Genomic DNA, 129607 nt, shown 5'->3' with positions numbered 1-129607 from the left:
AGAAGTTCTGGTAAGAACAGGTGCTGGGCAGAAGGCCTTTCACCCTGATAGCTAGGGAAGCTGTGTGTTTAGTTAGAGGCTGGAAGGCCTAGGCTTTACCCTGAACTGTTTTGTAAAACCGTTTTTCATGTATGAAGACAATAAAGCTGGTTGTGGTTTCAAACTGAATCCACTGTGTTGGAGTGAAAATTCTTAAGTGTGCCAACCATCTTACCCTGGAGATGGCGATCCTATGAGCTAACTTACCCCAAGGGTGTAAAACGCCCGAATTACGTTCGTAAATAGGGCGTGTGAACATACCCTTAGCCTTGATAAACTGTTTTGTTTACTATAAGGGAGGGGGAAAATTGACTCTTGGCATCTATGACGTGGTATGTTTTGGGAAATCATGGTTTTACATTTTAAAATTCTTCTAAGCCTAAAATTGTAAACGATTGTCTAGAATCGAGCTACTACTTTTTTGAAAGATATTATTGTAATTGCTTTTGTAAACAAAGTCAGCGGAGGATATTTGAGTATACAAGCATGATCTGTGTCTCCCTTCTCTCCGATATATTGATATAACCTATGATTTGGATCTGGATAAATTCACTGGGGGTATTGGTTGACATACCCATTTAAAATTTCAGTCTAATATATATTTTGGGCCATGATTGCGTCAACATAGCCCTATGGATATTAGTTTATTCTGTATGGCTTATTAGGGTGTATCAGGAGGTTCCAGCACAGGACCGCCTCTGTTGTTGTCATAGGTTCTCTCAACATGGAGTGGTTAGGGTCAGAATAGTGCTGCCTGTCCATCATTTGGGGGATTGCATTAGCCTACTTGATTCTTGTATTGGCAAGGAACCTCCACTTGATATCCAACAACGCCTATAACCCTAGGTTGTCACAATATTTGTATCTCCATGGTGATGTATGAGGTTTTTTTCTTGCTTCATTAGCTTTTTTTTTTTGTGGACCATTAGAAATGGTAACATACCCTATTCAAGTAATTAAAATATTTTAGTAGGTTTTTTTTCAATGCTAGTTCTAATATAGTGATGAACCTTTTATCCTCTTTTTAGTGGCTTTTTACATAGGTTTCTATAGGACTTGAAAAACGCATTTTCAAAATAAAAACAGTCACTAAAAAACGCATGTAATAAACGCCATGATAAATGCACCGAAAAAATTGCACGTGAAAGAGGCCAAACGCAGGTTGTTGGGGGTCCAAACAATTCTTCTTAATTAGCATCTTCTCAGTTTCCATTTCATTAATTTTAGTAAAGTGACCATCTCGGGTTCAGTGCTCAGACCATCACCATTGGAATCATAAAACACCATTGTTGGGATACCCCTTTAAATCTGGATTTAGAAGCGGAATTAAAAATCATCAAGTTAACCCCTTCCGGACGACACCAATATTTTGATTTTTCGTTTTTCACTCCCCGCATTCCACGAGCCATAACTTTTTTATTTTTCCATCAATAGAGTGTTATGAGGGCTTATTTTTTTGTAGGAGGAGTTTTAGTTTCTTTTAGTACCATTTATAGCTCCATATAATGTACTGGGAAATTGAAAAAAAATTATTTGCGGGCTGAAGTTGGAAAAAACTCAACTTATCTTTATCCTGTGGCCCAATACGATTACGGTGATACAAAATTTATATAGTTTTTTTTTATATTTTACTACTTTTATTGATAAACTTTTTGTTAATAAAATAAATAAAAATGTTTTGTGTCGCCACATTGTGAGAGACATAACCTTTTTTTTCACCAATTGAGCGGTGCGAGGGCTTATTTTTTGCGGGACGAGCTGTAGTTTTTATCGGTACCATTTTTTGGTACGTAGAACTTTTTGATCACTTTTTATTAAATTTCTTTTGAGAGCTAAGGTTACCAAAAAACAGAGATTTTGGCAGTTTACCTTTTTTATGGTGTTCACCGTGCGCATTAAATAACGCTATATTATAATAGTTCAGACTTTTACGGGTGAAGTGATACCAATTCTGTTTACTTTTTTATTTTTTACATTACTTTAGGGGGAAAATGGGAAAAGGTTTTTTTTTTTACTTTTCATAATTGTTTTTTTTTTTTTTTTTTCACTATTAAAAACTTTTTTTCCCTTTTTCCACTTTCTTATTAGCCCCCCTAGGGGACTTGAACCAGCGATTGTTAGATCGCTGGTACAATACACTGCAATACTAACGTATTACAGTATATCATCATTTTTACAGGGTTCTGTTAAGCCCGGACGTAATAGCACGACTGGGTGCGCGAAGGGGTTAAGAGAAACTCTTGCTGATATTGTCCAGTACACTGGACTTTTTTGTCTAGTTCCATAGTAGAATTAAAGAGGCTCTGTCACCACATTATAAGTTCCTTATGTCCTACATAATGTGATCGGACCTGTAATGTAGATAACAGCAGTGTTTTTTATGTAGAAAAATTATCAATTTTAACCAAGTTTATGACCTATTTTAGATTTATGCTAATGACTTTCTTAATAGACAACTGGGCTTGTTTTTACCTTTTGACCAAGTGGACCAATCAGCGTCATACACTTCTCTCCATCCATGTACTCAGCACATACAGTGAAGGAAATAAGTATTTGATCCCTTGCTGATTTTGTAAGTTTGCCCACTGTCAAAGACATGAACAGTCTAGAATTTTTAGGCTAGGTTAATTTTACCAGTGAGAGAGAGATTATATTTTAAAAAAAAACCTGAAAATTACATTGTCAAAATTATATATATTTATTTGCATTGTGCACAGAGAAATAAGTATTTGATCCCCTACCAACCATTAAGAGTTCAGCCTCCTCCAGACCAGTTACACGCTCCAAATCAACTTGGTGCCTGCATTAAAGACAGCTGTCTTACATGGTCACCTGTATAAAAGACTCCTGTCCACAGACTCAATTAATCAGTCTGACTCTAACCTCTACAACATGGGCAAGACCAAAGAGCTTTCTAAGGATGTCAGGGACAAGATCATAGACCTTCACAAGGCTGGAATGGGCTACAAAACCATAAGTAAGACGCGGGGTGAGAAGGAGACAACTGTTGGTGCAATAGCAAGAAAATGGAAGACATACAAAATGACTGTCAATCGACATCGATCTGGGGCTCCATGCTAAATCTCACCTCGTGGGGTATCCTTGATCCTGAGGAAGGAGAGAGCTCAGCCGAAAACTACACGGAGGGAACTTGTTAATGATCTCAAGGCAGCTGGGACCACAGTCACCAAGAAAACCATTTGTAACACATTACGCCGTAATGGATTAAAATCCTGCAGTGCCCGCAAGGTCCCCCTGCTCAAGAAGGCACATGTACAGGCCCGTCTGAAGTTTGCAAATGAACATTTGGATGATTCTGAGAGTGATTGGGAGAAGGTGCTGTGGTCAGATGAGACTAAAATTGAGCTCTTTGGCATTAACTCAACTCGCCGTGTTTGGAGGAAGAGAAATGCTGCCTATGACCCAAAGAACACCGTCCCCACTGTCAAGCATGGAGGTGGAAACATTATGTTTTGGGGGTGTTTCTCTGCTAAGGGCACAGGACTACTTCACCACATCAATGGGAGAATGGATGGAGCCATATACCGTCAAATCCTGAGTGACAACTTCCTTCCCTCCACCAGGACATTAAAAATGGCTCGTGGCTGGGTCTTCCAGCATGACAATGACCCGAAACATACAGCCAAGGCAACAAAGGAGTGGCTCAAAAAGAAGCACATTAAGGTCATGGAGTGGCCTAGCCAGTCTTCAGACCTTAATCCCATCGAAAACGTATGGAGGGAGCTGAAGATCCGAGTTGCCAAGCGACAGCCTCGAAATCGTAATGATTTACAGATGATCTGCAAAGAGGAGTGGGCCAAAATTCCATCTAACATGTGTGCAAACCTCATCATCAACTACAAAAAACGTCTGACTGCTGTGCTTGCCAACAAGGGTTTTGCCATCAAGTATTAAAGGGAATGTGTTGCCAGCAAAACATGTTTTTTTTTTTAGTTAAACAATTAGTGTGTAAGTGATTAAACATTGTTCTAATTTTTTTTATTTTTTTCACGAGTCAGGAAATATTATAAATTGGATTCAATTTCTAATATTTCCCAGCACTGGTCACTAGATGGAGCACTTCCCAAAATTGCAGCATTGCATGTGGTAAAGCAACCACATTGCTTTATGCTGCAAAATTGGGAAAAAATCCCTCGCTCTAGTGAGCTCTCAGAATCCCCCTCCTTTATCCTGGCTTGTGCCGGGAGAAACGAGGGGTTTGAACGGTCTAACCTCCTACACTGTGTGTCGCCATTTTTTGAGCTAACACACAGTGTAGAAGGTTTACATACACTAGTAAAACACACTGAAACACGAACATACATAGAAATCACTTACCTGCTCCAGTCGCCGCCGCTCCCTCCGGTCCGTCCGCTCCGTCTGCTGCCGCTGCTCCATGTGCACAAGTCCGGAAGCCGCGACCGGAAGTAGTAATCTTACTGCCCGGCCGCGACTTCCGGTCCACAGGAAAATGGCGCCGGACGGCGCGCATTTCAAATCGGACTGTGTGGGAACGGCGCATGCGCCGTTCCCACACACACGGCGTACACCAAAGTGGATGGAATGGGCCCCGTTCGCAGTCCCTATGGGACTGGAGCTGCCGTATTCCATGTCTGTATGTGTCGTTAATCGACACATACAGAAATGGGAAAAAAAATGGCAGCCCCCATAGGGAAGAAAAAGTGTAAAAATAGAAAAAAGTAACACACAAACACACAAATAAATATAAACGTTTTTAATAAAACCCTAACATAAAAGTGATATAAAAAAAAAATGTTGGTGACACTGTTCCTTTAAGTCTTGTTTGCCAAAGGGATCAAATACTTATTTCTCTGTGCACAATGCAAATAAATATATATAATTTTGACAATGTGATTTTCTGTTATTTTTTTAATATAATCTATCTCTCACTGGTAAAATTAACCTAGCCTGAAAATTCTAGACTGTTCATGTCTTTGACAGTGGGCAAACTTACAAAATTAGCAAGGGATCAAATAATTATTTCCTTCACTGTAATATACAGCTAGAGGCAACGCTCTGCTCCCTTTGGTAGCAGGACAAGTGGTACTCACATATAAACGTTTCCGGGCTTTAGCGATAGTGATATCTTCTGATGGTCCGCTGGTGGCGATACTATCCCATAATGTTGATTTTCCCCCAGGGATGCATCCCAATTTCTTAGCCTACGCATCCAGACCTTTGCCTCTGACTTTTCGTCATGTGCTAGCGAGTCAGGGTCTTAGGTCTTTTGAGGCACTGGTCCCGGAAATGGAGAGATCAACGGTTAGACGGTGGGATTTTTTGAAGATGCAGCATTTCTACACTGATAATAAGACATGTGTCTGCATAGAGACCTGACATTGCTGGAGCAGTTATGTGTTGCTTCATCCCCCCCAGTTAAAACTATCTCCATCATTTACAGTTTTTTGCAGGACTTAAGTAATGACACACCTCCATCCTTTGTGAAGGGGTGGGAGAGGGAGCTTACTTCGCCCCCGTCGACGGCTGACTGGTCGTAAGCATTTGCCTGTGCCATAAATTCTCTATCTCTTGTAAAGCCCAGGAAACTAATTACAAGATATTATCTAGTTGGTATAGGGTTCCAGCATTGCTTCATTCCTGTTATCCAGCGGTACCTGATGAATGGTGGCGGTGTAGCAGGGCGGGTGGAACTATGTTACACATCTGGTGGGGATGCCCGTTAATCAACACATTCTGGTCTACAGTAGTGGACCTGATACACAAGATCACAGGTCGGGTGCTTCCCAATGCTCTTGAGGTGTTGCTTCTCTCCATGCTCCCCAGAGCGGTGAAAAGATACACGAAAACCCTGATTAGTTTCCTGCTGATCGCAGCTCGCACTGTTATTCCACGTCTTTGGAAGATCAGTAGCGTGCCAACGATTACTGAATGGTTTCATGAGATACTGCATCTGCAGAGAATGGAGGAGGCAACACAGGCCCAACAACGACTTCAGGGACTGCGAGGTTGGTCTGGCTGGCATGGAGGGAGTTCTTTGAGTCAGAGGATTATTTGCTGTATGCATAGGTCCCACGGGGTGGGTAGGATAGGTTTCCCAGCAGTTTGAATGAGAAGTCCGTTAGCTGAAAGCAGGGGGAGTACATGCCCTGTATTGAGGGGGACATGTTTGATTGGTCAGATCCGTCAAACGTTCTTTGGGTTCTCTTGATCTGCTTACATATTTTATCCTCTCTCTGATGCAGGTTGTAAATATAAGTTCACTGAGATGCGTAATGGTTCTGATGCCGATCGCCGTGGTGCCCATTGTACTGAATATACTGTCAGTATTGCTTATTCTGTATTGACATGTATTCCTGATATCCATGTGTCTTGTCTATAAGGGTATGTGCACACACACTAATTACGTCCGTAATTGACGGACGTATTTCGGCCGCAAGTCCAGGACCGAACACAGTGCAGGGAGCCGGGCTCCTAGCATCATAGTTATGTACGATGCTAGGAGTCCCTGCCTCTCTGCAGGACAAATGTCCCGTACTGTAATCATGTTTTCAGTACGGGACAGTAGTTCCACGGAGTAGCAGGGACTCCTAGCATCGTACATAAGTATGATGCTAGGAGCCCGGCTCCCTGCAGTGTGTTCGGTCCGGTACTTGCGGCCGAAATACGTCCGTCAATTACGGACGTAATTAGTGTGTGTGCACATACCCTAATATTACCTTCTCATCTGCTGGACCAGAGGACGGCTGTGCATTGTGTTTTGGAACGTTATATGCATAATACCTTTTTTTTTTCTTACTTTATATTGCTATATATGTATGATGTTTGCGTATATTTTATGTTTTGCTGTATAAAAATTCAGATGAAAATAAAAATAAAAGAATGTTAAAAACAAAAAATTTATTGTTTTTCTAAATAAAAACCACTGCTGTTATCTACATTACAGCGCCGATTACATTATGTAGGAGATAGGGCACTTATAATGTGGTGACAGAGCCTCTTTAAGTCCCTATTACACTGGGCGATTATCGGGCAGACAAGCGTTCATAGATAATTGCCCTGTGTAGGGCAGCGATGAGCAGATGAACGAGCAAACACTCATTCATCTGCTGATTGTATCGTTTTAAAAAAGTGAAATATTATCATTGTCGGCAGCACAACTCCATGTGCAAACAGAGAGACGCGCTGTCAACATGATAATAATGTATGGGGACGAGCGATCGGAGTAATGACCGCTCGTCTCCATCCATAGCTCCGTGTGACAGGAGCAAACAAAGGCCGATCAACGATGTCTCGTTGATCGGCGCTCGCTGCATCGGCCGAATATCGGCAGGTGTAAAATGCCCTTTAGATATAAAAGTAAAACAATAAAATAATCTGCTCCTAATCTAACTTAATCTGCTGCTTCGCTGGGCTTAAAAAGGAACAGGAAGACAAATGGTAAGGGTATGTTCACACGGCAGCGTCGATTACGGCTGAAATTACGGAGCTGTTTTCAGGAGAAAACAGCTCCGGAATTTCAGACGTAATGGCATGTTGCAGGCGTTTTTCGCAGCGTCCATTAAGGACGTAATTGGAGCTGTTTTTCTATGGAGCCAATGGAAAACGGCTCCAATTATGTCCCAAGAAGTGACAGGCACTTCTTTGACACGGGCGTCTTTTTTTCACGCCGTCTTTTGACAGCAGCGCGTAAAAAAAATGACCGTCGGCACAGAACATCGTAAAGCCCATTCAAATGAATGGGCAGATGTTTGCCGGCGCATTGGAGCCGTATTTTCGGACGTAATTCGAGGTTAAAACGCCTGAATTATGTCCATAAACAGGGTGTGTGAACCCAGCCTTAGGGTCATGTTGAGTCAGCCAATCATGGGTACCAGAAATATACGTTTTAAACCCTGTCCAGTCTGAGTTTTGTGTATTTTTAGAGCTCACAATGCGTTTTTAGAGCTCCCTATTAAGAACCCACAAAATAAAATAAGACTTGGAAAGTAGTTAGAATAGTTTTATCATCAAAAGAACTTGGGTATTTAATATATTGAGGTGTTTCATTATAGAATGAGCAAATTCTTAACGTTCAGAGGGGATTTTAATATATAAAATCCAAATATAATTAGAAATGTGTCCCAGAGGTAAAAATATTAGTTTCTTGGCATTCACACTAGCATAGAATGCAGACGGCAGACATCCTGTCCACAGATGTTACTCGTGCGTATTTACTTCTTGGGCGCAATAATTCCTTCTAGCTGCGCCTGCAATAAAAAGCAATATTTCACTCATTAAATACAAAGCTTGAATGCATAGATATGCAAATGAGAAGGATTAGTAGTCTCCACATATAAGCAGCAATGCCACTGGATTAATAGAGACCTATTGCCTGTTTCAACTTAAACCATTTTTTTTTTCCAGTAGAACATTTCTTCCACATGTCGTAAAAGACACCGATTCCGAGAATGAGGGGTACCGGTCTCTATTCCAACAGAGAAATTGGCTGGTGCAAAACACTTCTGTGAAAAAGAGGCCTTATTGGAATCATTCCTGCCTTTAGATGAAACCTCCTCAATAATAGGTATATTAGGCAATTCTTTAAAGGGGTATTTCCACCGTTAACATTGGTCCCCTATTCACATGCCTCCATACCTCCCATAAAGTTGTATGGTGCAGCAGCGCACAACTTCTTCCCACCATGGATGTACTAGTGGGACAGGTCCAGTCCTAATTCTGGTGATTGATAGGGGTTCGCCACCTATTTATCTTTTATCACTTATCCCGAGAAAAGGTTAACGTGTGGAATACCCCTTTAACATATGTATAGATCCACCAAAATAAATCTTCACTTGGGGCTTGTTCAACTTTGAATGCAATTTTACAGTTTACAGATAGAAAGTTGAGCAGATTATACATTGCATTCCATATTTTATACTAATCCTAATTGACATACTGTGTTCTAGTCCAGAGCTTCATTCACAAGGAGCAGCAATCTCTCTTTATGTACAACACAAGGATAACTCGGCGCTTTGAATTTCTTACTGCTCTATACCCTTTACTTCATATTAAAAAAAAAAAAACATCTGAGGAGGTGATAACCAGATTGTGATTTCCTGTCCCTGATTCTTCTAAAAAAAAATATCACGAGGCAAAATCTATGCATAAATACATAACAGCTTTCTTTATAATGTCACGCTATGTCCTTCGTTGACTTAAAATCCAGCTATTGGCAAATTAAATACTTGGCAGTTTTATGAAGAAAAAGAAAGATGAAAGATTATGAAATGGCTTGGTGCCCATTTACTAGTGTATGTTGACTTTCTTTTTGGTTTAAGGTATTTGTGTATATATTGATCATAGGATATTAAGCCCAACAGGAATGCATAGCAACCGGCTGGATGCCCTCTTGTATTTCTCATGCGATCTACCGTGAATATTTCATTATTCCAATAATAATACTTCATCATTGCCTGTTATTGCTGGCTGCGTTCTAAGTATCTTGCAGTGTCTGTAGTTCATTCAATAAGTTCTTTCTCATTTGCGAATTATAACATAACGCTGCTTTCTTTTTTTTATAATCTGCTGCTGTGTATCTACCCATCAGATCATTCCTGATCCGGATGTCTTTCGTGTGCTGTTTTTTTTTTTTACGCACCTATAGATTTTAATAAATGAGTCTGGTCCGCAAAAGCTGCCCAGAATAGGACATGCAGTGAGTTTCTCACTACGGACACGCGCTCTGTAAACAAACACGGATGTGTGATTAGCGCCATTGAATGGCACGGGTCAGTGTGCTGTTCGTTGTTAAAACGGACAGCACACGGACGAGAAGCAGGCTCGTGTGAATAAGGTCTAAGTGGTTGTTTCTGCAGCAGGTGCGTGGTTTCCTACAAGTTACATTCAGGTGCATGGAACTAATCTTCAGGCACAGAAATTTCAGCAACAAATCTGCTGCATGTCACTGCATCCCAATGAAACTTCAGAAACCAGCCCATATTTTTAGTTTTTATCTTTTGATTTGTCATAAACTGGTGTCATCACATTTATAAGGTTTGTCATTTTGGACCTTCGCTGTTTTCTAAAGGGCTCTATAGAGAACATTGGCACTACTTAGAATGTTGTTGGATTTTCAGTATTAGGCTACATTCACATAACAGTGAAAAACGGCCGTTTTTATAATGGCCGTCACATGGCCGTATTCAGAACAATGAAGTTCTACATGTCCTATTTTTGGCCATTTTCTCGGCCAGACGTCTCTCATAGAAGTCATTGGATCAATTTTTACCGGCCGTTTTTCAGATATCAATCTCTGTAACAGCCGGTAAAAACTGATCCTGGCCGTGGACTCCCCGGACACAGCGCTACTTGGAGTGCTGAGCCCGGGGAAGCCCCTGACAGCACTGTCCATATATAAACAGTGAAGTCATGGCTTTCAACTATGGATTCCCCGGCCAGAGAAACGCAAGATCTCTGGCCAGGGACTCCTGTCTTGAGAAAGTCCTTGACGTCACTGTCCATATACGGACAGTGCCACACATCCCACTGTAGGTAGTGCCACAGAGCCCCCTTGTAGCTAGTGCTGCAGTCCCCTTGTTGATAGCATCCCCGTAGATGTCACACTACATCCCTGTAGATAGCACTACTGTAGGAGCGTAATCCCTCTGACCTGGAATCTCCGCTTCAGGAGTTGCCCCTGATGTCACTCTCCACATATGGATAGTGACGTCAGACTTCTCCTGGAGCGGAATCCCCAGCCACTGCTTCTGCAATGCTGTGGTCGGTGATTAGAGGGATTCCGCTCTTAAAGGGAGCTACATAAGTGCTATGGATGGATGGACGGACGGACGGACGGACAGGTGCCATCTACAAGGGGGCTGTGGCAGCAAAAAAATCTCCTCCTCACATGCACTTCGCACTGTGAGGAGGAGGAGAGAGAGAGCGAGTGGCAGAAAGCACGGACATCACTCACATCCATGTCAATAGCCCCATTTGGAGCCTATTGTTCTTACTGCGGCAGTGTGACAGCTGTTAAATAAATGGACACCATGCGGCCGAGTAACCCTGTTGTGTGAATGGGGCCTCACGTGCACCCCTTACATATCAGATTTAACTGGACGTATTGTGTCTTTCCTCCCATTGAATTTGGATTGTTAGCTGATTTGGGCAGGGACCCTTTTGTCTCATTGTTCATTTGTTTTATTTGTCCTTTTACATTTTAGTTAGGGTCCTCTTACACGGCCCGACGTGACAGCTCGTTGATTGGCGCTCGTTTGCTTCTTTCACAAGGAGCTATGTTTTGGGACAAGCGTTTGTAACTCCGATCTCTCGTCCTAATACATTTCTATCATGTCGGCAGCACATCTCCCTGTTCACAGGGAAATGTGGTGCTGACCGATAATATTTTCGGCTGGAAAGACTATACAATCAACCAATGAACGAGTGTTTGCTCATTCATCAGCTGATCGTTGCCCTGATTAAACATGGCAATGATCGGGAACGAGCGTTCTGCAAACTCCTATTTGGTACTTGTAAAAGGGCCTTTACTTCCCCACTTGTAAAGTGCTGTGGAATACGTTTGCTTTATGTAAACAAAGATTATTACTATTATTATATCTTCTGTATGAAGAGAATATGAAATAATCTTTTTGTACCAGAAAAAAAATTTAAGAAATGAAATGACTTGCCTTTAGCTGCTGGTTGGTTCTCTTCAGGAACTGTATTTCCTCTGCATGCTTCTTCTCTTCTACTTGCCGCCTCTCTGCCTCCCTTTTTTCTATGGCCTCACACTTGGCTTTTTGTTCATTAACCTGTCTCTCAAGATCTTTCTTTTCTTGCTCTAATTCTGCAATCTGTAGACAATAAATTATGAGTTCAATAACTTATGACTATCTTGTAAAGTGGATATAAAGATAGATCAATGATAATGTATAAAAGTCATGAACACCTTTCCTATGAGTAATATATATTTGCTTTTAACTGTAATGGAAATGTCAATATCAGTCACTACTTTTCAAATGGAGCCGTCGCTTGAGCCAAGGGGGCTAATAGTCTGTGGGGGGTGGCTACTGAAGTTCAGTATGATAGCTGTCCGATCGACAATCATGCCCCTTATTTATATAGCGCCAACATCTTTAAGTGACACACACGCATCCTGATGTCCACATGATGTAAAAGAAATGTGATTCATCAGACCGGGCAACCTTCTTCCATTGTTCCATGGTCTAGTTCAGATGTTCACATGCTCATTGTAGGCGCTTTTGGCGGGGGACAGGGATCAGCATGGGCACAGTAACTGGTCTGTGGCTACGCATCAAGCTGTCATCACATGTGTGTTCTGACACCTTTCTATCATAGCCAGCATTAACTTTTTTCAGCAATTTTTGCAACAGTAGCTCTTCTGTAGGATCAGACCAGGTAAACTAGCCTTTGCTTCCCATGTGCATCAATGAGCCCATGACCCTGTTGCCGGTTCACCGGTTGTTCTTTCTAGGAACACTTTTGGTAGGTGTACCAGCCACTAACCACTGCTCACTTGCTGCCTAATATATCCCTCCCCTTGACAGGTGCGATTGTGAGATAACCCGTGTCATTTACTTTAATTTTATGGCTTTCATACATATACAGTGGGCGCCTGTCACACAATGAAAGTTAATTTCTGTATGATGGACTCCATTCATTCACAGCACCCCGGCATCTACAGAATTATCAGCAGCTTGGACATAATTGGCGCTACAAAAAATTTTAAAGACAGAGATTTTACTATTTCTAATCCATCAATTGCTCCTCACTTCAATGGTACCCTAGACAGCTGCCCACTCAGTCTACCCCTAGCACCGGTCTGACTGGTCTTCCATGAGGTAGCCAACCAAACTCTAAGGTATGTGGATGGCTTTAGTGAGTCTACACCTAGAGCAGGAAGATTAGAAATCTCCAGTTGTTGATAGGAAATCTCTGTACAGCGTTGCTCACCATGTTGGTGTGGCATCAATAAATAATTACGATACACCTTTATTTTTACATATCATTAAGCATCATAATCAGCAGGAATACGGCGCCATTATTTGTACTTAGGATGTAAAGTAAAATATAAAATGGCAGGTAGCACATGCTACTAGCGTGAATGATAAGGATGCCTGAATGCTTTTTATCCACATTTGCTCAGACCCGATTTCTGGATATTGCACTTTAATAGTATTATAAGGCTAATAAGAAAATGAGCCTTCATGGAGACAGTGGCTGTCATTGTCCCTCTCTAGCAGACAGTTAATGACATTTCTGTCTTTTAAATCATATTAGCCAATGATGTGTTAGCGGCAGGGAAGAAAGAAACGCACCCACGACCGTCTTTCCAGGATGCAATTTGTTTAGAACTGCTGGGCAATTTTCTAAAAAGCTGTTCCAGTAATGTTTCATATTTATAAAACTTTGATAATATGATTAAAATCCAAGTTTGTCGACCATGAAATTAAAGATTCAAGTATAAAAAAATAAAAAGTTAAATCTTTAATGCAATGACCAATCCATGCTAAAGCTATGAAGTCACTGTTGAGATATGAAACCGGTTTAGAGCATGGAAAATGCAATTTCATTGTGTATTAGCCATGGTTGAAGAAGTTAATATTCCAGATCCTGGCTTTACTTGCAGAGGTTCACAGCACTTAACCAGAGAGATTAGACATTGTGGCTGACCAACGCCGAAGGGCCTGAACAGTTAGCTTGAAAGTCTGCATTGTTTATTAAGAAGTGACAGATGCTCATTCGACATGCCGTAGCCAAATATTTTATTGCCTGGAGAAAAAGTTTAGCCAATTTTCCATAGTTCCATAAAAGTTTTAAAATTAGGACATCCCGACGCATGACCTAGTAACGCCCTCTGAATAGCTCCCTCAACTTCAGATTGGGGTGCCATAAAAAAGTACATGTCTAATGCCACTAGTTATTACCTACCTAGCACCATGAGTCCATTAGGAGAGAGGTGTTATGGCTTTATTATTTCTTATTTGGGTGTTCAGGTTCCTGTTCAGTGGGTGCTATTGCTCTGACCACTTAGGCTCTGTACACACCACGTTCGGCATACACGCCATGAGAATCTCCCCACATACTGTATGCCACTGCATGCCGTATAGCTGCATAGATCTGCCATTAACTCTGATTGTAAAAAAGTTTATTTTTTATGGGATGCCCTTGTATTGCAAAGTGTATACATCGAACACGTTGAACACAGCCTAAGAGTGATTAGCGCATATGATACCCTAATTTAAAGGGGGTCTCTACTTTGTGACCTGCTCATTGTCAAAATTGTCCAAAGTATTCCCCAAGGACCACCACCAGCGATTAGATGTAATCTGTGGGGAAAACCTGATTAAATTTACCTGCAGCGCCACCGCAGGGGAAATTCAGTATTACATAGTACCTGTTCATATTAATAGGGTTTCTGTGTAATGCAGGACAGGACCTCCAGAGTGAGAGGCGCTCTACACTCCGGCCATGAAACAGACACCCCTCTATTAACTCAGAATTCCCTAAGAGGTCATATGAAAATGTGTTTTCTAAGCTGGAGAACCCCTTTAAATCGATCCTTTTTTGTGAGGCACTTACTTAAAAAAAGTTGTCCAGTTTTGTTTTTTATATAAAGCTCAACTACTGTATGTTTTCAAGATCAAGGAAACAAACATACAAAAAAGTTATCAGAAAGTTGCAGAACTTTTCACAACGTATACAATGATTATGTTATATTCATGTGAAATATATACGTGAGATGTGAAATATATATATGCATTATATCATACATGATGTATTTATCCATTCTCACTCTAAGCTGCATTTACATGTTTGCTGGTTGTCAATGAAATCCGTCAGCTGAATATCACTGATCTGAAATACTATAATACAGGGCATGCTGGTGCCAAGCACGCTAGGAGACTCACTTTTTTATATATTGGGATATTTTATAGTGTCTCCCATAGATTGGGTTTCCACCTTTTCCACCCCAGAACATCGTCCAGGTTCAGGGAGTATTTCTATGTGCCAGTTTGTGGCGTCTTTTGCAGTGGTTTTGGGAGCAAAACTTTTCCCAAAACTTTTCCCAAGTGTAGATATTGGTTGGGCCCCGGTGGCAATCTTACTAACAATACACAACAGCAGAGCAGTTTTTGTGCAGACTGAATTAGCAGGGGGCTGTAGTAAGGCTCTGTTCACATCTGCTTAGTGGCTTACGTTTATAATAGAAACCACAACAGAGTGGCAGATCCGTCACATTACAGATACCGGTAGCGATTGATGGACCTCATTGACTTATTATGGGTTTTGTCGGGTTCCGACGAGGTGTCCATGGTTTTGACAGGAAAAACAGTGCTGCATGTAGCGCAATTTCTCCTGTCAAATTTGACAGAATCGGCAAAGAAGGCTCCGACGCAGATGTCTAATAAGTGGATTATTTACTAAAAGTACTGGAAATAAGGAATTGTATGAATACTTCTCCTAGCGTAGATATACAAAAAAGGAGTAATTAGTGGCTGGACACTATTCAAAAATAAACCAACCTCCTAGGACATTTAACCCCTTGCTGCCGCAGCCATTTTTCGTTTTTTTTCATTTTAGTCACTAATGTATTGCATTGTACTGTATTGCAATTTTTACCGGCTCCTATTAAGCCCTGCCCCTGGCAGGGGCTGATAGGAGCCCCAGGATGACAGACTTGGGTGCCTTCATTAAACACTCAGAATGCCATGACAATCATCAGCACCCCACGATAACGTTGCGGGGGGGGGGGGGCGGCTAATGGAATGACCGAGGGGGCTCCCCCTTTCTAATGGATTAGATGCCTTGGCTGCTATTGACCGCGGCATCTAAGTAGTTAAACAACTGGGATCAGAGTAATATCTGATCCCAGCAGTTAGTGAGGTGTCAGCTTTACTTTATCATACAGCCAACACTCGCAGCATTAGGAGTGGCCTCAGGCCTTGAGCCTGCTCTATACTCCACCCCCCCCACCGACTAGGACGTACAGTTATGTCAAATGTCACTAAGAGGTTAATATAAAATAAAGACAGCCGTATATAGGCAGGTGTCTCATGGCTAGTTAAATATACCCATCCTTGCGCTAGCTACAGTATATTGGTGCGGCAGTAGCGTGAATCTTCCCTGTACTGAGATATGAGATTTTACACTCTGTGTAATGTTGAGTGCTTCTCAATTTAAAACCCCTTGATATCTCCACGTCAAAAAGCCACATATTGGACTGTAACACCATGTTGTATATGACCAGCTTATGACGCAAAGATCTTATAATAGCTCTAGAAACTGTATGCTATTTAACTCTTTAAGGACCCAGAATTTTTTTATTTTTTTTTGCCTTCCTACATTCTGATTTTCATAACTTTTTTTTATTTTTACTCCAGCATGGCAGTATGAAAACTTGTTTTTTTTATTGCAGGACAAGTTGTTTTTTGTATTATTTTGTGGTACACACATTTTTAGCATTTTATTTTTATGGATTTACAATACAGGGGAAATGTAGACAAATGAAAATGTTGCCTTTTTTTTTTTCTCTTTATTTTACACTGTTTACCTATCATCTTAACTTTGTTATAAATGTATTATACAAGTCATCACAGTTATGGAGATACCAACTATGTCTGCGTTATGGGGTGTCTTACAATTAATATTTAATAAAATGTATTTATTGTAAAAAAAAAAAATTATTGTGATTTATGACTTATTTTTCTCTTTTTTTAACTGTTATTTTATTTTCAGGAATTAAAAAAAATAATCGTTTATCCGATTATAGAGATTTTTATTGTTTCCCTTTAAGCATTCCACTTTGAGCATTGCGATGTCGAGAGGTTTCAGCCATATTCTCAGTCTGAGCTTGTGCTGTCATGAATTTAACTGTTTGCGCTGTACTTTATCCCATAGGCAGCCAGAACTTTACTACCATCTAGTGGACATCATTAGAACTGTACAATATAATAAGTAATGTGCGATTTCAAAGCAATGATATACATACCAAAAACTATATACAGAAGGCTTTCTACTAGATTTTATAACTTGTGACAAAACCATTAGTGGGATTGGGCGATTAGGTCTGTCTTGCGGTCGCTATTCTAATTCATCTTAAACATGTTCCATGGGTTAAAGTCTGGGTCCAGCTAAACACAAGCATGCAGATTTATTTTAATAAGGAGAGGGGAATTCCATAAATACCCCTATAAGCGTCTATGTTAATGGAGAAAATCTAAAAGGCATGTTGGAGTAGGCTTACTTATAATTCAATACCATCACTGGGATAAAAAGCAATAATCAAAAGCAACCTACTCTTTTCTCCATGTCCGATTTGCCTTGCTCGGCTTGTAAGGCCTTCCTCATCCCAAAAGCCACACTGCTTTCATATAGCGTCTGGTATGCCGAGATTGTCATGTGTATTTCATCACGCACCCTCAGGAGTAAGACACCCCGCTCTGCACAGTTGATGGTGACCTGTCTGATAAGCTCATCTAAAGGCACAAAATAAAAATGATATATATATATATATAATATAAGCAAAGATAAATCAGAATAGTATTACAAATGGCAGGATAAAGAGTAATCGCCTAATATAAAATAATATAAATTATGATGTATGTTTTGATCTAATTATTAGAAAATACAATTATGAAGTGTTTACTATAGCACTAGATTATATACTTCTGATAATAAAGGGTTACATATTTTTGTTAGCGTCCATTGACTTCGATACCATAATGATACGTATTTATAATACAGATACATTTCTGCATTGACTAACATTTTCTCTATATTCTGGACCTTCTGAATAGAGAAGTAATACTGATATGAAATACTCTCATGTCAATGAGGCCTAAATGGAGCTCAGAGGTACCAATGGGGGAAGAATGCCGAGTGCCACATTTCATAAAGAACATACTCCCTTATTCCAGTAGGTCCAGCAGCATGTTGTGCCTGAATTTAAAGTCTATGTATACTCAAAAGCTGAAATTTTATGTGTGATTGCAGATAAAGGAACATTCGAGACAAAATGATTCACTGTGTCATGTCTCTTCCAAGGCCTGGGGGATGAGAGTTCGGTACCTGACTCAGGGATTCTCTTTTAGTGCTCCTTGAATCCACCCCTTAGGCCCTGCAGGAGGCATAACAGTGCCAGTTTTGACAGTTGTATTCCTTTAATATCTCACTTGCCACCATTTTACACTCAGATGACAAGCAGCTGAGATATGATCGATCAGTACATATATATATTGTATGTATGTATATATATATATATATATATATATATATATATATATATATATATAAAATGTGCCTGCTTGTGTGTGAACACCATGGTCAATGGTGATGTTATATTTATGAAAATAGATGCTTTGATGGGTCAGGTAAAAAAATTAAAACATATATATATATATATATATATATATACATACTTGATACTGAAAGCTGCTTCTTAAAGGGGTATTCCAATCTAATAGATTTATGGCACATCCACGGGATATTCATAGATGTCGGATAGTTGCGTTTAGCTCCAGAACGGGGGTCAACTATCCGGAGAATGGAGGAGGTGTCTGCGCATGTGCGTGGGTTTCTTCATTGATTCATTAGGAAGTTACGGAAACGCTTGTTCAGCTGTTTGCTTAACTCCCACAGGAATAAATAGAGAGCCATGCACATGCGCAGACACCTCTCCAGTGATTCTCTGTTAAGATGAAGCGTCGAAGCCAGAGCTAGGACTCGCATCTATCAGACATTTATGGCATATCCCGTGGATAGGTGATAAATGTCTTAGGTGAAAATACCCCTTTATTTAATCAGGGAAAGAAACCACCAGTGCCCACAATGTTCCCTCCATGTCCAAAGTAGGGACAGGAACCACTAAAGCAGCTCTACAATGTGAGGGGTCATGTTAATTCACCAAAAACGGCGACAGGTCCCAGAAGAGGGGACAAGAGAAACTTTACAAAGGAAAAGTTACATTTCCTTTTGTGCTCTCTTCCTGGATCTGTTCCAGTTTGTGGGAAAAAAAAACACAAAAGTAACATTGGATCCCTCTGATGGACCCTCCAGTGCTAGAGCATTTTGCCGGCGGTGAGGTGTGGATGCAGTGTACGTTGCAGGACTTCTTATTACGCAATATCTAGCAATCTTGTACTGCAGAGAGGTTTACTAGAAAAATTGTGATGACAAACAGACCAAAGCTTTGTGAATAGAGTTCTCTGCGCACAGGACAAATCCCCGTTTCCCGAGCTTGTCTTTGCTGTAATTTCATATCCAGCTCTTCCTGTAAGTGAACAACATCCATCCGCGTACTGGGGGTGCTTGACACCTGCTGGATCCACAGCTGATTGTTCTCCATCCATTCTCTATGAGAGGCACATATAATCCATAGTTATAATAGTACACGGACTACAAACATATTGAGACATAAATTAACGATCATTCTTCAGTCAGACTACGGAGCAGTATCTCTGTGTTAGTTATTGGCCACATTTACTAAGCAGTTTGCCAGTTTTTTAAGTAAAATGTGTAAAAACAGAAAAGTTACAAACAGTAAGTGCAACAAATTTGTGGCAAAATTTGCGACTTTACTCGTCAATTTTGAAAAGTGATGAGAAAAGTGGATGTGGTCTTCAAGAATACATAGCTCTTTGCAGGTGTAGATTTTGATTTTCTGCTTGTTTGAGAGGTTAAAATGTACCAAAAAGTTGCAAGCGCTTTTTAATAAATCACTCCAATTACCTCCTTTACTTGAAGTGACGTAAAAAAACGTCAGTCTTAGTAAATGTGGGCAATTTATAAGAATTCATTAGTAGCCTTAGCGTACAGGGAAATCTAAAGTATGAAATTGGAGGCATACGAAGGTAGAGAAAAGGGCACATGCACCTTTATGCCACCCCTATTATGGCTCTGGACCAAATCGAGGTGTAATACAGCTGTGTGTATGAGCCATAAAGCTCGTGGTATGAGAGCCAGTATTCAGATTACAGGGAAACTCCAGGCACATCCATATAATAATATGTATAGGTAAGTCCCTATGCATGATAATGAATAATACTGCATTTCATTAAAGCTGCGTCCAAGGTGTCAATGCCTTCAAAAAGAAAACCTGACAACCTGATATAGATGATCACTTTTGCCATGTATCTGTAATAAATAACTTACCTTGGTGGTAGGATTGCATTTAAAATTTCTTCTGCTGGCTTAGATGCATCTAGAGGTGGGGATTTTGGCTTCGGAGGTGGTGGTACAGGAGCAGATGTAATGGTTTGCTGAGGAATGGCTTTTAGAGCACGAGACTACGAGAAAAATAATGAAATGTCCTTATAGTGCTATTTCTTCAAGATGCATATTTTCATTCAGATATGGAAAAGAAATGGAGTGGAAAATGATCCCTCATCCTTAACTTTACAAAGGGTGCCTAAATTTGGAGATCTGTAGGTTCCCAGCCAATTGCAGGCTGCAGCAATGTAAGGTTAGGGCCACACGGAGCGGTCCTGAAACGGTCGCAACGCGGCCAACAACCGAGCCCGCACCATGTAGGAGCGTCTGACAAATACCTCGTTAAGAGGCATTCCGGTGAAATGCGCATGCGTACTGCCGCTCCATTCATTCTCTATGGGAGCGCCGGAGATAGCCGAGTGCAGTGTTCGGCTTTTTCTGGCACTGCCATAGAGAATAAACAGGGGGTAAGTTGTTGTAATTTGCAAAATCGTGCGGCCGTAAAGGGTGTATTAACTCAAGGCCGCACGATTTTGCAGATAAAGGGACGGTTTACCCGCGTTTACATGCAGCCACTAACAGGCTGTTTGACAGCCGCACCGAACATGGTGCCGGAACGGTTGTTAGCCGCATTGTGACCGTGTCAGGGCCGCTCCGTGTTGCCTTACCCTAGTAGTTAAGCCGTCAGGTGTCATATTTATGGCTGGCCTACTGTTTTGCTGCCGACACAGAGGCAAACTGGAGAAAAGAGACAGGAAGCGGAAAGGGGCACGAATATCTGCTTCAAGGGGCCCCAGAAAGTAATTTTTTTTACCTGGAATAAAATATAACTAGATTTGGATTCATCAGAATAAAATACATATTTTTCAGATGTGCTGGATTACTTTGTGCACAAAAAGCTGTTCTTCTAATGTTGTACCACAAAATTACAAATTTATCCAAATATCTCCATTTCATTAATTATTATTGCAGTGATGCGATAGTAATAAAAGATCATTTTATATATTATCAGGGTATGTTGACACGGGCTATTTTCGGCCGAAAAATCGGAAGCAGAATGCCTCCAAACATCTGCCCATTGATTGTTCCGATAGGCCGCTTTTTTACGCGGCCGTTTTTCAAAATAGCAGGTCACTTCTTGGAACGTTTTTGGAGCAGTTTTTCATTGACTCTATTGAAAACAGCTCCAAAAACAGCCATAAAAAGACCGCAAATAACGCTGCGAACATCAAGAGTGGCTTAAAAAACATCTGAAAATCAGAAGCTGTTTTCCCTTGAAAACAGCTACGTATTTTCAGACGTTTTTAGTCTAGTGTGTGAACATACCCTTATTCCAATGTTATCACTCCAGGGTTAGAATGGGGGATTGAGCTTGCAGAGGGCAACTGGTTTAGGAAACCAGAGTGAAGAATCACCACAAATAGTGTCTCTCTCACTCTGGAGGACCCTGTATGTCCATGCATTATACAGTCTATTGTTTTAAATTGCTACCATGTAATGCTCTACTTCTCCTGTGGAGGAGCTGCAGGGAAATTGAAAGCTCTCTGCCAGGCTCCACTTCAAATCACAATTGACCACTGTGGGTCCAAGCAGCGGGACACTTATCTTAAGGGTGCTCTTCTAACAAAAGGGTATTCAACAATGCAGACCACCTCTGGTAGGCCTGTACGCTTTAAGGCCAGAATCAAACACATTTTTTTGTGCTAAACACAGAAGTGGACGCAAAAGAAAGAAGATGCATTCTTTACACCTTTCCTTCCTTTTGGTTCCACTTCTGGCTTTGGCTAAAAAACTGAGCCAAAAACTGCAATCTATGTGTGTGAACCTGACCTAAAGGTTTATTCCAGCTTTGTGTATATAAAGTTAATTTGTTGTATAATGAAAAGTTATGCAACTTTATAACATAAATAACATACTTTAGGGAGAATGTATTAAGCACTCAATTTGAGCAGCTTTGCAACCACCTCTTTGGTGGGGCTTAGCGGGAGCAGCGGAACTACTGCGACCCAATAAATTTACTATCGCTATAGCTGAAATCTACACCAGCTACTCGTTAGCGTAGATTTGGTCTTCTGGCGTTGGGCTGGCCAGAGATGCGCCTAATTTATGAAGAGCCATGCACCTTTTAAAAAATAAGGCACCTCTTACTCCACCATTTTTTAGATGAAATAAACTCCAGGTTTTTCGATCGACACCGTTTTATTATTTGTGGTTGATCTCTTACTGCACTAAAGGCACGCAGGGGGCGCCGTGATCTTAGAAGAGTGGGCGGTGAGAACTACGTGACTTCATTTTGCTAAGGCCTTATTCACACGAACGTGTCAGTTTTGCACGCGTAAAAAAATGCAGCGTTTTTCCTGCGTTGCAGTTCCGTGTGACATCAGTGTATGGTGTTTGTCAGCGTTTTTTACGCGCGTATGCCATCTGTATGTCATGCGTTTTTTACGTCAGCAAAATAAACTGAAGGAGGTGGTTTTCTTTTTCTCATCATTTCTTTAGCAAATGTTGCGTGAATCACGCACAGCATACGGATGTGCGTCCGTTTGCTGTCCGTGATATTCACGCACCCATTGACTTCAATGGGTGCGTGATGCGCAAAACACACAGGTATAGGACATGCAGTGAGTTTCACGTAGCGGACACACGCTGCATGAAAAACACTGAATGTCTGAATGGCCCCGTTGACTTGCATAGGTCAGTGTGACGTGAGTTATTTTCACGCTCGTAACACGGACGTGAAATACACTCGTGTGAATTAGGCCTAAGTCTCATCTCCCACTCTGCTGGACATCCAGAAGAAGGCAAGAGGACGACCATGACTAAAACAATCAACAACGATAATTTAAACGGCATGCAATTAAAAATGTAAAGGCAGGAATGTGTTAAACTAGCCAGGCTGCAAGTCAATGGGGCCGTCAAAAAAACTGAAGACACACGGAAGGCATCCGTGTGTGACGGAGCCGTTGCCTAGCAACGGCTGGGCGGGCAGAGGTACACATACAGACAGATACTGCACTGCACTAATCGGCAGCCCCTTCTCTCTGTCAGCACTGATAGAGAGAAGAGGCTGCTGATCAGTGCTGGAACGCAGCGATATTAATAAAAATAAGTACATACATACCCCGGCCGTTGTCTTGGTGACGAGTCCCTCTTCTGACATCCAGTCCGACCTCCCTGGATGACGCGGCAGTCCATGTGACCGCTGCAGCCTGTGATTGGCTGCAGCGGTCACATGGTCTGAAACGTCCTCTAAGGAGGCCGGACTTGTGGAAGATGCAGGCAAGCAGGGAGTTCTGGGTAAGTAGTAACTTTTTTTTTGTTGCGTTTTTTTTTTAATGAACCATTAATCTATATTGTGAGCGCCGCGCATAGTATTCCCTGTCCAGCGGTAGTCTCTGTTCAGGGTGCTGAAAAAGTAAAAGGGCTGCACTCAGGGGCGGATTATAATGAGGGCAATCTGGGCAAGTGCCCGGTTCCCGAGGCTCGAAGGGGGCCCAGTTCGACCCCGGTTCTCCCGTACCGGATGTTAAATTTACAGCCGGTTCAGAGAACCGGAGTGAAGCGGGACCTCTCACCCAATTATATCCGCATCCTTAGGATACGGATACAATTGCTTACTGTAGCGCTGGCGAGACAGGGATCTATCCGTTCCCTTCCTCCCATTCGGCGCTTTACTAATGACATAGTCGGAGCGATGATGTCATCACGCCGACTGCGCCATTACACTAGATGACGTTGTCTGGTCTCTGACCAGTCCTGCGGGGCTGGAGGAAGAAGCGGGAACGGGGACAAGTGAGAATGTTTTCTTTGTTCTGGGCAGCGTTGGGGGTAAAAGATGCAGGGGGCATTATCTACAGAGGAGTAAGTGGCGCTATCTACAGGGGTCTTTATCTATTTAGGGCATTGTAACTGCCACAATCTACAGGGGACTTTATCTACATAGGGCATTGTAACTGGCACAATCTACAGGGGTCATTATCTACAGAGTGCATTCTAACTGGCGCTATCTACAGGGGGCATTATCTACAGAGGGCATTCTAACTGGCGCTATCTATAGGGGTCATTATCTACTTAGGGCATTGTAACTGCCACTATCTACAGGGGACATTATCTACAGAGGACATTTTAACTAGCGCTATCTACGGGGGACATTATATAAAAAGGGCATTGTAACTGGCGTTATCTACAAGGGGCATTATCTAAACAGGGCATTGTAACTGGCACTATCTACAGGGGACATTATCTACAGAGGGCAATATAACTGGCACTATCTACAGGAGACATTATCTACAGAGGGCATTGTAACTGGCACTATCTACAGGGGACATTATCTACAGAGGGCATTGTAACTGGCACTATCTACAGGGGACATTATCTACTGAGGGCATTGTAACTAGCGCTATCTACAGGGGACATTATCTACAGAGGGCATTGTAACTGGCACTATCTACAGGGGACATTATCTACAGAGGGCATTGTAACTGGCACAATCTACAGGGGACATTATCTACAGAGGGCATTGTAACTGGCACTATCTACAGGGGGCATTGTGACTGTCACTATCTACAGGGGGCGTTGTTAGTGTGTGGGTTTTACTTTACAGTGTTTGACACAATTTAATTCAGGGCACAGTGTATAATACTATTATTTTCAGGGGCGCAGTGTATAGTACTATTATATTCAGGGGTGCAGTGTATGATAATATATTCAGGGGTGCAGTGTATGGTAGTATTAAATTCAGGGGCACAGTGTATAGTACTATTATATTCAGGAGTAAGTGTATAGTAATATATTGAGGAGCGCAGTGTATAGTACTATTATATTCAGGGGTGCAGTGTATGGTAGTATTAGATTCAGGGGCGCAGTGTATAGTACTATTATATTCAGGAGCGCAGTGTATAGTACTATAGATCAGCAGATATAAAAAAATGGCGACAGCACCCTGCAACACTAATGCCACCTAAACCACTAAATATAAATAGATATGCACTAAAGCTCAATCTACCTACAAATAGGGAGGTTCTTAGTGCACATTTTGATCAAAAAGTGTTAGCCCACCTGCCACGACAAGGCGACCTCTGTAAGGTGGGAACCTACGCTGCACATACACCCAGAACTGGGACTAAGCCTACATATATACCTGGGGATGGTAGGATCCAGCATTGAACTGATTAAAATCACCCAGGGCAGAGTGGGAGGAGTGCAAGAACAACAAGTGGAGGCAGTCACTAACCCCACATATATGGATCCCATAAACACAACAAAAATTGAACAGCACATTCCAACTAAATGATACAAAATACGCAGGTGCAAGAACACCTATGACTGCAGATATACAGCAGATATAAAAAAATGGCGACAGCACCCTGCAACACTAATGCCACCTAAACCACTAAATATAAATAGATATGCACTAAAGCTAAATCTACTTACAAATAGGGAGGTTCTTAGTGCACATTTTGATCAAAAAGTGTTAGCCCACCTGCCACGACAAGGCGACCTCTGTAAGGTGGGAACCTACGCTGCACATACACCCAGAACTGGGACTATTATATTCAGGAGCACAGTGTATAGTACTATTATATTCAGGAGCACAGTATATAGTAATATTATATTCAGGAGCACAGTGTATGGTACTATTATATTCAGGAGCACAGTGTATAGTACTATTATATTCAGGGGTGCAGTGTATAATACTATTATATTCAGGAGTACAGTGTATAGTACTATTATATTCAGGAGCACATTGTATAATACTATTATATTCAGGAGTACAGTGTATAGTACTATTATATTCAGGAGTACAGTGTATAGTACTATTATATTCAGGAGCACATTGTATAATACTATTATATTCAGGAGTACAGTGTATAGTACTATTATATTCAGGAGCACATTGTATAATACTATTATATTCAGGAGTACAGTGTATAGTACTATTATATTCAGGAGTACCGTGTATAGTACTATTATATTAAGGAGCACAGTGTAAAGTACTATTATATTCAGGGGTGTAGTGTATACTACTATTATATTCCGGAGTACAGTGTATTGTACTATTATATTCAGGAGTACAGTGTATAGTACTATTATATTCAGGAGCACAGTGTATAGTACTATTATATTCAGGAGTACAGTGTATGGTACTATTATATTCAGGAGCACAGTGTATAATACTATTATATTCAGGGGCGCAGTGTATAGTACTATTATATTCAGGAGCACAGTGTATAGTACTATTATATTCAGGAGCACAGTGTATAATACTATTATATTCCGGAGTACAGTGTATAGTACTACCGTGTTTCCCCGATAGTAAGACACCCCCGATTGTAAGACGTATCGGGGGTTTCAGGGGGGTCGGCTAATATAAGCCGTACCCCGAAAGTAAGACATATGTCTTACTTTCGGGGAAACACGGGGGTATTGCGGCCTCCTGCCCACTTCCGCGCCGCCCCCCTCTCCATACGTCACCGCGCCGTCCCCTGCACTTGCTCCTGCTGCAACTGCCGGAATCGAAGCGCTCGCCGATTCCGGCAGTTTAACCCATTAAATGCCGCTGTCAATAGTGACAGCGGCATTTAATGTGTTTGACAGAGGGGGGAGCTCCCTCTGTCACCCGATCGGCGCCCCCGCAAACAAATCGCGGGTCGCCGTCGGGTTTCCATGACAGCCGGGGGTCTAACAAAGACCCCCAGGTCTGCCTTCAGCATCTGCCTGTTAGGCGATGCCGGAGGCATGACCTAATAGGTTGCCTGTCAGTTTTACACTGACAGGCAATAATGCTTCGGTATACTAAGTATACCAAAGCATTATATATGCGATCGGCACATCGCATAGTGAAGTCCCCTGGTGGGACTAAAAAAAAAAATGTAAAACAGTTAAATAAAGTTTGTGAAAAAAAAAAATAAATAAATTCGACAATTTTTTTACAATATAAGACATACCCCGAAAGTAAGACATAGTGGGGCTTTTGGGGATAAAAAGAAAGTAAGACACTGTCTTACTTTCGGGGAAACACGGTATTATATTCAGGAGTACAGTGTATAGTACTATTGTATTCAGGAGTACAGTGTATAGTACTATTATATTCAGGAGCACAGTGTATAATACTATTATATTCAGGGGCACAGTGTATAGTACTATTATATTCAGGATTACAGTGTATAGTACTATTATATTCAGGAGCACAGTGTATAGTACTATTATATTCAGGAGAACAGTGTATAGTACTATTATATTCAGGATTACAGTGTATAGTATTATTATATTCAGGAGCACAGTGTATAGTACTATTATATTCAGGAGAACAGTGTATAGTACTATTATATTCAGGAGCACAGTGTATAGTACTATTATATTCAGGAGCACAGTATATAGTAGTATTATATTCAGGAGTACAGTGTATAGTACTATTATATTCAGGAGTACAGTGTATAGTACTATTATATTCAGGGGCGCAGTGTATAATACTATTATATTCAGGAGCACGGTGTATAGTACTATTATATTCAGGGGTGCAGTGTATAGTACTATTATATTTAGGGGGACAGTGTATAATACTATTATATGCAGGAGCACAGTGTATAGTACTATTATATTCAGGAGCACAGTATATAGTAATATTATATTCAGGAGTACAGTGTATAGTACTATTATACTCAGGAGTACAGTGTATAATACTATTATATTCAGGAGCGCAGTGTATAGTACTATTATATTCAGATGTACATTGTATAGTACTATTATATTCAGGAGCACAGTGTATAGTACTATTATATTCAGATGTACATTGTATAGTTCTATTATATTCAGGATTACAGTGTATAGTACTATTATATTCAGGAGTACAGTGTATAGTACTATTATATTCAGGAGTGCAGTGTATAGTACTATTATATTCAGGAGTGCAGTGTATAGTACTATTATATTCAGGAGCACAGTGTATAGTACTATTATATTCAGGTGTGCAGTGTATAGTACTATTATATTCAGGAGTACAGTGTATAGTACTATTATATTCAGGAGCACAGTGTAAAGTACTATTATATTCAGGGGCGCAGTGTATAATACTATTATATTCAGGAGTACAGTGTATAGTACTATTATATTCAGCACAGTGTATAGTACTATTATATTCAGCACAGTGTATAGTACTATTATATTCAGGAGCACAGTTTATGATACTATTATATTTAGAAGTATAGAGTGCGGCATCATGAGAAATTTAATCTTCATTTATAGATGCGGAAATGTTGTAAAAGTGAGGAGCTGAAGAAATCTGAGCTGCAAACTGCAGAAATGGGCCATGCCCGGAAGAAGTCTGGACCGGATGGAGAAAAAGAACGAAAAATAATCTGAGACATCACCTGTGAGTCACTCAATGTAAATGTTTATTCTCCCTGTGACTGATTCGTACTGTAGTCACTGTATGATCTGCGGCGAGATGACGGATGGTAGCATTCTTTTTCGTTAAATAGCAACTCCCAGCATATCCTAACCATTGTTCAGGCTATACTGGGAGCTGTTGTTTTATGTCATATAAATTTATACAGCAGGGGTTAAACTGAATTTGCAAATGATCTCTGTACTGAACTGTGTTTGTTCTGGTGCTGTATATATGTACTGAGTTTGGTTCTGGGGATGTATAAATATACTGAGCTTTGTTCTAGTGTTGTATATATGTACTGAGCTTGGTTCTGGGGATGTATATATGTACTGAGCTTGGTTCTGATGCTGTATATATATACTGAGCTTGGTTCTGGAGTTATATATATATGTACTGAGCTTGGTTCTGGGTCTGTATATTTGTACAGAGCTTGGTTCTGGGGCTGTATATATGTACTAAGCTTGGTTCTGGGGCTGTATATATGTACTGAGCTTGGTTCTGGGTCTGTATATTTGTACTGAGCTTTGTTCTGGTGTGGTATATATGTACTGAACTTTGTTCTGGGGCTGTATATATGTACTGCGCTTTGTTCTGGTGTGGTATATATGTACTGAGCTTGGTTCTGGTGTGGTATATATGTACTGAGCTTTGTTCTGGGGATGTATTTATCTACTGAGCTTGGTTCTGGGTCTGAGAAGGTAAATATATACAGTAAAAACTAAACCCCAAAAACCATGGAGGAATCTCAGTTTTTTCCAATTCACCCATTATATGGTACTTTACATGGTGCCAATAAAAACTACAACTCCTCCGCAAAAAAATAATCCTTCAAACACCGCTCCATTGACGTAAAAATAAAAAAAGTTATAAAGCTCCTGACCACTTTAGTGTCTCAAAATATTCGCCTTTCTCTCTTCTGTATGGCTCATTCTGCTTTTACAGCTAATTTAAAACCATGCCAGATCGGTGTCCGCCAAAACAGAAATCTGGAAATATATACGGTACAGGGTCTTCAAAGTTCTAGTACCCTTAATCCGCCCCCGGCTGCACTGATCGGCAGTAACTCTTTCAGCACCCTGGACAGTGAGTACCGCAGGACAGGGAATAGCATGTGCGGCACTCACAATATCGTGTACATAGTGTGAACGGGTTTCAGTTTCCTCTCGGGAACGGAAACACGGAAGTGTACACAGAGTTCACATGGGAAGCACACGGTTCCAATCACGGACACACGGATCCGTGAAAAACGGCCGTGAAAACGGTGATGGAAGTGTGCATGAGGCAGGGCCATCTTTGAGGCAGATTCCGGAGGGGCTCTTTAATTATTATCGTTCATTCTTTACAAACAAGTTTCTATGATCTAAGATCACTATCCTTTTTTATCTGCTCTTTATAAGTCACATTAGTTAACCAATTTAGAAAAGTGTCCATCTTCCCCATGGCTGGTATAAGTAATGGGTAGGTATGGCTGGGACCCGTATTTGCTTACTTTAGGTGATTTTCTCTCCGTGTTACGACTGATGAGCACCGGGTTGTCATACTTGAGAAGGGAATCTGCCGGGGGGATCATGGTGACGAGAGCTGAGCGAAAGACGAGGGTCACGCCGAAATCAGAGCGATCACACAGTCTGTATGTACAGCCGTCTCCTAGACAACAGGACGCCGTCTATAGGACCCGCACTGAGCATGCGCTAACTCCTCCCTTTCTGTTTGTAGCTAAGAGACGCGCCCGGTATTACTCGCCCTCCTAATAATTGTAGCGAAAACCAAACCTACTGCAATTCCGTTCAAGAACGTGTCGAAAAACTATAATGCCTTGTCGTTCATGAAGGCTTTATAACTGATTCTCCATCGACTTCTATGGTGAAGGGGCGGGTAACAATTGAGATGCGGTTGGCAATCCATAAACGTGTGACATCCACAACATGGCCACAGCCGTACAACTCATTCCTATTGGCCTATAACAAAGGACGACCTTCCGGTACACACGTGATGTATTTGAGGGCAGCGATTGGCTATGCGCTGGCGGCGGATTAGTTTGAATGTTTTCTGTTGGTTTCCGGTTTTGCTGAACGACTCGTTGAGGTAAAATCCCGGGATATTTTTACGGTGTTACGATTATTCTACTTGTAACCGGGCTTAGTACAGTCAGAGGTCAGAATGATTGACGAGTTCTTAGGCCTAACATCGTCACGTAGGTCGCACTTCTGACGGTAGTGTCCCGGGACTTGGCCTTTACATAGGACTGTTATTGCAGATGCTGATAAATTGTTTGTTTATCGTTTGCACTGTATTTATAATATTATATAAAATATTTATTCTCAAGCTGCCAAGGTACATCTTGTTTGGTTAAAGAGGCTCTGTCACCACATTATAAGTGCCGTATCTCCTACATAAGGAGATCAGCGCTGTAATGTAGGTGACAGCAGTGCTTTTTATTTAGAAAAACAATTTTTACCACTTTATTAGCGATTTTAGATTTATGCTAATGAGTTTCTTAATGCCCAAGTGGGCGTGTTTTTACTTTCGACCAAGTGGGCGTTGTACACAGGAGTGTATGACGCTGACCAATCAGTGACCAATCGGCATCATGCACTCCTCTCCATTCATTTACACAGCAGCATCGCGTTCTTACTAGAACATGATCTGCAGCCACAGACCCAGACATGAACGTTCGTCCACTGTCCTGATAATGAATATACATGACCTCCAGCCTGGACGTCATGTGTATTCAGAATCCTGACACTTCTGAATCTTTTCTGTGAGATTTACAGCAAGGGAAACGAAATCTCGTTTATCTCCGTGATCTCGCGAGATTTCGTATCCGTTGCTGGAATCTCACAGAAAAGATTCAGAAGTGTCAGGATTCTGAATACACATCACGTCCAGGCTGGAGGTCATGTATATTCATTATCAGGACAGTGGATGAACGTTCATGTCTGGGTCTGTGGCTGCACATCATGTTCTAGTAAGAACGCGATGCTGCTGTGTAAATGAATGGAGAGGAGTGCATGATGTTGATTGGTCAGCGTCATACACTCCTCTGTACAACGCCCTCTTGGTCTAAAGTAAAAACACGCCCACTTGGGCATTTAGAAACTCAGCATAAATCTAAAATCGCTAATAAAGTGGTAAAAATTGTTTTTCTAAATAAAAAGCACTGCTGTCACCTACATTACAGCGCCGATCTCCTTATGTAGGAGATAGGCCACTTATAATGTGACAGAGTCTCTTTAATTATTGTCTGCAGATAGACTTCAGGGGTTCACATTAACCTTTTCATTTTCCTTTTACTGTGATTGGAAACAAAGCAGAACATGCCACCAATAGAGATCTGTTGTTTTCATATCACATTACAATTGTTGCAGATATCTTGTAGCTTATTTACACTAAACCCTTCAAAACTCCATACATACATCTGAGGAGTGGGCCCCTGGCATTACTAGGCTGCTAGAGGGGCCCATTGCATGGATAAAAGTTCACGGGATTGTGACGTGATCGCTGTCGTGGGACGTTCATTTGACCAGTGTCGGCTCCCCCGTTAATGTGCGCTTCCATGTTTTCTATTCAATAGGAGTGGGAAATAAGCCCCTGCCAGACACTTGTCCAGTCCCCGTAAGTATCAGGAGTCCTTTTTGTAGTAATGTTCCCTAAAATACCGTAAAGGGCTATGTTGTTTCCCATAAAACTATAAATGCCCTTCTGGACATTGTAGGTCTACATCTCTCATGTCTCTTGCTGGCTCCCTACTGCAGTGTCCTGGTCCCCCTGCTGGCCCTTTGCTGTATAGGCACACATGGGGGTATACCTATGGACTTTCCTAAGGAAGAACCCTTAAAATAATCAATAAACACAATCCCTAGTAATGTCCGGATTGAAAGCATTATTTATATCTAAGACTCCAATCTTTTTACGATAATTCTTAGGGACGTTGCTTATCATGGCGCCAGGAAAGAAAAGAGCCAACCGTGGACAGAAGACCCGTACTATGAAAAATGAGAAGTTGGCTTCCTTCATCAAGGACTTTGACAGTCGAGGTAAAGATGAGGGGGAGAATCTACCTGAGCAGACATGGACCGCAAAAACCGTCAACGGGTCCGTGGTTTACAGGCCACAAAATACAAACGGTTGTGTGGATGTAGCCCTGGATGGGATTGTCTGATCAGAGATAACAGAACTAGCGGCTATCTCACCATCTACAGTATAAGGCCGAATTCAGACGACTGTAGTATACGTCCTTATGACGACCGTTAAAACAATGGCAGTCACATGGGCGCATGTATCTCAATAAGGCTAATCACACATGTCCTATTTTGTAACGTTTTTACGGATCTCTCGATAGACTCAAGTTTATGGGTATCCGTGAAAACGGGACCCGCACGGGTGCAATCCAGACGTGAAAAACGTTTGTTTTTCACGTCCAAGTTTGCACTCGTTCGTGTGAATCTGGCCTTAGAATGACTTGTGTATTGACCAGAACAAACAACTGTATTCAGGATCTGTGTCACATATGAATACGGCGCCCATAGAATTTTGTGACTCTGATATATCTTCACATGCTCAGGTTTTGCATAGAAATTTTTCTCATGGATTCTGTGAAAAAAAACTAATTACAGGTATTCTACTTTATAAGGATTGATTCTAGGGGAGAACATGATGGCACGTAGGGTCCATACGGGTCTGTGCACATAGAATAGCAGTGTGCACGAGTCCTAAAGTTGTAAGTGAATGACAGTGTAAAATACAAAGGGGAAGTCCGAGAAATCTTCATGTATTATGATGTGGATTTTTCCTCTGATGTCACCCATTACAATAGGTGACATCTGTAGAAAATCTGTTTGATTCGCGAAGAGTTCCTCTCTAGAAGAGGTGAAATACTATAGCTTTTTTATTTCTTAGCAGACAGAGGCATTTTGTAAAAAGGTTATATATTCGGGAATTGCACTTTGAGCCTTTTCTTTCAGTCTGTTCATTATCCTAAGGCCCCATCAGCGCAGCCATGAGCATGTAATCTGTACGGACACCAGGCTCCCTAGTATGGAGCCTCGAGGCCTCCGTATGGTTCTCTCCTAGAGATGAATACCACCTGTCCTATTCGATCCGATAGAGCATGACACAATTTATTTGTACGGAACCCTCAGTAGGCCTTTGCCTGAAATCGGAGGCATACAAAGGCACTTCTATGGGTGCCCTTACATAGTTACATAGTTAGTACGGCTGAAAAAAGACACATGTCCATCAAGTTCAACCAAGGGACGGGAAAAGGGAAGGAAAAATTTCTACACATAGGAGCTAATATTTTTTTGTTCTAGGAAATTATCTAACACTTTTTTAAAGCCATCTACTGTCCCTGCTGTGACCAGCTCCTGCGGTAGGCTATTCCATAGATTCACAGTTCTCACGGTAAAGAAGCCTTGTCGCCTCTGCAGCTTGAACCTTTTTTTCTCCAGACGGAGGGAGTGCCCCCTTGTTTTTTGAGCGGGTTTTACAAGGAACAGGATATCACCATATTTTTTGTATGTGCCATTAATATATTTATATAAGTTAATCATGTCCCCCCTTAGTCGTCTTTTTTCAAGGCTAAATAGGTTTAATTCTTTCAATCTTTCCTCATAACTTAAATTCTCCATGCCCCTTATTAGCTTCGTTGCTCTTCTTTGTATTTTTTCCAACTCCAGGGCATCCTTTCTATGAACTGGAGCCCAGAACTGAACTGCATATTCTAGATGAGGCCTCACTAATGCTTTGTAAAGTGGCATTATTACATCCCTGTCCCGCGAGTCCATGCCTCTTTTAATACACGACAATATCCTGCTGGCCTTTGAAGCAGCTGATTGACACTGCATGCTGTTATTGAGTTTATGATTTACAAGTACACCCAGATCCTTCTCAACAAGTGAATCCGTCAGTGTAGCTCCCCCTAGGACATATGATGCATGCAGGTTGTTGGTACCCAGATGCATAACTTTACATTTATCTACATTAAACTTCATCTGCCAAGTGGACGCCCAAACACTGTTTGTTTAAATCTGCCTGCAATTCATGAACATCTTCCATAGTCTGAACTATATTACATAGCTTGGTGTCATCTACAAAAATAGAAATAGTGCTATTAATCCCATCCTCTATATCATTAATAAATAAGTTGAATAATAGTGGTCCCAGCACTGAACCCTGGGGTACACCACTTATTACCGGTGACCATTCAGAGAAGGAATCATTGACCACAACTCTCTGGATACGGTCCTTGAGCCAATTCTCAATCCAATTACAAACTATATTTTCTAAACCTATAGTCCTTAATTTACCCATTAGGCGTCTATGGGGGACAGTGTCAAATGCCTTTGCAAAGTCCAAAAACACTAAATCCACAGCGGCCCCTCTGTCTAGACTTCTGCTCACCTCTTCATAAAAACAGATTAGGTTAGTTTGACAACTTCTGTCCTTAGTAAAACCGTGCTGGCTGTCACTTATAATTCTATTTATTGTTCCATAATCCTGTATATAGTCCCTCAATAGCCCCTCAAACATTTTCCCCACGATGGATGTTAAGCTTACTGGTCTATAATTACCCGGGGAAGACCTAGAGCCCTTTTTGAAAATAGGCACCACATTTGCCCTGCGCCAGTCCCTTGGCACTATACCAGTCACTAGAGATTCTCTGAATATTATGAAAAGGGGGACAGAAATAACTGAACTAAGCTCTTTAAGAACTCTAGGGTGTAACCCATCTGGTCCCGGGGCCTTGTGCACATTTATTTTATTTAATTTAGCTTGGACCATATCTACATTCATCCAATTCAGTATATCAACTGATGTATTAACAGCACTGGCACCGGCTACATCAGCTGCTCCTTCTTCAGTTGTATATACAGAGCTAAAGAACCCATTTAGTAACTCTGCCTTCTCTTGATCCCCTGTGAACACCTCCCCAATACCATTATCTAGGGGTCCTACATGTTCAGACCTTGGCTTTTTTGCATTTATATGCTTGAAGAATTTTTTGGGATTTGTTTTACTATCCTTGGCCACCTGCCTTTCATTTTTGTATTTTTGCTGATTTTATTACATTTTTACAGATTTTATTAAGCTCTTTATATTTTACAAAGGCTACAGCTGTACCCTCAGATTTGTATTTTTTAAATGCCCTTTTTTTGTCATGTATTGCCCCTTTCACAGAAGGTGTAAGCCATGTGGGGTTTAATTTGAGTCGTTTATACTTATTACCTATAGGAATAAATTTTGCACTATAATAACTCAGAGTAGATTTGAAAATCTCCCATTTATCATTTGTACCATTATTTGACATTAGTTCTTCCCAGTCTATATCCTGAATTGCAGCCCTCATCCTGGGGAAATTGGCTTTCTTAAAATTAAGTGTTTTTGCCCTCCCAGCCTGCGTTTGTTTTTTACAGTATAGGTAAAATGTAACTATATTATGATCACTGTTACCAAGGTTTTCACGAACATTGACATTCCCAACAAGATCTGCATTATTAGAAATGACCAGATCCAACAGAGCTTCACCTCTAGTCGGGTCTTCCACAAACTGGCCCATAAAATTTTCCTGCAACAGGTTGAGGAAATGTCTCCCCTTTGCAGTTGAAGCCGAACCATGACACCAATTAATATCCCGGAAATTAAAATCTCCCATTATCACTACAGTACCCGCCTGTGCAGCCCGCTCCATCTGTTTATATAGCTGAACTTCCATCTCCTCAGTTATATTGGGGGGTCTATAGATTACACCAAAAGTAATTTTTTCAGTGTTTACCTCCCTTTCTAGTTCCACCCACAAGGTTTCAACCTCCTCACAGTATTCACCCACTATTGTCTCTTTCACACTCGCCTTCATATCACTTCTCACATACAGACATACACCACCACCTTTCCTATTTGTCCTGTCTTTCCGAAAAAGTGTAAAACCCTGTAGATTTACAGCCCAGTCATGTGAAGAGTCCAGCCATGTTTCAGCAACACCAACTATATCTATATTTTCTTCCAGTATCAAGGCCTCCAGCTCCCCCATTTTGCTTGCTAGACTTCTGGCATTTGTGAACATACACTTTAACTTGCCTGTCAGTTTTTCACTTTTATTATCAGAAATGTGATTTGACATTAATCGGGCCTTTTTATTTACACTGATGTTTTGTAACGAAAGGATCTCCTTATCTTGTTGTCTAGTCCTCTCCCCACATTCTGTTTCTCCCCCCACCAATATAGTCTGACCCCTCTCTAACCTGGCTATCCCTTTTTTTTCCTACATTGACCTCCCTCCTCAGCCCTAGTTTAAATACTCTGCCACCCCAGCTAGAATTCTCTCCCCCAGCACAGCGGACCCCCTTCCATTTAGGTGCAAATCATCTGCAGAATACAGTTTGTACCCCAATGCCCTATTATGGCTCTGCCCAAAATGGAGCTGTAACACAGCCATGTGTGTGAAGTCTTAATAGCACCGTTTTAGTGGGAGCACTCTGATAGGAAGCCATTCAGGTAATCTGTTTATACAGTACGTTGAAAAGTATTTAAAACTTGTAGTCGTAGAGGAACTTCAGGAAGAAGGTGCAAAATGAAATATTAACACAAAACATGTTACTTCAAATTTTATTTTTCGACCTGGAATTTCTTAATTTTGTTTTATTTATTTTTTTTCAACTCCATGTTTTTGTTTCTGATCTAAAATTCTGTACTGAGAAAAAAGTGCCATCATTTTGTTTTTTTCTTACAGTCAACGTGATAGTGGAAGAATTAAAAGCAAAGATTGTGACTGATCAGAAGGAAGTGGACAACTTGTACAATATAGAAATCATCAAGCTCCCCGTAGCCATCAGAGAGATGTGCTGGATTGATTATTTCGGTACTTTTATCTGAATTCTTCTGCTCCCTTAGAAATTCATAGCTCTTCCTCCTATAACACATCTGACTTGTGATTCATTTAATTGGCTGTTTAGGCTTTGTATAGTTTTATCTCTTCAATAGTTTTAAAATCTTTTACATATTGGGCCCCATGTATACAAACTACAGAATTCTACCCATAATACCACAGAAACCCATCTGGTTCCAGCTTTTATCTTCTTAGAACTTATTTTAAATTGAAAGAGATCAGATTGTTTTTTATGGGGGACACTTTCAGATCATGTGCAGCAGATATTTTCCGTTACACAGATTGGTTGAAATTTGTGGCAAAATCATGTGGGTTTGTCTGCAGCTTTGTCTTTTTGCATAGCAATGTGTGAAATCTGCGGCAAATTTGCAAAAGAATGCAGCATGCTGTCAATGTTAAAGTCCCCAGGACGCTCGCTAAACTAGGGCTGGGCAATTATGACCTAAATCAAAATCATGATTAATTGAACGTGTAACCTTGAATATGATTTAGGCCACACCCTTTTGCATGCCACGCCATTGAATTAGTGTTTATCCCCTGAGCCTTCTGTATATTACTGTATATAATATATCTCCTGACACTGCCCCCACACAGTATATTGCCCCCATAGTGCTCACCACGCCGTATAATGCCCCCATAGTGCTCCCCACGCCGTATAATGCCCCCATAGCTGCCTCCACGCCGTATGATGCCCCCATAGCTGCCTCCACGCCGTATGATGCCCCCATAGCTGCCTCCACGCCGTATGATGCCCCCATAGCTGCCTCCACGCCGTATGATGCCCCCATAGCTGCCTCCACGCCATATAATGCCCCCATAGCTGCCTCCACGCCGTATAATGCCCCCATAGCTGCCTCCACGCCGTATGATGCCTCCACGCCGTATAATGCGCCCCATAGCTGCCTCCCCGCCGTTTAATGCGCCCCATAACTGCCCTCCCCGCCGTTTAATGCGCCCCATAACTGCCCTCCCCGCCGTTTAATGCGCCCCATAACTGCCCTCCCCGCCGCATACTGCGCCCCATAACTGCCCTCCACACAGTATAATGCCCACGTAGCTGCCTCTACATAGTATAATGCCCTCTTAATTGACTTCAACACAGTATAACGCCCCTATAGCTGCCCTCACTCGGTATAATGCTCCCATAGCTGCATCCCACACAGTATAAAGTCCACAATAGCTGCCCCCACGCTGTATAATGCCCCCAGAGCTGCCCCCAATAGTGCCTGATAAAAATATTAAAATGCGTGTACACCCAACCCCGTTCCAATGACGAGTGGAGGAGATCCCTCTGGTCTGTGTAGCTCGGTGCAGACGGGCGCGATGACGTCACTGCCTCGCGTACCCTTCTCTACCACTGGATTCAACTGTATCTGGATACTGAAGATGCAGATACAGTTTAACCCCTTAGTGACCACTAATACGCCTTTTCACGTCGGTTACTAAGGGGCCTTAGGCTAGGCTGACGCCTTTTCACGTTCGCCTAGTCTAAGTCCTGCACGGGTCTCCCGTGCAGGCTGGAGCCGGGGCTCTGCTGTCTGATGACAGCTGAGCTCCTGCTCCAACGCCTGCGATCGAAGTTTACTTCGATCACGGCCGTTTTACCCGTTAAATGCCGCCGTCAATAGCGACCGCGGCATTTAACTTTGTTTACAAAGGGAGTGAGCTCCCTCTGTCACCCATCGGCGGCCCGCGAATGCAATCGCGGGTCTCCGATGGGGTGTCATGGCAGCCGGGGGCTTGATAAAAGCCCCCAGGTCTGCCCTGGACATATTCCTGTTAGGACGCGCCGGAGGCACGTCCTAACAGATTGCCTGTCAGATTTACACTGACCGGCAATAATGCTCTGGTATACGAAGTATACCAGAGCATTATAGCAGCGATCTGAAGATCGCACAGTAAAGTCCCGTAGTGGGACTAGTGAAATAAATAATAAATGTGAAATAAAGATTAATCATAAAAGTTACAGTAAAAAAATAAATCAATTTTTTCCAATAAAAAGTGGTTTTATTTAAAAAGTGTAAAAAAATAAATAAAAGTACACATATGTGGTATCGCCGCGACCGTAATGACTCCATTAATAAAGTTAATATGTAAATTTAAACCGCAAAGTGAACACCGTAAAAAAATAACGCAAAAAACAATGGCGAAATTGCAATTTTTTTCCATTGCTCCCCAAAAAAGTCATAATAAAAATGAATCCATAAGTTCCACGCACCCCAAAACAGTACCATTCCAAACTACGTCTTGTCCCGCAGAAAACAAGCCCAAAAAATCACTACATTGATGGAAAAATAAAAAAATTACGGCTCTTGGAAAGCGACGATGCAAAAACAAATAATTATTTTTTTTTTTTTTAATCAAACAAGTTTTTATTGATAATACAACATCAGTTATACAGCCTTTACATTTCTTACAGTACTTTACAGAAAACATATAAAATTAACATAACATCACTTAAGTAGTGCAAAATTTCTTCAAGTACTTTATGGCATGTATACAACATCTTTGGTTATACCATCACCTATTTCTCCCTCCAACTGAACTACCCCCCTCCCTTGCAGTACCCCCTCTCTTCCCTGATTTTTCCACCACTCCTCCTCCGTGTCTCTTTCATAGTAAACCGATATTTCACCAGACCTTAAACATGTATATGTGCCATCCCTCCTCCAAATCTTATCTAGTGATCCGCATTGCCATAGGCTTGTACCCATTTACCCCATTGTTTCTCGTATTTCTGAATTGTCCCTCTTTTCAGATATATCCGCTGTTCCAGTGATACCGTGTGGTTAACATACCCAACCAGTTCAGCTACCTCCGGGGGATCCGCCTGCAGCCAATATTTTGCGATTAGTTTCCTAGCATGATACAAAATCTTTTTAATAGACATTAGCTCCATTCCATCCCCTCCTTCCTCCCCAATGCAGCCCAGTAAGAATATTTTAGGTTCTATTGGGAAATCTCTCCCATATACTTTAGACACCACACTTTTAACTTCCCTCCAATAGCCTTCTAGCAGCGGGCAGCTCCAAAACATATGTTTTATGTCCGCCCCATCAAACATACACCTGGGACATTCCTTAGTTGATCTAATGCGCATTTGCCATAGCACCTTAGGCGTCCTATACACCCTGTGTAATAGAAAAAGTTGTGACCTCCTGTGCGTTACACTAATAGAGAGTTTTTTAGATGATCCCAGTATCTCCTCCCAGTCTTCATCCCCTATGGGTCCTACATCCTCTTCCCATTTACGTCTGATTTCCACCAACAGGTCTCCCAGAAAACAAGAGAGTAGCGTATTATATAGCACCGAGATAATCCCTTTAGTGTCCTTTGCCCCTAGTACCCGCTCCATCCCTCCCATGGTGGAACAGCTCAAATCCACCAGTCTCTCTTGAGCCTGCGCCGCATGCCTTAATTGAAGATATTGGTAGAACAGTCGGTGTGGGAGTCCAAACTCCTCCTGTATTCGAGCAAAGGGCTTAAGAACACCTCCCTCATACAGCTGGTACACATATCTAATCCCCGCCTGTTCCCAGTCTTGAAATCCTTCCAGCATATTAAATTCCCATAGGTATGGATTGCCCCATAAAGGCATATAGTTGGAGCATCCCGTGGCCCCCAATAATTTCTTACTTTCCCACCAAACTCTATGTATTAATAGTAAAGTCGGCTTTCCTCTTGCCTCCCTCCTTAATTTATGAGATTCCATGGCCTCTAATACATCCGTTCTCTGACCCATATAATACACCAGTTTCCCACTAGAATCCCACTCCTCCCTATTCTTCCAGCCCTTAAAGAGTTGTAATTGGGCCGCTAGATAATATATCCATGCATTCGGAATAGCTAACCCTCCCTGTTCCACTGGTAGTTGTAGTTTATCCAGTTTTATCCTGGGGATCCCCCTTTTCCACACCAAGTCCCTAAACAAGTTGTGGATTCTTCTGAACCAGTATTTAGGCAACCACACTGGGGCATTGTGCACCACATAAAGAATCTGGGGGATCAGAATCATTTTGATGAGATTTGCTCGACCCAGTGCTGACAGTGGTAGCCCGAGCCATATTTTGATCTTATCCGTGAGTTTGTTCAACAATGGTATCACATTTAGTTCAATAAAGTCCTGCACCCTCGCCGATATCATGATTCCCAGATACTTAAATTTCTGTACGCACGGTACCTCAACTCCTCCAATCACCAACGGCGTATCTACTGGCTGGAGTGGCAACAACACCGACTTATTCCAATTAATTTTTAGTCCTGAAAATCTACCGAAGCGCTCCAATACATTCATTATTACTGGCAATGAGTAATTTATTTCCCCCAAGAACATCAAGATATCGTCCGCATATAATGCTATGCGCTACTCCAGCTCCCCACACCGAAACCCTTCTATCCCTGGATGCTGTCTTACCATATTGGCTAGGGGTTCAATTGCCAACGCAAATAGTAGTGGCGAAAGTGGGCATCCCTGTCGCGTCCCCCTCTCCAGTCTGAAGGAATCTGACATCCTTCCATTTGCTCTTATCCTAGCTACCGGCTCCTTATATAATAATTGTATCCATTTTATAAATTTCTTTCCAAAGCCAATCCGTTCCAAGACAGCCCACAGATACCCCCACTCCACACTATCAAACGCCTTGGCGGCATCTAAAGACAGCACTGCTCTACACCGTGCATCCGGAGCATCTGTCTGCAAATTCAGGAAAAGTCTACGTAGATTAACTGCCGTAGAGCGCGATGGCATGAATCCCGACTGATCTGTCCCCACAATTTTAGTCACTACTCGCGACAGCCTATTAGCCAGTACTTTCGCTAAAATTTTAATGTCCGTGGTTAATAGAGATATCGGTCTGTATGAGTCAGGTTGTTTCCGGTCTTTCCCTTCCTTGGGGATTACGACTATAACAGCTTCATACATTGTCTGCGGTAAACGCCCCCTGGTGAAACTATCCTGGAACACTTCCAATAACTCCGGCAGAACCGTCTCCCCATATGCTTTATACAATTCAGTTGGTATACCATCTATCCCTGGAGCCTTTTCGTTTGCCATAGAAATTAACGCTTCCTGTATTTCCTCTAGCGTAATTGGCTCTTCCAATCCCTCTCTCTCCTCCTCCCCCAGGGTAACCCATGTCATTTCTGCCAGATATTCTGACAGCAGATCCTCCGAGTAGTCCACCTTAGTACAATACAGTTCCTTGTAAAATGATGTTAACACCTCTAATATATCCCCTGTTTCTCCAACCAGAGTCCCATGCACTGTCTGCAGCTGATGAATAAACGCACTTTCCCGCATCGGCCGTGCCATATTTGCTAACAGTCTGCCCGCCATTTCACCCTCCTCATAGTATTTTTGTTGTAAGAATAGTCTTTTATTAGCCGCTTGCTCCAGCTGATGTTCCCTAAGCAATTTCTGAGCAACCTTCCATTGGGCTAGTGTTTCCGCAGTGTTATTAGTAACGTGCCTCTCCTCTGTTACTGTGACCCTATCTGTCAAATGTTGACCCATTTGTCGCGACTTAGTTTTAATGAGCGAGATCTCCCGTATATACACTCCCCTTATAGTCGCCTTCATAGCATCCCATAAAATATCCATAGGGACCGTACCTTTATTAAATTCAAAGTATTCTTGCAGACTCATATTTATTATCTCCTCTCCCACTAACCGTATCCAGAACGGATTTAACCTCCAGTGCATTCTCAACCCCCCCATCTCTGAGCTTGTTCGGAGCTTAAGTAACATTGGGGAGTGATCAGACAGTGCCCGTGGTAAATATTCCACCCCTTCCACACATTCCATCCCCATTCCATTATTAAACATTAGGTCTATTCGTGATAATGATCCATATGTAGATGATACACACGAATACTGCGTAGTAGAGGGCCATTTTGCCCGCCAAATATCTGTAAACCCAGCCTCCATCATGTACTTTCCGAATCTCGTCAGGCCAATATCTCCCACCCCTCCCCCTTTTGGAAATTTATCCCACCCTTTATTCATTATGTTGTTGAAGTCTCCCATCAATATAGTCGGTATCATAGGCCACCCAGCCAGTTTCTCCAGCACCTCTCTCATCGGACCCACAGAATACGGGGGAGGCACATACAACACCACAATTATACATTCCCAGTTAAACAATTTACAGTGCACCCCAACATATCTACCTGCCCTATCTTTAAAGGAATCTATACAGCTAAAAGGCACATCCCTATGAACCAGGAGACTAACCCCCCTTGAGTATGTAGAATGAAAGGAGTGAAAACTATGTCGAATCCAAACCCTATGCGCTTGCTGCACCGTGTCAATAGTAAGATGAGTTTCCTGCAAACCCATCACTCCAGCAGACTGTCCTTTCAGGTATTCAAAGATAGCTCGCCTTTTTGTTACCTCCCCCATACCTCTCACATTCCAGGACAGAAGATTTACCCTACCCCCCATCTGAATCTTTTTTGCATTTGACAGTGGCTATTTCCATTACTCCCAATGACAATCAGAGCGTACTGCGTTTCAAACTCCCTTTCCCTCCCAAACATCCCCCCTCCCCCCACCCCCTCCCACTCAACTTTCCATAAACCTACCCTCCTCAGAGGGCCTGGGCTGATGAAGAAAACTTCACCACCATGACCATACAGCTTCCCTTTCACATTGTAGAAATCCATCTGTTTCCACAATTTAACCTCCAAAACCAAGAACCTCCCGCCACCTTCTCCTCAATAAACAAGTAACATTTTTATGACTCCTACATTCAATTCTGCCTTTAGACTGACAGCATCTTTCCTCTCCTCCCGCCAACAATGAGATATAGACATCATCTTAACAAAAATCAACATATAAATGCAGAAAATAATGCCTTATATTCCTGCGCAAGTCCTCTTCCTTCCACCATAGCAGAGTCCCGACTTCACCCATCCATTTGTTGATCACGCCGCCGCTTCCTCCGGATCATGTCGTAGTCGAGCCTCGTGACTATCCAACCACCGTAACGCATCTTTCGGATTTTCAAAGAACTGTACGGATCCTAATGCCGCCACTCGGAGCTTAGCCGGATACAACATGGAGTACTGAACTCGAAGATTCCTCAGTCGTCTTTTAATGTCCAGAAATTGCATCCTCCGTTTCTGTATCTCCGCAGAGAAATCTGGATAGAACGACACTTTCACCCCGTTCACTCTTATATCTTGCCTTTCTCGAGCCTGTCGAAGAATCAGATCTCTGTCCTTATAATGAAGCAATTTCACTAGCACCGGTCTCGGTGGCCTCCCAGGTGGGCCCGGTCGTGTGGGCACTCTATGAGCTCTTTCCACCGCAAACAGTGGGGTCAGCGATTCCTTGCCAAAAACCTCCAGTAGCCATTTTTCGAAGAAAGCATCTGGATTGGACCCCTCAACTTTTTCAGGGATGCCCACCATCCTGACGTTATTTCGACGCAAGCGGTTCTCCAGGTCATCGGTTTTTGCTAAAAGATACGTAACATCCACCGCCACAGCATTCACGTCTCTTCTCATAGGCAGCATACTGTCTTCTATTTCGCTGACTCGACCCTCCACCGCTGTCGTGCGTTCCGACACTTTTTGAAGATCATGCCGTATTATGGACAAATCTTCCTTAATTGCCCCCACCTGGCAGGTAAGTTTAGCTAGCGTGCTATTGCTCAGGCTTACCGCCGAGAAAACATCTGCCAGCGTTGGGCCCGGTTTGTCCAGGGTCTGTACACCTCGATCCAATCCTCCTCCTAAGTCATCTGCAACAGTCTCCCCATTCTCTTCCTCCTCTGCCTCCATTTGCGCTCGCAGCGGTTCAAATCTAGAGCCAGAACGGCCAGCCTGCTCCTTCCCTCCATCCGCCATCCTTTCCCTCTTATCACTGTTCACAGGGGTTTTTCTGGCAAAGCGTTCCAGCCGCGATGCCGCCGCCCCTCTCACATCCCTGTTCACTGCATATGAGCACATGTCAGCGCCATCTTGCGCCCCCAGCTCACCGTCCTCTGCCGTCCTGGATCTCCTGGATCGGGTCATCACAGCCTCCGATGCGTCCAGAATTTTGTCTCCCTGATCACCACGATTTCCCCTCTCTCCTCAGGTATGTCTCCGGTAGGAGAAGTGAGTCTTTAGGATGGTTCTGTAGGATATCGGCAGCGGGAGCTCCGGTTTATGCTTCCTTTCACATGAGCTGCTAAGCCACGCCCCAAAAACAAATAATTTTAGTTCAAAAGTGTTTTTATTGTGCAAAAGTCGTAAAACATAAAAAAACCTCTACATATGTGGTATCGCCGTAATCGTACCGACCCATAGAATAAAGGTAACATGTTATTTATGCTGCACAGTGAACGGCGTCAATTTAAAAACGCATAGAATAATGGTGGAATTTCAGGTTTTTTTTATAATCCCCCCCCAAAAAAAGTTAATAAAAGTTAATAAAAATTATATGTACCCAAAAATGGTGCTATTAAAAAGTACAACTAATCCCGCTAAAAACAAGTCCTCATACAGCTATGTAGACGAAAAAATAAAAACGTTATATCTCTTTGAATGCGACTATAGAAAAACGAATAAAATAGCTTGGTCATTAGGGCCTAAAATGGGCTGGTCACTAAGGGGTTAAACCGAAATTCATTGATTAATTGTGCTGAATTTCGATTATTTTTCGATTACGGTAATTGCCCAGCTCTACTCTAAACCCTTTTCCCTTGCGCTGTACACTTCAGTGCAAATTTTCAGCTTGGAATTTACAGTGAAAATCTGCAAAGTGTGTCAATGAGGCCTGCTCTGTTTTGCATTGATTAATGTTATCACGGTGTTCACACTTTCTAGGGCCCATTCACACGAACGTGAACAACGTCCTTATGCTGCGCATGGAAACCACGCACAGCACACGGACCCATTGATGTCAATGGGGCCGTTCACACATGCGTGAGTTTTCACGCAGCCATAATCCGCTGTGTGAAACTCGCTGCATGTCCTATATTGGTGCGCTTTCACGCACCTACGCGCCCATTGAAGTCAATGGGTGTGTGAAAACTTCACACCGATACACATCAGTGTGCGGTGCGGGATTTGCGCATCAATTCCATTTAAAAAAAAAATAGATGTGCTTTGTGAGTGCGTGAATAACGCATGCCACTCGCAGAGCACACTTATGCATAATGCAACACACAAGGACCAGATTCACACACTTTTTTTTTTCACACTCGTGAATGTGATACACCTGTGTGAATGTAGCCTTATTATAGACTAGGACCAGTGACTGAGATCATGCTGGGAGTCTTACATTTCCAGCAGCTGGAGGACACAATACTCTGGTATAGAGTAGTTTTAACAAACTGAAATACTACATGTGATCAATAGGGTTGCACGATGCATCAAAATAGCTATACTATTTTGATGCCATGCACCCGCGCAGCTTAGTAATGTAATACATGAATGTAGTCAGAGCGGGGCTGCGGCTGTCTAATACAGTCATTGCCCCGCTCCTGACAAGATGTGCGTGTGCGGTCAGCATGATGTGATACAGGCTGGCGCTGCACTAATGGGTGTTGACACTGAAGACCGAGAATATGGCAGTTGCACTGCAAAAAACCCCCATGCTCTGCCTTCAGTGCCGGAACAGCCGCTCGTTAGTGCAGCAGCGGCCGCATCACTTTATGCTGACCGCGTGCGCACACTTGTCAAAAGCGGGGCAATGACTGTATTACACAGTCGCAGCCCCGCTCTAACGGCGGAGATAAGAGAAACCTCTGATCGCCTCCGTTTTCCTCAAATTCTGCGATCAAAGCTGACCACAGAATTCAAGGGGAAAATGAGAAGGGGGATGCCCCTTTGATCGGGTCACAGGGAATTCCTGTGACGCAATTGAGGGACATACCATATATGGGCAGACAGCCCAGGGTCCATTGAAGGACCCCAGAATTGTCTGACCATATTTCCTGTTAGGGCCTACTTAGTACACAGGCAGTTGTTAGGACATACCTATCAGTACACAGGCTAATGTACTGGCGTATAGATATATGATACTACATTAAAGTTTAAAAAAGTGAAAAATTACACAAACACATTTTTTTTTACAATAAACATTAAAATAACTCTCACTACATAAAATACACATTCTGTATCGCCGCGACCGTAATAACCTGTACAACAAATTCCTAGAGTCATTTATGATGTGTTCACTGTAAAAAAATAAAATAAAAGCTGCTTTTGTTCACTAATTGTGTCACGTGGTGTTATGAATTTTGAACCTCCATGTGCCTCACATTAATAGTAATTAATCCCATCGTGTACCTCACACATTAACATTAATGTTGTCTATTATGACAGTGCCGTACATGATGGGGTTAATTACTAATAATGTGAGGCAGATGGAGGTTAAAAATTCATTGCACCTCGTGCCTCACATCAGAACATGAATGGACTTTTTATTATTGTTGGCATGGTATAGAGAATCACAATACTACACAAAGTATCGGTATCAAAGTCTACATTCTGGTATCGTGACAACTCGTGATCAACACCAAGTGCATCATGCAATAATTCTTTCCCTGGGAAATAGTTCTCATTCGTAAAGATTTTTACAGTCCGCCATAACCATTATTGGATCACAACTTGCATCCTCCGATAATTGTAGTGTTTTAGATGTTCTCTGCTCACGCTGGCTTTATGGAGTTCGTCAGGTTTCCGTCTGTTGTTCCTTGTTATTTTTGTCAACAAGAAAACGCAGTCTGCAGCACGTATTTTTATTTTTTTTGCTGTCAAAAATACCAGAAGCCAGACGGACGATATTAAAGTCAGTGGGGTCTGTCAGGATCAGTTGGAAAACAATGGCTCTGTTATTAATGGAAGCCATGATGCTTGTGAGAACAGAACCTTACTTGTTATTCCTGATGGCACAGTTGATTTTGACAATTCCATTCGTCATAGTGACGTATAGTAGCCATTGTAATTTTGAGTATAACTGGTTTTCATAATTGAATAAAACTTGTAAACCAGTAAAGTCTTTGATTATGTAAGATTCTAACTTTATTTTTATTTTTTCAGCACAAGGCGGCAGCCTAAAAGCTTTAGAGGCAGCTGCAATGGTGAGTCTAGATTATTGGGCAGTCATAAAAAAGATCTTGAGGGTAGAATACATTCAGAGAAAACGCAAAATAAATATTGATGTTTTTATAAATATAGGTGTGTGCTACAGTTCCTAGTACTATGTTAGGCTTCGGTCACATCTGCGTCAGGGCTCTGTTCCAATGGAGCTTTCCGTCGGAACGGAGCCCTGACTGACACAAACTGAAACTAAAGATTTCTGTTTTTGTCACCATTGATTTCAATGGTGATGGATCCGGTGCCAATGGTTTCAGTTGGTCTCCGTTGTGCAGTCGTTTTGACTAGATGAATACCATAGTCTATTACAGTATTCATCCCGTCAAAACGACTGAACCCTTGCACAATGGAGACAGACTGAAACCATTGGCACTGGATCCATCACCATTGAAATCAATGGTGACAAAAACGGAAATCTTTAGTTTCAGTTTGTGTCAGTCAGGGCTCCGTTCCGACAGAAAGCTCCGTTGGAATGGAGCCCTGACGCAAATGTCTGTAGGTCCAATACTGAAAGAACTGAAAAGGAGTATTCTGGTTTCAGCAAATAAATTTAATTCTTTGTATAATTAAAAGTTTTATAGTTTTAAAATATGCTTTCTGTTTTAATTTCTCACGGTTTTCAAGATCTCTGGTTGCTGTCAATCAACAAGAAGCTTCTTTATTTGTTGGTAGGGGATACAAATCTGACCATGGTCATGTGATGGAGAAACAGCTGGGTGGCAAAAAGTATATTGGAAAACAATAACTTTTTATTATCTGAAGAATACCATTTATTTTCTGAACTGTATTACTCCTTTTAAAGGTGTTGTCCAGGCCCTAATAATCAATGTCATATCCTCAGGATAGGCCATCAATATCTGATTGGTCGGGGTCTGAATCCCGGCACCCCTGCCGATCATCTGTTTTGAAGAGGGTGCAGAACTCGTACCCTTCATTTCTACTTACTCACTGTGAATCGTCTACACGGATGTAGCGGAGATTCACAGTATTGCAGCCTTCTTCTCCCATTCACTTCAATGGGATGCAATACTGTGAATCGCCGCTACATCCGTGTAGACGATTCACAGTGAGTAATAGAAATGAAAGCAGCAGCGCTAGTATGAGTGCTGCACCCCCTTCAAAACAGCTGATCGGGGTACCGGGAGTCGGACCCTGACCATCAGCTATTGTTGGCCTGTTTTGAGGATAGGCCACCTTTAAACAACATCTCCCCCTCAAATCAAAAAATCTGAACAGAAGCCCCCGACATGTCTTGTGTGAACCTTGTTCGGACATTTTGATATGTCTATTTCTGGAAAAGCCAATCGACAACTAGTATGGCTGATCATACGGAACCCAGTCATTTTCACCCAACTCGTCCTAGTTTATGCAGTGATACATTATCACATATTCTGCATAACTATAGGCACATTTGCTGTTCGGGACTCTAGGAAAGCTGGGTAAAAAACCTGTGGTTACTCCTCTGATGGACACTTTGGGTGTCAACAAGGTTTCCTAGAATCTGCTAAGTAGAATATCATGACTTCGCACAATACAACAATTCAAGAGGTATTTTATATATTTATTATTCTATTTATTTATTTTTGCCAAAAAGTGCTTTATACATATAATGCACTCCTGCATCTTACAGGTTCTCCATAGTGACTAATCTACAAAGTCTTCTGTAGAATAGGGCAGCTGCGGCACTGGCTGCCCTTCCATTTTACTCTACGATTTTACTAGCTGTTGACATGAAGTTTTCATCTTTTAAAGTCCTAGTATCACAGGAACCCTTTTTTTTTTTTTTCGTTTTTTTTTCTTATGTAAAATAGGTGGCAGATTGTCCTAACTTATAAACCCCCACCCTTCTGCCCTGTGCAGACGTTTACAAAATTCTGTATTGAGCAACTGGAAATAAAGTTTGCCAGTAATTCAGGTTGATCCCAGCCAATTATGGGCTCTTCTGATGAGGCGAGCTCATTTTAGTTCTTATTTATAATGGATATAATGTTCCCTGGCATGCTCAGGCCAGATCTTCAGCTATAATGTAGCTGCCCTAAAAGCCATTACAATCACCCATTACTTGTCTGAAGTAATTAGCGTTCTCTAGATAAACCTCTTCTCCTTGCAGTGTAACACGCTGTGTTCTCCAGGCATAGCCCTTTTTAATGTCTTTTCATTGGATTCTAAATTGAGACTTTGGCTGAGAGTCATCCTTTGAAATGTTGGTTAATTTGCAATGTTTACAGCAGCGTACTCTTTGGCATGGTGTGAGTAAAAGGTATTCCACGCCACCTTTGTTAGTGTTGAGGGGGTCAATATATGCAGCAGTGTATATCTAGTCAATGGCTACAATAAACGCACCTAATTGTTTTCTCACACTCTGTTTGGATTAGGTAAATGTGGACATGGAACAAGTAACAAGCGTTTCTCAAACACCGTTTAAACCTGCCAGAAAAGGTCCGTATATCCTGATTGGCTAGTGGGGTTTCAACGCATCTCCACATGACCACGCAGTGCTTTCTCCCTACGCAGCATAATCTGACTGCCTGCACTCTATATCCTGGTTGTTTTTTTTTGTTTGTTTTTTTTTTTTTTCATAGGATACTCACAGCATCTGCAGAATTATATATTCTCTATTATGGCATGCACTACTTTCTATCTTGTGATATCCTATATGATCGCTCCTATGATACAAAGTAGTGCACACGATTATAAAGTTGCTCCAGGATAAGTTTATGCAGCCATTATTTTGATTTCTGCAGATGCTGCGAGCTACCTATGAAGACATAAAACGCTTACCATATTGTATTACATGTAAGATGAATAGTAGTGCAAGTCAGCAATCTCGTGTTTTATTAGATGAAAGCTCAAGAAAAAACAAGTTCACATTACATTTTAGCATCATGTTAAAATGCCCTGCGTTTTTTTTCCCCTCTATCATATAAAAAAAACAAAAAAACCTATCTCAAACAAGGCAGTGCAACAGGATGCCTATGGCCCTATTCGCATCACGTTAGGGGCTTGCATCTGAGGTATACATCGGGAAGACCCCCGACTTATAGCTCAGACAAAAGGCCATACATGGCATACAGTGGGATACGTAGCCCGGGGACTGCCCCTGGCAAAACTACTGAAGTCACTGTCCATATATGGACAACAACTTCAGAACTTCCCTATCGCTGGATTCGGCAAGCAGAGCATCAGCTGATGCTCTGCTCGGGGACTCCGGCACTCCTGCTGACGTCACTGTCCATGTATGGACGGTGACATCTAGCGCTCTGCTCAGGGATTCCAACACTCTGGAAGCCCCTGACTTCACTATCCCTATATAGACAGTGGTGTCGGGAGCTCCATGAGGTAGGTATAAGTTTAATGTATACCTGTGGCGGATGCCAAACAGTGGCATCAGTCACCCACAGGCTCCCATGTTATAAAAACGTATACTTTGTGGTATAAGTTTTTTTTTGTTTTTTTTTCTGTGGGATCCCTTAGGATGGAATAGCGTAGTCTACTACGCTACTCCATCCTTCAAAAAAAAAAACAAACAGCCTGACGGAGGCCAAAAAGACACTCCCTTAGTCTCCATCAGGATAATGGAGCCTTTTGGACACGTTTTTCTTGACGTCGCGAGCTTTCCCGACGTACAAGATAAACCTAGTGCCTTAACGTGATGTGAATGGGGCCTATCCTGTAGATACTGTTGCCATAGACTTGCATTGTACAGAAAAACGTATCTGTCAGGATAAAGTTGTTCAACAGGAGAGAAAAATGAGACCGCTTCAATTTGTCTATCCTGTTAAAAAAAACAGATCCTGACGGAAACTTGTTAAACCGAGACAGACAGACAGACCCACTTAACTATGAAGGAAGCCCCATTGAAAACCTATGGATCCATGAACGGATCAGTTTGAAAAAGCACACAAATGGACTTTTTAACAGGATGCTAAAACGTGATGTGAACCTAGCCTTAAAGGGGTGGTTTTTCATACTGATGACCCATTCACAGGATAGGTCATTTAGTATATGATCGGTGGGGTCTGACACCTGGACCCTGAGCCGATCAGCTGTACCAGCTGCCTCTGGCACCTGAAGTTATGCAGTGGTTGGGTGCCGGAAGCAGATGACTCCGACCACTACATACCTTCCAGCTGGCTCTGGCACCGGAACAGTTTCACCGATCATATACTGATGACCTATCCTGTGTATAGATCATCAGTATAAAAAAACCACCCCTTGCCCATACAAACCTTTTAAGAGCCCTCCGGCTGAGCTATTGCTATACAGCAGCTCCGTTTACACTGCAATGCTGTCGGTATATGAGAAGCAAGGAGGGAGGGCGAGCAGCATGGCATCTTCACTGCTCCTTTTGCAGATGGCTGCATAGAAAGGCATTACAGAGTGGGGAGTTGTGCCTATGTGCCATAAAATGTTGTCCAATCAGGACCCCTATTGAGATCAATGAGCAAAATGCAGTGACACATTCTTTGCAGCAGTGCTCCTTCACATCAGGGGACTATTAGGGTACGAACAGTCAGAATATTCAGGGTGGATAGGCTGTATCAAACTGCGCAGCGTATCCGCCCTAAAAACCTGCAGGGAAAGCTGTCCGAAAATCCGCACCACACTGGTGCGGTTTTTTTCAGGCGTAAATTCCATTGCGTAAATTATTGCACATACTTACCCCCTCCCTCCCCCTGACATCCGCTGTGATAGGCTGCAGCAGTCACATGGCCTGCAACGTCATCCAGGGATGCTGGGCTGGAGAAGAAGCAGGGAACTCTGGGTAAGTACAACTTTTTATATTTTTTTTGCTGCGGATTCACTGTGATTCTGCCTCAAATATCGCAACACACACCATTTTGTTGCGGGTTTAAGCACCCGATTTAATTCCATGGGAAAACCCACAACAGAAGAGCTACAATTCCGCAGCATTACTTGGCATGCGGTTGAAGAAACCACACCGCAGGTCAATTTTTGTGCGTTTTTCTTTTTCGGCAGCATTTTTCCGCAGTGTGGAGTTCAAATCTCACCCACACTGCTTCTACTGTAATACGCTCCAGATTTTCCGCAATGAATCCGTTGCGGGCAAATCCGCAGTGTTTACGCTGTGTGTGTGTGTGTGTGTGTGTGTGTGTGTTCGTACCCCGAAAGGGTCTCTGTTACCAGATTTATTATGCCCTATCTGAGGGCAGCATAAAATAGTGCCAGAGACCCTGATTCCCTTGCTGTACTTTTCAATGATCAGTAGTTTTTATAAAATTCACTCTATTTCCAGCAGCCCGCATTCATGAGCTGCGGCTAACTTCTCCCTCCTGACGATGATTGCTCCGTATGGGGAGAAAGTGGTCAATCATCGACTGCAGAAGACGCAGGTCATGAACATCGAGGACTTCATGTTCAACAGTGGTTATCCCCGACCACTCACTGATGATAGGCAGCTTTCCCTGTCTCAGTATTGGGAGAAAGCGGTCAATCCGTGGGAGGGCCGGGCTAGCCACCGCTCATAAATACTGGCTGCAGGAAATGAATGAACATTGAAAGTAAATAATACAGTGATGGAATCCGGGTCTCTGGCACTACTTTATGCTGTCCTCAGAAAAAGTAGCATAAGCCTGGTGACAGATTCCCTTTAATTGCTGAGAGTTACGATAAACCTGGACTAAATGATATCCAGAGCCAAATAAAGAATGGTAAGAGAATAAGTTTGTTGCACTCAGTAACAATATATTAAGGATGTTTTCCTGAAACATATGGTCCTTTTTTTTTTTTTTTTTTTTTAATGATGTATATCCATTTATACTAAAAGTTTTATATATTAAATTGTTCTTCCCTATTTATTGATACAAACAGCAAAGGCCAACTCGATTGATGGAATGGAGGAAAATATTCCAGTGAAATGTTCACTCCGACAAAGAACAAATGTGAGTTTTGAATGTTTGATGCTTTGTGTCCTTCACAATGAAGGTGCTATCAGAAAGCATGATGTGACTGTCCAAGCGGCAAATAGGTCAAAGACTACCATGGATGAATGATGTTCCAAAAGCGGATAAGATCGGGCGCCATTTATAAGTGCGACACCGGCCACAGATCTGTGGATTATTATTTATTTACCCCATTATTATACCCTCTTATTATGCCCCTGATGTACTCTGCCCAGCCTACATATACCCCCACATTCTAAACTGAAATACCAGCAAAATGCCAGAGCTACTACCAAGCAAAATATGCGCTCCAAAAGCCAAATGGCGTCCCTCCCCTTCTGAGCCCTACAGCGTGCCCAAACAGCCGTTTACGTCCACTGATATGGCATCGCCATACCCGGGAGAACCCTGTTAATATTTTATGTGGTATTTGTGGCACAAACTGGGCACAACATATAGTGCACTAAAATGACACATCAGTGGAAAATTTTAATTTTCACTCTGTACCATCCGCTGCGCATTAAACCCTTCGCGCACCATGACTTAATAGCATGTCGTGGTGCGGGGGGTGATAAATGGAGGGTCTCACGCGCTGAGCCTGCGCCATACGCTGCGGGTGTGAGCTGTGTATTACAGCTGATACCCGGGACTAACGGACAGGAACAGCGATCGCGCTGTTACAGGAGCCTGTAAAAATCACAACATACTGCAATACATTAGTATTGCAGTATATTCTACCAGTGATCTAACGATCGCTGGTTCAAGTCTCCCAGGGGAACTAATAAAATATGTAAAAACAAAAGTAAATAGTTATTATTAGTGGAAAAAATTAAATATTTAAAGTCCAAAAAGAAACCCTTTTCACATTTTTTCTCTAAAGTAATGTAAAAAATACACAAAATTGGTATTGCTGCGTCCGTAAAAGTCCAAGCTATTAGAATATACCATTATTTAACTCACACGGTACATGCCGTGAAAAATAAAGAATTTTAAACGGCAAAATCACGTTTTTTTTGGTCACCCTGGCTCTAACAAAAAATGTAATAAGTGCTCAAAAAGTCTTATGTACCAAAAAATGGTACCAATAAAAACTACAGCTCGTCCCGCAAAACATATGCCCTCACACCGCTCTATTGACAGAAAAATAAAAAAATAGTGGCTCTCGGAAAGCGGGGGGGAAAAACGAAAAAGCAAAACATGAATCGGTGCTCCTTCTCTTCTGAATCCTGCTGTGGGTCCAAACAGCAGTTTATTACCACATATGGGGTATTGCTATAATCGGAAGAAATTGCTTTACATATGTTGGGGTGTTTTTTCTACTTTTATTCCTTGTAAAAATGTAAAATTTCTACGTTTTTTCACCAAATAAGTAGATTTTCATCTTCACATACTAATTCAAATAAACTTAGCAAAAAAACTGTGGGTTCAAAATGCTAACTATACCCCTATATAAATTCATTGAGGGGTATAGTTTCCAAAATGGGGTCACTTTTGGGGGGTTTCCATGGTTTTGGCAGCACAAGACCTCAAACCTGACATGGTACCTAAAATATATTCTAAAAAAAGGAGGCCCAAAATCCACTAGGTGCTCCTTTGCTTCGGAGGCCGGTGCTTCAGTCCATTACCGCACTAGGGCCACATGTGGGATATTTCTCAAAACTGCAGAATCTGGGCAATAAATATTGAGTTGCATTTCTTGGGTAAAACCTTCTGTGGTACATAAAAAATTTATTAGAAATGAATTTTTGAAGAAAAAAAATGAAATTTGTAAATTTCACCTCTACTTTGCTTTAATTCCTGTGAAACGCCTAAAGGGTTAAAACACTTTGTGAATGCTGTTTTGAATACTTTGAGGGGTGAAGTTTTCAAAATGGGGTGACTTCTGGGGACTTTCTAATATATAAGGCCCTCAAAGCCACTTCAGAACTGAACTGGTCCCTGAAAAAATAGCCTTTTGAAATTTTCTGAAAAATATGAGAAATTGCTGCTAAAGTTCTAAGCCTTGTAACGTCCTAGAAAAATAGAATGTTCAAAAAACGACGCAAACATAAAGTAGACATATGGGAAATATAAACTAGTAACTATTTTGTGTGGTATTACTATCTGTTTTACAAGTAAATACATAAAAATTTAGAAAAATGCTAATTTTTGCTAATTTTCTCTAAATCTTGGTGTTTCTTACAAATAAATATTGAATTTAACGACGAAATTTTTTCAGTATCATAAAGTACAACATGTCACGAGAAAACAATCCCAGAATCGCTTGGATAGGTAAAAGCATTCCAACGTTATTACCACATAAAGTGACACGTCAGATTTGCAAAAATGGGGCTGGTCCTGAAGGCCAAAACAGGCTTAGACACTAAGGGGTTAAACACTTATTAGGAAATTGGAGCATCTTCTCAGATTTTAGGGCTTGTCCACACGGAATTGCTGCAGAAAATTTCTGCAGCAATTCCGGAGGAAACAAGCAGAAATTCCACTGCGGAATAGCCGCACCGTTTTCTACGTTTCTTACTGCAGTAAATGGTGTGGATTTTGCTGCGTTTTCTCCAATTCTAGGGAGATGTTGACGTCTCCTCTGAAAAACGCAGCAAATCGGTCCAAAATACGCACCGCAGGTTCATTTCGGTTGGGAAATGTTATGCAGCGTGTAGATGACATTTGTTAAATCTCACCCGTTTTGCTGCTACTGTATTCTGCTGCGTATTTTCCGTCCTCTATTCCGGATGGGAAATACCCAGCAATTGCGTGACGTGTGGACAAGCCTGTAGAGAATTTTAGTGGCGTTTCAATTACTTTGAAATGCTAGGGCAGAAATACTAATCCATACCTAGCTGACTTTGTAAATATTTATTTCTGGTCTTTGTAAAGCATTATAGAATGTTGGTGCTTTCTAAATAATCACTTATTTATACATACTGGAATCCTTTTTGTTTTTTGGTTGTCACTGGACGGCTGTAGCTCCATATTTGTCATATGGTTTATTCAGGCAAATGTAAGTGTTACTTGTCTGTTCTGTGCCTTAACAGGGTAAAGCTTCTTCTAAAAATCTTGGCACTGCAAGGAAAGCTGGAATTTCAGCTGCAAGTACAACTGCCAAGAGGTATGTGTTTGAACAATTTACCCTTTAAAGGGGAATGTGTCCTCCTAAAATGACCTGTTGTTTAAATCAAGTTTTAATGTTAATTTAGGTTTTATTTTATTTTTTTCCCATATCATTTATCTAATTAACAAAAAACTGAAATTCTGCAGGTTTCACTCTGGCAACTGAGCCCCATAATAGACTACTTCCTGTTCTGTAGAGATCACTTCTAAGCAGTCATCTCATTATCACATCACAGGCAGGATTACAGACCGGGAACACCTCTATATAGATAACACCGGATCCACCACTGACAATAGGCGATGGGCACAACTCCTCTCCTATCCCTTCCTGCACAGAACATGCCCACAACACTTTTCCATAGAAGTCAATGAACATCTCCAGTCTACAAGTTCCTAGGGTCAATGTGGCTTCTGTAAGGAATATTTATGAATGCTGTTAAGAGCAGTTTCGCAGGATGGCTGCCCCCATAATCATGTACAAAAAGAAAACGAAAAAATATACACTCGAAAAAAAATAAAATTTTAGACAATATAGGTGATACATTCCCTTTGACGGCTGTGGACAAATTTTTTTTGTGTATGCATGTGTATATAATTTTTTTTTTAATTGCCTTTGTATTATGGAAATAAACATTTGTTAGAAGTTTTCTTAAATTTTTTTGCACAGCTAGACTTCTGCGGCTTGCATGTATTTCAATACATTGCTGGATGCCATCAGACGAGCTCCCTTTCTGCTCCATTCGTAGTCTATGGCACTGACGGAAGTTATCTATCACATCTAGTCTTGAACTTAGATATGATCGCTAGCTGGTGGATCCTGTATGGACCCGCTGTCACCGAAGCAGTCAGTCTCGCTGACCTGACTGATTAGGATTTGAGTTCAAAATGCAGCTTCTATGTATCCAGGACACACACCAGCTGTATCTCAAAGGAATTTATTATTTATTTTTTTTTATAAAAAAACTAAAAACTTGTCTTAGGCCCCATGCACACAAACTTATTTTTTCCTGTCCGTAAATACGGGTCCTTGGTCACATGTATTCGACCCGTATTTACGGACCCGTACCCGTAAATACGGGTCCGCTGTCACCAGTATTCCACCCGTATTTGCGGAACCGTTTTCTCTTCACTAATCGGCAGCCCTTTCTCTCTCAGTTCTGAATAAAGAGAAGGGGCAGCCCTCTCGGGCGGAGTTTCCGCAGCGATTGAAAGTAAAATCGGTAAAGTAAAAAGTTTATATGTACCCCGGCCGTTGTCTTGGTGACGCGTCCCTCTTTTGACATCCAGTCCGACCTCCCTGTGATTGGCTGCAGCGGTCACATGGGATGAAACGTCATCCTGGGAGGCCGGACTGGAGGAAGAAGCAGGTAAGTTAACTTTGAATACTTTTAACTCCAGCGGTAGTGACTGTCCCGGGTGCTGAAAGTTACTGTCGATCAGTTAACTCTTTCAGCACCCTGGACAGTGACTATCCCCTGACGTCGCCTAGCAACGCTCCCGTAATTACGGGTGCACACACGTAGCCACCCATAATTACGGGAGCCCCATAGACTTCTATGGACTTGCCCGTGCCGTAATTACGGCCTGAAATAGGACATGTTCTATATTTTCCAACGGCACGGGCACCTTCCCGTAAGCAAACGGGAAGGTACCCGTGGCCAATAGAAGTCCATGGGCCTGTGATTACGGGCGTTTTTACGTTTGTGTGCATGAGGCCTTAAAGAGAAACTTTCACCTCCCCATACGTGTGCAGCATGTAATGGGCAGGGCTGCACAAACCCTGGGGCACTTTTACATTTTTTTCCTACCCTCCTCCGTTATTTAGATATTGGTGCAGTTCTATTTGTCGCCCGATATTTAAACAACCCCCTGAACTGTCAAGGGGGCGTGACACTATGGCTGTGACACGGTCCAATCTGATACGAACAGTGTTACAGCAAGAGCGAGGATAGAGGAGAGAGAGTGAGTGTGCGCTCACACGCTCTCACTCTTCAGCTATCAAGATCAGTCTTCTGCCAAACTGGCAAGGGGCTGTGCCACTGCTACGAACAGTGTACGAGCAGTGGAGAGGAGAGCGTGCATGTGTGCTCTCCTCTTAAGCTCTTGCGAGAGATCAGCCTTGTACTTTGTCTGCCGAACTGGCAAGGGGGCGTGTCTCTGCTACGGACAGTGCGCGCTCTCCTCTCTCCAGCTTTTACACTGTCCGTTGCAGTGACACGCGCACTCTCTCCTCTATCCTCACTCTTGCTGTAACACTGTCTGATTGGACAGTGTTACAGCCATAGTCGCCCCTTTGCCTTTACACGCCCCATTGACTGTTCAGGGGGTTATTTAAATATCGGGTGCAAAATATACTGGCACCGATATCTAAATAATGGAGGAGGGTAGAAAAAAATGTAAAGTGCCCCAGGGTTTGTGCAGCACTTCCCATTACATGCTGCACATGTAGGGGCAGGTGAAAAGTTCTCTTTAAATCCCCGATTATATTATTTATTTGGTAAATAAAGTGCTCAAAGGTTTACATAGTCTTTAAAGCCGATCTGTCAGATTTTGATGCTGCCCTGACTGAGGGCATACGTTCGTAATAGTGACAGACGTGCTGATTTCAGGAATCTGTCACTTATTGGTTAATGTGTGGTAGTCTTTGAGAGCTTACATGCTATCTTGACGCTGTGTGGCCAGCGATGCAGGCCTGGAGTTCCGCGATTTTCACGCTCTCCAGCCACTGATTGATGCTTTTTCCTCCTATTACTGTGGATTGGAATAAATGAGACTGATGAAATTAGCGTCTGTCGCTATCTTGTGCTGCCCACAAACAGGGCAGCTTAAAAATCTAACCAATCTGCTTTAAAGATCCAGGCATGTATACAAATAGGTATTCTTTAGAGATGCATAGTCCAAGTGGCAGTGCGTTATAGACATGTTAGGAAAAAACGTATTCAGATTCTTTTCCATCCAACCTTGGCTAGTAAGCGTGTATGTTCGGTGAAGTTCTGGATTTAAAGGAGTTGTGATTTCATGAACATTACAGGAGCTGGTCTTGTCAAGCTCCAGAAGGCTATAACTTCAGTAGTTTCTAATATTTGGTTCCTTTTGGTGTTTTCTGAAAGTGTTACATTTTTTTTCACTGAAATCTAAAATTGATGTTATGATGTCACAGAAGAGAGCTTTAATGTAGTCTACGATCTCTGCCCATACGTTTTAGGTGGATTTCCCATTTTAAATGTTATTATTGAAATGTTTAATACTTGAAAAGGTTTTCCCATCTTGGAAATTTTGGCATATCCACATGATATACGATAAATGTCTGATCAGTGCTGGTTCAACCGCTGGTTGTCCGGGATTTCCGGAAACTGCTGAGCTACATGGTTTATATACCTGCCATAGAAGTGAATAGGCGTTACAGTAATCAAATAACACTGCTAACTGTGCTGTTTCTGGAACTGCAAACCGCCTTATCAGACAGTGGCTGGGGAGCAGCAGGAGCTGGGCAAAGTAGGGCATGGGGCTCCATTCTAGACATAGGTGGGACCCTTATGTATCGGACAATCCTGTGGATATACCATAAATGTCCAAGATGGGAAAACACCTTTTAATATTTAATATATTATGATATTATTTTGAAGTATTACATACTCTTTTGCAGAACAAGTAAAAGGACCCGTGCAACGCCTTCTAACAGCAGACTAGCAGACTCTTCAATGGTGGGATACACTCCTATGATCACACCTAAAATTGATACCAGGTAATGACCAAGCATCAAACTGTAGTAAACCTGAAAAATAGTGTATCTTGTAAATGCCCTTTAACAAGGTGCCGATCATCAGCCTGTGGAAAAAGCCCAACAATCGCCTCACAAACGAGCAAACGCTCGTTTGTTAACTGATCGTATCTTTTATGTGGCGGTAAAAATCATTGTCGGCAGCACATCTCCCCATGTACACAGTGGATGTGCTGCAGACAATGATGCAAGCTGTATGGGGACAAACCATCTATACAGTACAATGATTGCTCCATGTAAATCTGCCTCTCTAAAAGGAGCCTTAGGATTTATTCACGCCTAGCAGATTTGTGGCTGAATTAATTTTTTTACCTACTTAAACCCTTAAAGGAGTTTTTCTTCAACACAATTTTCAGGGCAGGCAGCGCACGAGCGCTGAGGAATAGCATGAACACAAAGAAAATGGGGCGGGCGTTGAGGCGTAAGCAAAGAATTGAACGGGGCGGACATTGAGAAGGCTGTGGACCAATTTGATGCCTCAAACCTGGGACTTCTGACGTATACCCGGGTTTGAGGCATCTTATTGGTCCACAGCCTCAATGCCCTCGCCGGTCGTTCTTTGCCTATGCTTCAATGCCAGACCTGTGACGATACTCGGTGAGGTATCGACACGCGTCTGTCTGCATAATAACTCTCGTGCATGAGCTTGTGTTGAAGCAAAAAAAAAACCTAGGATGAAAAGCAGATCTTCCGGCGTTCTCATTTTTGACACAATGCATATTAGGAAGTTTGTTTAACCCGTTAGTGACCGCCAATACCCCTTTTCACGGTGGCCATTAATGGGCTTTATTCTGATACATAAGCCTTTTCTCGGCGCTGCATCAGAATAAATAAACAGAGCAGGGAGCCGTTAAATCTCCCTGCTCTCAGCTACCAGAGGTAGGCATCCCTGATCGAATGGATGAGATGGATATCTGTATCGATCTCATTCGTTTAACCCCTCAGATGCGGAGCTCCACAGCGGGTGCTGCATCGGAGTTGTTTTGGAGAGAGGGAGGGAGCTCCCTCACTCTCCCACCGACACCCGGCGATAAGATCGCCGAGTCTGTGTCTCCCATGGCAGCCGGGGACCTAATAAAGGCCCCCAGGTCTGCCTGGAGCGAATGCCTGCTAGATCATGCCGGAGGCATGACCTAGCAGATGCCTGTCCGTTTTAAACAGACAGGCAGTAATACACTGCAATACAAAAGTATTGCATTGTATTATAAAAGCGATCGGATGATCGCATATTAAAGTCCTGTAGTGGGACTAGCAAAAAAAAAAGTTTAATAAAACAAAAAGTGGAAAAAAAATGAAAAACCCACTTTTTCCCCTTTACAAAATGCTTTATTAAAAAAAACTAAATAAAGTAAAAAAGTTACTGACATTTGGTATCGCCGCCTCCGTAACGACCCCAACTATAAAGCTATTACATTATATAACCCGCACGGTGAACGCCGTAAAAAATAAAATAAAAAACAATGGAAAAATTGCTGTTTTCTGTGAATCCTGACTTAAAAAAAAAATGTGATCAAAAAGTCGCATCTACTCTAAAATTGTACCGATAAAAACTCCAAATCGCCCCGCAATAAAAAAAAAAGCCCTCATACAACTGCATCGGCGGAACAATAAAAACGTTACGGCTCTTCAAATATGGAGACACAAAAACAAATAATTTTGAAAAAAATGTTTTTACTGTATAAAAGTAGTAAAACGTACAAAATCTATACAAATTTGGTATTGCTGCAATTGTAACAACCCGCTGAATTAATTTATTGTGTTATTTATACCACACAGTAAACGGCGTAGATTTTGGACGCAAAAAAGAGTGGCGAAACTTCAGGGGTTTTTTTCTATTTCCCCCCCCCCCCCCACCCCTCACCACCCAAAAAAAAAAAGTTGATAAAAGTTAATCAATAAATTATATGTACCCCAAAATGGTGCTATTAGAAAAAAAATATATACAACTTGTCCCGCAAAAAACAAGACCTTATACAGCTATGTCGACGCAAAAATTAAAAAGTTATAGCTCTCTTGGATTGCGACGTAAAAAATAGCTTGGTCATTACAGCTTAAAGTAAGCTGGTCATTAAAGGGTACATTTTAACATGGAGTATTACAAAAATGTTGTACCCTTTAAGAAACCTTTTTTAACCTAAACAAAAGCTTTACTAGGCCATATAAGGATATTTTCACATGCGGCAGAAATTTTTGTGACTGAATTGGGGTGGTTTCTGCAGCATGTGCAGGCCCATCCAGGTGCTGTGTGTAAGCTTCAGTGGCACAGCAGTACCAGTCTTTTGCTGCTTGCCACATCCTAGGATCGCCCTCATTCTAATGAGCTGTATAAAGCTGCAACTCTTCAGCCTTGATTGTGGTAGTCTCGCCCCACACCCCACCAGGGCATAGTTAAAGTATCACTGTAGGTATATTCAGATGGTGCAGACAAATCCAGTTTAATTACTGCAAAACCATGGCGTTTTGCCAAGATTTTGTGGTAATTGCTGTAAAAAAAAGACGTGATTTAACCTCTGAATATACTATTATTGTGTTCTCCCGTCTGATCTTTGTGGTGGAGCGACTCGAGTAGCACTCTGGGTGGTACAGCTGACAGCACAGCTCCAGAAGAGTCTTGTATATGTGTCTTATTCTAATCGACAGGACCTGAGAGAGAGTCCAGCAGGCTCTGGGTGTGTGATGGCTGTACGGCGACATTGCACAGTGAGAAACTGTTCAGCCATGAAGACTTCATCTTCTAACAATTTGACTTTCCATGATTAAAAAATAGTGTTTGTGTTGTCACTCAATGTTCAGCCACAGGTCCTGTTCACACTGAGCTTTTTTGCTTCGTTTTTTTTCACCCGCAGCCAATGAGTGCCGCAGACAAAACACTTTTTTTCTTTTTTTTTTTTTTTGTCTACCATCGATTTCAGTAAGAGGTTAAGAGGTGAAACCGCGGCAAAAAATAGCATGCTGCTTTTTTTTTTTTTTTTGCGCCGGAAGTGGCTAAAAACGCCACGATAACAAAAAAAAACCTCCACCTCCCATTGAAATCAATGGGAGGCGGTTTTGGCGTCAATAAGCTCTGTGTGAACTGGACCTTAGGCTTTATTCTCGGGGTATTTGGAGCTCACTGAGAGATATATATGTAGTGGCAAAAAGGTCTTGTTTTTTTGCGGGGACAAGTTGTATTTTTTTAATAGCACCATTTTTAGGTACATATTATTTATTGATTAACTTTTTTGGGGGGGGAATAGAAAAAAACCTGAAATTTTGCCACTCTTTTTTGCATCCTAAATCTACGCCGTTTACCTTGTAGTATAAATAACGCTGACTTTATTCAGCGGGTTTTTACGATTGCAACGATACCAAATTTGTATTTTTTATTATATATTTTTTTTAATTGTTCCGCCGATGCAATTGTATGAGGGATGACTGATTTTTTTGAGGGACGACTTGTAGTTTTTATTGGTACTATTTTGGAGTAGATGCGACTTTTTGATCACTTTTTATCACATTATAAGTGGCCTATGTTGTACATGATGTGATCGGCGCTGTAATGTAGATAACAGCAGTGTTTTTTATTTAGAAAAACTATCATTTTTGACGGAGATATGACCTATATTAGCTTTATGCTAATGTTTTACTATATGACCAATCCGCGTCATACACTTCTCTCCATTCATTTACACTGCAGGTAGCGATATAGCTTATATCGCTATGTGCAGCCTCATACACATACTATAACGCTACTCATGTGTCCTGACAATGAATATACATTACCTCCAGCCAGGACGGGATGTGTAATCAGAATCCTGACACTTCTGTAGCGTCTCTGTGATTTACAGCACAGCAGGCGTAGTCTCGCGAGATTAAGCTGTCATTCACAGCGAGATCTCGCTGTGCTATGCTGTAAATCACAGAGAAGTGTCAGGATTCTGAATACACATCCCGTCCTGGCTTGAGGTAATGTATATTCATTGTCAGGACACTGCAGTAATGTTATAGTGTGTTTATGTGGCTGCACATAGCGATATAGCTATATCGCTATCTGCAAAGTAAATGAATGGAGAGAAGTGTATGACACTGATTGGTCACTGATTGGTCAGTGTCATACACTCCTCTGTACAACGCCCACTTGGCCATATAGTAAAACACGCCCAGTTGTCCGTTGAGAAACTCATTAGCATAAAGTTAAAATCGCTCATAACCATCAAAAATGATCGTTTTTCTAATTAAAAAACACTGTTGTAATCTACATTACAGCGCCGATCACATCATGTACTAGATAGGCCACTTAAAGAGGCTCTGTCACCACATTATATATTTCTGCCTCCCTCTCTCCAAAACCACTCAGATGCATCGCTCGCTATTGAGCGCAGCATCTGAGGGGTTAAACGGGTGAGATCGATACTGATATCGATCTCACACGTTCGAGCAGGGACGCCCTCTGCTACCTCTGGAACTGAGAGCAGGGAGATTTAACGGCTCTGTTTATTCTGATGCAGCGCCGTGAAAAGACTTATGCATCAGAATAAAGCCCATTAGTGGACGCCGTGAAAAGGCGTTTTGACGGTCACTAACTGGTTAAGATGGTTCGTATTTTTCGCTCTCCTACTTTACCTGTGTTTTTAACACTGTGTTTGTTTTTAAGGGTATTTAAAACTCCAGCACTTAGAACACCAGCAATGCGAGAACCAGTGTACACCTTCTCCGCCAACGGCAGTCCATTAGCAGGAATGAATGATTTGTTCATTAATTTACCGACAGAAAATGGAAAGGTAAACTTCTCTTTTATTATAGCCAATGTGGTCAATGATGATGGCGTTTTGGATCTTTATTATTTTCATACATCTTTAAGCTCATGTATTATCAATACACTTGTGCTTAACCTCTTCCCGACATCCGCCAAATATATACGGCACTGTCGGGCAGGGGTTCCTGCAAAGCGCAGTACCTTTACATCACGGTCATAGTGCGGGCTCAGAAGCTGAGCCGACAGTCACCGCCGGGTGCCAGCTGTATGTTAAATATGCAGTTGTGCAGGCCCAAGGGGAATATTTCTTCTGTTTCACGAGGCGATATATCAAGGCCCTAAAATTAGGGAACCAGGAAGGGGAGAACTCAAACATATCTACTGGAAGCGAGGGTTCCCATATTATACCAGGACAACACTTCCCAGCAAGATTCCTCAAACTGCAAAGGTGTGGAGTGTGGACCAAAAGGGGGATAAGTAAGGACATTTATCAGTGCGACACCGGCCTGTGCAGAAAGATTGTGTCACAGCGTAACACACATCTATGGATTATTTTACCCCATTATTATACCACCTGACAATGCCCCTGATGTAATCTGCCCAGCTTATAAATGCCCCCACATTATAAACTAAAATACCAGTAAAACTCCACGCAAAATCCATGCTCCAAAAGCCAAATGGCGCTTCCTCACTTCGGAACCCTACAATGTGCCCAAACAGCAGTTTACTTCCACATATATGGCATTGCCAAACCATGGAGAACCCTTTTAACAATTTTTGGGATGTGTGTCTCCAGTGGCACAAGCTGGGCACGACATATTTGCCTCTGAAATATCTGGGGAAAAATCTGGGGAAAAATTCACATATTCACTCTTCAATATCGAGTGCACACTAATTTCTGGAAAACACCTCTGGGGTTAAAAAGGCTCTGTCACCACATTATAAGTGCCCTATCTTCTACATAATGTGATCGGCGCTGTAATGTAGATTACAGCAGTGTTTTTTTTTATTTAGAAAAACAATTAATTTTGACCTATTTTAGATTACCCTTGAGATCACGCTTGCGGTCATTAAATCCCACACAAACGTTACTGAAGTGTCGGGATTGTGAATAGACATCGCGTCCTGGCTGGAAGCAATGTCTATTCACTCTTAAGACACTTCAGTAACGTTAATGTGAGAGTAAGTGAAAGCACGTAGGGATCTAGCAAGATCCCTATGTGCTGAATAAATGGAGAGAAGTGTATGACGCTGATTGGTCAGCGTCATACACTTCTCTCCAACGCCCACTTGGTCAAAAAGTTAAAACACGCCCACTTGGGCGTTAAGAAAGTAATTAGCATAAAGCTAAAATAGGTCATAACTCCGTCAAAAATGATTGTTTTCCTAAATAAAAAACACTGCTGTAATCTACATTACAGCGCTGATCACATTATGTAGAAGATAGGCCACTTACAGAGCCTCTTTAAGATTCCTAGGTGAATACCTTGAGTGGTGTTGTTTCCAAAATTGTGTCACTTCTGGGGGGTTTCCACTATTTTGGTCTCACAGGGGCTTTGCATATGCGACCAGCAACCAATACAGCAAAATCTGCACTCAAAAAGCCAAACAGCAGTTTATGACCACATATGGGGTATTGCTGTACTCGGGAGAAATTGCTTTACAAATGTTGGGGTTCTTTTTCTCCTTTTATTTGTTGAGAAAATGAAAAATTTTGAGCTAAAGCTGCCTGTGGGTTCAAAATGCTCACTACACCCCTAGATAAATTCCTCCAGGTGTGTAGTTTCCCAAATGGAGTCACTTTTGGGGAGTTTCTACTGTTTTGGTCCCACAGGGACATTGCAAATGCGACATAGTACCAAGAAACCAATCTAGCAAAATCTGCGCCCCAAAAGCCAAATAGCGTGCCTTCCCTTCTAAGCTTTGCCGTGTGCCCAAACAGCAGTTTGACCCCAATTGGTGTATTTTCATACTCTGGAGAAGTTGCTTTACAAATGTTGGGGGTGCTTTTTCTTTATTCCTTGTGGAAATTGTATATTTATTTTTTTTAGCTAAAACATCATCTTATCGAAAACATCTAAAAAAAAATATTTTCACGTCCAAATTCTAATAAAATATATGAAACATCTGTGTGTTCAAACTGCTCACTACACCCCTAGATTAATTCCTTGTGGGGTGTAGTTTCCTAAATGGGGTATTTTTGGTGTTTCCTTTGTTTTGGCATCACAAGTCTTCTTCAAACCTGACATGGTGCCTAAAATATAATCTTATAAGAAGGCCAAAAATTCACTAGGTGGTCCTTTGCTTCTGAGGCCTGTGCTTCAGTACATTACTGCACTAGGGCAACGTGGGATATTCCTAAAAACTTCAGAATCTGGGCAATAAGTATTGAGTTGCTCTTGTAAAACCTTTATGTGTTAAAGATTTTTTTTTATTAAAAATAGATTTCTGCCACAAAAATTTAATTTGTAAACTTCACATCTACACTGCTTTAATTCTTGTAAAACGTCTAAAGGGTTAAACTTTCTAAATGCTGTTTTGAATACTTTGAGGGGTGCAGTTTTTAAAATGGGGTGTTTTATGGGGCATTTCTAATATATTGGGCTCAGTACTGAACTGGTCCATGAAAAATTGCCTTTTGAAATTTTCTTGAAAATGTGAGAAATTGCTGCTAAAGTTCTAAGTCTTATAACGTCCTAGAAAAATAAAAGGACGTTCAAAAACGATTCAAACGTAAAGTAGACATGCTAACGGTTTTGTGTGGTATAACGATAGGTCTTTCAAGTAGATACATTTAAATTTAGAAAAATGCTGTTTTTTTTTTTGTTTTCTCAATTTTGGAGTTTCTCACAAATAAATATGTTTGTGGAAAAATGTAGTCAAAGTCCAATATGTCACAAGAAAACAATCTCCAAATAAAGCATTCCAAAGTTATTACCACATGAAGTGACACATGCCCTCATATTTTCTTGGTTTACGGGGAAATCGCTGGTAGCGCTATGTACAGGTATTTAGGAAGTTAAAATTTAAAATATCAAACCGCTAAACTGGTAGGGAATGGAGTCGTAAGACTGTGACCGAGCCTATTGATTAACAACATTGGCAGCTTTATTACCAGTTGGCCATAGACTATAGTTGGATCATAATTGAAAACGGCATCATGCATGAAAGCCCACTAATATCTGCTTTCTTTCTGGCCTGGGTACTAGCAGGAGTCCCTGCTCTTCTTAGAGCCACCTGTCTGAACTGTTGCTGAGAGAGCACGAGTTTGCTGAGGAGTTTCAGCAGCTCGAGCAGCAGTATGACGCATTTGATCAGCTTGCAGTTGGGCAAGAGGAGTCTCTGCAGCTAGTAATGCAGCTTTCCTCCTGGCCATCAGTAATCTGATTGGTTGCTATGGCTATTTGCTCCCCTGTACCTTCCCATCTAGGATTATCTTGTAAAGTGCACTACTGGCTACTGCCAGATAAAAACATCTATGAAAGTGAATTTATGTATTCGCTTTTATAGTATTGTGTCGTGATAATGGCTGATAACAGACCACAGCAAGGGCTGGACCTTTACGAAAACCTTACTGAACACATGATGTACCTATGTGCCAAACTTTGGGTCAAATTGTGTGTGTGTGTGTTCCTACTGATATGAAGCTATCATATCCAATAAAATCCAAGTGCAGGGTTCCTTTTTGGAGGCATGACTGGTCTGAAAGGGGTTCAATTTATGAGAATGCTGAAATCCACGAGCTTGGTTCTGTTGAGAGATTTCAGTAGCTCGGGCAGCAGCCATGCGCTTAGACAAAAGACTCCTGTGGCAAACTGCACGGCTCCTTTTTGGAGGTATGACTGGTATGAAAGGGGTTCAGTTTGAGCATGATCAAATCCAGTATTGGTACAGTTCGTTTACAGCGAGTAACACGTCGAGTAAAGAAAAATGGCTTGATTGTTATGGAAATCTGGTCTAAAACTGTGTGTGTATGTCAGTAAAGCTAAGAATAAAGTACGTGTGAGCTTCTATTGGCTAATACAGGTCATCTGGTGTGATATAGAGGAAGGTCCTTGATGTGGAAGCCAGTGGTGCCATGTTTGCTTTTGTGAATATGTAGATTGGATATATACACAGACGCACACAATTTTATTTTTTTTAAATAAAAATAGTATTACAGTGCAGATCCGTTATAGGTGTTTGGTGGATCTTTATTTTTTTTGCTGCCGTCGGATAACTCTAATACAATATTTCTTTTATCTACAGAATATTCGACTGACTGCCAATGACATGGATGGTATAAACTTGCGCAATCTTGATCAGAAGGCGTTTGAAAATATTAAACTTTTATCCGTAAGTATCCTGTTCTTGTACTACTTGTGTTTAATTTGTATAATAGTTTGTGAAATAAATGAAACAATTGTTGTTTTTGTTTTTTAAAACCCGTTTGTGCAAACAGGCGTACCATTACGTTTTAATTGCGAGGTATTGACTGCAATAGGACTGAATGGTATGCCCAGTGGAAGGCACGGGCACAGGAGCTGTACCTGTGCCATCCGCAGCAGGTGCCGGTTGTAATATATAGTCAACATCCCGCTGCAACGGCTGTTGATAGACCGCAGCATCAAAGTGGCTACAGGGGGACGGTGCTTTCTCTGTCACCCCATTGTTGCCCCACAAACATGATGGGGTGCTGATAAATTGCCATGACAAACAGGGGCCTAATAATTATCGCCAGGCTTGCCATGTCTATATGCCTATTAGGCCCAAAAGACTGCCTTCTAAGTTTTACGCTGACAGGCAATAATGCTTCACTAAAGCATTACGTCCGCGATGAGAGGATCACATTTTGAAGTTCCCTAGCGGGACAAATAGAATAGTTTAGTTTTATTAAAGTTATTAGGGGAAAAAAATGTTAACCGTAAAAACAAAATCAAACCATTTTTTTAATTAGCAAAAGCATTAAAAAAAATTAAATACACATATACAGTATTGCCATGATCATCGCACGATAAACGCTGTGAAAAAAAGGGCAATTGCTTTTTTCCCCCGCAGATTTTTTTTTTTTAATAAAAGTTAATAAATAAAGTATATGTACCCCAGAGTGATTCTATTAAAAAAAAATATATATATGATCCTGCAAAAAACAAGCCTTCATACAGTTACAATGATGGGAAAAATCTATACATTTATGGCTCTTAGAAGAAAAAAAAAACGGTTTACGTTGCCACATTCCAAGAAATGTGCTACTATTGTGCTAAAGTAGTTAAACATAAAAAAAAAAATACATACACTACCGTTCAAAAGTTTGGGGTCACCCAGACAATTTTGTGTTTTCCATGAAAACTCACTTATATTTATCAAATGAGTTGCAAAATGACTAGAAAATAAAGTCAAGACATTGACAAGGTTAGAAATAATGATTTTTATTTCAAATAATAATTTTCTCCTTCAAACTTTGCTTTCGTCAAGGAATGCTCCATTTGCAGCAATTACAGCATTGCAGACCTTTGGCATTCTAGCTGTTAATTTGCTGAGGTAATCGGGAGAAATTTCACCCCATGCTTCCAGAAGCCCCTCCCACAAGTTGGATTGGCTGGCTTGATGGGCACTTCTTGCGTACCATACGGTCAAGCTGCTCCCACAACAGCTCTATGGGGTTGAGATCTGGTGACTGCGCTGGCCACTCCATTACAGATAGAATACCAGCTGCCTGCTTCTTCCCTAAATAGTTCTTGCATAATTTGGAGGTGTGCTTTGGGTCATTGTCCTGTTGTAGGATGAAATTGGCTCCAATCAAGCTCTGTCCACAGGGTATGGCATGGCGTTGCAAAATCGAGTGATAGCCTTCCTTATTCAAAATCCCTTTTACCTTGTACAAATCTTCCACTTTACCAGCACCAAAGCAACCCCAGACCATCACATTACCTCCACCATGCTTGACAGATGGCGTCAGCACTCTTCCAGCATCTTTTCAGTTGTTCTGCGTCTCTTGTTCTTCTGTGTGATCCAATCACCTCAAACTTCGAATCGTCTGTCCATAACACTTTTTTCCAATCTTCCTCTGTCCAATGTCTGTGTGCTTTTGCCCATATTAATCTTTTCCTTTTATTAGCCAGTCTCAGATATGGCTTTTTCTTTGCCACTCTGCCCTGAAGGCCAGCATCCCAGAGTCGCCTCTTCACTGTAGACGTTGACACTGGCGTTTTGCGGGTACTATTTAATGAAGCTGCCAGTTGAGGACCTGTGAGGCGTCTATTTCTCAAACTACAGACTCTAATGTACTTGTCTTGTTGCTCAGTTGTGCAGCGGGCCTCCCACTTCTCTTTCTACTCTGGTTAGAGCCTGTGTGTGCTGTCCTCTGAAGGGAGTAGTACACACCGTTGTAGGAAATCTTCAGTTTCTTGGCAATTTCTCGCATGGAATAGCCTTCATTTCTAAGAACAAGAATAGACTGTCGAGTAGCCATTTTGAGAGTTTAATCGAGCCCACAAATGTAATGCTCCAGATTCTCAACTAGCTCAAAGGAAGGTCAGTTTTATGGCTCCTCTAAACAGCAAAACTGTTTACAGCGGTGCTAACATAATTGCACAAGGGTTTTCAAGTGTTTTCTAATCATCCATTAGCCGTCTAACACAGTTAGCAAACACAATGTACCATTAGAACACTGGAGTGATGGTTGCTGGAAATGGGCCTCTATACACCTATGTAGATATTGCATTAAAAACCAGACGCTTGCAGCTAGAATAGTCATTTAGCACATTAGCAATGTATAGAGTGTATTCCTGATTAATTTAATGTTATCTTTATTGAAAAAAACTGCCTTTCTTTAAAAAATAAGGAAATTTCTAAGTGACCCTAAACTTTTGAACGGTAGTGTACATGGTATCTCCCTAAACGTGCTGACTCTTAGAATAAAGGGAACATATTTATGCCGCATGGGGAACTGTAAATTTAAAATGCAAAAAACTATTGTGGAATTGCGGTTATTTTTCAATCCCCGCCTCCTCAAAAGAAAGTTAGTACAGTTAAAGAGGCTCTGTCACCACATTATAAGTGCCCTATCTCCTACATAATCTGATCGGCGCTGTAATGTGGATAACAGTGTTTTTTATTTGGAAAAACTAATTTTTTAGCAAGTTATGAGCAATTTTAGATTTACGCTAATTAGTTTCTTAATAGACAACTTGGCATTTTTTACCTTTTTACCAACTGGGCGTTGTACAGAGAAGTGTATGGCACTGACCAATCAGCGTCATACACTTCTCATTGTTCCAGCCCAGCGTTAGTGTGGTTGTGCAGTGAAGGAAGCTGGGCTGGAACAATGAGAAATGCATGATGCTGATTGGTCAGTGCCATCCACTTCTCTGTACAACGCCCAGTTGGTAAAAAGGTAAAAAATGCCCAGTTGTCTATTAAAAAATGAATTCGCATAAATCTAAAATTGTTCATAACTTGCTCAAAAATTATCGGTTTTTAAAATAAAAACCACTTATCTACATTACAGCACCGATCACATTATATAGGAGATAGGGCAGTTATAACTTATTGATTTAAGAGGTTCTGTCACAAGATTATTTGTATATATAAGTTATAAGTAATAAGTTAAATTAGCTGCGGCCTGAAGTGATTTTAAGTCCATGTTTTGTCTTTCAGAGTCGCCTGGAAAACATCTGTAAAACGCTGAAATAGCAGAAGTCTCCTTTTTTTCATTATTTTTTTTTAAAGTTTCTTGGTACTATTTTGAGTACTGCTGTTTTATTCCCGGTTTACCCTCTTTTTTATTACTGTGGAGCTATTGCGTTAGGCCACTTGTCTGTTGGATGCTGTATCATCAATTCATATGTTAATAAAAAGAAAACACATTGGGGGAATTTATTCACTTTTCTATGCTTGTTTTCTGGCGTCAAAGTTGCATATGCATTAAAAGTTGGAATTTGCCCAAAATTTTCACCTATTGATGTACTAACGCCGCCCATGTCCCTTTTCAGATAAAGTGGGTTGGCTTAATAAAATCGGCAGAGTCTGCCACAGCCTAACAATCTGACTATAATTTATGCCAGAAAGTGGCATAAACTATAGCAGAAATATATGCCAGCTCTTAGCTGGCGTAGATTTACATTTAAGACGCACAGACTGCCAGAGATGTGCCTAATTTAAAGGGGTTTCCCACGACTGGACAACTGATGATCTATCCACAGTATATGATCGTGGGGCGGGTCCGACACCCGAACCCTGCACTGATCGGCTGCCTCCGGGCGCTGGATGTTCTGGACGGTATGCAATAGTTGGAACCAGAAGCAGATGGCTCTGACCACTGAATAGTAGTCGTTCTGCAGCTCTGGTCCTATTCACTTGAATAGGAGCAGAGCAGCATCTCAGGCACTATTCTGTGACGAAGCCATCTGCTTCCGGCTCCAACTACTGCATACCGTTCAGAACATCCGGTGGTTGATTGGTGCGGGAACGTGGTGTCGGACCCGCACCGATCATAAACTGATGACCTATCCTGTCATCATTTTGTTGTCCGGTCGTGGAAAATCTCTAATAAGAGGAGTGTTTCCCTTCATAAATTAGGTGCATCTTACTCCAGCGTATGAAACGTCGCTCTTAATCTCCCCCATAGTGTTTCATGTGTAACTGATTTGCTTAATATCTTAATACCTGAAAACTAACGATTGACCACACATCACCTGGACAGAAGTGCACCTTAATACCTTGTATGACGTTTATATAATCTGTGTAAATATAAAACCTAACAAAAACGAAACATTTATTTATTTTTTTTAAATCATTTAATTTTCTTTTTAACCAGTTCAGGACCAGGCTATTTTGCGCCTTCAGGACCAGACACCGTTTAGCCATTTTTAGCACGTGTTAGTTAAATGGCTATAACGTTTTTATTTGTTGGGCTAACGACGTGATTTTTGCGACGTTTTTTCCGTAGACAATGCAGGTTTCATTTTTTATCGTTTTTATACACACCTTTTTTGCTATTTTAGAATTTTTATTCATAAAGTTTGAAAATAATAGTAAAAAAATAAGCTTTTTTACGTTTCAGCTATTTTTTTTGGGTAATATAGTTTTAACCTAAAATAGACCTTTTATTTGTGATCGTCATTGTCTACCGTAAATTTTAATATATTACATGTCTATATTAGGTAATTGGGTCAGCGCTAGCGTTACAACAATGATTGGCGGGGGGAAAGTTTTTTTTTTTGGGGTGGGTATTTTATGTGTATTTATTATTACATTTTTTTTGCACTTTACTTTATTATTTTTTTATTACTATGGTCTGTCCCTCAAAGGTCAAAAAAGACCTTTGGGGAACTTTATATATTTTTTCTCTTTCTTTTACACCATCTTTTCCACTGTAACTGGAGCTGCACATCAGCCCCAGTTACAGGGGAAATCAGCCCTCTCATAGTGACGATTGTCACTAATAGGGCTGTGCTGGGTCTTGTAAGACCCAGCAGCAGTCTGTCACTAACGGCACCCGGCGATCATGTGACCTGTCACATGATCACCGGGAGGAATAGAGACAGCGCCGCTGCTGCTGTCTCTATTCCTATACACAGCGTTCATTGAACGCTGTGTAAAAACACATCGGAGAAGACAGAAGCAGCGAAAGCTGCTTCTATCCTCTCCTCAGGGTCCCCGGCAGTCACTGACAGCCAGAGACCCGACATTCAGCTGCCCGATCGCGCGGGCAGCAAGTTAAAACCCGAGCCGTAAAAAGTCTATGGCTCGGGTTTTAAGGACCCTGACCGCAGGCCGTAAATATACAGCCAGCGGTCGGGAACCAGTTAGAGTACAGTTAAATTCTTAAAACAAATTTCATCATGAGCAGCGGTTCTTTGGGATCAATGGCTGAGTAGGGAGGCAGGGAACGTTTATACAGCCATGTGCAAGGGTGGAGATTTTTTTTTGTTTTTCTATGTAAACCACACTGCAGCCGTATGGCCCTTTACCAGGACCGGATAGCAGCACCATTTTTGCCTTTTATATATGTATATACACTCCAACATTGAATTTGCAGTGCACGAAGAAGGGCAAGGTGTTAGGTTATGCAAATCGAGCCAGATTGAATGCAAAGTTATTGTTTTTTAGCCACATGAAACCTCAAAAATGTGGTGTGGGATGATTGCGTGATGCCTCCTGTTCATAGACGTGCCAGTTATTGGCCCTTTTGCAAACTGAGGGGGACAGAATCCTTGAGCTGAGAGACCTTGGTTTATTACTCCGGCAGATCGCTAAGCGCCTAGGCCGAGATGTCAGCTTTGTTCAACCCGGAGAGGTTGGGAGAGAAAGGAATGGGAATGACAGCAAGAGGTGCGCAGAGGCTAACCACTGCATGGACAGGTCGTCTTATTGGAAGAATGGCACGTAGTGATCCCTTCTGTACTGCAAGTGAAATTGGACGTCACACCCTAAGACTGCAACCAGTGTCGACATAATCCATCAGAAGGTGTTCGCACATCATTCGGCTACGACCTAGATGTCCCGCTACAGGTGTTTCATTGACCAAACGCCATTGCTTTCAAAAGCTATCATGGAGCACAGCAAGACATCAATGGAGGTCTATCCTCTTCAGCGAGGAGTCCCGCTTTTGTCTCGGATGCAATGATAGCTGAAGATTTGTCTGGAGACCATGAAGAGGCCTTCACAAGGGAGTCACACCAGTTCTACTCCTGGGATTAGGGTGTAGGGTCGCATATTGTGCAATAGCTGGACCCCTCTAGTCGTCATTTCAGGTACACTAACCTCTCGGTGTTACATTGATTTGGTCGCGGGACCAGTGGTACGGCCATTTCTCCAAAGTGTCCCAGGAGCAGTCTTTCAACAGGACTATGCTAGGCTATGTTGCTCATGCTACTATGAGCAGCCTGTGTGGCCTAAACGTGCGAATTCCCTTCTGGATCCAGGGTGGTTATGCTGTGTACTTTTACGGGTTATATCCTCCCTGTTTGAATATACCCCAAGTGGGATGGAGTATTACATCAGTGCTCTGCAGCAAATCCCTGTAAAGCTCTGATGTCACAAATGTAAACCCTGGTTCTGACTTGCTGCAAGCCCTGTGATGTACAGTAGAGACTGTCATATATGTGGAATACATCTGCAAAATAGGCTTATATATAAATAAAAGTAAAAAACCCTGCTATTTTAAATGCCCCTAGTGAGTCTCTCTTAACACTGTATTAATTTCAGTGTCACGTTTAAAAAAATAAATTAAAAAAAAGGTAAGTCACGCCAGTCCATTTTAAGGTAATGTTATTTCAATTGCAGTCCTTGTCATCTGCTTTTACTGAAGTAGCTAAAATAAACCTCCTGGTCTTCCTTGGTAGTGTCCTGCATCTACATTTATGGTTGATCCAAAAGACACCAGGTTTTTCCACTTCAGCCAAAAATAGTAAAAAAAAAATACAATGCAGAACCACTAAAAATGTGGCCACGACTATTCTCTGCGATCCCTACTTATTCTGTAATAAATGATGCTACTAAACTATCCTACCTGCAGTACTTGACGCATTGCTGTCCATGTGTAGGCACCTGTATCTGGTACTACAGCACAAGTAGATGTGTAGTGCAGGAACTTCAGTGTAGGAACTACATCGCTAAAGCATGTCCTACCACTTTGTTCTGCTAAGGGTCTCTACTGTAGGACTTCGGCTGATTTACACATTCATAGTGTATGAATTAATGATTCACCTCTTCACATTTGTAGGCATATAGCATTGGGGGGGGGGGGGCGGATTTCTCAGGCCCCCAACTGCCATGGCAACTATTCGGTACCCGATGATCATGCTGATGGGGTGACATCTGTCAAACCAGTTAGTAACTGCATTTTTTTTCTTTTTAGCTTGGCTTTTGTAGCAGGACGTTGGCGAAGGGAAGGAGTTAAACAGCTATTTGATACAAATATTTGAATGCTATATTTGAGTTTAAGGCCACAAGGCGCGCCACTGACGCGACTGCGATGAGGCCAACAACCGCGCCGTCACCATGTACGGCGCAACTGTCAAATAGCCTGCCTGTTAATGGCAACACGCTGTTGCAGATAAAATTGCCCTTTTACCTGCAAAATCTTGCTCCCATTAATGAATACAATTTTTCAAGTAAAGTGATATTTTACCCGCAACAACGAGCGGCTATTAACAGGCTATTTGACAGACGCGCCGAACATGGTGCCAGCGCGGTTGTTGGCTGCATCGCAGCCAGGTTAGTGCTGCTCCATGTGGCCTTATCCGAACACATTTAAATTACAACCTCTTGTTAAAGTAGTGTAGCATTAAAATATTTTCTTATAGGGCCCTGTTCACACAGTTTTTTTTACGCAGAAGCCGCGCCAAAAAATGGCCGAAAATGCCTCCAATTGATTTCAATGGGAGGCGGACGTGTGTTTTTTTTTTACCGCTCACGGTAAAAAGAAGCGACATGCCCTATCTCCGGGCGTTTACGTCTCTGACCTCCCATTGACATCAATGGGAGGCAGAGAAAGCATATTTCGCTGTGTTTTTGCCAGTGGCACCCAATGGACGCAAGCGAAAAACGCAGCAAACGGCGTGCAGGCAGATGAAAATTTGCCTCAAAATTCCAAATGGAAACAGCGCAAAAAAACTCCTCAAAAACTGCCCGAAAATGATCCGTGCATGGCCCAGGAGCCTGGACCGCAGGAAGTACGGACATGTCTTATTACGGCCGTCCAGGCTCATTGAAAATAATGGGCGCGGCTATGTGCACGGGCCATGATGTGCGGCCAGCTCGCGGGTGACACTCTGCGGCCGGCCGACCAGAAAATCACGGCCGTGCGCATGAGGCCTAAGAGCAGCATCCTGAATATTGCTGGGATCGGTGGAAACTTCGACCCCAAACTGTTTAACTCTTTGATCACTGCGGTCTATGACTGTGGCATGATTAAAGTGGATTCCCCTCATCGATCATGTCACTGGAAACCTGGTGACACAATCAGAGACTGGGGGGGTGAACTCTCTGCAGTCAGCCTTGGGGACCCAGAAAGGATCCCAGAGTGTAAGTCGGCGGTTAGTGCATACTACGTGTTTCCCTAACAGCAGCCTGTGACACAGTATAATGTATGAGCATACAGGAGTATGCTAATACACTATAAGGCCTTATTCACACGGACGTAAAAGGTCCGTGTGACGTATATATGGTGCGTTGCTGCGTGATTTTCACGCAGCCGGCATCATTATGACACTCCCTTTTTATGTGACAACTCCATAAAGAAGGAGGAGATTCTATGTTTCCTTTCTCTTCTTTACCAGCTGTTGCGCGAATAACGTGCGTCACCCGGAAGTGCTGCCGTGTGACTTCAATGGGTACGTGCTGCGCGAAACACGGATAAGTATAGGACATGTCGTGAGTTTTATGCAGCGCACATACGCTGCATGAAAACCACTGACAGTCTGAACGGCCCGTTCACTTACATAGGTCCGTGTCACGCGCGTGAAAATCATGCGTGTAACACGGACGTATAACACGCTCATGTGAATAAGGCCTAAGTAAAAAATAAAGTCACTAAAAAGTTATCTCTTCATGAGATTTAAAAAAAAAGTCACAAAAAATAACATTTAAAAAAAACCACATCTATTAGGTATGTACACAGCCGTAATAATCCGAAAAACACTTTTTTTTTCAATTTCCACGCTGCAAAAATAAACGACACAGTAATTTATGTATAATCCCAAACTTCAGGAAAAACATACAATTTCTTCCGCATAAAATAAGGCCTCATATAGCTACTTAAAAAAAAAAAAAAAAGTTATAGCTTATGAAAGGGTAAGGCCACGCGGTGCTACCACGTTGCGTTTATGTTGCGTTTTTAAACCGCAGCAAGTCATTTTTCAATAGAAGTCAATGGTGAAATGTTTGTTATGGAGAGACGGCTGCCATTATATTACAATGTGTTTTTGTGCAGTTGACTGTACCTTCATAATGTCCGACCGCATGCGGTTAATGACCGCGCTGCCAATGTTGTTGCTGAACTGCTTGTGTTTTTGCTAACAGTTCTGAAATGCATTGTAATGAACTATATACAGGAAGCACCTAACAAACTTCAACACCAGTGAAAACTATGTCCATCAATTATTTCCTTTAAAAACTGCATGCGGTTTTTGTCTCTGTAATGCTGCAGTTGTGTCACGTTTTTTGCGCACATAGTTTATGGACATAAACTTCGAAACCAGTGAAAACTGTTTGGTGCTTCCTGTATATAGTTCATTTCAGAACTGTTATCAAAAATGCAAGCAGTTCAGCAACAACTTTGGCAGCGCTGTCATTAACCGTATGCGGTTGGACGTTATTTAGTCGTGGTCAACCGCACAAAATACACATTGTAATATAATAGCAGCAGTCTGTCCAAAAATGTCACCATTGACTTCTATTGAAAAGTGACTTGCTGCGGATTAAAACGGCAACATAAACGCACCGCTGCCGCACCGTGTGGCCTTACCCAAAGGCAGAGGCAAAAAACAAAAACTTTAGCTGGTCATTAAGTTAGGTTAAATACCGCCTATGGTTTTTAACTTGGGTGTGTATGTGTGTGGTAAGGAAGTTAGATTGTATACTACAGAGGGGCCGATGTTGAGCATTTTGGGTACATACAGTAAAACTCCTACTATTTATGGAACCTGGTATGTATTTCATTATATAAAAAATACTTGCAAGGCCCAAGAACCTCCAAAAAGGACAGCTGTGAAGTAAACGACTTTGTGTTCTAATTGGTATTGCTGGTGTGCGGTGAACATTTTTAAAGCACCTATGATATCTATAAACTGTACAACTATAAGATAAGTCTGAAATTATTGTTTTGTAATCTGATAAAACATGTCCAATAGACCACTAGGCGTCTAGATTTACTGCTAATACTAGTGTTTCTGCAGAGATCTCACAAGTTGTCCTGCAGGGGGAGCTGTTGGCAAACCATTCGATCATCCTCTTTATTTGTTGCATTCCATATTACCTCCTGAATTCAATGAGAAAATAGTTATTGTTGACCTAGCGTGTAATAATAACCAAAGGTTCGGTTTCTGGATAAAGCAGTCACAGCAGTGATCCAGGCAGAAGCCCGCCTATTGTAATGAAATGGACCTTCATAACTAAATGTCAGCATTTGCTTTATTATCCATGCATAAAGCATATTCCCAGAGCTGCTTTCGGAGTTCTCGGGGATACAGAGAGTGTATAACTTTAAAATAACATTCATGGTTTATCATTTCTGTTCATAGGATGTCAAGATGCTCTGTGTAGAAGTTGTGTGATCGTGACGACCGTTTTCCATGGCTCTATTACGATTACCTCCCAACCGTCCCGGATCCGGCGGGACAGTCCCGGTTTCTCACCGCTGTCCCGCCGTCCTGGGCGGTTTGCAAAATGTCCCGCTGGGCGCTGCAGCTGTATCAAAACAGCCTGCCTTCTTCTGATGGTGAGTGACGTCAAAGCAGAGCGGAGAGTGGCAGCAGTAGGGCCGGCTACCTCTACTGCTTTCAGCTCTGGCGGCATTGTGGCACAAAGTATAAGGGGGTTGTGTGGCACTATGTATAAGGGGAGGGGGGTTGTGTGGCACTATGTATAAGGGAGAGGGGGGTTGTGTGGCACTATGTACAAGGGGGAGGGGGGTTGTGTGGCACTATGTACAAGGGGGAGGGGGGTTGTGTGGCACTATGTACAATGGGGGAGGGGGGCTGTGTGGCACTATTTACAAGGGGGAGGGGAGTTGTGTGGCACTATGTACAAAAGGGGTGCTGTGTGTGGCGCTATCCTAAGGGGGGCTGTGTGTGGAGCTATCTACTGGGGGGGGCTGTGTCTGGAGCTATCTACAGGGGGGCTATGTGTGGAGCTATCTACAGGGGGGCTGTGTGTGGAGCTATCTACAGGGGGGCTGTGTGTGGCGCTATCTGCAAGGGGGCTGTGTGTGTAGCTATCTACAGGGGGGCTGTGTGTGGCGCTATCTACAGGGGGGCTGTGTGTGAAGCTATCTACAGGGGGGCTGTGTATGGAGCTATCTACAGGGGGGCTGTGTGTGGAGCTATCTACAGGGGGGCTGTGTGTGGCGCTATCTGCAAAGGGGCTGTGTGTGGCGCTATCTACAGGGGGGCTGTGTGTGGAGCTATCTACAGGGGGGCTGTGTGTGGAGCTATCTACAGGGGGGCTGTGTGTGGAGCTATCTACAGGGGGGGCTGTGTGTTGCGTGATCTACAGCAGGGCTGTGTGTGGAGTGATCTACAGGGGGACTGTGTGAGGAGCTGTCTACAGGGGGGCTGTGTGTGGCGCCGCTATATACAGTTGGGCTGTGTGTGGCGCTATCTACAGGGGGGCTGTGTGTAGAGCTATCTACAGGGGGCTGTGTGTGGAGCTATGTACAGGGCGCTGTGTGTGGCGCTATCTACAGGGGGGCTGTGTGTGGAGCGATCTAAAAGGGGGTTCATGTGGATGATTTTTTTCATTGACCGGTACAGAGTTACACAACTGGAAAAAAAATCCCCATCATGTAACTCTGCTACCTGTCAATTGAAAAGTCATCCACCACAGGGTCTCCTATTTGACTTTCATTGTTCTCAGCCTTTTGGTTTGTCCTGCAGCTGCTGCCGCCGTGATGAGCAAATGTTATATCCAAGATAGGAAAAGTAACACAAAGACGATATAACCGGATCCATAATATCTGTGATATCCAGACAGTCTAGAGATCCGCTGTGAGAATATGCGCTTGTTATTTGCAGAAGGATCTGGCTTTGATTTGATGTGTCTATGCCGGATATTGGGCGTGGTTAGGTGGCATGACTTAAAATGTCCCTCTTTTCCAAATTCAAAAGTTGGGAGGTATGCTATTACGTCACACGGGCATCATTCTCCAACATAGATGGGAGGGCCCGTGCATAGAGCGGTTTTCACTCGAGTATGTGGCATGGTTTACTTCAGTGTGTGCCATGTGATAATACAGTTGATGCTGCAGTAAAAATGTGTCATCAGCAGCTTGGACACATGACTTATATAGTAAAATTCCCATAGTCCCTCATTTTAGGAGGTTGTCTCACAACAGATAACACCTTTCATGCGGTACCTGAGGGTTCCCAACACTCCCAGTAAACAGCTTATTTTGTTGGGGGGGGGGGGGGGCTGCAGACATTTTCCCTGCAGCACCCAGTGCAGGGGGGGGGGGGGAAGCAGTATTAGGCCCTGTTCACACACAGCTTTTTGCAGGCAGAAAATAATCTGCCTTAGAATTCCTTCAGGAATGTTGTGGGAGATTTTGAACTGCCAGCGCTCTTTTTTTTACCTGCGGTGCTTTTTGCCCGCGGCCATCGAATCTTATGCAAGGACCATGGCCAAAAAATGCTCAGAAATGAGTGTGTAGGTTTTTTCTGCCTCCCATTGATTCCAATAGGAGGTCAGAGGCGAAAACCACGGCAAGAGAGAAGATGACACTCTTTTTTTTTTTCTGCGAGTCGTCAAAAGCCACCTGGAAATAAAAAAAAAACACCTCTGAAATCAAGGGGTGCGATTTCGAAAGTTTTTGGCGCCTATTCTGATGTGGTTTCCGTGTCAAAAAACTGTATGAACTGACCCTTACAGATTGTAGGCTCGTTAGCGGCTCCCCTCTAGCTTACAGAGAGGGGTCTCCCACTATGACATCCATATACCCAAATTGAGAAAACTCCTTTGGGCCTCCTTTACGCAGGGTTTTTGTCTGGCATTTTAAACTGCATGTAAAAATGTCAGCATTTTTAAAATGTAACATTTTACATGCGTTTCGGTGGCTTTTTTAAAAATGTTGTGTCATATTCTACACGCATTTTTTTAATGGTGTTTTTTAAGTCCTACAAAGAAGCCTATGAGAAAAAAGTCAGAACAAACGGCGTTTCCAGAGCATGCTGCTTTATTTTTATTTACAATTTAAAAAAAAAAAAAAAAAAGTCACTGAACTCAAAAATGCCACAACAACCCCACCTCCAAAGCTCTGTGTACTTACCCTTTTCAATAATTTACTGTAAGGGCGAGTTCACACGTTGCGTAAATACTGCGGAAAATCCAGTAGCAGCAAAGTGGATGTGAGAGAACAAATCTCATCCACATGCTGTGTAAATACTGAGCGGAAGTAACCGGACCTGTGGTGCGGAAATTCATACCTCAGCATGTCAATTGTCTTTACGTAAACGCTGCTTATATGTTGCGGAATCCTGCATGAAATAGTTCTGTTTTTTTGCGACGGATTCGCAGCGATCCCGCCGCAAAAAGCGGAATGCAGAAAGAATAAAGATGATACTTACCTAGGAGTCTGTGTTTCATCCTCCTGGGATGATGCTTCATCTCATGTGACCGTCACTGTGGCCAATCATAGGCTGTAGCGTTAGTCACATGGATGAAACATCATCCCAGGAGGCCGGCCTGGATGACGCTTCATCCCATGTGACCAATGCTGCAGCCAATCACAGGAGGCCGTTCTGCTAGCTTGCCGGCTAAGTGCTGAAGTTTTTTGCAGCGGACATTCCGGGCGAAAAACTGCACCTCAGTTTGGTGCACTTTTTCGGCCGGATTTCCCTGCGGAGCACAGGGTGGATGCGCTGCGTGCCATCACGAAGTATATTCGCCCCATGTGAACTCAGCCTAAGGGCACGTTTAAATGTTGGTACAGATTTGGGGCAATTACGCAACGAATCTGCATATTTGACAGGTAATTCAGACGTTGCAGATATCACAGCGGTCTTGCCACAGATTTCAGTTTTTGCAATGCAAATGCTGAAATCCACAGTGAAATTCCCCTTCTCCGCAATGTAATTAACATGCTGTGGAGGGAAAAATCTGCACCGCAGCCTAATTTCTGCACGGTTATTTTCTGCAACGTCTGAACTAAGTTTCCTAAAAATGTATAGAAACAAATGTCAAAAACGGCTGCTGCAGAATTCCACTGTGGACTGTCCGCAGCAGAATTCCACAGCAATTCTGCCACTTGTGAATGTGCCCTAAGGGTAGGAACACACACAGCGTAAACACAGCGTATTTTCCGCAATGGATTAATTGTGGAAAATCTGCAGCGTATTACAGTAGCAGCAGTGTGGGTGAGATTTCAACAGATCTCGTCCCCACACAGCAGAAAAAACGCACATAAATTAACCTGCGATGTGGTTTCCTCAACCGCAGCATGCCATTGAATTCAAAGGGGTGCTTAAACCCGCGTCAAAGTAGTGTGTGTTGTGACATTAACGCCGGAATCACAGCGATTCCGCCGAAAAAAATTGCAAGTAAGAAAAAAAGTTATACTTACCCAGAGTTTTCTACTTCTTCTCAAGGACGGACTCCTGGGATGATGTTTCATCCCATGTGACTGCTGCAATGGTCACATGGCATGCAACGTCATCCCAGGAGGCCGGACTACACGCAGAGAAGAGGGAGGGGGTAAGTATGAACGGCTTTTTTAAATTTTATGGCGCTGCTTTACGCAGCGGAAATTCCGCCGTAGTGCGATTTTTCAGACGGCATTCCCTGCGGTGTTCATGGCGGATAAGCTGCACAGCTTGACTCAGCATATCCGCCCTGAACAAGCTGTGTGTGTTCCTGCCCTTATTGTAAGGGTATGTGCACACACACTAATTACGTCCGTAATTGACGGACGTATTTCTGCTGCAAGTACCGGACCGAACACAGTGCAGGGAGCCGGGCTCCTAGCATCATACTTATGTACGATGCTAGGAGTCCCTGCCTCGCTGCAGGACAACTGTCCCATACTGAAAACATGATTACAGTACGGGACAGTTGTCCTGCAGCGAGGCAGGGACTCCTAGCATCGTACATAACTATGATGCTAGGAGCCCGGCTCCCTGCACTGTGTTCGGTCCGGTACTTGCGGCCGAAATACGTCCGTCAATTACGGACGTAATTAGTGTGTGTGCACATACCCTTAAAGTAACACCTGGCTGCTTTTGACCTAAAAAAAAATTAAGTGAAAAACTCCAATGAAAACACCACAAAAAAATATGGAAAAACACTGTGTGTGTGTGTGGACCATTACATGCCAATTAAATTAAAGATGAAAGGAAACTTAGGGCCAGTTCACACAGAGGTTTTTTTTACGCGGAAACCGCCGAAAAATGCCTCCCACTGATTTCAATGGGAGGCGGAGGCGGAGGCGGTTTTTCCCCACGAGCGGAAAAGCGTTTACGTCTCTGACCTCCCATTGTCATCAATGGGAGGCAGAGAAAGCGTATTTCGCTGCATTTTTTGCCCGCGGCGCTCAATGGCCGCAGGTGAAAAACGCGGCGAACGGCATGCAGGCAGATCAAAATCTGCCTTAAAATTCCAGACGGAATTTGGAGGCAGAATTTTCTGCCTGCAAAAAAACTCTGTGTACCCTTACTGTTTATGTGGAGATAGATATGGATTTTCAGCTCTTTGTATCCAAAGTGTATACCTTCTGTATATCTTTGGGGAACATTATTGCAGTCATAGTTACTTTCTGAGCCTAATAGTTGATGTTTTCAATATTTTTGGTTTCTGAGATGCAGGTATAAAATATACCACATGTAGAGTTTACAATATGTTGAATTACAGAATTAATCAAAGAAAACTTCTAGCAGGGAGACAAAATGTTCCTTTCCGTTCCTCCAACTGTGCACATTTCTAAATCATTTGTACAAAAAAAGATTTAAAAAAATTCAAGAATATAAAGCACAACAATATCAATCATAGAAAATCCACAACACTTCTGTAGACTGGTAATTGACAATGCTGGTAATACTGGCGTAAAAGGGGTTGTCCGCTAATACTCTCACGTTCAATCTGACGTCCGGTGTAGGGAGACGCTGCTTGCACACCAGACGAGACAGTTGCAGAGGCAACCGTCTGATGCCCAGCAAGTATTGGTCATGGGTCCTATTCTAATTACAGGCTCTGTACACCTTTTGAAATCCTTTTTTTTTTTTTTAAAGAAAAATGTTGATCAGCGGGTTTTATGCAACTTTCTAAATACAAGTTATTTTTACTTTTTGAGATACAGCTGCTTTGTATCTTGCGCTGAGACCTGAATCTGTCAGGTTAGCGTCACTGATGGGTTCAGCGTCAGCGGGTTCTGCCAGTAGTCTCTGACACGCAGGATCGAGCTGTTATCGATCACATCTAAGTTCATAACTTTGATGTGATCGATTACAGATGGATCCTGCGAGACACGCAGGACACGCTGACACTGAATAAGGCAGGTTGTGGTGGCTGGCTGACCACTCAGCAGGACAGAGTCACAGGCACTTATCCCAGGACTAACATCCTTCCAAATCCCCGGTCCCTGCTGACCTTCCTGGCATGCTTGAGTATTGCGGGGAGGCTCCTGCCACAGTCACTCACCCACCAATTTGCTTTCTCCCATGGGGAGGTTTCTGCCTAACAGCTGACTGATCAAATAACATTCGTGGTGAGGTTGCTGCCCATCACTCACCGATGCTCCAGACCAACTGAACACAGGACCCTTCCTCATGCCGCTCGGCACCAACAGCAATGAACAGCTCAGCTTATTCACTAGGCTTATTCATTAGGCTTAGCCAAACACTGAACTTGGTTAGGCGGAAACAGTCGCCTTTTATGTGCTAAGCAATGGACGCAGTGTAGCCACGCTGTGTCACATCCCTAACGCTGATATGACGTGGCAAAGCATACTAAGGCTTCGTTGACATCTGCGCCAGGGTCCCGTTATGACATTCCGTATATCAATACCGTATTGATTCCGTCAAAACGATGGAACCCTTGTACAACTGAGACAAACGGAAACCATTGACACCGGTCCCACCACCGTTAGAAATCAATGGTGATGCAACCGGAAACCCATGGTTTCCGTTTGTTTCAGTCAGGGTCCCGTTCTGACGGGAAGCTCCGACGGAACGTCAGAATGGAACCCTGACGCAGATGTGAACGAAGCCTAACTAAGATGGCATCCGGGACGTTTTTCCCATCGCCAAACAGTTTAAAGTAACCAGTCATCATTACCTGAACCTGCAAAAAACACATAAGATATAGAAACGCTACATAGTTAATATATGTAATTGTCGCACAGCCACTTATCTTCCTCCAATATTACCATCCTGGGGGGAAAGCAATTTAACACATCAACATATGGCATGGTTTAAAGTAAGGCTGGGTTCACACGACCTATTTTCAGGCGTAAATGAGGCGTATTATGCCTCGTTTTACGCCTGAAAATAGGGCTACAATACGTCGGCAAACATCTGCCCATTCATTTGAATGGGTTTGCCGACATATTGTGCAGACGACCTGTATGTTCACACGATGAGAGGCATTTACGTGTGAAAAGACAGACTGTTTACAGCTGCCTCGTTTCACACGTAAATGCTCCTCCTCGTATTTTGCGAGGCGTCTGAGACGCTCGTAAATCTTGAGCTGTGCTTCATTGAGTTCAATGAAGAACAGCTCAAATTACGTGGCAAAGAAGTGCCCTGCACTTCTTTGCTGAGGCAGTCCATTTACGCGTCGTCGTTTGACAGCTGTCAAACGACGACGCGTAAATTACAGGTTGTCTGCACAGTACGTCGGCAAACCCATTCAAATGAATGGGCAGATGTTTGCCGACGTATTGCAGCCCTATTTTCAGACGTAAAACGAGGCATAATACGCCTCGTTTACGTCTGAAAATAGGTCGTGTGAACCCAGCCTAACAGTGCCCATTTTAGTCACACCACATTTAACACAATAAATATACAATGCAATCAACTAAAACTAGGGCCCCTTTAAGAATAGAGTGAACGATACTTGCAGAGCGTGAGATGGTTGCATTGTCTTGCCCAGCGTGTAGCAGCATCTCTCCACACTCTGTTAGATCGGGAAGGAGAGTATTGCTGAACAAGCCATATTAAGGTGCTTCAGCAATGGCAACAAATCCCTAAAAAAATCACAATGGGAGAGAAAATAAACAGATACAGCACCACCCTATGGGCGCTAAGATATGGGCAAACATTTGATTTTTTTGATTTTGAATTACATTACTGCTATATTTATTATACTTAGAAATGTGAGATTTTTGGTGCACAGTTTGAGCAAATTTATTTGGGCCCATCTGCCACAAAGCAACCTCATTCGAATGGGTCCCTACCCTTAACACTATACCAGTACAACAAGAGACTTTTCCCTCTCTCTTAGGCCTAGGCCTACAAAATGGATCCAGGATAATTAGGATCCAGCTTTATTCTATACTAATTAAAAACAGCTTTGGACAGGTGGGAGGAGTGCACAACCAAGATGAAGGCATCCCCAAATGTACAATACAATTTATAAACTTGTTAGTGCCCACCTACCGTTTCTGCGCTCGCCCCTGTACTTCATGCTCCTCACTAAGGGTATGTTCACACGGCGGGGGTCCGTAATGGCTGAAATTACGGGGATGTTTCAGCCTGAAAACATCCCCGTAATTTCAGCCGTACCGGCATGTGCAGGCGCTTGAACGCCGCGTCAATTACGGCCGTAATTAGCGCTGCTATTCATTGGAGTCAATGAATAGCGGCTCCAATTACGGCCAAAGAAGTGACAGGTCACTTCTTCTACGCGGGCGTCTATTTACGCGCCGTCATTTGACAGCGGCGCGTAAATATACGCCTCGTGTGAACAGACAAACGTCTGCCCATTGCTTTCAATGGGCAGATGTTTGTCAGCGCTATTGAGGCGCTATTTTCAGACGTAATTCGGGGCAAAAACGCCCGAATTACGTCCGTAAATAGGCCGTGTGAACATACCCTAAATGTTCTGAGGTGGACACGCATGTGTCGTTTCTCTGCTAATCCTCAGTGATTTGGAGGGATCCCTACAGGGAAACATTCCAGGTCAGACACACACAGGGGGTATTCATTCTACAAGGAAACTAAACATAAAGAGGGCATACAAATATCGGCGGCACACTCCAGCTTTTTCGCTGCTTGTCAAGGGAGATGCTTAGTCAGTGCAATGGCATTCTCCTCCTCTGACGGGCAGCGAAGATACCTCAAAGGCACAGCGGACTGGAAGTCACAATGATTATCAGAGGATTGGGGAGGTATACTATGCAGGACTAAAAACTACAGAGTGCAGAGAGCGAGAGTGACGTGGTAGGGTGCTTCTGCCATCCCACACTCCATGGGAGGATAGAAACGGATCTGCTCATAAGATATGAGAAAAGGATGAAATAAAATGATGTTAATGTTTTTTTTATTATTATTGAGAGGGTACTTGAGATAACCTCTTTAAAGTTTATACATTTTGCACTCCTAGTCCAGTAAATGCTTTGGTCATAAAATGTAAATAAAGTTGCACAAGGACGATTGTGAGTGTAAGTTATTAGCTAAAAATTTTTAGACTGCATGTTGTGTCCTTTCTGAATTTTTTTTACATTTGGGTAGTACAGTAGCCGTTTGGGATGTGTATATATATATATATATATATATATATATATATATATTTATGTGCATGTATGTATGTATGTATGTATGTATGTATGTATGTATGTATGTATATATATATACACATACACAGTGTGTATATGTGTTCTAAATTCTTTCAGCTGGGCATACACATTAGATAAATGTCATAGAACCCGCCAATATTGGTGAGATTGCCCAACAACCTAAAGGATATTGGGGCAGCCCAATTGGCCTCTGACAGAAGGATTTCAATATGCTGATGCTTTGTCCTGACAGCACACTATATCCCTCTACTTATTGAAATAAACATGCAAGCTTAACTGACCTGAGCATTCATGTTTTTGGGGGAGTTGGGAGAGAAAGCTGGCTGATAACTATCTCATTTATGGCTGTCTTCAGTTTTTATTGTAGTCAGGTCCCAATGCCATAAGTCTGTTAAATCACATTCTGCCCTTTGCATGCTCCTTCACCTTCGGCAGGATCTGGCTGCAAAACCCAACACTGACAACTCAACCTGGAACTATGACAGGTATGCGGAATAATCAGTTCCATGTCACTAAAAACAAAGAACACAGAGCTTATATTGAGTGATGTGTACCCGAATGAAGGAGCCGCCGCTTCCGTATTCGGACGGTTGCTAGGGAGCCTGTGACGTAGTTGATGATGTCACTGGATTCCTTCTGCAGCTAGGGCTTTGGGGCATGCAGATAAGACGTGATCTGCGTTTTTTTTTCATGTCTCTGTGAATATCAGTGATCGGTATATAAGGACAGCAGGGAGCACAAAGATCATGTACACATATATGACATTAGTATGCACAGGAGAGTTACAGGATTAAGTTTTGGGGTAATTATTATTGAATGAACAAACTCCCTTATAACAGAATGTGAAAAAATGGTGGTGCTCTCTGTGTGGCACAGTCGTAGGGAGATCTTACCTGGGCAGTACAGAGCTGTCAGTTGGAGCTGGGGACATCGTTGTTGGACTGGGGGTAATAAGTATGCAGGCAGAGCAGACTCAATCCGCTGTCTAACAATGTACAAAATAGGAACAGCCACCCCTCTTTTTTTCTAGTGATACAAAGTCGTCCCATGGGATGGCTGACCCCGGTTCAACAGACCGTTTAAAGGAACGGATGCCAGCATCTTATTGAAAAAGTGTTATTTGTGATATAGTGAATGCAGGTTTTGGAAAATAGTTGGGATCTATGATGGCGCTGCTGCGTGATGAAGACGAGATACAGATACGGGAGCCGGTTCTCATAGAAGGGTATTTATTGCTTATTGCAACGCGTTTCAACGCCGAACTGGTGTCTTCGTCAGGCATCTTGAAACGCGTTGCAATAAGCAATAAATACCCTTCTATGAGAACCGGCTCCCGTATCTGTATCTCGTCTTCATCACGCAGCAGCGCCATCATAGATCCCAACTATTTTCCAAAACCTGCATTCACTATACCTAAAGCGGTTACTCCGTTAACCGGCTCGGATCTGGCAGCAGCTATTCGTGGACCCCACTGCTTAACTCTTCTAACCTCACGATGAGCATATATTTATTTATTCCTCACCTCCATCTTCATTGATCCACACCAAGTGGCGCCGTGGTTTTTGCTCTCTTCCCTTATTTGTGATATACACTGCATGACACCAGGCTTGAGGAAGGCCCAGTTGTACAGGGCCGAAACGTCACCTATCTCTGTATACACAGGTATGGCATGAATAAATAACATACTTTTTTAAGAAGATGCTGTCATAGATTACTTTAAACGGTCCATCTGCTGTCTGTCACGGGGAAGCCCAGGTGATAACTAGACAGCTACATAACTGGAGTTACTCCACAATAACAGGAGGCTATAAGTGGCATCCGTCACCCAAAAGGCTTTTATGGCATCTTTAAAACGAACAGTTTTTTTTTTTTACTGGATGTCTATGTATAGAATACCTTATTTGACTATTCTATTCTATCCAGAAAAAAAATGGTATACACCTCGATGACCCAAAGGGACACTGGGAGCCTATGGGTACGTTTAACGTATGCACTGGGAACTTTCCCAGCACTTTCCCGATGCATATTTCAAACATACAAGAAAAATGCAGTGTGAAAGTGGTCTTTGTTTTTTCCCCTGCAAAAAAGTGAGGTGGAAAGAATGCAGCAAATCATAAACTTATTCTGAAAGGAGTATACATTATAAAGGAAACAATATACCTTTTTTTATTTTCCCAGTTATGGAAATCAAAAAATGTTTACAAAAATGATTCCAAATTGCAGTGTGTGACCACAGTCTTACTCAATCATATTGATCTATGCCCACAGCCATATTACGGATCTATGTTTTACAGATCCGTAATATGGCACCCATAGAAATCTGTGGGCCCATACTGGACCTCCGTATGAATACCTTTTTATATGGAGACATACAAAGTTGTTTTTTTTACATGGATTCAAATAGAATCTGTTAACAAAAAATAGCTGCACATGGCTTTGCCTTATGAAGAGTCCAAAATCCTAAGTGTCTAACTATAGAATGTCCTATACCACTCAAGACATATGGGTTTCAGTTGTGGGGCATATGGGGTTTCAGTTACTCATTTGCCAGAAGCAAAAGTATTAGTAGAGGTTTGATGTACAACATAATAATAGACACTAACTTTTGGATTTCCCCTATTATTCTGTTACATAGGTTAGCAAATATTGATCTATTAAAGGAGAAAGTGGTTGGTGAAAGTGAGAGTAATATTTTCCATGTACATTCTTTCTTTAGGTTTAGATCTTAGACAATACAAGCTAAAATTGGTTACAATTAAAAAAACAACAACTTTTCTTTCTCTGAGATTTGCACATGCCATTTAATAGTCTGTCACTTGCTTCTTTGTTACAGACACCAATCTTTAGCCTGTGGCAAAGTTAAAGCATGGGGAAATCTCTGAGAAAAGCGGCGAGTAACGCTGCTGTAACAATGATGTTGTCATAGCAACCAGACGCTTGTTTGCTGTTCTAGAACACTGACAGGATCTAATTGATTTGCGTCTTTTCCTCACACTACACACATTTCAGTCTATGGAGCGTATCTCCCAGAAAAATATACTTTTAGAGAACATTTATTTTTCAATGTTATAAATTGTTATTTAGAAGCGGCAGCAACATCATCATTCATCATATCTACAGATCAGCAGAATCCGTTACTTTTAGCTACTTTATTTTTTTCTAATATATCTATCTATCTTAGTCAGTAAGTGGCAAATAGCATTTTTGCAGGGCTTTATGTATCAACTGTCTGTCTGTCTGTCTGTCTGTCTGTCTGTCTGTCATCTATCTACACTATATGGCTAAAGTTATATGGTCACCTGACCATCACACCTATATGAGGTTTTTGGACATCCCATGCCATAACCATCGACATTAATATGGCTACAACAGCCTCAACGCTTCTGGAAAAGCTTACCACAAGATTTTCAAGCATCTCTGAGGGAATTTGTGAGGTCAGGCATTGATATTGGACAAGAAGATTTGGAAATGCAGTGTTCAAATTGATCCCTAAAGTGCCTGATAGGGAATAGGTCAGGGATCTGTGCAGGCCCGTTGCGTTCCTCCATACTAAACTTGTCACACCATGTCTTATGGATCTCGCTTTCTGCACAGGGGCACAGTCATGAAGGAACAGGAAAAGGCCTTCCCCAAACTATTGCCACAAAGTTGGAAGCATACAATTGTATAAAATGTCTGTATGCTGTAGCATTATTGGAGTTATCTGAGATTTTAAAATTGATGGCCTATCCTTAGGATAGGCCATCAATAGTAGGTGGGTCGGAGTCTGACTCTCGGCACCCATCCTGATCAGCTGTTTGTAGGGGCTGCATCGCTTGTATGAGCGATGCAGCTTCTTCATTGTTTACATTGATTTTATTTTTGTTCATACTTGCAGCATTGTCCCATGTGAACGGGACAGTGTTGCCTTGTACAGCCACTACAAATGTAATGGGACGTCAATTACAAACATAAAGTCCATGCAAACAATTAGGAGGCTGCAGTGCTTGTACAAGCCCTGCGGCCCCTTCAAACAGCTGATCGGCGGGGGTGTTTAAAGAGGCTCTGTCACCAGATTTTGCAACCCCTATCTGCTATTGCAGCAGATAGGTGCTGCAATGTAGATTACAGTAACGTTTTTATTTTTAAAAAACGAGCATTTTTGGCCAAGTTATGACCATTTTTGTAGTTATGCAAATGAGGCTTGCAAAAGTCCAAGTGGGTGTGTTTAAAAGTAAAAGTCCAAGTGGGCGTGTATTATGTGCGTACATCGGGGCGTTTTTAATACTTTTACTAGCTGGGCGTTCTGATGAGAAGTATCATCCACTTCTCTTCAGAACACCCAGCTTCTGGCAGTGCAGACACACACCGTGTTCTCGAGAGATCACGCTGTTACGTCACTCACAGGTCCTGCATCGTGTCAGACGAGCGAGGACACCGGCACCAGAGGCTACAGTTGATTCTGCAGCAGCATCAGCGTTTGCAGGTAAGTAGCTACATCGACTTACCTGCTAACGCCGATGCTGCTGCAGAATCAACTGAAGCCTCTGGTGCCGGTGTCCTCGCTCGTCTGACACGATGCAGGACCTGTGAGTGACGTCACAGCGTGATCTCTCGAGAACACGCTGTGTCTGCACTGCCAGAAGCTGGGCGTTCTGAAGAGAAGTGGATGAGACTTCTCATCAGAGTGCCCAGCTACTAAAAGTATTAAAAACGCCCACTTGGACTTTTACTTTTAAACACACCCACTTGGACTTTTGCACGCCTCATTTGCATAACTACAAAAATGGTCATAACTTGGCCAAAAATGCTCGTTTTTTAAAAATAAAAACGTTACTGTAATCTACATTGCAGCGCCTATCTGCTGCAATAGCAGATAGGGGCTGCAAAATCTGGTGACAGAGCCTCTTTAAAGGGAATGTGTTGCCAGAAAAACATGTTTTTTTTTTAAAATTAAACATTGTTCACATTTTTTTTATTTTTTTCACGAATCAGGAAATATTATAAATTAATTCTAATTTATAATATTTCCCATTGCTGGTCACTAGATGGAGCTATTCACAAAATTGCAGCATTGCAAAATTGGGTAAAAAGCCCTCGCTCTAGTGTGCTCTCAGCATCCCCCCCTCCTTTATCCTGGCTAGTGCTGGGATAAACGAGGGGTTTGAACGGTCTAACCCTCCTACACTGTGTGTCGCCATTTTTTGAGCTAACACACAGTGTAGTAGGTTTACATACAGTAGTAAACGTACACAAACACGAACATACATAGAAATCTCTTACCTGCTCCTGCCGCCGCGGCTCCCTCCGGCCCGTCTGCTGCCGCTGGTCCAAGTGCACAAGTCCGGAAGCCGCGACCGGAAGTAGTAATCTTACTGTCCGGCCGCGACTTACGGTCCACAGGAAAATGGCGCCGGACGGCGCGCATTTCAAATATGACTGTGTGGGAGCGGCGCATGCGCCGTTCCCACACAGACGGCGTACATGTTAGTGGATGGAACGGGCCCCGTTCGCAGTCCCTATGGGACTGTGGCTGCCGTATTCCATGTCTGTATGTGTCGTTAATCGACACATACAGAAATGGAAAAAAAAAATGGCAGCCCCCATAGGGAAGAAAAAGTGTAAAAATAAGAAAAAGTAAAACACAAACACACAAATAAATATAAACGTTTTTAATAAAGCACTAACATCTTTAACATATTAAAAAAAAAAATGTGATGACACTGTTCCTTTAAGCAAATTCTGTGTGAAGTTACTGCCAGTAGGTGTCCCCTTTCCTGTAATCTGCTGTCCACCCCTGTTGTCAAGCAAAATGCTTCCCTGGCTACAGAGCAGAATTGACAGGCTGCAGAAGGTGGGGGTCTGTCACTTCACTGCCTGCCCATAGATGTCTATGGAGAGGGAAGGGGCCCAGGAGAAGGGAGCAGAGAGTGAGAGACACAGACACTCTGACTATACTAGTCTATGGAGAGGGAAGGGGGAGCAGGAGGAGGGAGCAGAGCGAGAAAGAGACACAGACATGCTGCATACAGGTCTATAAAGAGGTGAGGGAGGAGCAGGAGGACACATCAGAGAGAGAAAGAGACACACAGCAGCAGCTTCTGGTAAGTGTTACTGTCTCGCCCAGTTCTAGATTCTTTGCTACACTACTCATTACTGCTATATAATCTCATCCATGCTGCTGCAGCTTCTATATATGTGATAGAGATAGGAGAGCAGGATTCTCTTCTTTGTGTGGTGTATAGTAGACAAAGTGGGCTCCACCCACATGCTCAGAGACCACTGAGAATTAGAGATAGAGCCTGCAGAGGGGAAAACTGCTAACAAATGCAGAATACAAGTCATATAATTGCCAGACATAGTGTTGTTCCTCATGTACACACATATGACAGCTTATTCAGAAAATTTACCTGAAAGATTAGGTATGCTTTAAGCTACTTCTAGGTCGAGCTTACTGCATACAGATTTATACAGCTCCCATTGAACTATATTTATTTCTGTTGCTTATAAAATGCCAAAATATTCTGTAGTGCTGTATAGAGTGTCACCATTCACATAAGTCCCTGGGGTTTTACAATCTAATTTTCCTATCTCAGATATACACACTAGGGTCAATTTCATAGGAAGTCATTTATCCTTTCGATACGTTTTGAATTGTTGGAGAAAACCAGAGAACCCGGAAGAACTCAATTATAATAATTTTTCAGTAAGCTCCCCCTAGTGGTCCCTGCAGGCAGCATGAGTTTTTTTGAGAACTCAAATCAGGTGCGGTGGGGGACAAAACCCAATTGGTCTTAAAGGGGTTGTCCAGTCCCTAAAAATGTATGGCCTATCCTCAGGATATGCCATCAATAGCCGATGGGTCGGGGTCCGATGCCTGGGATCCCCAACGATAAGCTGTTTTGAAGGGGGTGCAGCACTCGTACGAGCGCTACTTCCCCTTTATATCTACCCTGCTCACTGTGAATCGTCGATGCACATTTAGCGGCGATACACAGGTATTGCAGACTACTTCTATTGAAGTGAATGGGAGAAGGCTGCAATACCTGTGAATCGCCGCTATGTCAGTGTCGATTCACATTGAGCAAGTAGAAATGAAGAGGAAGCAGCGCTCATATGAGTGCTGCACCCCCTTCAATACAGCTGATTGACGGGGGTCCCATGAGTCTGACCCGACCCATCAGTTATTGATGGCCTATCCTGAGGATAGGTCATCAATTTTTAGGGACTGGGCAACCCCTTTAAAAGTGTACTAACTGTGTTAAGTTGCTCTTAACCATGAGGACACTTACAGTATATTGATCACACCTTTTGCATACCTCCCAACTTTTGAATTCGGAAAAGAGGGACATTTTAAGCCACGCCCCTAACCACGCCCAATATCAAGCATAAACACATCAAATCACAGCCAGATCCATCTGCAAATAACAAGCGAACATTGTCACTGCGGATCTCTAGACTGTCTGGATATCACAGATATTATGGATCAGGTTATATCGTCTTTGTGTTACTTTCCTATCTTGGGTATAACATTTGCTCATCACAGCAACAGCTGCAGGACAAACCAAAAGGCTGAGAACAATGAAAGTCAAATAGGAGACCCTGTGGTGGATGACTTTTCAATTGACAGTTAGCAGAGTTACATGACGGGGATTTTTTTTTCCAGTTGTGTAACTCTGCTACCGGTCAATGGAAAAATCATCCACCAGAGCCCCCCTGTAGATCGCTCCACACACAGCCCCCTGTAGATAGTGCCACACACAGCCCCCCTGTAGATAGGTCCAGATACAGCCCCCCTGTGCATAGCGCTAGACACAGTCCCCCCTGTAGATAGTGCCACACACAGCCCCCCTGTAGATAGCTCCACACACAGCCCCCCTGTACATAGTGCCACACACAGCCCCCCTGTAGATAGCTCCAGATACAGCCACCCTGTAGATAGCTCCAGATACAGCCCCCCTGTAGATAGCTCCAGACACAGCCCCCCTGTACATAGCGCCAGATTCAGCCCACATGTAGATAGCTCCAGATACAGCCCCCCTGTAGATAGCTCCAGATACAGCCCCCTGTAGATAGCTCTAGATACAGCCACCTGTAGATAGCTCCAGATACAGCCCCCCTGTAGATAGCTCCAGACACAGCCCCCCTGTACATAGCTCCACACACAGCCCCCTGTAGATAGATCTACACACAGCCCCCCTGTAGATAGCGGCGTAGTGGCGCCACACACAGCCCCCCTATAGATAGCTCCTCACACAGCCCCCCTGTAGATAGCTCCACACACAGCCCCCTGTAGATAGCTCCACACACAGCCCCCCTGTAGATTGCTCCACACACAGCCCAGCTGTAGATCGCTCCACACACAGCCCAGCTGTAGATCGCTCCACACACAGCCCCCTGTAGATAGCGCCACACACAGCCCCCCTGTACATAGCGCCACACACAGCCCCCTGTACATAGTGCCAAACACAGCCCCCTGTAGATAGCGCCACACACAGCCCCCTGTAGATAGCTCCACACGCAGCCCCCTGTAGATAGCTCCACACACAGCCCCCTGTGCATAGCGCTAGACACAGTCCCCCTGTACATAGCTCCAGACACAGCCCCCCTGTAGATAGCTCCACACACAGCCCCCCTGTAGATAGCTCCACACACAGCCCCCCTGTAGATAGCTCCAGACGCAGCCCCCCTGTACATAGCGCCAGATACAGCCCCCCTGTAGATAGCTCCAGACACAGCCCCCCTGTAGGTAGCGCAACACACAGCCCCTTATACTTTGTGTGGAGAGCGGTAGAGGTAGCCGGCCCTACTGCTCCAGATACAGCCCCCTGTGCATAGCGCTAGACACAGTCCCCCTGTACATAGCTCCAGACACAGCCCCCTCTACATAGTGCCACACACAGCCCCCCTGTAGATAGTGCCACACACAGCCCCCCTGTAGATAGCTCCACACACAGCCCCCCTGTAGATAGTGCCACACACAGCCCCCCTGTAGATAGCTCCAGATATAGCCCCCTGTAGATAGCTCCAGACACAGACCCCCTGTACATAGTGCCAGATTCAGCCCACATGTAGATAGCTCCAGATACAGCCCCCCCTGTAGATAGCTCCAGAAATAGCCCCCCTGTAGATAGCTCCACATACAGCCCCACTGTAGATAGATCCAAACGCAGCCCCCCTGTACATAGCTCCAGATACAGCCACCCTGTAGATAGCTCCAGATACAGCCCCCTGTAGATAGCTCCAGACACAGCCCCCCTGTACATAGCGCCAGATTCAGCCCACATGTAGATAGCTCCAGATACAGCCCCCCTGTAGATAGCTCCAGATACAGCCCCCTGTAGATAGCTCTAGATACAGCCACCTGTAGATAGCTCCAGATTCAGCCCCCCTGTAGATAGCTCCAGACACAGCCCCCCTGTACATAGCTCCACACACAGCCCCCTGTAGATAGATCTACACACAGCCCCCCTGTAGATAGCGGCGTAGTGGCGCCACACACAGCCCCCCTATAGATAGCTCCTCACACAGCCCCCCTGTAGATAGCTCCACACACAGCCCCCTGTAGATAGCTCCACACACAGCCCCCCTGTAGATTGCTCCACACACAGCCCAGCTGTAGATCGCTCCACACACAGCCCAGCTGTAGATCGCTCCACACACAGCCCCCCTGTAGATAGCGCCACACACAGCCCCCCTGTACATAGCGCCACACACAGCCCCCTGTACATAGTGCCAAACACAGCCCCCTGTAGATAGCGCCACACACAGCCCCCTGTAGATAGCTCCACACGCAGCCCCCTGTAGATAGCTCCACACACAGCCCCCTGTGCATAGCGCTAGACACAGTCCCCCTGTACATAGCTCCAGACACAGCCCCCCTCTACATAGTGCCACACACAGCCCCCCTGTAGATAGCTCCAGACGCAGCCCCCCTGTACATAGAGCCAGATACAGCCCCCCTGTAGATATCTCCAGACACAGCCCCCCTGTAGGTAGCGCAACACACAGCCCCTTATACTTTGTGTGGAGAGCGGTAGAGGTAGCCGGCCCTACTGCTCCAGATACAGCCCCCCTGTGCATAGCGCTAGACACAGTCCCCCTGTACATAGCTCCAGACACAGCCCCCCTCTACATAGTGCCACACACAGCCCCCCTGTAGATAGTGCCACACACAGCCCCCCTATAGATAGCCCCACACACAGCCCCCCTGTAGATAGTGCCACACACAGCCCCCCTGTAGATAGCTCCAGATATAGCCCCCTGTAGATAGCTCCAGACACAGACCCCCTGTACAGAGTGCCAGATTCAGCCCACATGTAGATAGCTCCAGATACAGCCCCCCCTGTACATAGCGCCAGATACAGCCCCCTGTAGATAGCTCCAGACACAGCCCCCTGTAGATAGCTCCAGACACAGCCCCCCTGTAGGTAGCGCCAGATACAGCCCCCCTGTAGATAGCTCCAGACACAGCCCCCCTGTAGATAGCTCCAGAAATAGCCCCCCTGTAGATAGCTCCACATACAGCCCCACTGTAGATAGATCCAAACGCAGCCCCCCTGTACATAGCTCCAGATACAGCCACCCTGTAGATAGCTCCAGATACAGCCCCCTGTAGATAGCTCCAGACACAGCCCCCCTGTACATAGCGCCAGATTCAGCCCACATGTAGATAGCTCCAGATACAGCCCCCCTGTAGATAGCTCCAGATACAGCCCCCTGTAGATAGCTCTAGATACAGCCACCTGTAGATAGCTCCAGATACAGCCCCCCTGTAGATAGCTCCAGACACAGCCCCCCTGTACATAGCTCCACACACAGCCCCCTGTAGATAGATCTACACACAGCCCCCCTGTAGATAGCGGCGTAGTGGCGCCACACACAGCCCCCTATAGATAGCTCCTCACACAGCCCCCCTGTAGATAGCTCCACACACAGCCCCCTGTAGATAGCTCCACACACAGCCCCCCTGTAGATTGCTCCACACACAGCCCAGCTGTAGATCGCTCCACACACAGCCCAGCTGTAGATCGCTCCACACACAGCCCCCCTGTAGATAGCGCCACACACAGCCCCCCTGTACATAGCGCCACACACAGCCCCCTGTACATAGTGCCAAACACAGCCCCCTGTAGATAGCGCCACACACAGCCCCCTGTAGATAGCTCCACACGCAGCCCCCTGTAGATAGCTCCACACACAGCCCCCTGTGCATAGCGCTAGACACAGTCCCCCTGTACATAGCTCCAGACACAGCCCCCCTCTACATAGTGCCACACACAGCCCCCCTGTAGATAGCTCCACACACAGCCCCCCTGTAGATAGCTCCAGACGCAGCCCCCCTGTACATAGAGCCAGATACAGCCCCCCTGTAGATATCTCCAGACACAGCCCCCCTGTAGGTAGCGCAACACACAGCCCCTTATACTTTGTGTGGAGAGCGGTAGAGGTAGCCGGCCCTACTGCTCCAGATACAGTCCCCCTGTACATAGCTCCAGACACAGCCCCCCTCTACATAGTGCCACACACAGCCCCCCTGTAGATAGTGCCACACACAGCCCCCCTGTAGATAGCTCCACACACAGCCCCCCTGTAGATAGTGCCACACACAGCCCCCCTGTAGATAGCTCCAGATATAGCCCCCTGTAGATAGCTCCAGACACAGACCCCCTGTACATAGTGCCAGATTCAGCCCACATGTAGATAGCTCCAGATACAGCCCCCCCTGTAGATAGCTCCAGAAATAGCCCCCCTGTAGATAGCTCCACATACAGCCCCACTGTAGATAGATCCAAACACAGCCCCCCTGTACATAGCGCCAGATACAGCCCCCTGTAGATAGCTCCAGACACAGCCCCCCTGTAGATAGCTCCAGACACAGCCCCCCTGTAGGTAGCGCCAGATACAGCCCCCCTGTAGATAGCTCCAGACACAGCCCCCCTGTAGGTAGCGCAACACACAGCCCCTTATACTTTGTGTGGAGAGCGGTAGAGGTAGCCGGCCCCACTGCTGCCACTCTCCGCTCTGCTTTGACGTCACTCACTGTCAGAAGAAGGCAGGAGTATTGCAGCGGCGTTCTCACTGGTGTCGATTCCAGCCCGGGAGTGGACCAGTCCAGTCACCTGACTGGTGAGGTCAGATGACAGGTTAGGTGACAGGTCAGGTGACTGGACTGGTCCACTCCCGGGCCGGCATCGATCCCAGTGAGAACACCGCCGCAAGACTCCTGCCTTCCTCTGATCGCTGCTGCAGTCAGCAGCGATCAGCTGTTTTGATGCAGCGCCCAGCTGAACATTTTGAAGACCGGCCGGGACGGTAGGGAATCGGGACGGTAGGGAGGTATTCTTTTGTTTCATATGATGTAAACATTTTGCAGCTAAATCTTTTTAGGTTTCTTTGCCGAGAGGAGATGTAGGGGCGAGCTTACAGCCATGTAGTTATGTGTGGCTGCAGGGACGGAGATCCAAGTACCACATGCAAGGTGTTGCCGTAAGCTTTGAAATGAAAAGAGCTGAAATCGGACTGATCAACACCTCCAGTTCTGGTCTGCACTAGTTTTCCTACATTAGGCCTAAAGTGGCGGTTTCCCACTATGTCATGTATGAAATGTCACGCAAATCTGTCACAAATGTGGCATTGTAACACAAAACCACTTTTGATAACTAGCCCTTTTACATTTGGTCTTTGTAATTGCAAATCTTTTATAATAATGACAATCAAACACATTAGTATTCATTCTCTATCATAATATGGTGCTTCACAATATTAATCCAGTGCCCTTTTTCCTAAAGAAATGATTTAAGATCTGCTCAATAGAAAAAGGAGAAGCTTTTTGTTCTCAGAAAGACCCACGGCCTCTTTGCTTCCTAAGAGCAAAAAAACATTTACCTGAATTCCTATCTGACAAGGACAGCTTGTCTCATGTCCACTGAGGCTTGAGGGGGTTGTGTCTTGAAAGGTTGGAGAATAAAGGAGATTCAATCTGTCCCATTTTGTCCCAGGGTTGTAAATGTCATTGATATAAGACATCTGTACTATGGATCGCGCCACCTTAAATTATGTTCTCTGCTTTTGGAACGAAATGTTTGTATCCCAGAAGAAAGGCAAAACAAGACACTTCATTATCTCATCCCTCAATACGGTGTTGATTGTTGAATAGATATGGAGGAAGCGCAGGGAATATCTCTTATCAATACAGATACTGGACAGATTTTGATGAATTTGAGTGCCCAGAGGAGGTTACGGAGCATATCCCATGTGCTCCTCTAGGGACTACCAGTGCTACGCCTGAAAACTAGATAAGTGTTCAAACACTGTTCTCCCAGATGCTTCGGTACAAGGAGATTTATCTTCTGTAATTGGCAGGAATATTTCGTACAGCTCTTATGCTGTGGAGTAATGCATGTGCTGCTTGTCTGTTTTGGGAAGTAATTTCTATATATTCCTAGCAGAGTTGTTCATTTGTTTTCCAAATGTAAATTAGGATTGTATGACTTAGCTGCGCCGTTAGCTTTCTTTATTACAATCGCTACAGAAGATTATTCAAAGCTTTCTAAATTTTACTCACCCCCGTCGGCCGCAGCCATGGATCTGTGAGCGCTGGCCTGCATCTCCTCCCCAGGAGACGCCAGCGCTCACTTCCGCTCCATTCTGCTGTGTCCCGTAGGGTGCGCACACACGCTCGTGCCCGGCCTTAAAGGGCCAACGCACGCACATGTTCACCCTGGACTATAAAAAGGGATCTGACCTTTCTCTCATTGCCTGAGCATTGTTGTGTTTACCCATGTTAGTCTTGCAAATGGCCCCTAAGTGTTATCCTGTTCCCAGTGTTCCCGTACCTGCTACCTGTATCCTGTATCCCGACCTACCTTAGAAAGTTGGAGTCGTGTTGTGCCATCGGTCACTCCTGCTGTGTTACACCACGCCTGGTGTCTGCTGCCAAGGTCCCATCTGAGCCTAGCCGTTACTACTGTCTAAACTGCTACAGGTACCCTTGTGCTTGGACTATATAGACATTGATTTGGTACACTGTTTGGCCAGTTGCTATCCTGCTACGGCAGTACAGTCCAGTGGGTCCACATACCCACAGATCATGACAGTACGCCCAGGCCATGGACCCCGCTGGTCAACCCAAGACCGTGATAACATCACAAGCCATACAGGCGGATATGCTAGTCTGCCAATTACGACAGGACCAACTCCTCCAGCTGGTGAACGCCATTACACATCGGCTGGATGCACAAGCTGCAATAATCTTAGCATCTGTTCCTGTTTCTACGGCTGTTCTTCCTGCTACACCTCCTGTCAGTACCAGTACTGACTCCCGATTCTCGCTGCCACTACCTCCTCGCTACAACGGAGACGCAAGGACCTGCAGGGGATTTTTGAACCAGTGCCAGATCCACTTCAGTCTTCATGCCATTGCATTTCCAACTGATGGTGCAAGTATTGCATTTATAGTCTCACTCCTTACTGCAAGGCCCTAACATGGGCAAACCCTATCTGGGAACGTCAGGGACCAGAGACCCGTCACTACCAGTGTTTCCAACAGACTTTATGCACTGTATTTGAGAAACCTGTACGTGTCTCCTCAGCAGCTTCCGACCCTTTGCCAGGGGGACACCTCCGTCGGCAAGTACGCCATTCAGTTTCGCACCATGGCGGCAGAGCTATCCTGGAACAATGAGGCCTTGGTGACTACATTCTGGCAGGGACTGCCTCCTAAAATTAAAGACGAGCTTGCCGCTCATGATCTGCCACCTACCCTGGATGACCTCATACTTCTTGCCACCCGTATTGACATGAGGATCCGGGAGCGATCCCAAGAGGTTCATCGGGAGAGAAGATTCCCTAAGATGGCTCCTATCTTCCAGCAATCCCTGTTGCCCTCACCAGTTGTCCCACCAGAGGATCCTATGCAGGTGGGCCAGCTCAAACTGTCTGCCCTGTAGAAACACCGCAGATGCACTTCAGGACTTTGTATTGCGGCCTCGGAGGCAATGTTGTGCGTTTGTGCCCTCAGAAGCAAAAGAAGCTCCAATGCGTAGGATTGGTTAGAGAGACAACCCTAGGTTGAATGGCGCTAGATAGAAAGTTCTCCTTGAAACTGTCCATTCCCGTGACCATAATGTCTGGTGAAAAGACGCACCGGGTCTCTGCATATCTGGACTCAGGGTCTGCAGCAAACTTCATCCAAAATACCTAGTGGATCTTCTCCAGTTGCCCAAAGTCCCTCTGGAGACGTCTTTGGCTGTTGCCTCGGTGAATGGACTGCCTCTGCCCGACTCAATCGTATCTAAAACCAAGCCGCTGAAGCTCCAAGTTGGAGACCTTCATTTGGGAACTAATTTTGTTTCTTGTTTTGCTTAAAGCCGTCAATCCTGTCCTACTGGGCCTGCCTTGGCTCAGACTACATGCCCCAGTCCTGGACTGGAATTCCAGAGAAGTTCTCCAATGGGGCTCCAAATGTCTCAGCCACTGTCTGTTAGAGATCCATCCTGTCCAGCCTCCTCTGCCTCAGTCATTGGCAGGACTACTCCCTCATTTCTCTCAGTTTGCAGATGCCTTCAGCAGGAAGGAGGCTGAGATGCTTCCTCCACACTGGGCTTATGACTGCCCCAATGAACCGGTCCTAAATGCGTCCCGTGGTCGGGTATACCCTCTCTCCTTGCCAGAGACTCAGTCTATATCGGCCTATATTAAGGAGAATCTGGTGAGGGGTTTCATACAAAAGCCGGGGCCGGGTTCTTCTTTGTCAAGAAAAAAGATGGCTCTGTTCAGCCTTGCATTGACTACTGTGGTCTCAATCAAGTCACGGTCAAGAACAAATATTCGTTGACACTAATTTATGAACTATTTGACCGCATACGAGGAGCCAAGATCTTCTCTAACCTAGACTTGTGTGGAGCTTACAATTTGATACGAATCCGTCAAGGTGATAAGTGGAAGACGGCTTTTAACACTCGAGATGGGCACCTTGATGATGCCCTTCGGTCTGTGTAACGCTCCCGCGGTCATCCAGGAATTCGTCAATGATATCTTCCGAGATCTTCTCTATGTCTGTGTTGTGGTCTATTTCGATAATAATCTGATTTTCTCTCCAGATCCGACAACTCATCGGAGGCATGTTCGTCAAGTTCTACTACGATTAAGGTAGAATTGTCTGTGTGGCAAGCTGAAGAAGTGCGTCATTGAAAATAACTCTCTGCCCTTCCTGGGTTACATCATCTCGGATCAAGGTCTCAAGATGGATCCTGAGAAAGTAAAGTCCGTCCTGGAATGGCCTCGCTCTCAAGGCGTTCCATACAGCGTTTTTTGGGATTCGCCAACTTCTACTGGCAGTTTATCCCAAACTTCTCATCATTGACGGCTCCCATCTCTACCCTTACCAATAAGGGTGTGAACGCCAAGGTGTGGACTCCAGAGGCAGAATCTGCATTTAATAGCCTCAAGAATGCCTTTACCTCAGCCTCAATCCTCCATCATCCTGACATCTCTCGACAGTTCTAGTTGGAGGTGGACGCTTCCTCTGTTGGTGCAGGTGCACTTCTGTTCCAGAGAGGCCTCAAAGGAAAGGCAGTGATATGTGGCTATTACTCAAGACTTTTTTCCTCCACAGAGCGCAATTACTCTATTGGGGATCGGGAGTTACTGGCCATTAATTTGGCTCTGGAGGAGTGGAGGCATCTGCTAAAGGGCGCAGCCCACCCCATCCTGATATACACCGACCGCAAGAACCTTACATACAGTGAAGAAAATAAGTATTTGATCTCTTGCTGATTTTGTAAGTTTGCCCACTGTCAAAGTCATGAACAGTCTAGAATTTTTAGGCTAGGTTAATTTTACCAGTGAGAGACAGATTATATTAAAAAAAAAACTGAAAATCACATAGTCAAAATTATATATATTTATTTGCATTGTGCACAGAGAAATAAGTATTTGATCCCCTACCAACCATTAAGAGTTCAGCCTCCTCCAGACCAGTTACACACTCCAAATCAACTTGGTGCCTGCATTAAAGACAGCTGTCTTAAATGGTCACCTGTATAAAAGACTCCTGTCCACAGACTCAATTAATCAGTCTGACTCTAACCTCTACAACATGGGCAAGACCAAAGAGCTTTCTAAGGATGTCAGGGACAAGATCATAGACCTGCACAAGGCTGGAATGGGCTACAAAACCATAAGTAAGACGCTGGGTGAGAAGGAGACAACTGTTGGTGCAATAGTAAGAAAATGGAAGACATACAAAATGACTGTCAATCGACATCGATCTGGGGCTCCATGCAAAATCTCACCTCGTGGGGTATACTTGATCCTGAGGAAGGTGAGAGCTCAGCCGAAAACTACACGGGGGGAACTTGTTAATGATCTCAAGGCAGCTGGGACCACAGTCACCAAGAAAACCATTGGTAATGTAATATTACCACTTTACAAAGCATTAGTGAGGCCTCATCTAGAATATGCAGTCCAGTTCTGGGCTCCAGTTCATAGAAAGGATGCCCTGGAGTTGGAAAAAATACAAAGAAGAGCAACGAAGCTAATTAGGGGCATGGAGAATTTAAGTTATGAGGAAAGATTGAAAGAATTAAACCTATTTAGCCTTGAAAAAAGACGACTAAGGGGGGACATGATTAACTTATATAAATATATTAATGGCACATACAAAAAATATGGTGAAATCCTGTTCCTTGTAAAACCCCCTCAAAAAACAAGGGGGCACTCCCTCCGTCTGGAGAAAAAAAGGTTCAAGCTGCAGAGGCGACAAGGCTTCTTTACAGTGAGAACGGTGAATTTATGGAATAGTCTACCGCAGGAGCTGGTCACAGCAGGGACAGTAGATGGCTTTAAAAAAGGGTTAGATAATTTCCTAGAACAAAAAAATATTAGCTCCTATGTGTAGAAATTTTTCCTTCCCTTTTCCCTTCCCTTGGTTGAACTTGATGGACATGTGTCTTTTTTCAGCCGTACTAACTATGTAACTATGTAACTATGTAACTATGTAACACATTACGCCGTAATGGATTAAAATCCTGCAGTGCCCGCAAGGTCCCCCTGCTCAAGAAGGCACGTGTACAGGCCCATCTGAAGTTTGCAAATGAACATCTGGATGATTCTGAGAGTGATTGGGAGAAGGTGCTATGGTCAGATGAGACTAAAATTGAGCTCTTTGGCATTAACTCAACTTGCTACGTTTGGAGGAAGAGAAATGCTGCCTATGACCCAAAGAACACTGTCCCCACTGTCAAGCATGGAGGTGGAAACATTATGTTTTGGGGGTGTTTCTTTGCTAAGGGCACAGGACTACTTCACCGCATCAATGGGAGAATGGATGGAGCCATGTACCGTCAAATCCTGAGTGACAACCTCCTTCCCTCCACCAGGACATTAAAAATGGCTCGTGGCTGGGTCTTCCAGCACGACAATGACCTGAAACATACAGCCAAGGCATCAAAGGAGTGGCTCAAAAAGAAGCACATTAAGGTCATGGAGTGGCCTAGCCAGTCTCCAGACCATAATCCCATCGAAAACTTATGGAGGGACCTGAAGATCCGAGTTGCCAAGCGACAGCCTCGAAATCTTAATGATTTACAGATGATCTGCAAAGAGGAGTGGGCCAAAATTCCATCTAACATGTGTGCAAACCTCATCATGAACTACAAAAAACGTCTGACTGCTGTGCTTGCCAACAAGGGTTTTGCCACCAAGTGTTAAGTCTTGTTTGCCAAAGGGATCAAATACTTATTTCTCTGTGCACAATGCAAATAAATATATATAATTTTGACTATGTGATTTTCTGTTTTTTTTTAAAATATAATCTATCTCTCACTGGTAAGATTAACCTAGCCTAAAAATTCTAGACTGTTCATTTATTTGACAGTAGGCAAACTTACAAAATCAGCAAGGGATCAAATACTTATTTCCTTCACTGTATCTCCAGTCGGCTCAATGGCTGAATCTCCGTCAAGCAAGGTGGTCGCTGTTCTTCGCCTAATTCCAGTTTGTGTTCCACTACCGGCCCGCAGACAAAAATGGGAGGGCCGATGCTCTGTTCAGGTCACACAGTGGAGCCTCCGCAAAGTATAATTGACCCTTCCTCTATTATTTCTGCTAATCCTCTGCAAGTTAGAGATTTCGCTCTGGGGACGACTTTTGTGCGGTTGGCAGACAGGAGGAAAATCCTTCCCTGGGGGCACAGCTCCAAACTGGCTGGGCACGCGGGTGCATGTAAGACCCGAGATCTGATTGCCCGTCAATTTTGGTGGCCCACGCTGCCCAAAGATATTGTGGACTTTGTCTCGTCCTGCACTGTGTGTGCTTCCAACAAAATTGTTCACTCCAAGCCTGCCGGTCCTCTCAAACCTTGGCCTGTGCCCAATGCTCCCTGGCAGCATATAGCAATGGACTTTGTCACTGATCTTCCTTCCTCTGCAGGATGCAATACGGTCTGGGTGGTGGTGGACCAGTTCTCGAAGACGGCTCATTTTATCCTGCTGACTGGCCTACCTTCTGCTCCTCGGCTGGCAAATCTCTTCATCCAGCACATCTTCCATTTGCATGGTTTGCCTCTTCATATCGTGCCTGATCTGGGGGTTGAGTTCAACTCAAAATTCTGGAGAGCCCTCTGTAAACTCCTAGATGTGAAGTTGGACTTATCTTCAGCCTATCATCCCTAGTCTAATGGTCAAGTCGAGAGGATTAACCAAATCATGGAGAATTATTTTCACCACTTCATCTCCATGCAGTTTGATGATTGGGTACAGCTTCTTCAATGGGTCGAGTTCTCGTACAAGAACCACACAAGTGACTCCACCATCACCACACCATTCTACATTGTCTACGGCCAACAACCACAAATTCGTCTTCCTGTTCTGGCTACATACATGGTACCTGCAGCTGACTCTGCATTTGGAGATTTTCTACAGGTCTTGCAACAAACCCGGTACTCTATTCTGCAGGCAGTCGATTGCATGAAGCGAAAAGCAGATGCTAAGAGAAGAGAGCCACCTCTGTTTCTTCCAGGTACCAAAGTCTGGCTATCCTCAAGGAATATCCGGCTAAGGGTGCCGTCATACATGTTTGCTCCCAGGTTCCTCAGACCCTTTGAGATCCTACAGAAAATCAACCCTGTGCCTTACAAGCTTCAGCTGCCTGCTACCCTCAGGATCCCCAACTCCTTTCATGTGTCCCTCCTGAAGCCTGTGGCCCTGAACGGCTACACAAAAATGCCTAGCACTGCAGTTGCTCCCAGCGGTTCTTCCGATGTATTCGAGGTTAAGGAGATCCTGGACTTCAAAACAGTAGGAGTAAGAATGTTTTATTTGGTGGTTTGGAAGGAGTTTGGTCCAGAGGAGAGGTCCTGGTAGCCAGAAGAGAACCTCAATTCTCCTGCCCTCATTTAAAAGTTCCTCTCTCGCTTTGGTCCCAAGAAGAGGGGGAGTGAGAGGGGGGATATTGTAGCGTCCCCGGCCGCGGATCGTCGGAATTACTCACCCCCCCCCGATGGCCGCAGCCATGGATCTGTGAGCACTGGCCCGCATCTTCTCCCCAGGAGACTCCAGCACTCACCTCCGCTCCGTTTTGCTGTGTCCCATAGGGCCAGCGCGCACACATGAAAATAATCATCAATTAACCCATGATCACCCTGGACTATAAAAAGGGATCTGCCCTTTCACTCATTGCCTGAGCATTGTTGTGTTTACCCATGTGAGTCTTGCAAATGGTCCCTTAGTGTTAACCTATTTCCAATGTTCCCGTACCTGCTACCTGTATCCTGAATCCTGTGCTACCATTGTTCCTGTCCCTTAGAAAGTTGGAGTCGTGGAGGGCGTGGCCGGATGTCTGCATGAGTATACATGCTTCACAGCGCTGCTGAGCTCCCTGACTCCTTATCCTGATGAAATCCCTACCATCCTGCTTGATAAGTCGCCCATTAGGGCAAGACAAGTGACTATATCACCCCTTTTATCCCTACCTGTGGGTAGTTTTGGGGTCTCGTGTTACAGGGAGCGAGGTGCTGGTCTACAAGCGGCACTTCCGGTTGAGCGCGTGGCGGGCGGAAGTGAAGGGCTGCCCGCTGGAGTGTCGTTCTGTTTGGGTCTGAGCTGAAGGAGGTTGGTGTCGGTGAATGCTGGCGGCAGGCCTGTTGATCCGTTGACACGTGACATACTTCACCTGTGTGTTCCTGATATCGAGGTGGGGACTGTGCTGCCGTTTGTGGAAGGTGTGCCGTTGGAGACAGGATGATTCTTTCCAGGTGCCGTATATCTCATCAGACTATGCTATCTGTGCATACTTACTACTTACCCGGCACTGGGCCCGGCGCTGGTTCTCTGGGAAGCCACGCTAGTGCTTGTGAACTTTCTCCATCCTGAGCTTCTGCTTACCCGCTATCTTGTGTATAAGCTGCAGCCTTTCGTTTACAACATGGGAGGTAGTAAGGCTGGGAAAAAGGGGAAGACTAGATCCATGCAAGGCAGCTATACTCCCTCTTCTGATGAGGAATCCTTAGACGATTTGGAGGATAGTGCTTCTGGCGCGGCCCTGGCTAAAATCAAAGCTAGGCCTGAACGTCTCCCTGCCTCTCCGGACCCATCTCTGTCCCTTTTTGATGGCTCACTGAGTCCTCCAAGACCATTACCACCACAGGACCAATCTGTCTCTTCCTCACATGTAGATACAAAATTCGCTGAATTAATGTCTGCAATTACCTCTTGCCAATCCTTGCTGGTTACCAAGGTTGATGAACTGCGTCAAGACTTTGTTATCCTGAGGCATGATGTGCAAAAAGTGCGGGAACGCACTAAAGAAACAGAGTGCAGGATTTTGGAAGTGGAGGATACTCTACATCCTATTCCAGCTCAGATCGGGGATTTAATGCGGCAAGTGGAGACCTCGGATGAGCGGACTGATGATTTTGAGAATAGGATTAGAAGGAATAACATCCGCATAGTGGGGCTACCGGAATAGTCAGAGGGCGCAGATACAGTATCTTTTCTGGAATGGTGGCTGAAGGAGACTTTTGATGCTACTATTTTTTCAGCATGTTTCACTATTGAACGGGCTCATCGGGTCCCTGCTAGGCCCGGGCCACCTGGAGGCCCTCCTTGCCCTCTGCTGACTTGGCTGCTACATTTCAGGGATAGAGATGCTATTCTTCAAGCGGTAAGGCGCAAAGGATCTATCCTATATAATTCCCAGCGGATCTCCATTTATCCGGAGTTTTCGGTCACTATTCGGAAGCAGCGTGTTCGTTTTACGGAGGTCAGGAAGAAACTCCAAGAAAAGGGGTACAAGTAAGCTATGTTATACCCTGCCAAACTGAGGGTGATTGATGGCCCGACTGCGAGATTTTTTCTTTCCCCACTGAGGCCTTGGACTGGGCGGCTGCTGCGCCTCGAACCCCAGGAGTGGACTTCCCCCCCTGATTGCTGAGAGCTTCTGTCTGGAACTTCCTGTTTTGATATTTTTCTCTCAATTTCCTGAAATATTACTTACTGTAATGGGTCGGTTACTACTTAACTGTTGTATTTGCACTGTTACTATGGAACGATACTGAGGTCTTGAATTGATGTAATTCTTATTTTCTTATGTGGTTTGTCTTAACTTTTCCTTTTTATCCCCCTATCAGTGGGGTCAGGTCTCGGGACTGTGCTGCTGTCTTAGCTGTTAGCTTAGTCAGGGACCACTGTTCTCTGTTGTAGTTCAGTTAGTGGGTAAAGGTCTACACTAGCAGAGTTTAGTGCTTGACAGGGATTGTTGGGGTCTAACCTATTATATATTATTGGACTGTTATATGTTGTGTGAGATGATTGCGTGTGTGAATGTTTGTGTGCTTTTCTCTTCTCCATTCCCCTCATATGTTAGCTCTGGGTCTACTGCTGCTTTCTATTCTTCAGGCATATTATGGCTCTAATTAAGGTCTTGAGCTGGAATGTCCGTGGGCTTAATTCTAAATTTAAACGGTCTCTTGTTTTCAATTTTCTGAAGACACACTCGCCCCATGTTATCTGCTTACAAGAGACACATTTAACTGGACAAAAAATGTTGGCCCTTAAGCGGGTTTGGATTGCCAGAGGGTATCACTCCTCCTATTCTTCATATTCTAGAGGGGTGTCGATCCTCATAGCCAAAAGTGTGCGCCTGGAGGTGTTGAGAGTAGCATGTGGCCATTTAGGGCGTTATGTCATCATACACTGTTCACTGCATGGGTCGCATTTTACTATAGTTAATATGTATGTTATCCTGCACTGCTGGATTTGATAGCTCAGAAATGATCAGAGTTCCCTGCTGGCCCAGTGTTGTGTGGGCGACTTCAATGCGGTCCCTGACATATCAATGGATCGTACGGGAGGTTCGTACCAGTCTTCTATTCACCTTAACTCTTGGTCCTCAATGCTTCACTTGACGGATGTGTGGCGCTGGAAATACCCGTTTGAAAAAAGGTACTCCTATTACTCCTCTGCCCATAAAACATTCTCTAGAATTGACCTTGCCATGGCGTTGCAGGACTTCTTACCCGCAGTTACTTCTCTAGACATCACTCCTTGGGGAATCTCGGATCATTCAGCTCTTATACTGACATTTTCAGCTGGTCTTCCAACTGACTCCAAAATATGGAGACTTCATCCGGCTTGGCTGTCCTCTCCTGAGGTTCGATCTGAGGTGGAGTCCTCTCATAATTTGTATTGGGATCACAATTCTTCATATCTGGACCCTTTGGTAGTGTGGGATGCATATAAAGCCACTGCTATGGGTGCTTTTATGTCAGGTGTTGCATGGTGTAAAGCTGTATCCTGGGAGAAGGAGAGGTTTCTTGTAGGGGAGATTCGGAGGGCTGAGAGAGAATATATTACAGATCCCCGTCCGGTTACTGAAAGTCGATGGGCAGAGCCCCAAAGGGAACTCTACACTATACAGCTTGAACAAACAAAAAAGCATATGAGGCAGCGGTGTTTGAATTCGGGGATAGGAATGGCAAACTTCTAGAATACTTGGCTAGGTCGGAGCGCCCATGTGCCTCTATTCTGTTCATTCTCTCCTCTGACGGACTCTTGTGTACTGTCCCAAAGGATTTGAATAAAGTGTTTAGTGACTTTTGTGCTGCCTTATATAGCTCCAGATGTAGTGGGAAGACCTAGAACGATTTCTAGATGACCTCCCCTTGTGGCATTTTTCTGATGCGCAGGCAGAGGAGTTGGACAGCCCGCTTACTGAGGATGATGTCGCTAATGCAATTCAGTTGTTACCTTCTGGTAAAACTCCCGGACTTGATGGCCTGAGGGCCGATTGGTATAAGGATAGCTGTGAGGTTTTAGTGCCCAGGCTTCAGGAAGTATATTCTAATGTTCTGGAGATGGGGGTTCTGCCGACATCTATGAGAGAGGCTCTTACTGTGGTGTTGTTGAAGTCGGGGAAGGATCCGACTCTTCCGGACTCCTATCGGCCCATCTCGCTAATTAATTCAGATGTCAAAATACAGGCCAAAATATTAGCCACTTAGATTGAAAAAAGTTATCTTGTCCCTGGTTCATCCTGACCAAACCAACTTTATGCCTGGGAAGGGTACGGACATTAATGTGCATAGGTTGTTTCTCAATATTGATGCTGCGCAATATGATACCTCCCCTGGTTTTGTTCTCTCTCTTGATACATATAAAGCCTTTGACTCGGTTGAGTGGCATTATCTTTGGATACTCCTTTCCCGTTTAAATTATGGTCTAAGATTTATTGCTCTTGTACGTCTTTTATACGAAAGGCCTATTGCTAGAGTGAGAACAAATTTGGATGTCTCTAAACCCTTACCCTTTGGGACGAGGTACTCGTCATGGGTGTCCACTTTCCCCTTTGTTGTTTGCTCTTGCGATTGAGTCTCTGGCGCTGGCAGTTAGGCATTCCTCTTTCATTAGTGGTGTCCATCGAGGTTCTATAGTTGAGAAAATATCCCTATATGCAGATGATACGTTGGTATACTTGGCGGATTATGGTCCTTCATTGGCTTTGCTCCTACAGCTGATTGACACGTTTGGGGCCTTTTCAGGTTTATCAGTTAATTGGTCCAAGTCGGTTATGTTTCCTCTCTCTGTGAAGTATCGCTCCCGGCATGGTCTCCCTGTCCCGTTACAGGTCGCATCTCAATTGACATATATTGGGGTGCGGATTTTCCTTAATTTGCTAAGTTTTCGTGAACTTAACCTGTGTCCGTTGGTAGCCTCTACTGAGAAGCAGTTAAAAACATGGAATAACCTTCCTCTTTCCTTATATAGTAGGATATATCTTTTCAAAATTATATATCTGCCTAAATTTCTATATCTCCTCCATATTTGTCCAATTATATTGCCCAAACAATTTTTTGGACAACTGGATGGGATTCTACGTACGTTCTACTGGCAGGGGGGCACACCTATGTTTAGTCTCAGTCTTTTACAGGCCCCAAAGAGAATTTGGGGGTGGCAGCACCCAACCTTTATCTATATTACTTGGCCTCGCAGCTGGTGCTGGCTCACTGGCAGGAGCACTTATGACTTCCTATGAGAGTCTTACCAATTTATTATATAGGTTTAAATACCCGTGTCGGGCGCCACAACCGTTACTAATTATAGCTAGTGCCTGGAGGAAGGCACACGTATTACTAAGAGATGATTTGGATTCTTCTCACTCCCCTAGGACCCCATTATGGAACAATCCATGGTTGCCTCACCTGGTATCCCTGCCGGGAGCGATGATCGGGGCTGGGGTGGGGGTTGGATTTTTGGGTCAGTTATACTCTGTGGATAGTGGTTTTGTATCCTTCTCTGAGCTTGAGGGGAGGTTTGGGGTCTCGAAGAAGGCTTTCTATCACTATCTCCAATTAAGGCATGTCTGTGGGGCTCAGTTTGGTTCTGTTAGGCCAGCTTTGGGGTTTTCTAAAGTGGAGGACTTGCTTGGTACCCCAGACCTTCCTAAAACTCTTACTCAAATATTTGCCTTGCTGTTGTCTTCTGTAAAAAGACCATTTGATAGGACGTTCATGGGGTGGAGGAGAGATATTCCTGATTTGTCGGAGGAGGGGTGGAGGGAGCTCGAGCTCTCATTCATTGACTCAGTTATTAGTGCAAGAGATTTTTTAATACAGTCGCGGTTCATACACCGGATTCATTACACTCCGGTTAGACTCCAAAGAATTGGGGCCTCGGGGTCAATCAGCTGTTGGCACGTACCTCCACTGTGTATGGTTATGTCCTAAGATTTCACCATTCTGGTCTAAGGTGTGGAGTTCCTTCATGATAAATTTGAGTTTCCTCGGTTTCTCTCCCCTCAGGTGTGCCTCTTAGGTATTAAGAATGAGATAGTACAAGGCTATTATGACAAAATATTTTTCTGCTTTGTTTTGTTTTGTTTCTAGGAAGGTTATGATTATGGCATGGAAAGCCACGGTGTGTCAAAGTCTTGAACATTGGTTGCAATTGGTGAATAAGTATGTACCCATGTATCAAAAGTTATACCTTAACAGGAAATGCCCTGACAAATTTGGGAAGATTTGGGCTAGGTTGGTGGAGACCTCGGACACTGCTATCTAATCTCTGTTTTACTGGCTGGAATGGGAGCACTGGGAGATGAGTGGAGCGAAAGTGTGACTGGCGTGTGAATGGGTGTTTGTTTTGTCTGTTCTGGGCAATGATAATGGTCACCTTATGATCCTGTTTTAATTTAAATTCACATATATCCTTATGTTATACTTCTTGACTAAATGCTGTCCTTTGCAATGTGAATGTCTTATATTCTATGGTGATTGTTATTGCCAATTAGTTTTCGTTGGTCAGTATGCTCTGTGTGTTTTTGATTGTACTTTTGTACTTTGGAAAAAGTTAATAAAAAGCCTTTTAAAAAAAAAAAAAGTAGGAATCGTGTTGTGCCATCGGTCACGCCTGCTGAGTTACACCACGTCCGGTGTCTTCTGCCAAGGTCCCATCTGAGCCTAGCCGTTACTACTGTCTGAACTACTACAGGTACCCTTGTGCTTGGACTATATAGACATTGACTTGGTACACTATTTGGCCCGCTGCTATCCCGCTGCGGTGGTACGGCCCAGTGGGTCCACAAACCCACAGATCGTGACACAGGGCTATTGCATTGCAGTTTTCAAGTTTTTACCATAGTGGTTTGATGTGCATTAGGTTTCAGAAATTTTCATTAATTTAGTTTTTGCATTTTTTGTCACTTTCTCTGCTGTGATTGTTCAGTGGTTCCACACATAGTAGTACTAGTGTTGCAGCAGAGATGTGCAGTACCACCGCGCGGTAAAAAAATAAGTGGCAAAAACCAGGCATGTTTTTTATTATAGAAAATATTCCTGGAGCTACAGTTTATTGTCACGGTTTGTGGGTATGTGGACCCACTAGGCCGCACCACTGTAGCAGGGAGGCAGATGGCCAAACAACAGAGCACCCCAGCAATACAAAGTTCTGCACTAGGGTACCTGAATAGTCCAGACAGTGGCCGCGCCTCTGCCATGGATAGAGGTGGGTGCAGCAGGTTACGCCAGACGTGGCGGATGACAGCAGGTCCCGCAGGTTGCGCCAAGCGATTCACACTGTACGTGGCAGATGACACAGATGCAGTAGACACGACTCCAATACTAGTATGCACAGAACAAGAACACAGCACGGGATACAGGAACAGGTAACAGGGCACGGGTAAATATTGGAACGGGAAAACACTAAGGCACCATTTGCAAGACAGACTTGTGAAACACCAAAAATGGTCAGGCAAGGATCAGAAGGGTAGGGCCCTTCCTATAGTCTAGGAAATCATGTGTAATTGATGATGATGATTGTTCACATGTGCGCGCTCTGGCCCTTTAAGACCGGGCACGAGCGTGCGTGTGCGCCCTATGGGACAAAGCGGACTGGAGCGGAAGTGAGCGCTGGCATCTCTTAGGAAGGAGATGCAAGCCAGCGCTCACTGATTCATGGCTGCCGCGTCGAGAGGTGAGTAAACCCGACGGCCCCCGGCCATGGACGCTAAATTTATACATGTAGTTTCCCTGCCACATTATTTTATTCTGATTTTGAAGTCATTGTGAAGAAAGTTATGTCTGCCTTTAGTCACCACTAGGGGGGTAATAGAGTTTTCTGCATACTGTTTTATTATATGCAGTAAGTTCCTATTCTCCCCCTAGTGGTCGCTGCAGGAGGCCAGCATGTCATCATTTAACTCCATGTCTATGCAAGAGATTTAAAGGGGTTTTCCAGAGAGAGAAAATTGATGGCCTATTCTCTGAAGTATTACAGCCTTCTCCCATTCAAGTGAATAGAAGACGGCTGTAATTACCGTGAACCACCATTACAAGCGTGTCAGCGTTTGACAGTACTGATCAGCAAGGGGAAGGAATGGGATGCAGCGCTGGGGGATAGGCCATCAATTAGCTTTCTCCGAAAATCCCCTTTAATGTTTTAAATAATAAAAAAAATTTGCGCTGACCACTATAAAGATATATTATGACAGTAATCTTAGAGAATTTTTTTTATTGTTGCCTGTGTAAACCAGTCCATGCTTCTTTTTTTTTCAGTTCAGTTTAGAAAATGAAAGTTGAGCTGAAATTGGTCACTTGGAATCAAGGCCGCATGTTCTCTGTGACATTGTTGAGCTGTAGGGCCTATGTGACTAAGTGAAGTTTTTCCCAGTGCTGTTATAATGAATGTGATGTCCCATGAGTCTGGTTTCCCTCATATAGTCCTCTTCTTCGAAGAATAATCTATAACTGACAATGCTTATTTGTTTTCTCATTATTACTTATATTGATGTTGTCAAATTAAAATTATTATTGATGCTTTACTTTATTTGGATTGGAATCCAAAGCAAATATCAGTTCTCATATAATTAGAAAGTATTGTACAGTACTAATATATTATTGGAGCGCTGTGCTATTTTGGCCGCAATGTTCTATTGAGCAGGCACGGTGCTGGTATAATGAGTGTGGCATTGTAGTGCCTAATAACAAAGAAATGTGCCAGCACAACGTGCAGAATTTTGTGTCAGTGGTTGGTGTACAGCAGTGTTGCTTAATGTTTCTAAGCCAAGTACCCACTGATCAAATCAGTTACATTAACCCTTTAAGGAGTAGCTTAATATTAAAGGAGTAGCCCAGGATGAGAACTTTTTTAGTCATGGTCATAAGTCGCCAACGCTCTGCTGATTCAATTACTGCGAGTTCCAAACCTCCTCTGGCATTAATATCAGCATAAAAATCCGCCGGGAGCTTCATGGCATGGGTTTCCATGGCCGAGCAACTGCATGCAAGTCTTACATCACCAAGAGCTGAGCCGAGCATAAGATGGAGTGGAGCAAAGCACGCCGCCACTGGACTCTGGAGACGTGTTCTTTAAAGTGATGAATCACACTTCTCTCTCTGACAGTCTAATGGATGATTGTAGGTTTGGCGAATGCCAGGAGAACGTTACCTGTCTGCCTGCATTTGCCAACTGTAAAGTTTGGTGGAGGAGGGGTAATGCTATGGGTTTATTTTTCAGGAGTTGGCCTAGGCTCCTTAGTTCCAATGAAGGGAAATCTTAATGCTTCAGCATACCAAGACATTTTGGACAATTGTATGATTCCAACTTTATGGGAAGAGTTTGGGGAAGGCCCTCTTCTGTTCCAGCATGACTGTGCCCTATTACACAATGCAAGGTCCATAAAGACATGGTGGATGAGTTTGGTGTGGAAGAACATGACTGGCCAGCACAGAGCACTGACCTCAACCCCATCGAACACCTTTGCGATGAATAATGCCATAATGCCTATGGATTTAGAATGAGATGTCATAAAACTCCTGTAGGTGTAATGTGTAGGTGTCCCATATAGTGTCTATATCTATCTATATATATATATCAGCCATAACATTAAAACCACTGACAGCTAAAGTGATTAATTTTCTCGTTATAATGGCGCCTGTCAAGGGGTGGAATATATGAGATCGGCATTTCATACCCCATACTCTTAGGGTATGTTCACACGGCGGGGGTCCGTAACGGCTGAAATTACGGGGATGTTTCAGCCTGAAAACATCCCCGTAATTTCAGCCGTACCGGCATGTGCAGGCGCTTGAACGCCGCGTCAATTACGGCCGTAATTAGCGCTGCTATTCATTTGAGTCAATGAATAGCGGCTCCAATTACGGCCAAAGAAGTGACAGGTCACTTCTTCTACGCGGGCGTCTATTTACGCGCCGTCATTTGACAGCGGCGCGTAAATATACGCCTCGTGTGAACAGACAAACGTCTGCCCATTGCTTTCAATGGGCAGATGTTTGTCAGCGCTATTGAGGCGCTATTTTCGGGCGTAATTCGGGGCAAAAACGCCCGATTTACGTCCGTAAATAGGCCGTGTGAACATACCCTCAATATAAAGAGCACTGGAATAAACTACACCTAATTTATTATGAGGCACAAGTATATTAGTAAATTATGTGCATCTTCGGCTGTCCGTGCGCCATAAAGGAAAATCTACACCAGCTGCGAGCTCGCATAGATGTCCGTTATATTTTACGGCAGTTTGTGTCATAAATCATAGTAAATTTGTCGGGCCACGAATGGCGGAGTAAAATGGCAATAAGTCACAAATATGGCGTGCGCCATATTTTGTTACTTTTTTATACCATAATATTGGCATATAGCCTTTGATAAATTGCCTCAATGCGTTGGAAGCAGAAAAAATGGTCAAACATAAGGATCTGAGCAGCTTCGACAAGGGCCAAATTGTGATGGCTAAATGACTGTGTCAGAGCTGGGAAACATTGGGTCCTGGCATTCATGTGGATGTTACTTCGACATGTACCACCTGCCTAAACATTGTTGCAGATAAGGTACATAACTTCATGGCAATGGTATTTCCTAATGGCAGTGACCTCTTTCAGCCTTGAAAATGCGCCCTGTAACACTGCAAAAAATGTTCAGGAATGGTTTGAGTAAAATGACAGTTTAAGGTGTTGACTTGACCTCCACATTCCCCAGATCCAAATCTGAACGAGCATCTGTAGGATGTTCTGGAGAAACAAGTCTGATCCATGGAGGCCTCGCAACTTACATAACGTAAATGCTCTTCTGCTACCGTCTTGATGCCAGATGGCACATGACAACTTCAGACGTCTTGTTTTTTTGGATGCATGAGGGGAGACCTACACAATATTAGGCACATGGTTTTATTGTTATGATTGATTGGTGTGTATATATATAAACATATATATATATATATATATATATATATATATATATATACAGTGAAGGAAATAAGTATTTGATCCCTTGCTGATTTTGTAAGTTTGCCCACTGTCAAAGACATGAACAGTCTAGAATTTTCAGGCTAGGTTAATTTTACCAGTGAGAGATAGATTATATATATATATATATATATATATATATATATATATATATATATATAAAAAAAAAAGTCTCATAGTCAAAATTATATATATTTATTTGCATTGTGCACAGAGAAATAAGTATTTGATCCCTTTGGCAAACAAGACTTAATACTTGGTGGCAAAACCCTTGTTGGCAAGCACAGCAGTCAAAAGTTTTTTGTAGTTGATGATGAGGTTTGCACACATGTTAGATGGAATTTTGCCCCACTCCTCTTTGCAGATCATCTGCAAATCATTAAGATTTCGAGGCTGTCGCTTGGGAACTCGGATCTTCAGGTCCCTCCATAAGTTTTCGATGGGATTATGGTCTGGAGACTGGCTAGGCCACTCCATGACCTTAATGTGCTTCTTTTTGAGCCACTCCTTTGATGCCTTGGCTGTATGTTTCAGGTCATTGTCGTGCTGGAAGACCCAGCCACGAGCCATTTTTAATGTCCTGGTGGAGGGAAGGAGGTTGTCACTCAGGATTTGACGGTACATGGCTCCATCCATTCTCCCATTGATGCGGTGAAGTAGTCCTGTGCCCTTAGCAGAGAAACACCCCCAAAACATAATGTTTCCACCTCCATGCTTGACAGTGGGGACAGTGTTCTTTGGGTCATAGGCAGCATTTCTCTTCCTCCAAACACAGCAAGTTGAGTTAATGCCAAAGAGCTCAATTTTAGTCTCATCTGACCACAGCACCTTCTCCCAATCACTCTCAAAATCATCCAGATGTTCATTTGCAAACTTCAGACAGGCCTGTACATGTGCCTTCTTGAGCAGGGGGACCTTGCGGGCACTGCAGGATTTTAATCCATTACGGCGTAATGTGTTACCAATGGTTTTCTTGGTGACTGTGGTCCCAGCTGCCTTGAGATCATTAACAAGTTCCCCCCGTGTAGTTTTCGGCTGAGCTCTCACCTTCCTCAGGATAAAGGATACCCCACGAGGTGAGATTTTGCATGGAGCCCCAGATCGATGTCGATTGACAGTCATTTTGTATGTCTTCCATTTTCTTACTATTGCACCAACAGTTGTCTCCTTCTCACCCAGCGTCTTACTTATGGTTTTGTAGCCCATTCCAGCCTTGTGCAGGTCTATGATCTTGTCCCTGACATCTTTAGAAAGCTCTTTGGTCTTGCCCATGTTGTAGAGGTTAGAGTCAGACTGATTAATTGAGTCTGTGGACAGGAGTCTTTTATACAGGTGACCATTTAAGACAGCTGTCTTTAATGCAGGCACCAAGTTGATTTGGAGCATGTAACTGGTCTGGAGGAGGCTGAACTCTTAATGGTTGGTAGGGGATCAAATACTTATTTCTCTGTGCACAATGCAAATAAATATATATAATTCTGACTATGTGATTTTCTTTTTTTTAAAAAATATAATCTATCTCTCACTGGTAAAATTAACCTAGCCTAAAAATTCTAGACTGTTCATGGCTTTGACAGTGGGCAAACTTACAAAATCAGCAAGGGATCAAATACTTATTTCCTTCACTGTAGGTGATTTGACAAGAAAGATTTTTTATATGTAATTGTTACATTTTAGTTTATGATTATTTGATATTAACAAGTTTCTGTTGGCATACGATGACGCATATAGTGCACAATGGGATGAAATACTTATTTCCTTCACTGTATATATATATATATATATATATATATATATATATATATATATATATATGTATATATATATATATATATATATATATATATATATATATATATAGAGAAAAGTATAGAACACAGAGACGGCACCAGGACTTCAAGTCAGATGGAAAGCAAAGTGGATTTATTCACCACAGAAAAAACAGCAACGTTTCGGTTCAACAGGAACCTTTCTCAAGCCATGAGAAAGGTTCCTGTTGAACCGAAACGTTGCTGTTTTTTCTGAGGTGAATAAATCCACTTTGCTTTCCATCTGACTTGAAGTCCTGGTGCCGTCTCTGTGTTCTATACTTTTATCTATTTCAAAACAAGGGGGAATTGATTCATCCCCAGGTGACGAGCACATGGCCTGATTTTTCTGTTATTGTGGAGTGCTGTGTTCATCTATTTGCAGGACTGTATATATATATATATATATATATATATATATATATATATGTATATATATATATATATATGTATATATATATATATATATATATATATATATATATATATATATATATATATATATTGTGACAACTTGGGGACCACTTAGCTCATGGGATCGCCATCTCCCGGGTGAGATGGTTGGCACACATAGAAAGTTCCCTCCAAAAAGGTTTAAACCATCCGCAGCTAGCTTTATTGTCTTCACAATAGCAGTCAGTGGTACAACAATAAACATACAAAATAAATCCTAGGCCGTCCAGCCTCTATCTAACACACTCAGTGTCCCTCACTACGTGACACTGAGCCTTGTGCCCAGCACCTCAAAACCTTCAGTTTTACCTCACACGGTGGTGACTCTCACAGGCTAGCATGCCTGTCTTCCCCAGACTGAGAGCCCTGTGTGGACTGCACACACCTGATATAAAGAGCCGTCTCAGGTGGAGCCTAACTAGGCTCATCAGACAGTCCAAGCACCAGCAGAGAAAACCCTCTCTGCTGTACATGCTCCCTGGTTGCTTAAAACCTGAGTTTCTGCACCGTCCAGTAGCTGCACTGCTACAATATATATATGTATATAGATGTTGGTTTATTCACCACCAGGTGGAAAGAATGGGCAACGTTTCGGTTCGCACCTGAGCCTTTCTCAAGCTAATTCTAAAGTGCATAGTGCCAAATATATATATAGGGATGCACAGGACATACAGTATATAGTTCAATTAATGCTACATATATAATAAATAAATACATATAGAGACACGATCATAAAGACAGTGAAAACATGTGAATCAGTGTAACATGATAGGTATTTTTAAGTACAACATCTATCAAAAATGTATATAGATAGTACAAAACATAGAAAAGGGGAGAGGGTTATTATTATATCAATCAGTATCATTAACTCACTATGAAGGGGAGGAGCAGAGGCCAATTGTATATTCAAAAATAGTTATAATAATTAAAAAATGTGAACTTACAGTGACAGCTGTGAATTTTTAAAGGTCAGATTACCCCAGCGCTGTACCTTCTTCCGAAGATCCACAAGGAGACATTAAAACCACCAGGTCGCCCTATTGTGTCAGGGAGTGAGTCTTTATTTGTTCAGCAGCGATCTTTCTGGATACCATTTTGCGGCAGTTTGCCATGGGGGCCTACATGATGGATACCACTGATTTTCTCATCAGGATTGGCTCTCTTAGGGTCCCTGGCCGGTCTATCCTTGCTATCCTTGATGTGGGAAGTCTTTATACCTCCATAGATCATTCCTAAGGCATTGAAGTTGCTCTTCACTACCTGACATGTTTGGATTTTTCTAATAAGAAAATTGAATTTGTTAGAACATTACTTGAGTTGATACTCACAAAGAATTACTTTATGGTTGGTGACAAATTTTACCTTCTGAAAAGGGGTACGGCCATGGGGTTTAATATGTCCCTGACTTATGCAAATATATTCATGCGGCGGATTGAGGAGGACCTTGTCTATGTGTCCCACCACTTTGGCCATGTCCTACGGTGGTGGCGATACATAGACGATGTCTTCCTCATCTGGACCGATTCAGAGGAGGAACTTAATAAATGTCATGCTTTTATGAATGATATGTGTCAAGGGATTACATTCACCATGGTCTATTCCAGCTCTTCTGTTGAATTTCTGGATACTAGAATTCACTTACATGATGGTATTCTCACCACAGACATATTTGCTAAAAAAACCTGATAGAAATAACTTGTTGCACTACAATAGTGGACATCCCAGGGCAATGGTGAGATCATTTCCTTTTTGTCAACTTCTCAGAGTTAGAAGAATTGTTAGCAATGAAGATCAGCTATCTAGAAGAGTTGATGAAATGTGCAATAAATTTCTAAGTATGGGGGTATCCGATGGATATGCTTAATATATACAAAAGACAAACCATTACAATGGACAGACAACAATTATTAGAGAAACAGACGGTTGGTCATAAGAGGAATGCTCGCATACCTTTTGTCTCAACTTTCTCTACATCTAGCCCGGAAATTGGGAATATTTTGAGAAGGGAATGGCGCCTATTGACTAGGGATTTTCCCTTGATTAACCCCTTAATGACGCAGCCTTGTTTTGGCCTTAAAGGGAATGTGTTGCCAGAAAAACATGTTTTTTTTTTTTTAATTAAACATTTAGTGTGTGGGTGATTAAACATTGTTCAAATTTTTTTTATTTTTTTCACGAGTCAGGAAATATTATAAATTAATTCTAATTTATAATATTTCCCATTTCTGGTCACTAGATGGAGCTATTCCCAAAATTGCAGCATTGCAAAATTGGGTAAAAAGCCCTCGCTCTAGTGAGCTCTCAGCATCCCCCCCTCCTTTATCCTGGCTAGTGCCGGGATAAACGAGGGGTTTGAACGGTGTAACCTCCTACACTGTGTGTCGCCATTTTTTGAGCTAACACACAGTGTAGTAGGTTTACATACAGTAGTAAACACACACAAACACGAACATACATTGAAATCTCTTACCTGCTCCTGCCGCCGCGGCTCCCTCCGGCCCGTCCGCTCCGTCTGCTGCCGCTGGTCCAAGTGCACAAGTCCGGAAGCCGTGACCGTAAGTAGTAATATTACTGTCCGGCCGCGACTTCCGGTCCACAGGAAAATGGCGCTGGACGGCGCCAATTTCAAATTGGACTGTGTGGGAGCGGCGCATGCGCAGTTCCCACACAGACGCCGTACACAGAAGTGAATGGGACGGGAGCCGTTCGCAGTCCCTATGGGACTGTGGCTGCCGTATTCCATGTCTGTATGTGTCGTTAATCGACACATACAGAAATGGAACAAAAAATGGCAGCCCCCATAGGGAAGAAAAAGTGTAAAAATAAGAAAAAGTAAAACACAAACACACAAATAAATATAAACGTTTTTAATAAAGCACTAACATCTTTAACATATAAAAAAATAATTTGCGATGACACTGTTCCTTTAAGGCTCAGAGCCCATTTTTGAAATCTGACATATTTCACTTTATGTGGTAATAACGTCGGAATGCTTAAACATATCCAAGTGATTCTGAGACTGCTTTCTCGTGACACATTGCGATTTATGTTAGTGGTAAAATTTGTTCGATATATTCAGTGTATATTTGTGAAAAATTGCAAAATGTAGCCAAAATTTTTAAAAAATAGCATTTTTCTGAATTTAAATGCATCTGCTTGTAAAACAGACGGTTATACCCCCCAAAATAGTTACTAGTTCAAATTTCCCATATGTCTACTTTAGATTGGCATCGTTTTTTGGAACATTTTTTTATTTTTCTTGGACGTTACAATTTCTCATATTTTTAAGAAAATTTCAAAAGCCTTTTTTTTAAGGTACCTGTTCAGTTCTGAAGTGGCTTTGAGGGGCCTATGTATTATAAAACACCCCATATTATAAACTAGACCCCTCAAAGTATTCAAAACAGCATTTAGAAAGTTTTTTTAACCCTTTAGGAATTTCACAGGAATTAAAGCAAAGTAGAGGTGAAATTTGCAAATTTAATTTTTCTTGCTGAATTTCAATTGTATTCCATTTTTTATCTGTAACACAGAAGGTTTTACCAGAGAAACACTACTAAATATGTATTGTCCAGATTGTGCCGTTTTTAGAAGTGTCCCACATGTGGCTCTAGTGTGCTTGTGCACTAAAACACAAGCCCCAGAAGCAAAGTGCATTTTGAGGGCTCTTTTTTATTAGTATATATTTTAGGCAGCATGCCAGGTTTGAAGAGGTGTTGAGGTGCCAAAACAGTAGGAATCCCCCAAAAGTGACCCCATTTTGGAAACTACACCCCTCAAGGAATTCATGTATGGTTGTTGTTACCATTTTGACCACACAGTTTTTTTACAGCACATATTTGAATTGGGCTGTGAAATTTAAAAAAAATCTTTATTTCCAACAAGATGCAATTTTTGATCAAAATTTCTTATTTTCACAGGAAACAAAATACCCCATTTTGTTGCCCAATTTGTCCTGAGTGCGGCAATATCCCATTTGTGGTGATAAACTGCCGTTTGGGCCCATGGGAGGACTCAGAAGGAAAGGAGCGCTATGTGTTTGTTGGAGTCCAGATTTTGCTGGATTGGTTTTCGCGTGCCATGTCGCATTTGCAGAGCCCCAGAGATATCAAAGCAATTGAAACCAACCAGAAGTAACCCCATTTTGGAAACAACACTTCTCAAGGAATTTATTTATGGTTGTTGTGACAATTTTAACCACACAGTTTTTTCACAGCACGTATTTGAATTGGGCTGTGAAATTATTTTATTTTTATTTTTTCCAATAAGATGTAATTTTTGATCAAAATTTCTTATTTTCACAGGGAACAAAATACCCTATTTAGTTGCCCAATTTGTCCTAAGTGCGGCAATACCCCATTTGTGGTGATGAACTGCCGTTTGGGTCCATGGGAGGGCTCAGAAGGAAAGGACCACCATTTGGCCTACTGGAGCTTTTCTGGTACTAAGTCATGTATGCAGAAGCCCCTGAGGTGCCAGTACAGTTGAAACCCCAGAGAAGAGACACCATTTTAAAAACTACACCCCTTAAGACATTCATCTAGAGGTGTAGTGAGCATTTTGACCCCACAGGTATTGTGTAAAAGGTAATGCGCAGCAGATGGTGCAGTGTGAGATTTGCAATTTTCTATATATCTATGCCATTTCAGTGTCCAATATATTGTGAACAGCATGCGCCACCAGAGATTTACACCCCACAAACTGTAATGTGGATTCTCCTGGGTACGGCAATACCCTACATGTGGCTGTTATCAGCTGCCTGGGCACACAGCAGGGCTCAGAAGGGAAAGAGGAGGGGGATAAGCTGTGCGGAGTGCGTCAGTGTAGATGAAAAATCTAAGGGATGTATGGTAAATTTTAAGACACTTTCATACAGAGCCCTGGTTTTTCGGGACACATGTCACATTGATATATTGTGTCCTCCCTTATCCCCCTCATAGCAGACTTTGCACCTCTTTTGAATTTTTCCCTTCTTGCCAGTTTGGGATCTTTTTCTGGAAAGTGTTGCCCTGGTACGATGTGTGTGGACTCGCTTCCAGAAGTACTGGGTGCCCCCTTCTTGGTCCCTAAAGATTAGGTTCTTGATAATGATGTGCACGGCCAGCTTCTTATACCACACCGCATGGCGCTGTAGGGCTTCAGGACTTGATCTGACAAGTCCACCCCTCCCATGTACCTATTGTAGTCCAGGATGCAGTCTGGTTTGGGGGTCTCTGTACTGGTACCTCGTACAGGTACATGGGTATTGGTGTGGCCATGTATTGTTGTGTATACCAGGACATCTCTCCTGTCCTTGTACTTGACACACAATATGTTGCTGCTGGATTGTGCCCTGCTCTCACCCCTTCTGAGTGTTTGCCCAAGCAGAGTCTTAGGGAGGCCTCTCAGGTTTCTTCTAGCAGTGCCGCATGCCGCAGTACTTCTGGAAGCGAAGGCACTTGAAGAGTGGGATGCTGGTATAAAAATTATCCAGGTGTAAAGGATCTGCCAGGCACAGCGGGGTTAACTCCCAGAACTAATCAGTCAGCACCTGAGAATACATCCCTGAGACTGACTCCTGCTTCC

The 129607-nt window shown here is 43.1% G+C and overlaps 2 protein-coding genes across 4 annotated transcripts; one reads left to right on the top strand and one right to left on the bottom strand.

Annotated features, from left to right (window-relative positions):
* Positions 1–8014: 8014 nt before the first annotated feature.
* DNALI1 (dynein axonemal light intermediate chain 1) lies at positions 8015–30316 on the bottom strand. The gene is made up of 6 exons (XM_075853255.1): positions 30108–30316; positions 20173–20306; positions 19204–19373; positions 17320–17498; positions 11688–11852; positions 8015–8267 (listed from the first exon to the last, which is right to left on the bottom strand). Exons 1-6 carry the CDS (start codon positions 30186–30188, stop codon positions 8232–8234), a joined length of 765 nt encoding a protein of 254 aa, XP_075709370.1. The 5' UTR covers positions 30189–30316; the 3' UTR covers positions 8015–8231.
* A 98-nt stretch (positions 30317–30414) lies between these two features.
* CDCA8 (cell division cycle associated 8) lies at positions 30415–73980 on the top strand. 3 transcript variants are annotated; one of them, XM_075853252.1, is made up of 12 exons: positions 30415–30703; positions 32193–32233; positions 32545–32655; positions 37347–37475; positions 48537–48577; positions 50969–51032; positions 54426–54496; positions 57529–57602; positions 61251–61349; positions 66019–66145; positions 70369–70455; positions 73759–73980. In XM_075853252.1, the coding sequence occupies exons 3-12, from the start codon at positions 32559–32561 to the stop codon at positions 73792–73794; spliced, it is 825 nt and encodes a 274-aa protein (XP_075709367.1). In that variant the 5' UTR covers positions 30415–30703; positions 32193–32233; positions 32545–32558; the 3' UTR covers positions 73795–73980. The 3 variants fall into 3 exon arrangements, with proteins under 3 accessions (XP_075709367.1, XP_075709366.1, XP_075709368.1); XM_075853251.1 differs by lacking the exon at positions 32193–32233 and having other exon boundaries at positions 30418–30703; XM_075853253.1 differs by lacking the exons at positions 30415–30703; positions 32193–32233 and adding an exon at positions 30750–30772.
* The last annotated feature ends 55627 nt before the right edge of the window (positions 73981–129607 follow it).

The sequence above is a fragment of the Rhinoderma darwinii genome, chromosome 2 (genome assembly GCF_050947455.1).
Source record: "Rhinoderma darwinii isolate aRhiDar2 chromosome 2, aRhiDar2.hap1, whole genome shotgun sequence".
Classification (NCBI taxonomy): domain Eukaryota; kingdom Metazoa; phylum Chordata; class Amphibia; order Anura; family Rhinodermatidae; genus Rhinoderma; species Rhinoderma darwinii.
Note: the sequence above shows the minus strand (reverse complement) of the source record. Positions and strands in the feature narration are given on the sequence as shown.

What these genes read in the sequence shown, in the direction of transcription:
- DNALI1 (XM_075853255.1), bottom strand. Translation starts at nt 30,188, where the DNA reads ATGATCCCCCCGGCAGATTCCCTTCTCAAGTATGACAACCCGGTGCTC. An exon ending in AATGCAATCCTACCACCAAG is followed by an intron (nt 19,374 to 20,172) that starts GTAAGTTATTTA and finishes TGCCTCTCATAG; the next exon opens with AGAATGGATGGAGAACAATC. An exon ending in ACTCTATTCACAAAGCTTTG is followed by an intron (nt 17,499 to 19,203) that starts GTCTGTTTGTCA and finishes TTGTGCCTTTAG; the next exon opens with ATGAGCTTATCAGACAGGTC.
- CDCA8 (XM_075853252.1), top strand. Translation starts at nt 32,559, where the DNA reads ATGGCGCCAGGAAAGAAAAGAGCCAACCGTGGACAGAAGACCCGTACT. An exon ending in TACCGACAGAAAATGGAAAG is followed by an intron (nt 66,146 to 70,368) that starts GTAAACTTCTCT and finishes TTTTATCTACAG; the next exon opens with AATATTCGACTGACTGCCAA. An exon ending in AAAATATTAAACTTTTATCC is followed by an intron (nt 70,456 to 73,758) that starts GTAAGTATCCTG and finishes TTTGTCTTTCAG; the next exon opens with AGTCGCCTGGAAAACATCTG.